Source organism: Eubalaena glacialis, chromosome 6 (assembly GCF_028564815.1).
Source record: "Eubalaena glacialis isolate mEubGla1 chromosome 6, mEubGla1.1.hap2.+ XY, whole genome shotgun sequence".
Lineage (NCBI taxonomy): Eukaryota > Metazoa > Chordata > Mammalia > Artiodactyla > Balaenidae > Eubalaena > Eubalaena glacialis.
In genome coordinates, this window is record NC_083721.1 from 13385402 (window position 1) to 13529580 (window position 144179).

Here is a 144179-nt window from a genome sequence, read left to right on the forward strand (position 1 = left end):
AAACTAATAGAATAGATGAGCTTGTCATGAAAAACATGTTCTGTCCCCATTTTGTTTTTATTCCGCCCACTCCTGTACTCTCCAGAAATAATCACTTTTGTTCATTTTTGTTTTTAGTTCTACAGGTTTTTATATCACTAAATAATCTGTTTATGCCACTTTTATTTACTGACTTCCTGTTATGACGAATGATAACTTAGCTTACTTATTGCTTCTTATTTCCTTTATTCTCCAGATTTTTGATGATTATATTTATAGTTCAATCTTTGTTACTTATATGGACTAATTTAGTTCCATCAACCAATGACAGGGACTCTTACCTCCTTCCCCTTTGTAAAATGAGAATATCAGTATCCTGACCTATCTTTCCTCTCCCCTTCCCTTCCTGTTATACCTACAGCTTCTGTCAGATGTCAGGGTTGGTGAGATTGTGTTCTATAAGCACGATAAGCACGACGAAGTCTTCTGTGCCTTGTCTATTTTTTGTTTTGATAATGGCTTTATTAAGATATGGTTTACATACTATGCAATTCAGTTCTTTAAAGTGTACAATTCAGTGGGTTTTGGTATATTTACAGAGTTTAGCAGCCATCACTGTAATCAATTTTAGAACATTTTCATCAACTCCGAAAGAAACCCACATCCGTTATCACTTGCTTCCCTTCCGTACCCATCCCGCCAGCCTCCAGTAACCACTAATCTATTTTCCGTCTCTGTAGATTTGCCTACTCTGGACATTACATATAAATGGAATCATATAATATGTGATCTTTTGTGACTATCTTCTATCAGCATAATGTTTTCAAGGGTCTTCCATGTTGTGGCATGTCAGTACTTCATTACTTTTTATTGATGAACAATATTTCATTGTATGGATATACCACATTTTATTTATATTCATTCGTCAGTTGATGGGCATTTGGGTTATTTCCACCTGTTGACTATTGTGAATAGTTGCTGCTGTAAACATTAGTGTACAAATATTTGTTTGAATACTTGTTTTAAATTCTTTTTGGTATATACCTAGGCGTGGAATTGCTGGGTCATATGGTAATTCTATGTTTAAACTTGTGAGGAACTGCTAGATTGTTTTCCAAAGTGACTGTACCATCTTACATTCCCACTAGCAGTGAATGAAGATTCCAGTTTCTCCATATCCTTGCATTTATTATTATCTGTTTTTTGTCTGTAGTCATCCTAGCGGGTGATAGGAGCTATCTCCTTTCGGTTTTGATTTGCATTTCCCTGGTACATAATAATGTTGAGCATCTTTTCATGTGCTCATTGGCTAATTGTGTATTTTCTTTGGAGAAATGTCTGTTCAGACCCTTTGTTCGTTTTAAAATTTGGTTTCTGTCTCTATTAAATTGTGAGGATTCTTTGCGTATTCTAGATATAAGTTCCTTGTCAGATATATGATTTGCAAACATTTTCTTCATTCTGTAGATAATCATTTCACTTTTCTGATGGCATCCTTTACATACTGTTTGCTTTTGAAAAGCTGAAGATCAGTAAAGATGTTTGCGTAGTTATGACTGTCAATAACTGTCAACTTTGCACTCCATAGCCAGGCTATACTAGTTTCATATTCTCTATAGTTATACTGGCGTGACTTAAGTTATAGATTGAGAAAAGAAGCACTGGAGACATTATATTTTAAATCTCTGATTTCACATTAAAAAAAAAAAGAGCAATACTTTGTTTACTTTAAAAACTGTGAATGACTGAGTTATTTAATTTATTTACCACAGCTGCGGAAGGGTATATTTCCAAGGTAACTTGAAAGGGAGCTGTCTTTGGGTATCAACTTTTGGGTGATGAATTTTTTTTGTTGGTTGAAATATTTTTTATTGTCTTATGTTAGGACAGGGGTTCTTAACTGGGGCCAATTTTGCTCACCAGGCAACATTTGGAAATGTCTGGAGATATTTTTGGTTGTTCTACTGGAGAAGTACCTAGCATCTGCCTAGAAGCAAGGAGATACCTGGCATCTAGCTGGTACAGGCCAGGTATGTTGCTAACATCCAGCAATGCATGGGGCAGTCCCCCAGGCGAAGAATTATCTGGTCCATAGTCAGTGGTGCTGAGGTTGGGAAACCCTGCATTCAAAAGACACAAATACTGTTAGATGATCCGCCTATTTAAGTTTCTTTACATAGGAAAGGAACTTATGTTTTGTAGCTATTTGGAAGCTAGCTATCTTGAGGCATCAGATTATTTTGGTTATTTTAAACACTTCGGTTATTATTTTAGCTGGAATTAAATTAATAAAGTGTCTTTCTTTTTTCAGACAGAGTTCTAAAAAATTGGATAATAATTTCAGGCATTTTGGGCTTCTCAGTGCTTGACTAAGTTCAGCTATTTAAAGGCTTCCGGATGTTGCTAATAACTGTTCCCTGAATTCTGCTCTGGTCCCTGTTATGGGAGGGAAAAATATTTGCAGGCTGATAATTATAATGTTCCTCTTCTTAAGCAGTTTGTGGAGCATGAAAAATATTTTTAGAAAAAATGTTTCAAGTGCAGCGCAAGATCTACTGTGAGGTTTTAGAAAAAGTCTTATGAATGTTGGAATAATTATCTCACCTTGAAACCTCTGATTAGAAATTACTTCAATTCTACAGTTATGCCACTGGAACTTTAACATTTCATTGTCATTTAAAAAATTAAAGCCTCATAACTATGGTTTTCACTTAACCTAAACAGTTTAACAATCTAGTTGTTTTAAAATTGATTGAGAAAATGAATCCTGTGGTTTTTTTCCTTATTTTTTCCTTCCCTTCCCTGACAGTTAATTGCTTTAATTTGGGGATCGAATGCCTTGAATGCCTGCAACTTTGGTCCTGTGACTGCTCACCAGTTGTATCAAAGCATTTAAATTACCTTAAAGAAAAGGGTTTGTGGGAGCCTGTGGCATGATTTCAGCTCAGTTCAAGTAAGAGAACCCAAATGACCTTCTCTTTCTTGGAGGAAATAGGGTCAAAAGCAGATGGACTTTTTTGGTAGGTGTTGCAGATTAGTTGAGGACCTCGGAGTCTTTAGAGGTCCAAGGGAACGGCCTATTCTTTAAACCAGGACTAGTTAATGTAGCTTATTTGAGTGAGAAGGGCTAAAATTATTCCTCACAGATAGCCTCTGAATTTTAATTGCAATAATTTGCGTCTTTTTAGCCCGTGATACAGCAATTCTGAATCCCATCTAAGTTAGGAAAAGTGAATTTATAGGCCTGCTGGCAACTAGCAATTGGCCATGTATAACGTCTGGACTTTATTACAGCATATGGACCCAGCTCCTCCAACATTCTGGGGCCCAGCCACAGCTAAGACAGCCAAGGGTTAAACGTGCAGGTCTATACATACAGCTCTTTGGGGAGACTGGTACCAAGGGCATAAAGTATGGTCTTGGTTGCTGTGTTATGGTTGCTAGAAAACCATAACATGGAAAAGTTATTTGGTGGAATTCTGAAATGGACAGCCTAATTAGGACATGAGTCAAGTTTGATAGTTTAATACCCTGAGTATTACAGCTAACTTAAGGATGCTGTGAGAGTCATGTTTTTGAATTTCCTCCTTTAGTTTGAATAAAATCTCTCTGACCTCTAGCAGTGTTAAAATGGTTAATGGCCTTTGATTACCTGGGCTCACCCTTCTCCATTTTTCTCAGACGTTCTGTGGGTTTTTTCCTTACACTTTCTTTGTCTGTCTGGATGATTCTTCCCAAATAACTCATCTTCAAAGTTTTTTTTTTCTTTAATTATAAAGTATTTCTCTTAAATACATCAGATACCAATAGTAAATATAGCCAAATAGCAACAACGAATGTCTTTTAGTGTTGAAGGTAAGTGCAAATCTTATTTTCTTAGGCATAATTTTCTCTTAACTGAAAGACTTTACAATCAGTAGGGGTTACTAGTATAATCAGAAAAATTGCATTAATTAAATACACATTCATCTTTGGGTAGGTGGCAAGTAGTAGAAACTTAATCTCCCAATTTTTTTGTTTTTTGTAATCCACTTACACATGGGGATTAATAGCGAAGTGTCTTCTCAAAAGTTAGGATTTCGGGAAGAATAAAGACTGTGGATTCCAGCCCTGGAAAGAACAAAGATGAGAAAGCCCATGGGGGCAGCCAAGAATCCCAGTGATTAAATATCAATGGAAGGATTAGCCCCATTGTTGGCTGATCCTATCAGGATAGGATTGAACCCAGACCCTCGGTCATCAGAAAGTTGTTGACCTTCGAGGGTTGACTGCATCCCTTTCTTTATACTCCTTTCCCCTTAGACAGTAGTCTTACATCCACAGTTCCAATCACAGTTGTGCCTCATGACCTCAGTTTTTCTCTAGGATTGCTTCCTTGTTCATGAACTAGCCCATCTTCTCTGAAGGTCCGAAAGCACTGATGATTTTCAAGTCAAGCTTAATTCTGCTTGTGCTGGGGCTGCTAGTAAAAGGTGCCTCAAACTGGATGACCTAAGACAATAGACATTTATTCTCTCATAGTGCTGGATGTTCAAAATCAAGATGTTGGCAAGGCCATGTTCTCTCCAAAGGTTCCAGGGTAGAATCTTTTCTTGCCTTTTTCAGCTTCTGCTGGCCGTTGGCATTCCTGGGCTTGTGACATCACTCCAATCTCAGCCTCCTTCTTCACATGGCCATCTTCTCTTGTGGCTGTGTGTCTGTTTCTATATCTCTTCCTCTCTCCTATTAAGATACCAATTATTGGATGTAGGGCCCATCCTAATCCTATATGACCTCATCTTAACTTGACTATGTCTGCAAAGACCCAATTTCCAAATAAGGTCATAGTCATAGTTACTACAGGTTAGGGCTTAAACATATCTTTTTGGCGGACACAGTTTAACCCACAAGTATGTCCAACCACTCCATTAGACTGCCTGTTAAAATCACTTAAGAACATGTAATATGTGTGTGTACTTACTGATGAGAAATGTGACTTTCCTAAAGCTTAGCTCTGATATGTCACCATGTGTTTTAAGCTTTCAAAGACTCTATCTAGTCCTTTGGTCCCAGCCCTGCTTTCCCATTTTATCTCTCAGGACTCCTTTCTCAAATACTTAGAGCCAGTGAAACAGGAGTCCCGTTTGCCCTGGGATGTATCCTATTCTCATTTTTTTGCATGCGTTGTGTCTAGATCTGGACTGTTCCCATTTTTGCTTGCCCTTCTTCCAGGTCTGGTTGAAATCAGCCATCCTTATGCAGTTTCCTTGATGTTCTAGTGTTGAATGGCTCTTTTATTTATTTATTTATTTATTTTTGGCTGTGCCACACGGCTTGCAGGATCTTAATTCCCTGACCAGGGATCGAACTCGGGCCCCTGCAGTGAAAGTGCTGAGTCCTAACCACTGGACCATCAGGGAATTCCCTAATGGCTCTTTTAGGTGTGTTATCATAGTCTGTCTGTGTCTCTGTGAACACTTTTCCCAGGCTGCAAACTTTTTTTTTTTTTTCTCCTGGAAAGTCTTCTCAAAAGTTTGTCATTTGGATTTCACAATCACTTCAAGAAAGGTCCTACTAAGCGCACTCTATGGTCAAGAAAAATCGTGGCTTGGAAGGTTCACAATTAGCCCAAAGAAACCAAGTGGAGAGGCCCAGCTGGAAATCTCACTAAATCTTCAGGCACCAAATGGCAAGTGATTACCATGGTATTGCGGATTAGAGGTCATCATATACTCCCAATAGACATTGAAGAGAAGCCCCAAAGACAGAACAGTTACCCAGTTTTCCTGGGAAGATTTGTGGATTCTGGGATCCACAGAGGGGACATGAGAATGGGTTTGACCCTAGACTGCAGACTTTTTGAGGGCAGGGTCTCAGCCAAATTGATCTTGGTTTTGCCCATGACGCCCCTGTGGAGGAGCTCGATACAGGTTAGCATACACTTGCCCCCAACTTAAAACATCAGCAGTCAGGATATATGCATGGTGCTCTGGTCTTTGCCAAGACGGTGGGCTCTGCAAGGTGGCAGCTAAGGGATGAGAAGCCTAAGGTGGTAAAGGCTGTACTCAGGAGAGACTAGGGACAGGCATATTCCCTAAGGACCCACTGGCAAGAAGGTGTCTTAGTTGCTGGTGAGCAGTCTTCAGCCAGGATGAAGCTGATGCTATAGCAAGAGTGAAAACTAGGCAGCATGCATTCTGAGGGGGAAGATGGGTGGGTGGGTGTCTTAGTTTGAGTTGCTGTAATGAAACAGCACAGGCTGGGTGAATTAAACAGCAGACATTTACTTCTCACAGTTCTGGAGGCTGGAAGTCCTGAGATCGGGGTACCTGAACGGTCAGGTTCTTGGGGAGAGCCCTCTTCCTCGTTGTGGCTTCACATGGCCTTTCCTTGTTGCATGCACACACAGAGAATTCTTCTCTTATCTTCTTTTTATAAGGACGTTATATTTCATCATGGGGGCTCCACCATCTTGACCTGATCTAAATCTAATTACCTCCCCAAATTGCCCCTCCATCACAGTGGGGATTAGGGCTTCACCATGTGAGTTTTTAGGGGATACAAATATTCAGTCCATAGCGGTGAGCAAGCAGCCAGGCATACAGTTTGGAACCAGCAGATAAACGGGAACCAGAAAACAAAGAAAAAGTCCGAGAGCATTGCACCAATATGTCTTTAATTCTGAGGTGAGCTATTCCATACCTGGACTTTGTTAAGGGTCATGGGGGCTCGGGGCTAAGCAGCCCAGGACCTACCCTGCAGATGGATGAGGGAGGAATTTATGCCTGGATACTGAAATTCTCTGTGCAGAAAATAATGGAAGAGCCTGAGGGTGGAAGTGAAGGATGGGGGCTGGTAGAAATAGCAAGAGGTGGAGTCCTGTGCCTGCAGGAGAATGCACTGTGGCTGGGAGGTGAAAGTATCCTACGATATGCAGAGGGACCAAATGGTAAAGGGGATCTTCATGGAGGGTGGTCCCTTGATGGATGACTTGTAGCATGTGGTGGTGCAGTGTTGAGAGCAGAGCATTAATTGCATGTGACCACAGAGGGAGGGATGAAGGCCACTGGCTCTGGAGAAAGTGAAATCTCAAATTGCTGGTTGAAATCAGAGAAGGGTTCAGGCCTCTGCTTTGGCATTGCCAAACTATTTGCTAGTGGGGGGCAGCAGGAGCTTCTAAAGGAACTTTGTGCTGCACAGATCAGCTTACTCTTTAAAATGTATTTTTATTTGCTGTATGTTTGTTGTAAGAACAATCAAGTACATTTAAAAGGAACCATTCTCCAACATTGCTGCTATGGGAACACATTGTTGCTTTTGGTTTTTCTCTGTTCTTTCTTATCTTTTCCTGCCCTTTTTGCATATTTGTAACTCTTGCATAGATACAGCTTTGTATTTTGTTTCTTTTCATGGGACATTGCATCATCAACTCCTATAAAGTAGCCACATGGACAAATGTAAAAAGAACTGTGCTTACACGCAGGTACAATCTCCTAGTGGGGATAAACCGATGATGACATTTGTTGCTGGAAGTTCTGTTGAGTTGAAAGAATTGGCAAAATGTCTGGACCATTAAGAAAATGGATTTTGTGATTAGTTTTAAAACTCGGCCAGACAACAGGGTCCTACTGTATAGCACAGGGAACTGTACTCAATATCCTGTGATAAACTGTAATGGAAAAGAATATGAAAAAGAATATATAAGAGAGTTACTTTGCTGTACAGTAGAAATTAAACACAACATTGTAAATCAACTATACTTCAATAAAATTTAAAAAAAAAACTAATGGGAAAAATCAAGACTTCAGAAAAAAGAACAATAATTACAATTCATTGAATCATATCAGATATGTAAAATTTCATAATAATGTAAAATATAACAAGCCTCACTGGTTGCCACTGAAGTTTACTAGGGCATCAGTGTATCTGCAGATTGATAAATAAAAAGAAAGAAATCAGCAAAAAACAAACAAAAAAACAAAACCAACAACCACAACAACAAAACTAGACAAACCAACTAGTTTTTCTGCAAATCAGATTTGTAAAGTAACATATACCCCTTGGGTTAGTCTTTGTTTTTGACATAGCATCCCTTCCTTAAATGGCCTTCTGTAGTTTCAGGTCAGTAGGGAGACCACATAATAATTGTATGGTATCTGTTTCAAGACATTTTCTTTTGATTTTTATAAAGTAAGTTGATATTAAACTTTTATCAATTAAGAAAATATAAAAGTAGCCAGGTTATGTCCATACTTGTTGTTTATGATGGTCACATGTTCCAGTGAGCTGGTCACTTACATAACCATCCTCCTGTAATTGAATTTTGTTGTGTTTCTTTTTTTAATCACTATCTTAAGATTCCTTTGAAGTTCTTGATGTATACTTTGCTTTTTTCCTTTTTTTTTAAAACTTGTTTTTCTCAGGCTAAATTCTCAGGATGTGGTATTTGTATTAAATATGACATTTAAAAAATGGCTCTTGATTTGAATTACCAAACTGAAACTGTGCACCTCAGATTGGGACTTGAACCCACGCAGCCAGGACTCGAACCCAGCCAAAACTCAGACTGGGACTCAAACCCACGTGGCCGGGATTCAAACCCGGCCAAAACCCTGATTGGCACTTGAACCCACACGGCCGGGACTCGAACCCACGTGGCTGGGATTCGAACCTGGCCAAAACCCATGGTCTTCCAACTGAGATCACACACCTGGTTTCAGGACTTAATGAAGCTCAGGTTCTTGATGTCTCATGGCAGAAAGAATTGAGTGAGAGACAAAGTGATGGGTAAGAAGTGGATTTATTTAGAGAGAAACACACTCCGCAGACAGAATGTGGGCCATCTCAGAAGGTGAGAAAGGCACCAGGGCATGGGGTTGTCAGTTTTTATAGGGGTGGGTAATTTCATAGGCTAATGAGTGGGAGAAGGATTCCACCTATTTCGCGAAGGGGTGGGGATTTCCAGGAATTGGGCCACCACCCACTTTTTGATCCTTATGGTCGGTCTTGGAACTGTCATGGCACCTGTGGGTGTGTCATTTAGCTTGCTGGTGTGTTACAGTGAGCATGTACTGAGGCTCAAGGTCTGGTGGAAGTCAACTTGTCTGCCATCTTGGACCCATTTGGTTCTAATCAGTTTATGTCATGTCCTCGGGCTATGTCATTCTTTCAAAGGTTGTGCCCTGCCCCCTCCTGTTTCAAAACTGCTTTAAAACGTTTTGTTCAAAAAAAAAAAAAAAAGTCTTGATCAGTTCATATGTATGAGTATATTGACGTCACCATGCCTAATCTGCACTGGGTCTTAATTATTTAATTTTATTTTGTTACTGTTAACATAATAATAAAGAATCTCTCTCTCTCTCTTTGCTTTTCAGGTAGACTGAACTTTTTGTGTTTATGATTTTGAACATTGTTTCAAGCTTTTAGAAAACACTGTTATTGGCTTATCTCTTAAATCCTTTACATTCTCTGGAGCAAAATAAATAAAACAACACGAGGAAGAACTTTCTTTGGATTCCTCATCTGTGAGAGAATGAGGTTGAAGCAGAATTGTTCTGAGAGCCTTTCTAGCTTCCAACGTCCCTGTCTTTGGGTTTATGAACCCAAAGTTTAAAAAGTGAATGGGATGCAACATTAAGAGTTCTGATGCCCAGGCTGGTGAAATGGTTGTAGATGACCTGTTGCGGCTAGTTTTTGTTTTTGTTTGTTTTTTGTTAATAGAGTTCGGTTTATAGAGCAGGTTTAGTTCATAACAAAATGGAGCCGGAAGTCCAGAGAGTTTCCGTATATCCCCTGTCTCCACACATGCACGGCCTCCCCCATGATCAACGGCCCTCACCAGAGTGCTGCATTGGTTACAATCAATGAATCTACACTGACACATCATTACCTAGAATCCATAGTTTACATTAGGGCTTGCGGTTGGTTGGTGCACATTCTATGTTTGGATTAATGTATAGTGACATGTAACTACCATTATAGTGTTATATCGTAGTTTCAGTGCCTTAAAAATCCTCTGTGCTCTGCCTGTTCATCTCTCTTTCCCCCCAACCCCTGGCAACCACTGATCTTTTTGCCATCTCCATAGCCTTGCCTTTTCCAGTATGTCATATAGTTGAGTTGTGGCTGGTTTTAAGGAGGCTGACGTCACTGTTGAGAATCATCCCTCAGGAGTCTTTCCCCACCATTCCCTGCCCTTCTACCGTGATTGCCTCTAGATTGGGATCTTAGAGTTGGAGGGATTGATAAGGTCCTCCCAACTCCAGAATCTTCTCTGTGACACCCTGGCTGAGGAATGTCACATGAGCCTTTGCTGCAGTTGTCATTATGGAGCTGAGAGGAGAACAGAAGACCGAGGGGCAGAGAGTCTGGGTACCAGCCCCGGCTCTGACTTGGATTAGCTGAGTCACTTACCCTTTCTGAGGCTGGCCCTTCCATTGTCCCTTTGTGGAGTGATGCCAAGTGGTGCCTGCTCCCACTTTATAGAGTTGACACGAGATATGCGTAGGCTGGCCTTTGTTAACACCAAAGGAAGGTACCAAAGGCAGTCTGAAGACGCTGATGCTGGGCAGCTTGGTCCTTGGTTGAGCCAGTGAATTGTTAGAAAGTTGTACCCTGCAGGGAATGGAGGTCTGTCTCCCTGAAACTCCCTCCCGTTGATGCCAACTGTGTCCTGTTGGGGCACAAAGCCAACCCTGCCCCATAACCATTTGTGGTTGGCTGTCTTGCCTCCCCCCATCTCACTCCAGAAGCTCTTTCCAAGCAAAACTTCTCTGCTCCTTCATCTATCCCTTGTATCACATGGATTCTCCTTCTTCTTCTCCTTCTCCTTCTCCTTCTCCTCCTCTTCCTCCTTCTCCTCCTTCTCCTTCTTCTTCTTCTCCTCCTCCTCCTCCCCCTCCCCTCCCCTCCCCTCCCCTCCCCTCCCCCTCCCCCTCCTCCTCCTCCTCCTTCTTCTCCTTCTCCTTCTTCTTCTTCTCCTCCTCCTCCTCCCCCTCCCCTCCCCTCCCCTCCCCTCCCCTCCCCCTCCCCTCCCCTCCCCTCCCCCTCCCCCTCCTCCTCCTCCTCCTTCTTCTCCTTCTCCTTCTTCTTCTTCCTCCTCCTCCTCTTCTTCTTTCAGATTCTGTAATATATTTTAGTAGGGAGATGTCAATTTAACTAAAAGCATGAAGACTTTTCTTTTTTCAATTCATTTTGCCTTTTTATTGACGTATAGTTAACTTACAATGTTGTGTTAGTTCCAGATGTACAGCAAAGTGATTCAGTTTTATATATATATATTTCAGATTATTTTCCATTATAGGTTATTACAAGATACTGAATATAGTTCCCTGTGCTATGCAGTAGGTCCTTGCTGTTTGTCTATTTTGTGTATAGTAGCTTGTATCTGTTAATCCCATACTCCTAATTTATCCCTCCTCCCCTCCCTTTCCCCTTGGTAACCATAAGTTTGTTTTCTTGGTCTGAGTCTGTTTCTATTTTGTATACAGATTAATTTGTATTATTTTTTAGATTCCACATTTAAGTGATGTCATATAATATTTGTCTTTCTCTGTCTGACTTCACTAAGTATAATATTCTCTTAGGTCCATGCATGTTGCTGCAAATGGCAATATTTCATTCTTTTTTATGGCTTAGTAGTATTCCATTACACACACACACACACACACACACACACACACACACAAGCGCACATATATATGTATATATATACATACCATATCTTCTTAAGCCAGTCATCTGTTGATGGGCACTTGCGTTGTTTCCATCACATGGGTTCTTTAGTTCTGTGAACACCCAATTCAGCATTTCAAATTATGGTATAAAGAAGTGTTATGGGCTTAATTTTATGCCCTCAAATTCATATACTGAGGCCCTGACCCCAAAGTACCTCAGAATGTAACTGCATTTGGAAATAGAGCCTATAAAGAAGTAAGGTAAAATGAGGTCATTAGGGTGGCCCTAATCCAATCTGACTGGTGTCCTTATAAAAAGAGGAAATCTGCACACTCGCACAGACACCAGAGATGCCTGAACACAGAGGAAGGACCAGGTGAACCCACAGCGAGCAGGCAGCCATCTACAACATGAGGAGAGAGGCCTCAGGAGAAACCAACCTGCCAGCACCTTGATCTCAGACTTCCCAGGCTCCAGAGCTGCGAGAAGACACATTTCTGTTGTTTAAGCCACCCAGTCTGTGGTGCTTTGTTATGGCAGCCCTGGCAGACTAGGACGGGGAGAGAATTCAGTTTTATCCCCATCTTCCCACCTCTTTTCATTTTCAGTGTCTTATTGCAGCCTCTTTTACACTTTTCTTATTGAACTTTTTTGGGGAATTAATGAGACTTTCAGATCAAATGCTGCCCTTTATCTTATACTTTCTTCTGGGCAAAGAACGAGGAGTCACTTTTTTACAGGTAAATGAGTAATAGTTTTATAAATGGTGTTTAGGACGATGACCATTAGACTGGCTACTTTTGATAGATCTTTTCTTTTGTTCTGGGCCTTTTTGCTATGTTACACATCACTATTAAGAAATCCTTACTAACAAGGACCTACTGTATAGCACAGGGAACGCTACTCCATATTCTTTTTTTTTTTTTTTTTTTTTTTTGCTACACTGCGTGGCACGTGGGATCCTAGTTCCCCGACCAAGGAGCGAACCCGTGCTCCCTGCAGTGGAAGTGCAGAGTCCCAGCCACTGAACCGCCAGGGAATTCCCTCTACTCAGTATTCTGTAATAACCTAAACGGGAAAAGAATTTGAAGAAGAACAGATATGTGTATATGGATAACTGAATCACTGTGCTGTACACCTGAAACTAACGCAACATGGTAAATCAACTATACTCCAATATAAAAAAAAGAAAAGAAATCCTTGCAAGGTGGGTATTGCCATTCCATTTGATGGATGAGAAAGTGAGGAAGCAGAGAGAGATTGACACGAGCAAGGCCATGCAATGTGGATTTCGTGGATCCACAAAATCCACGTCCAGCAGCCGGTGACAGCACCTGGACGGTTATGGGGGCTGGGATAGGCTGATTCCATACCCCTCCTCAGAGTAGTCCGGGGTGTCCACGTGACCTGCCCTACCAAGCAGACTGTTCATTGTGGAATCCCTAACCCACTCTCATTTTTCCTCTCATTTAACGCAATCCAATAGCTCAGAGCACTCTGTCAGAGGTAGTTTATTTGGGCAAGACCACTTAGGAATGGCAGAGATTTCCTGTGCAGAGATTTTATATAGGTGATGTGTGTGTGCTTGTGAAGGCAGATGCATGTTTAAGTGTGTGTGAGGCGAAGGACGGCAGACTCCAGGAGCCTGGGGACCACTCAGGGCTGTGACCCTCACTCCCGCACCAGCTGTCCGGCTCCTCCAGGCCTTCTGCGTTTCCCGTTTACAGGGCCCTTTCACTGTTATGACACCTGTTTAAATCTGGTGTTTCCATTACGCAGAGCCTGGTAGGTGGCTGGAGCTGGCAGGGACCATGTGTGCAGCTCCCAAGCTCAGGCAGCTGCCCCTCCTCCCGCCACTTCTCGTGGAAAATCCATTTTTGGTGTTTTGTTTCAGTGAGAAAAGCATAAAAATATTTTCAGGGGCCCCCATCTCCCCTACCCTTCTTGCTTGCAGCTAAAATTTCATCCTTTGAGGATGGGGGCCAAATCTCTTTTGAAACAAAGAAAGGACTAATGAAAACAATATTGTCTTCACATTTCTTTTGGGGAAAAAAGATGATTTTTAAAGCACGTTATGTAGACTTTGTTCCGTGAAATTCCGTGACATTAGATTTGCATGGCAACAGCTTTCTGTGTCATCCCGCCTAGAATTATCGACATCATCAAGCCAGGAGAGCTTTGCTGTAGACAGGGTGATGTCAGCTCCATTTAGCAGACAGGAAGCTGTTTACCAACATTTGTATCTGTAAATGCTTATTTTAAAAAAATATCAAAATTGAAACGTAACATGTATGTAGAAAAGTGTGTATTATTTTAAGTGTCTATCTTGATGAATTTTTATAAATTCATGTAGCCAGCATTCAGATCCAGAATCAGAACATGCTGAGACCCCAGAGCCTCCCTTGTGCCCCTTCCTGGCAGCACGCCTCTAACAGCAACGTCAATCCTGGTGGTTTCTAACACCATAGAATAAAGTAAAGTGTACGTGAAGAAGTCTTGCTCTCACTCTGTCCCTGTTTACCCCCTTCTTTCTACACCCTCAGCTAACTATATACTTTTCTTGGTTTCTTGTGAATCCTTGCAGATTTATGTGTTTAGGTAAATAAAGGTGTATATTCTAAATTTTGCACTTTTCCAAGAGATAGCACCCCATCCTCACTCTACGACATCTTGCTGTATATCTTCCCTATGTCTCCCCACTCAGTCCTGCCATTGTTCAGGCCCCTATGTATTGGGTTGAATATGGTCCCCCTCCCTCCCAAACTCGTGTCCCATGGAACCTCAGAATGTGTCCTTATTTGGAAACAAGGTCTTTTCGTTGCGGATGTAATTAGTTAAGAGGAGGTCATGGTGGGGGAAGCATAGGGTGGGCCCTAACTCCCCTGGTTTCAGAGTCAGAGACACAGACACACGGGAGAAGGCTGTGACCGTGGAAGCAGGAATCGGAGTGATGTCCCGACAAGCTGTGGGCTGCCGGGAGCCACCAGAAGCTGGAAGAGACAGAGAAGGATCCTTTCCTAGAGCCTCTGGAGGGAGTGCAGCCCTGCCGACACCTTCATTCTTGACTTTTAACCTCAGAACCGAGACAGTAAACTTCCATCGTTTTCAGCCACCCAGTTTGCGGTACTTTGTTTTGGAAGCTGTAGCCACTAATACACTCACCTCGCCCTCTCTCCTGAACTGTGCGTCCGCCTCCCCACCGACTCATCTTTACACCTCGGCTCATTTTCCCTGTGGACTCAGCTGTCCCTCTAAAATGTGTGTGATCATGTCCCTCCATCAGAGTCCCCATTGTTTACCAGATGAAGTCCAAGCTTCTTGGCCTGGTGTCTGTCCCCCGTGCCGTCCCTTCTGCCTCACATCTTGCTCACCCCAGCCTTGCCCCTTCAACCCTGCGGTGGACACACATTGGCAGCTGCCAGCAGGGTGGCTGTGTCTGGATTGAAGGGCACTGGGCTGATACTGAATTTGATGCACGCAGATGGCTCTGCTGGGCTCCAGTGGTCCACCACTGTCCTCACGGCACCCTTCATGGAAGGGTTCTTGCACTTAAATTATCGATACTTTCCTGGCCTCCAAGGTGATCCAGGTTGCAGCCTTTGCTGAGAAATTCACAAACACAACTTGCTCCTGTGTGTGCCGGCACTGGGCCATAGAGGGAAGGGCAGTAACCCAGAGCCGGACGGCTGGGTTTGTCCTGTCTGCTTGGCCACTTACTAACAGAATGACCTTGAACAATTTATTTTCTTGCTCCATGCCTCAGTTTTCTCATCTGTCAAATGGGGATGATAATAGTACCTACCTCATAGGGCTGTTGTGAGGAGTAGATGAGTTAATTCCTATAGATGTTTCCAGAGGGCCTGGCCCCTAGTAAGAGCTCAAGAAGCTCTTGACTGAGCTGGATTTCTCTCTTTCTGGTCTCTTCTGGCTTACTTTTTAAGGCTCAAAGCAGGCACCATCAGCTCTAGGAAGCCTTTTGGGACCTTCTCTGCTGGCATAATAATGCATTGTCTTCAGTTAATCTGTTGAGGCCCTGAAGTTCTTGAGCGCATGCCCATTCTAGACCTCGGTCAACCCCATTCCTAGCATGGGACCTCGTAGGCCTTCAGTTTGGTGCTTTCTTAGGAAAAGAATGAGTAATGAATTGACTGTCTTCCCAAGTGTCACACAGTGGATCGTGCCCGGGCTGTACTTCAGACTCTGATGTCAGCTGAAAACCCTTGTCTGGGGGGTTTTCTGTGCCCACGGGAGGTGTGGGGAGCGTCTAAGCTCTATGTGAGATCATGGTGATGGGAAGGAGGAAAGATCTGGGTGGAGAAGCAGCCTGCGGGCTGACTTAACAATTAAAGGGACTTGCCGCCATCCCGAAGCTCCTGTGGGATCTGAGAGACACGGGTCTTTTTTACTTTTATTTTTATTTATTTATTTGTTTATGTTTGGCCATGCCATGCAGGTTGTGGGATCTTAGTTCCCTGACCAGGGGTCGAAACTGGGCCTTCGGCAGTGAAAGCATGGAGTCCTAACCACTGGACCGCCAGGGAAATCCCGATTTTTATTTATTTTTAAATTTTAAAAAAACATGAAATAACTTGGCTTTGAGTTTTTAAAATGACTACCTTATATATACATTAATCATCTGGACCCCTGATGTTCAAACTAGACTATAGTGATCAAGTGATGACTAATGGTTGGGTGACTTGGTCCATAAGAAATTGGTGGAAAAGAGAAACATTTCATCCTAAATTCTTTAGATTCTGATCTGTTCCCTACCTGGTTCAGCAAGTGAGGAAGGAGGGTGTCCTGGGGTGGGAACACTCTGCACCCAGGCTGGGCATAGACACTGTTAGAACTCATCCCTGTGAACAACTCTTCACAACTGTGCATCTTACTGGGAGTCAAGCTCCATGAGACTGGGACACGGAGAAAATAGGCAAAAGGAAATGTAAAATAGAACGTTGGAAAAGGGGAGTTCTTGCTCTGGAAATGCTCCCTACATCATGGTTTTTTTTTTTCTTTTTTTGGCTGTGCTGCGTAGCTTGTGGGATCTTAGTTCCCCAACCAGGGATCGAACCCGTGCCTCCTGCAGTGGAAGCTCGGAGTCCTAACCACTGGACCGCCAGGGAAGTCCCGCTCCCTACTTGTTGTTTGTGCAACATTTCGTTGAAGAACAGGTCATGCGGATGCTTGGATGCTGTGATGCTGGCCTGGGTGACACACTGCACCGCGGCCTTCACCGCACGGGCTGGGGCGAGTGGGGACCCGGGTTTTTCGATGGCAGGCCAAGCTCATTCCCAACCCCACAGGGCCTCAAATAGGGCCATCTTTCCACAAAGCTCTGTAAAGCTTGGTGTCCATACCTTTCATGAATTTTAAGGAATCAGAGCTAATTTAAATATGCTTCAGTTTTTAGGTGATATAAAAAAAAATTGGGTCAAGAAGAACTTCTGCATCAACTTAGAGCAAGAAGGACCCTGAGAAGAACTGTCAAGCAGTGCAAATACCCTGACAGTGATTGTTTTTTTAGGATTCTTTGGACAGTGAAGACTCAGTGATGGGCAGGCAGAAATTAAGATTCTTAAGTGCTAATTTTGGTTGCTTTGGTTTGTCCTGGAACTTAGAACAGGGCAGGCTATTAACTCAGGGGGCTCAGTTTCCTGTAGTTAAAGATGCTTGCTTTCTCAATGCAGGCACTGAGAGTTAACGACTTTTTAATAAGGCCTGATGATCCACAAAAGAAAAAACCTCCTGGCCCGCCTGTTGGGCTTAGAAGTTAATAGTGAGTTCGGAAACGTTTTGTTTCAGCCCCTACTGTGGTTTCTTGCACCTAGGAGGTGCTCAATAAATATCTTGTGTTTTCTGTTCTATTGAGGATTATTAAGTTTTTGGATCTGAAACTCAGGACCCTGGCGAGGTTCTTCTGATTCTAGGTGGCCATTTCTGACAGAACGAAGGTTGTGTTTGCCCCCTGGGGGTCGGGGGTGGGGCTGAGTGAAAGAAAAGTTCAGCATATCCTGTGATTAGACACTTAAGAGATCAGGAATCCTTGGGACTTCCCTGGTGGTCCAGCGATTAAGACTCCACGTTCCCAATGCAGGGGACCCAGGTTCGATCCCTGGTCAGGGGACTAGAGCCCGCATGCCACAACTAAAGAGCCCCCATGCCGCAAAGAAGATCCTGCGTGCCCCAACTAAGACCCAGCGCAGCCAAATAAATAAATAAATATTTTTTAAAAAAAGAGATCGGGAATCCTTCATACTTCAGAAACTCTTTATCTAACCTCATTGCCTCCTGGCCACACATAGAGCATGTAGCTGTACTGCCCACTGTGGTGGCCACTAGCCACATGGGGCTACTGCCCTTGAAATATGGGTGGTCTGATTTCTCCAAAGAAGACATACAGATGGCCAATAGGCACAGGAAAAGATGCTAAACATCGATAATTACTAGAGAAATGCAGATCAAAACTACAATGAGGTACCACCTCACATCGGTCAGTAGGGCCATCATTAAAAAATCTACAGATAACACATGATGGAGAGGGTGTGGAGAAAAGGGAACCCTCCTACACTGTTGGTGGGAATGTAAATTGTATGCAGCCACAATGGAAAATAGTATGGAGTTCCTCAAAAAACTGAAAATAGAGTTGCCATATGATCTAGCAATCCCACTCCTGGGCATATACTCAGATAAACCTATAATTCGAAAAGTTACATGCACCCCTATGTTCATAGCAGCACTATTCACAATAGCCAAGATATGGAAACAACCTAAATGTCCACTGACAGATGAATGGATAAAGAAGATGTGTACATATATATATAAAAGAATGAAATAATGCCATTTGCAACAACATAGATGGAAGATGGACCTAGAGATTATCATACTAAGCGGAGTAACTCAGAAAAAGACAAATACCATATGATATCACTTATATGTGGAATCTAAAGTACAATACAAATCAACATATCTACGAAACAACAGACTCACAGATACAGAGAACAGACTTGTGGTTGCCAAGGGAGAGGGGGGTAGGGGAGGGAAGGAATGGGAGTTTGAGATTAGCAGATGCAAACTATTATATAGAGGATGGATAAGCAACAAGGTCCTATTGTATAGCACAGGGAACTACATTCAGTATTCTGTGACAAACCATAATGAAAAAGAATATGAAAAAGAATGTATATATATATGTATAACTGAGTCACTTTGCTGTGCAGAAGAAATGAACACAACATTGTAAGTTAACGATACTTCAATAAAAAAAAAAAAAAAGACATATGGGTGGTCTGAATTAGTTTGTGCTGTAAGCATAAACTGCAGCCCAGATTTCAAAAACTGAGTAGAAAAGAGAAGAATGTAAGATATCTCATGAATAATTTTTATATTGATTTATTATATAATAATTTATTATATGTTAAAATAATATTGGTGATATACTGGGTTGAATAAAATAGGTTATTAATTTAACCTTTTCACTTTTTAAAAATGTAGCTACTGGAAAATATAAGATGTTTTTTATTGGATAGCCCCAGTCACCACGGCTGTTTTCTTATCTTCCCAGGATCACCTGCTAGAGTGGGTGGAGTCTCTCTTATTTCAGGAATCTCTTAGTTCTGATGGGCTCTCCGAAGTGTGTTTGAAGCCAGGCTGTGGGGAAAATGACAAATGGAAGGGAGAGCGACTTACAAACAGTGAGTTTTCATAACCAGCTCCCTGGAAGGACAGAGGAATTTTCTCTGCAGCAAAATTAATTTAGGCAAATTTAGATGATCAGGTAGACAGAATACCAGCACCTATTGTGGATAATAATAGCATTGCATATTTAATTGCTTGACTTCCTTTTAAAAGCTTAAGAATAAAGAAGTAAGAGTAGTCATCAAATTCTAAAATAGTTTAAGAGAAATTAATCATGAGTGTAAAAGCAGTAGCATAGTGAAGGAGCGGAGGTGCAGCGTATCATGATGAGATCTCACGCATTGCTTTGTCGTATCCATAACGGTCCATCGGTGTTGGGCTGTTCGGGTGAGGCATCCAAGATTGTGCTTGGTTGTAGTTGTTTTAGAGGGATGTTTCTCTGCCATCTCCACTCCTGCTCCATGGCCAGAATAATTCGTTAGTCCTTGCATCATTAAACTGCATGTAGGAGAATGAACTTAATGCCTATTTGCATGGCTTGCTGTTGGTTTCATGTTTATTTCCCTTGCTGTTGGTTGCTGATTTGTTTCTCCTGATGGATGCCAAAATCCTTGCAAGGAGAGATCTTGTTTTATATTTTTAACTCCTGTACTGTTGAACATAAAATAACATGTTCAGTTTGTGTTTGTTAATGTCTATAGTTTCTGGTTCGTTAAAAGAAAAAGCAGATCATTCATTTTGCTTCTTATCTGCCCTCTTTCCCCTTCTGAACCCTCTCTCTCCATTCTTTTCACCATCTCTCTCCCTGCTTTTTTTTCTTCTAAGGTATAGGTCGCATGGAGAAGTCCTAAAAAAATGCTTGTTCAGCTGGCCTGTCTGCACCTTTTTTTTTTTTAAACCAATAAAGGCTTGCCTTAACTGAGTGTCACTTTATTTATTTATTTATTTTTATTTGACCACCTCTCCCCTTCCTCCTGCACAGCCTCCCCTCACTAAGGCAGCCCCAGGGCTGGAAGGCCCTCACTCCCAGTGGCTGGCTCACAGCACAGACTTGCCTTGGACAAGAGCCAGACCCAGGGTTGGAGCTGGGCAAACACTATTGCACCAGGGAGCCGATTGGAAGGAGGCCCAGGGTGGAGTACCCATGGGCTCAATGGAGGCCTGGTTTTACTTAAGATATTCCAAACAGTGAAGGGGGAGTAAACAGTCTGCTAATTAAATCTGGAGGTGGCAGTGAATTTGGAGGTGTTGCAAAGCCCTCCGCACACAGAGGACGTTGGGAGAACACAAAGAGCTGTAGAAAAGTTGAGGCAGGGCTTGGGGAGATGAGATTCTGCCTGGAAAAGTACAAGCCGCCATCTGGAGAGAAATTAGCCATGGTAGTGTGCTCTGTGGGGTGTAAGTCAGTGGCGCTGTGATTGACTTGGAGCCAGAACTGTTAAGTTCTGTTTCTTGTTCTTGATAGTCAGTAGTAATCGTTTATTTTTTTTACCCCTAAATTTATTACTCAGGAGTAGGGCCAGTCCTGCTGTGTTTATAAGGCTCAGCCTTAAAGGTAAACTGATAAGAGGTGTGTTCCTCTAAAGTCATTTGCCCGTCTGTTTACATTTGCTTTGGCTCTGGACCCCGAGGGTGGCCAGGGGTCCAGGATCTTGGAGGTTGGTTCTAGGAGCTGGAAGCGTGGCTGACCAGCTGGTGGGAGCAGCTGCCCACTCAGTGTGGCTCAGAAGGCGCCCTGCTTCTGGGTGTGTGTCCGTCAGGAGGGATCCTGCCATCGGTCCCTGGGGTACCCGACAGTTTATAGGTTTATAGATCTCCCGCCTTCATGGCCCTGCCGCTTCCTAGGAGCTTCATAATCACATGCATAATGCTTTAGTGCTCTGAGCCAGCTTCCATTTGCCAGTTTGAAAAACTACACTCTTATGATGGGAAACAGGATTACCTCGAGGGTGAAGAGCAGCGATCTGGGGAATTAGATGTCTGTTCAGGTCTCTGGGCGATCTTGGCCAAGTTGCTTCATTTCTCAGCCTCAACTTCCTTATCTGTAAAATGGCCCCAGACAGAGATGTAGATAGAGACCTTTGCTTGGAAGTGAACTTCAGCTGCATAAACATTAACTATCCCTGAACTCAGTATAGATCATACTCAGAACCTTTTCAATATGAGTTCAGAGGAGACCCTACCAGATGAGGTTGCCCTGGGAGATGGCATTGACACTAGATAAGAACTGGGAGAAAAACGGTGACGTCAGGCACAGCGGAGCTGATGCAGGACAGAGGTGCACATTTGAGTTTCCTGATGTGGTTGTATCAATGCCATATTATCTTCTTGCCTTCCGACATGTGAGAGTAAATAAATGTTTGCAGGGGGGTTACATAAGCAATGATAGGTCCGTCCTTAAGCAAAGATGGTGACCAGTGAATGATGTGACGTCCTTGATGGAGGTGAGGGAAACTGACAGGGGCCACAGAGGGTCGACTCTTCCCCCTGAAAGCATCTTGCATTGGCTCTTGTGGACGCTCGCCTGAGAAGAAAGGGGCCTGAGAGAGGCTTTCCGTGGAACTGAAGGAGGAAAGGTGAGTAAGTTGGAGGTTGTAGGCTTCAAGTTTATAAACACGTCTGTATAGCGGCTTTGCAATGCCTGTCGCTCTCTGCATTTGAAGAGGAACTATTTTGGGGAGAGGAGCATTGTTGGATGGGTGACCCAATTTGTTTCCTTTGTTTCCTTCTGGCCTGAACTGGGCAGGTAACCCTGACCCACAAGGTCTTAAACTGCCTGAAAGGAAATCCATTTGCTGATAGAGAAGATATACTTCAAGATAAAGAAGAGAATGTTTTGCTGGCAGCTTCCTCTGCTTGATTCTGGCTTTAGTCAAAGTATTAAAGAGCTGGTGACTGGACCACACTCCTCCAGTGTCTGAAATCTTACCCTTGGAACTCAAACCAGACCATAATTACAGTGGTTATTGTTTCTTAATTGTTTTATCTGCATTCGCTTTCTCTCCCTAATCCAATGGGGCTGAGGACTGTTTGAGGACAGAGTTCATGATTCCACTTTCCACCGTGACTGGACTCAATAAATACCTGGCTGAAGGGTTAAAGAGGGATTTAATTTCCATAATTTATATTCTTCCTGTTTCCTAAAAGGACATAATGAATATAAGTGGATTTTTATCTGGAGAAATATTTTATTTATTTATCTATCTATCTACCTATCTTACAAATATGTATGTTAAGTAGATTTTACTTATTTGGCCACACTGTGAGGCATGTGGGATCTTAATTGCCTGACCAGGGATCAAACCTGTACCCCCTGCAGTGGAAGTGTGGTGTCTTAACCACTGGACCGCCAGGGAAGTCCCTGGAGAAATATTTTATTTATTATTATTATTTTTTAATAAATTTATTTACTTTTGGCTGCATTGGGTCTTCGTTGGCTGCGTGCGGGCTTTCTCCAGTTGCGGCGAGCGGGGGCTACTCTTCGTTGCAGTGCACGGGCTTCTCGTTGCAGTGGTTTCTCTTGTTGTGGAGCATGGGCTCTAGGCACACGGGCTTCAGTAGTTGTAGCACGTGGGCTCAGTAGTTGTGGCTCGTGGGCTCTAGAGCACAGGCTCAGCAGTTGTGGTGCACAGGCTTAGCTGCTCCGCGGCATGTGGGATCTTCCCTGACCAGGGCTCGAACCCGTGTCCCCTGCATTGGCAGGCAGATTCTTAACCACTGCGCCACCAGGGAAGCCCTGGAGAAATATTTTAAATACAAGTCGGTATGCTTAGTGCATTGGTATTCCTGCCTACTCTGGAAGAAATATCTTTATTGATCATCACTCCCTTCATCCCCCTTCAGTCCCTACTCTCCCTAGTAATCTAGTTCTTTCTGTGAATGAATGACTGTTGGTGTTTAAATACTGAGGTCTCATCCACCCCCTTCTGTGCTGGGAAGCTTAGAATCATCCCTGTTTGAGGCTTCCCATCTCAGATACATTAACCCTGTCATGCGTGTATCAAAAACAGCCCACCAGACTGTTGGGATGAACAGACATGGAGCTTCCACTCTGTTTCTGTTTGTGGGGGAGGATTTCTTTCTGAAGGACTGTGATGGGCTTGGTCAGAGACTCGAGCATTGGGAGACTGTTGACCACTAGGAGCTCAGGAGGGTGGAGACTGGGAGATGGGAGACGTGGCGGTTGCAGTTTTGGGTTGGACTTGGTGACCTCTGAGATCCTTTCTAGACCTTCAGGTTTTGTGATAAGTGGCAAGGTGGGGCATGGTGGGGATAGGTGGCTGACCTGAGTGATTTTAGCCCTTTCCCTTCCCTCTGGGTGGGTCAACACTTGCCCAGGGGTAAATGGCTACAGTCGGGAAAGTTAGCTCTGAGATCCATCAGGGCAAAGGGGGAACTGGCAAAAATGCCTGCTTTTTGCTTCCTAGATCTGCATGCTCTCTGTTTTTATTTTTTTAAGTTTTATTTTGTGCTGGAGTATAGTTGATTAACAGTGCGGTGTTAGTTTCAGGTGTACAGCCAGATGATTCGGTTATACCTATACATGTATCTATTCTTTTTCAAATGCTTTTCCCATTTAGGTTATTACAGAGTACTGAGCAGAGTTCCCTGTGCTCTACAGTAGGTCCTTGTTGGTTATCTGTTTTAAATATAGCAGTGTGTACACTGCATGCTCTTTGAATGTGTTATTCATCTTTGTCTTGACCTTAGTGGGTACTTAATAACTGTTTGTTATTTAAATCATAAATTGTAGCTTTAAATTGCCTCTGCCAAGCGTCATCAAGACCTTTTATTTTTAGAACTTTCCACGAGGCATTGTAAGTATGGCACAGGTTTCCTGCAAAGTTGAGAGGCAGGTAACCTGCCCGAAGACTCTAATAACTTGGGTTTCCCCCATCCTCTCTCTACCGAAACTTGCTTTCTAGAAAATGCCTGTGTCAGCACGAATGCTTTCCAGTGGATGTGATGAGTCTCAGTTCAAGGCGAGGCCAGGAGACCCAGGCTGCTGGGTTAACAGAGGCAGGAGGTATGAGGAATTTGGTGGTGGGGGGGTCTGTATTGCTTTGGGGGGCTTCTAGCTCCAGCTCTTGCCGGGGTGACGCACGTGAGCAGGCGTGTGTCAAATGGATTCTCTGTGCTGGAGCCTGCTTCTCAGGTGTCTCGTCCTGAGTGGGTGGCCTGGACATCTTTGGAAGTTCTTAAAAGTTTGACAGAAGATCAAGATCAAGAAACACGGAAACCACAAGCTTTTGAGATTCCCACAGAGATGCTATGAAGGGAAAGTACATAAAGATCTATGTGACCCCAAACTCACCAGAAGGATTCCCTCGTATGGGCCTTGAGGTCTGTGTGAAAGTTGAGAAGCGTTGTCATATTGTCTTAGAACGAAGGGGAGTCATGGGACCTTCCTGGGGGACTTCCTCTCCAGGTGATATAGTGAACAGTTCTTTCTCTATTCAGATTGACTTAAAAGGTTTAGAAGGTCATTAATTTGCTAAATGAACTCAGCTCATAGAGCCTCTGACCACAGACAAAATAGTTACACGTAAGCTGGTCTAGAAGTTTCCAGAAGTTTCTGCAATGCAGGATGCATTCAACAGAGTCAGTCAAAACAGGTGACTGGGCCTTTGACCTCATTTGGTTGTGCTGCCTGCTCTCCACTGCTTCTACTTTCTTCCCATCCTTCCCCCTTCTCAGTCTGCTGCTGAGAGGACGCACATCTGATCCTGTTTGGTAACTCACCTGCCTTCAGGCCCAGTGGTGCTGCATGGGCGTCAGTTCTGCCAGCCAGGCCTAAAAGCACAGCACGGTGGTAAGCGCCCAGGTGATGAGGTCAGGTAGACCAGGTTTGCAGTTACCAGGTGATGAGGCCACGTAGACCAGGTTCGCAGTTACCAGGTGATGAAGCCACGTACACCAGGTTCACAGTTACCAGGTGATGAAGCCACGTAAACCAGGTTCACAGTTACCAGGTGATGAAACCACATAGACCAGGTTCTCAGTTACCAGGTGATGAGGCCACGTAGAGCAGGTTCGCAGTTACCAGGTGATGAGGCCACGTAGACCAGGTTCGCAGTTACCAGGTGATGAGGCCAGGTAGACCAGGTTCGCAGTTACCAGGTGATGAGGCCACGTAGAGCAGGTTCGCAGTTACCAGGTGATGAGGCCACGTAGAGCAGGTTCGCAGTTACCAGGTGATGAGGCCACGTAGACCGGGTTCGCAGTTACCAGGTGATGAGGCCACGTAGACCAGGTTCTCAGTTACCAGGTGATGAGGCCAGGTAGACCAGGTTCGCAGTTACCAGGTGATGAAGCCACGTACACCAGGTCCGCAGTTACCAGGTGATGAGGCCAGGTAGACCAGGTTCACAGTTACCAGGTGATGAGGCCACGTAGAGCAGGTTCACAGTTACCAGGTGATGAGGCCAGGTAGACCAGGTTCTCAGTTACCAGGTGATGAGGCCAGGTAGACCAGGTTCTCAGTTACCAGGTGATGAGGCCAGGTAGACCAGGTTCGCAGTTACCAGGTGATGAGGCCACGTAGAGCAGGTTCGCAGTTACCAGGTGATGAGGCCACGTAGAGCAGGTTCGCAGTTACCAGGTGATGAGGCCACGTAGAGCAGGTTCGCAGTTACCAGGTGATGAGGCCACGTAGAGCAGGTTCGCAGTTACCAGGTGATGAGGCCACGTAGACCAGGTTCGCAGTTACCAGGTGATGAGGCCACGTAGACCAGGTTCGCAGTTACCAGGTGATGAGGCCAGGTAGACCAGGTTCGCAGTTACCAGGTGATGAAGCCACGTAGACCAGGTTCGCAGTTACCAGGTGATGAAGCCACGTAGACCAGGTTCGCAGTTACCAGGTGATGAGGCCAGGTAGACCAGGTTCGCAGTTACCAGGTGATGAGGCCACGTAGAGCAGGTTCGCAGTTACCAGGTGATGAGGCCACATAGAGCAGGTTCTCAGTTACCAGGTGATGAGGCCAGGTAGACCAGGTTCGCAGTTACCAGGTGATGAAGGCACATAGACCAGGTTCACAGTTACCAGGTGATGAGGCCAGGTAAACCAGACTGAAAGCTCCTCGGTGGTGAGGTCAGCTAAACCAGCTTCAGAGTTATCAGATGATGAGGTCAGGTAGACCAGGTTTGCAGTTACCAGGTGATGAAGCCACGTAGACCAGGTTCACAGTTACCAGGTGATGAAGCCACGTAGACCAGGTTCACAGTTACCAGGTGATGAAGCCACGTAGACCAGGTCCGCAGTTACCAGGTGATGAGGCCAGGTAGACCAGGTTCGCAGTTACCAGGTGATGAGGCCACAAAGAGCAGGTTCACAGTTGCCAGGTGATGAAGCCAGGTAAACCAGACTCAAAGCTCCTCGGTGGTGAGGTCAGCTAAACCAGCTTCAGAGTTATCAGGTGACGAGGTCAGGTAGACCAGGTTTGCAGTTACCAGGTGATGAGGCCAAGCTGACCAGATTCACTTGGGTGAGCAATTTTACATCTCGCTCCCTCAAATTCTATCTTCACATGGAAGATGGGGGATAATAAATGTCCCTGGTGTAGGGGTTAAAAGCACGGCTCTGGGACCAAGCTGCCTGCGTTTGAATCTGCCCCATCACTGTGAGCTGTGTGATTTGGGGCAGGTCACTTGACTCTGCCTCAGTTGGCTCATCTGTAAAATAGGATTGTTGGGAGGAGTAAATGGCTCCTCCCAGATATGCTAAAAGCCTAGGATAGTGCAAGGCGGACATTAAGTGTTGTGTAAGTTTTTGCTGTCATGAATTACCTGAAGGGGCATTACATGAGCCAATGGAATATAAAACACTTGGGCAGGGTGTGGGCTCAATACACTTTAGCTCGTTTGCTTGTTAATCTTGGCAGAGAATAAACTCCGATTATATTTCCTCATTTCCTATTGGATCTTACATTTTCATGTTTCAGAGCTCTCAGGATCAAAACCGTCACCAGCAAATGAAGGGAAACCTTGTTGCTTGTTGCCATGTAGCAAGGGGAGAGCACTGGGCTTTGGAGTTAGACAGAATCGACTTTTGAGTCCTGGCTCTGACATTGACTAGCCATGGAATTTGACCCTGAGTTTGTTTCACCTGAGCAATGGTAGTTAGGATGCTTGGAGGCGAAGCTGGGTATGTGTTATTATCTCCATTTTATTGATGAGCAGACAGGTTCAGAGATTTGCCCACAGTCACACAGTTAGCCTAGAAGCTCTACAGACTGTGTCCAGGGTTGTCCTGGAGTCCTGTTATTTCATCACACCATCCTCTGAAATAATGGTCTTTTTCCGCTTTTTCAAAGTCTAGACATCTTCCTTAAAAGAGTCTTACCTGAGCGGTTCACATGACGTGTCCTCAGTTGAGAAGGGGTTTCTGCTGCTTATAGAAATGCATTGTGTTCCTGCAGAACTGTCTTAATTGCACTATTTGGGACTTTTTTTGCAAAAGCATTTAACTATTCAGTTCATTAACTATACTTAGTGAAAATTGCACCTAATAAAGTTTTGGGGCACCCTTTTTATGTCTTGGTGCTGTAGCTCTGTTGTTTGAGAACATTGTAGAGAGAAAATAAATAAAACTTAGATGTTTTATTTGACTTACTTCTCTTTGTTGGTACCTTTGGTAAAGTGTGAAAAATTGAAAAGAGAAATCTTATTTTGCAGTGGAGTTACTGCTGTTTAAAAACATGGTGTTGGGTGCCAGGACAAAGCTGTTTAAAGCCCTGAATGGTGATGGTCCACTGAGAATGATTGAGAATGTGCTAAAATTTAAAAATTTGTTTTACAGATGGATGAAGAATTACAGTGACTGCTCCTAAATTTAAACAATAGATTTTGTGGTCGTAGCTTAAAAGCGTGTCACGTTGAGCTCCTGGGTAGTATAGTTACTGGAATGGGGAAACAAAATTGTCACTTTTTTTTAATTTTTATTTTTTTTGGCTGCACCACACAGCTTGCAGGATCTTAGTTCCCCGACCAGGGATTGAACCCGTTCCCTCGGCAGTGAAAGCTCGAAGTCCTAACCACTGGACCACCAGGGAATTCCCTTAATTTGCTATTTGAATTGGTTGAAGTGAAAGAAACTTCCTAGTTATCACTATTTTCAACTATTGATATGTTACTGCCAATGATCCCATTTGGATAAAACTGTGCGCAAAGGACTGCATCAGTTGAAAAAATGGGTCTTCGAAATGTTGCAGATCATTTGTGCTAGAGCATCCTTTTAGAGGACTGGTGGTCCATTTCACTCACTACTGAGCCCGAGGCTCAGAAACAATGGCTTCCCTAGAACATAAGTGTGTTCAGTAATTTCATGGTAGGGACATGATTTATTTCTTAACAACTGGAGTTTTTGCTCACCTTTACTTCTTAGAGGCTCAGTTGCATATGTGTGTTTCACATCATCCTTTGTGATGTGAAAACCAAGGCTCAGAGAGGTTAAGTAATTTGCCCAAGGTCACACAGAAGTGAGTACTGGAGCCTTCTGTTTTCTGAAATTCCAGAATATGAACTTTAAAAAAAACTCTAGAAACTGTTTTTTTTTGGGGGGGAGGGGGCTGCGGGTGGGTAATTGAAACTAAGCCTTCCAGCTTGGTATTTTGCCAACTTTCTGTTATTTCTTGTTATCTGACCATAAAATAGAAAGCCAACCTCATTAAGAATTTTAGGATGAGGGTTTTTTTTCAGAGAAGGTGGCAAAGTTGAGGTAATTAAGAGTAAATCTAGCAATCTATCCCTTCTTAAGAAGTTCAGGAATAATAAGCAAGCATAAAGCCACTTGATGTGTGAGTTCATGTACTTAGGGAAGGAGAGGAAGCAAGCATGCATCGTTTATTAAGCACCTGCTCTGTGGCGGGCTGTGTTCTTTCACTCATGCTGTGTATAAACCCCTGACGTTAGTAAGGTGTGGGTCCTTTCCAGGATTTATTGTCTCGTTATGAAGCAGGTGTTGTTTCACCCATGGAAAAGGTGGCAGAAGCCTGGGGGGTTTTTGATTGGTCCAGTGTGGGGAGTTGGTGGGCGAAGCAGGTCTCGAATTCAGCTTCTGATTCCAAGACCAGAGTTCTTTCTCCTGCCCCACAGCCTATGTTACATAATGTTTCTTTATGTTTATATGCAACATAAATCTCCAATTGGACGGCTGGGAAGTGCTTTTGGCTGGCTTTGTTGCTTCAGCTGTCTGAAAGGAATGGTTTTCATAAACACGGAGAGGGAATTGGGTTTTCACTTTGTGATAATTCATATTACAGAAGTGGGAAAGGTCATTATCACGGGAATTCCATGAATCCCTGAAGCAGTGGGTCCTAAATGAGTTCGCCTGCCCTAGGATGGTCACGTTTTTCTCTTTTGATATTTAATACCACTGATACCTTTTTCTTAAAGACAAATTTCATGAATGAAAATTTAAAACTCAAAAGAAAGGAAAAATAAAACCTCATCCATAAACTCATCATTCTTTTTCTTTTTTTAAATTGAAGTATATTTGATTTACAGTGTTTCAGGTGTACAGGGAAGTGATTCAGTTATACATTAAACTCATTCTTTTTTAAAAAAATATTTATTTGGTTGTGCTGGGTGGGCTCCTTAGTTGTGGCTCAAGGGCTCCTTAGTTGCGGCTCAAGGGTTCCTTAGTTGTGGCATGCGAACTGTTAGTTGTAGCATTCATGTGGGCTCTAGTTCCCTGACCAGGGATCGAACCCTGGGCCCCCTGCCTTGGGAGTGCAGAGTCTTAACCACTGCGCCACCAGGGACGTCCCTAAACTCATAGTTCTTAAACAGCTATTGCTAGTGTTGGTTTCTTTTCTTCTTTTTTTTTTTTTTACTGTGGTATTATATAAAACATAAAATTTACCATTTTAACCATTTTCAAGTGTTTTCAGTGACATTAAATACATTCACATTGTAGTACAACCATCACCACCATTCATCTCCAGAACTTTTTCATCTTCCCAAACTGAAGCTCCATACCCATTAAACGATAACTCCACATTCCTCCTCCTCTGGCAGCTACCATTTTACTTCCTGTGTCTACGAGCTTGACTGTTCTGGATACTTCATATAAGTGGAGTCATATAGTATTTGTCCTTTTGTGATTGGCTGATTTCACTTAGCATAATGTCCTCAAGTTTTCATCTGGGTCGTAGCATGTGTCATGATTTCCTCCCTTCAAGGCTAAATGATATTCCATTGTATGTGCATAGCACATTTTGTTTATCTGTTTATCTGATGATAGATACTTTGATTGTTTCCGCATCTTGACTAATGTGAATAATGCTGGTATAAACATGGGTGTACAAATATCTGTGTGAATCCCTGCTTTCAGTTCTTTTGAGTGGATACCCATAAGTGAATTGCTGGATCATTCATGATAATTCTGTTTAATTTTTTTTTTTAATTAATTAATTTATTTATTTTTGGCTGCGTTGGGTCTTCGTTGCTGCATGCAGGCTTTCTCTAGTTGCGGTGAGCGAGGGCTACTCTTCGTTGAGGTGCGCGGGCTTCTCATTGTGGTGGCTTCTCTTGTTGTGGAGCACCGGCTCTAGGCGCGCGGGCCTCAGCAGTTGTGGCATGCGGGCTCAGTAGTTGTGGCTCACGGGCTCAGTTACTCCGAGGCATGTGGGATCCTCCTGGACCAGGGCTCGAACCCGTGTCCCCTGCATCGGCAGGTGGACTCTTAACCACTGCGCCACCAGGGAAGCCCTCTATGTTTAATTTTTTGAGGAACTGCAGCACTATTTTCCACAGCAGCTGCACTAATTTGCATTCCCACCAGCAATTCACAAGGCTTCTGATTTCTCCACCGTTCCTCACCATTATGTGTTATTTTCTGTTTTGATAATGGCCATCCTAATGCGTATGAAGTGATATCTCATTGTAGTTTTTTTTGTTTGTTTGTTTGTTAGATCCCACATATATCCTTTTATTTTATTTTATCTTTTTTAACATCTTTATTAGAGTATAATTGCTTTACAATGGTGTGTTAGTTTCTGCTTTGTAACAAAGTCAATCAGCTATACATATACATATATCCCCATATCTCCTCCCTCTTGCATCTCCCTCCCACCTTCCCTATCCCACCCCTCTAGGTGGACACAAAGCACCGAGCTGATCTCCCTGTGCTATGTGGCTGCTTCCCACTAGCTATCTATTTTACATTTGGTAGTGTATATACGTCCTTGCCACTCTCTCACTTCGTCCTCATTGTAGTTTTGATGTGCATTTCCCTAATGATTAGTGATGTTGAGCATCTTTTCATGTGCTTATTGTTAGTATTTTACAATATTATTGTTATTATTTAAGAGTATTATTGTTAGTGCTTATCCTTCCAAGTGTCTACCTTGACACTTGTTTCTCTTTTTTCTTTTCAGGATGTAATCATGGCCTACACAAAACTATGTTTGAAATATTCTGTGTTTACCACCAACTGTCTTCATCAGCAGGTGTAGATTAGAGTTGCAGCAAAGTGCAGAGCCATCTGGTTGGTGCTGTATTCAGTGATAATTTTCACCACCCCAAACTCTTCTTCTTAGGAAACCCAGGATCATCGGGATGTTAGCGGCTGTCTGTCAGTAATGCCACAGGGCCATGCACGTTGTGAATACGCTTCTGGATTCCAAATAGAAGGCTCTGGGGTTTACTTTGGAGTGAAAAGAGTCTTAGGACCAGTTATAGCTTTTTTTTAGATCCTGATGTCCGGAGAGTTGGGGACAGCCTGTCTGTGACATGTATGACCTCATAACTTGGACCCTTCCATGAATGGGTTAATGGCATTGCTTTGATTTCTAAATAGAAAATAGTGTTTATGGGATCAGCACATCCTTCTCTCCCGTGATGGTGTTCTAAACTTCCTTTTGTCTTTTATTTGGAATCTGGAGAGCATTTTTCATAGAGACAATGTTCTGAGGGTGACTTTCCCAGGCTGTCCCTGAGGACCAGGGAACCCGCATGTCAATTCACTGCAAGGCATGCTGGGAAGATCAGACTGATGGAGTTTGCACTTGGCTTTGTCCCATCTCTGTGACTGTCCCACACCACCGAGCCCTAGTTTCCTCATCCATAACATGGGGATAATACTGGCCAGCATGCATTGTTGTTGGGAAAAAGAAGTGAACTGATTAATGAATGTATTAGTTTCCTAAGCCACAAATTTGGTGGTTTAAAAGAGCGCTAATTTCCCTCCCAGTTCTGGAAGCCAGAAGTCCAAAATAAGTCTCACTGGCTTGAAATCAAGATTGTCGACAGGGGCACACTTCCTCCAAGACTGTAGGGGAGAATCTGTACCCTGCCTGTTCCAGCTTCAGGTTACTGCCTGCGTTCCTTGGCTTATGGCCACATCACTCCTGTGTTTGCCTCTGTGTATCTTCTCCTCTTATATCTATGAAATCTCCCTCTGCCTCCATTTTAGTAGGATACCCGTGACTGCATTTTGGTTAAGATCCTCAACTTAATTATATCTTTTACCATGTAAGGTAATATTCACAGGTTTTGGGGATTACGGTTTGGGGATATCTTGGGGGACATTTTTTAGCCTTCCACAGCAAGCAAAAATATAGTATTCTCCACCAGTGGTTTTATGTGATTGGGATTGCCTTAAAGTTCCTTACACAGATCTCCTGAGATCACGTGGTGGAGCAGGGAGCATTTATGGCTTTCACCCACACACTGTGAGTATTTAAGCCCCTGGCACAGTGCCTGGTGAAAGACAGGGGCCCAGTACCTACTAGTTTATTATATTTCTAAGAAGTTTTGGCTACACTGTCCTGATTCTCATTGTTTTATTCTAATATCGTTTTGTCCGTCTTGTCTTCTTTTTTTTAATCCTGGATGGACTTAGTTGTGCGGGCACCAATAGCATGTTGAATTTTGCAGGGTTGGACTGGGGATCAATAGCTCTGATGAGGCAAGAGGACGTTACGCCAGTTATTGAGGGTTAATCACACATAGGTAATTCCCTTCCTTTGGGAGCCCATGGGGATGGTTCCAGTGGAGCCGGTGAAGACCCCTTGTGAGACACAAACCCATGTCTTTTCCAACTTTCCTGAGTATGTTTTCACCTGCCCAAGGAATCTTACCTTGGACCATGGCCATGACTGGGAGCTCTGCGTTTATTTTTCTTAAATCACCTGCTGCCCAGAAATGCTGACCAATTCCAGTTTCATTCTGTAGGGAGCGGGTGTTGCTATCATTATGTGCCTGAATGTATGTGGTGGGTGGAGGTATAGTAGTAGCCTGTAAAGTTGCTGATTTCACGCTGCCTTTTCTGGTTCTAGAAGAGGTTTCTTAGGTTAATTCAACAAGCATGTGTTTATTGGGTGCCAGGCTCTGAGGGGCTTACAAGATGGAGTTCCTAATCTAAGTGGGTAGAGGTGGAATAAAGTATTGATTATGGCTATAGCACTGGGCGCCAAGCTTGAGTGGGCATCAGAACCTGATTTAACAAGAGGGCTTGTTAAAGCACAAATTGCTGGCCCAGAGTTTCTGATTTAGCGGGTCTGGGGTGGAGGGCAAGAATTTCGATAGTGATGCTGCTGGGTTCCAGCTAGCCTTCAAAGGATGGATTGGATTTTCATAGATGGACAAAAGAAGCTGGAGGCATTCCAGGGAAATGAGGTGTCTGTGGTGGGGTAGCGAATGGAATGGCAGGTCATGATTTTGGAGGGGCGGCCAGTGGGTGGAGAGCGAAGAAAGGGGCAGAGGCAGAGGACAAACTCTACTGTGTCTGTAGAGCCAGTGTAGACCCCTTGGAGAGTCATTTGGTCGAGGGCACAGGAATCTTGGGTTTCTGGAAAAGTGCTGTCACGTCTACGGAAAGCTAAGAGTGCCAGTTGGCAAAGAGTTGCCAAACCAGGTGAGGCCCTCCCACGCACTTCTGTGACAGAATCTCGGAATGGATTGGGAAGCTGCATGTACATATGTGATAGAAATAATGAGGGTTGGAAGCAAGAAATAATGTGGCTGTATCTTGCTTTCCATCTCTCTCGATTGGGATCACAGGCTTTCCACTTGAACAAAGTTGGCTTTGTCCTGTGGTCACCCCCAGCTTCAGGCTCCAGGAGACCTGTTTTTTGCAGAGAGAGGGCAGTTCAGTTACACGGTCGGGGACCACACCGAGACCTACAGGCATGGGCTCTGCCGTTCAAATCCTGGAGGATTTGAGGACTGTGGTTGTATCAAGATTGAATTTTTTACTTTCTTCCTACCTTGTAACTTAACATTTTCGGCCGCTGCATTCCTGACCCTGTACATTGGTAGGTCACCTTTAGAACCCTAGAAGCAAGAACCTGGAATTTGCAAATTCTCTTGTTCAACCAGTTTGGTTGGATAATTGCCTTTTCAGTTTTTACTTTCTTTAGTCCTGGGTTTGCCTTATGTTTTGGGGCAAACATTTTTGATTCTACAGTGGTAAGTCTGTTCTTAATTTCAACTCTTAGATCATGAGGTGGAAGGAATTGGGGATGGGGTGGGAGAAGGGGGCCGTCAGAGCAGCTTTTGAGATACAAGGGCATTTCCTCCCACCCTGCCCCCCACCCCAGTAATGTCCCTCTGTTGCAATTCTTTGGGGGAATGTGCTGGAACTTTTTTTTTTTTTTTTAAGGGATGAGTGACTATTATTTTATTTTTTATTTTTTAACATTTTCATTGGAGTATAATTGCCTTACAATGGTGTGTTAGTTTCTGCTTTATAACAAAGTGAATCAGCTATACATATACATATATCCCCACATCTCCTCCCTCTTGCGTCTCCCTCCCACCCTCCCTATCCCACCCCTCTAGGGTGGTCACAAAGCACCGAGCTGATCTCCCTGTGCTATGCGACTGCTTCCCACTAGCTATCGATTTTACATTTGGTAGTGTAGATATGTCCATGCCACTCTCTCACTTTGTCCCAGCTTACCCTTCTCCCTCCCCGTGTCCTCAAGTCCATTTTCTAGTAGGTATGCGTCTTTATTCCAGTCTTGCCCCTAGGTTCTTCATGACCTTTTTTTTTTTTTTTTATGATTCCATATATATGTGTTAGCATACGGTATTTGTCTTTCTCTTTCTGACTTACTCCACTCTGTATGACAGACTCTAGGTCCATCCACCTCACTACAAATAATTCAATTTCGTGGAACATTGTTTTTACAAGCATATCTGGTTTGATGTAAAGATAGCAACTGGCAGGCATGATTCCTGTATAAGAGACTCCTTTAAAACAAATTCAGAATGTCACTTTTTCAATAAAGGTGTGTTCTGGTTTCTGAGGAGCTTATTTTGACAGTCTGATTTCACTGCAAAAGAACATAGAAGGCATGACTAGTACTGAGAGGGTGAGAGTTTGTGGGTTACCTAGCCTCTTGGTGGCTGTGTGGCAGTGATTCAGAGTTTGCACTGTGGTGATGGATGTTAGCTAGACTTACTATGGGGATCATTTGCAGTATATACATACATTGAATTAATACGTTGTACACCTGAAACTAATATAATGCTGTTCTGTTCAATTATGTCTCAGTTAAAAATGATTAAAACAAGTTTGCATTTTACAAGATGGTAGCATTGAAACTCAAAAGGAAATCTGCTTAATGATGAACATGGGCATCTGAAATAGTGAGAAAATTGACTAAGAGATCAATCTAAGCTGCATGTTCTAGTGGGGAAGAGCACGGAACTCGGTTGCTTGGGCTTGAATCCCAGCTCCAAGACCCTGAGAAGCTACTTGCCCAAAGTTAAGTGACTTCTCAGGGTCTTAGTTTCCTCATCTGTAAAATGGGCATAATAATACAGTTCATCTATCTCACGGGGTCATTGTGAAGATTAAATGAGCTAGTATGTGTGAAGAGCTTACAATAGTGCCTGGTGCACGGGGCATGTATATGTATGGAACATATATATGGCACATGTGTATAAATGTTTATTAAAATAAATTGATTTCCAGAAAGATAAGAATAGTGTTGAAATAGAGTAAATGTTAACTTTACTGACTTTTTCGCACAGAGCTGTTAGCCCTCTCAAAACCCTGCGTAGTCTTTAATGTCCAATTTTATGTAGTTTGTTCTAGAACATTCATGTTTTCTCTGTGATTATCTTAGACTTTGAAAAGAAAAGAGGCGCTGGGAGTTTTCCTCAGAATTTAGTCCCTGACGTTACATATTTTGGGAAAAGAAGAGCAGGAAGAGTCTTTCAGAGGGTCATTTCTTTGGTTTCCCAACTGTGGGTTATAAGGCATTTGTTGGTTCATTCAAGGCTGTTGTGATAACAGTAAAAAAATTGCAGTAGAATAAAAAATTTTGGTGCATCCCGCCTGATAAAGGTAGGTGTTGTGTAAGACATTTTTTGTGTTACGTACCTGTGGGCTAGGTTTACCATTGGACCCTAACTCGCAGCCCTCCTTTGTCTCCACCTGCCAGGATGGTGTCTCTTGTCTATTTCTGCCAGTCAGTTCCAGCTGCCCGTCAATTCCACATGGATTTTCAAATTAGATTTTCTTAAAAATATTTTCTCCTTGCCTTAGCAACCAGGTGTAAGCTGAGGTTTTAAGACTTTTGAAATATTTTTTTTAGTGTTAAATTTTTCCTTTTTGCTCTTCTCTTTCCTGGAACTTTGGTGAATTTTGATGTTGCACGTGATCAGTCCAGGGTCAGGGAAGCCTGATCCAAGAGTTTTAGGGATGTCACACACAACTGAGAGAAGCATGCTTTGGTGACATAACTCTTTGTTAGGATTGATCAAACCTTTTAATAGCTTCAACTCTGTACCAGGCATATAGTGCTTTATAAATATTACTTCATTTGATTTTCATAATAGTATGAACTAGATGATATTATTATTATCATTATCATCATCATCATCATCATCCCCTTTTTACAGATGAGGAAAACTGAGGCTCCAAGGGCATGACTTGGCCAAGGTCGAGTGGCTGGTGACAGAGCAGGGATCTAAGTGTAGGCATTCTGGCTATAGAGACAGTGCTGACAATCACTCTGCTGCATTGTAAATAAATTTTTGAATTTATTTAAAGCTAATAATTTTTTAAATTGAAGTATAGTTGATTTATAAAGCTAATAATTTTGACTGAAGCTTTCTATTTTTTGGGGGGGGGGTATGCTACGTGGCTTGCAGGATCTTAGTTCCCCAACCAGGGATTGAACCCATGCCCTCAGCAATGAAAGAGCGGAGTCCTAACCACTGGACCTCCAGGAAATTCCCTGAGGCTTTCTATTTATTGCTAAGTGGCTTCAGAGGTCCAAACCTTCAGTGCCAGCAACCTGCTCAAGCTGGGGTTCCTAAGCTTAGTACCTAGGGTTGCCCTAACAAAGTACCACAAATGGGGTGACTTAACTCAGATTTATTCTGTCACAGTTCTGGAGGCTGCAAGTCCAAAGTCCAGGTGTTGGCAGGGCCTTGTTCCTTCTGAAGGCTCTGGGGGATAATCCGTTACATTCTTCTCTCCTAGATTCAAGGTTGCCGACAATCCTTGGTGTCCCTTGGCTTGTTGGCCCATCACTCCAGTCTTTGCCTCTGTTGGAAGGACACCAGTCATATTAGATTAGGGGCCCAGTCTACTCCAGTGTATCCTCATCTTAACTGATTACAGCTGCAATGACCCAACTGTAAAATGTAAATGATTACCAGATAAGGTCACTGTTATGGGCTGAATGGGATGTGTGTGTCCCTCACCTTCACATACTGAAGCCTTAACACGCAGTGATACAGAATGCGAGAAGTGACCGTATTTAGAGATGGGGCCTTTGAAGAGGTAATTCAGTTAAAATGAGCCCTTATGGTGGGCCCTAATCTGATCTGACTAGTGTCCTTGTGAGAAAAGGAAATTTGGACACACACACATCAGGGATGCATGAGCACAGAGGGAGACCACGTGAGGACACAGTGAGAAGGTGGCCATCTACAAGCCGATGAGAGGGAACTCAGGAAAAACCAGCCCTGCTGACACCTTGATCTCAGACTTCCGCTTCCAGAACTGTGAGAAAATAAATTTCTGTTATTTAAGCCGCCCAGTCTCTGGTGCTTTGTTGTGACAGCCCTAGCTGACAAATACAGTCACATTCACAGGGGCTAGGCTTAGGACTTCAGCATATCTTTTTGGGGGACACAATTGAACCCATAGCACCAGGATTTCACCTTTCAGATTAGGGGGTCCTTTAATGACCATCCTCGTAAGATGTTGGTTCTGGTCTGAGGTTATATAGAAGGGCAACTTTTCACTTCTTTCCAGCCTGGGCACTAATATACCTGCCTGAAAGAAAGAAACATGCCTCCTGTGGCCTGGGGAGGGCCCTGGAGGCCGAATTCAGCGGCTGACTCATCCTCCAAGTATGCGGGCTTTAGAAGCACATGGGAACTTGCTTGCTGGTAGCAAGAGCTGTCAGCCTAGGTAGTGCGGCCGCCTAAGGGAGAGGGACACGCAGTGCCGCCTTCACCGCAAGGGAAGAGCATCTGACGTTTATCCCTTATAAAGATGATCTTCCTCTGACAGCGCCAAGCAGTAGGGGTGGGTCTGGCCCTCACTCCTCACCCTGCCCCTCCCCCTCCCCTCCCCCTCCCCCTCCCCCTCCCCCTCCCCTCTCAGGTCCTCCAGGGGAATGGGAGAGGCACAGCTTCCCTGGGGAAGGCGATGAGGCATTGCTATGGTGCGCTGGTTATTTTTGCTTCCTTCCTGGGTGTGGGTGTTTGTGTTGACAGCGGCAGAGGAGGTGCGGTGACGGCGCTGGAACGCTCGGTGCCGGTGGGGCGGGTCGGAGGTGGTGCCTGTGCTAGGCCGGTGACTGGGCGCTCACGTGGCCCTGGGGGCTTTGCAGGACTCTGGGAGAACCGGATTTGCTCCTCTGGGCTGGGGGTCCCATTCCGTCCTCCATGGCACATGCCGGGGAGGGGGCTGCCTCATGTGCAAGTGGGGGAGTCTCCCTGCGGGACCCCTGTCTCAGCGGGCAAGCTTTGGTGGCGGTCCTGAGGAATCATTGTGCGGGGTGCTCTCCATCCCCCCCCCCTTCTCCATCAAATATCCGCGCAGTGTATTCAAACATAAATCTTGGGAAGATCAATCTTGGGGTCGGGTCTCAACTCTGCCTCTGATTCCACTAGAAGTATGTGTGTTTATTATGTTGGAGGGGGCAGGGTGAGTTACTAGCCTTTAGCCCAGTTTGCTAACCGTTCTGCAGTGTGTCATACCCCAAATGCCAGTAGTGTCCCTGTTGCCCTCCTGTAGGAACAATCTGGAACTACCCCTGCTGGGGCAGTTGGAAAAGCCCACCTGGGGATATTGAAACCCAGGCACCCAACAGATTCAGAAACTGAGATTCAGGTCAACAGGCCTGGATCAGAAGTGGTTATTTGGTTAGGAATTTCGAGATGAAAGTCTAGTTCTTATTTATTTATTTGGCTGCGTCGGGAGTTTTAGTTGCGGCACGTGGGATGTTCAGCATTCAGGATCTTCGTTGTGGCATGGGGGCTTCTCTCTAGTTGCGGTGCGCAGGCTTAGCTGCCCCGCGGCATGTGGGATCTTAGTTCCCTGACCAGGGATTGAACCCTGGTCCCCTGCATTGGAAGGTGGATGCTTAATCACTGGACCACCAGGGAAGTCCCAAAAGTGTAGTTCTTTATTTTTCTTTTTCTCCCCTCCACACCCCAAAAAAAGATACACAAGAATCCCAGTCTGGGGCTTTTTCCGCATTCCACCCTGTATTAGCTTCCTGGGGCTGCAGTAACAAAATCCTTCAACCTGGGTGGCTTAAAACAGCATGTAGACTTATTCTAGCAGTTCAGGAGGCTAGAAGTCTGAGATCAAGGTGTTAGCCGAGGCACGGTCCCTCTGGAGGCCCTAGGAAAGAATCCGTCCTTGCTTCTTCCTAGCTCCTGGTTGCTCTCAGCAATTCTTAGAGTTCCTCTGCTTGTAGCTGCATCATTCCAGACTCTGCCTCCATCCTCACCCGTCCTTCCCCTGGGTCTGCCTCTTTCCCCAAATTTCTCTCTTCTTATCGAGATACCAGCCATCGGAATAGGGCCCACCCCAATCCAGTGTGACCTCATCTTAATTTACTCATCTGCAAAGACTCTATTTCCAAATAAGGTCACATTCACAGGTTCCTGGGTTAGAACTTCAGCATATGTCTGGGGGACAGATTTGGGGGACACGATTGAACCCACAGTACACCCCCACTACTGCCATTGTGTTGCCACTCTAAAATGCTTTATGTTGTGATTGATGTTAGAGGCACTGCTTCCTGCATCAATTTTATTATTTTCTGTTTCTTCCCTCTTCATTTGAGCTCAGAGTCTTTTTTTTTTTTTTAATTATTATTTTTTTAATTTGGCCGCACCATGTGGCATGCGGAATCTTAGTTTTCCGACCAGCGATCAAACCTGTGCCCCTGCAGTAGAAGCGTGGAGTCTTAACCACTGGACCACCAGGGAAGTCCCTCGGAGTCATTCTTTTGATTGTCTCTCCCCCAACTCCCCCGTCCTGCCCTTCCGTGCTAAGTCTTTTCAGTCATTATTCTCTGCTTTGTCAAGCCTCTGATGACAATACACTTCTATCTGGACATTTCTGTTTTGTGCCTTTCCGGGGGGAGGTACACACTCTCCTAAGATCCTGTATGGCACTCGCTATGCAGATGAAACAGATACTTGTCCGTGATCTGATTCCTGTCTGTCTGTCCCACTGGATTGTAAACCCCAACAAGATGAGGGACCATGACTTTAGCTCATGATTGATTGTACCTTCCTATCTAGCCCAAGACCTAGCGTACAGCTGGTGTTTTTAAATATTAGTTGAATAAAAAGGAAAACTTGCTTTTCTATTAATTATAGTTAGGGAGAAGTGTGAAATGATTTTAAAAAGATACACATATCTCCCCCCAAAATTAAAAATAGAATTACCATATGATCCAGCAGTTCCCCTTCTGGGTATATATCCAAAAGAATTGAAAGCAGGGACTTGAAGAGGTATTTGTACACCCATGTTCACAGCAGCATCATTCACAATGGCCAAAAAAGTCGAAGCAACTTGTGTCCATTGATGGATGAATGGATAAACAGACTGTGGTATATATGTGCAATGGCACATTACTCAGCTTTAAAAAGGAAGGAAATTCTGACACATGGATGAACCTTGAGGACATTATGCTAAGTGAGATAAGTCAACCACAAAAAGAGGAATACTGTATGATCCCACTTGTATGAGGTACTGAGAGGACTCACATCCATGGAGACAGAAAGTAGAGGGGTGGTGGCCAGGGGCTGGGAGGAGGGGGATGGGGAGTTATCGTTTACTGGGTACAGAGTTTCAGTTTCACAAGATGCAAAGAGTTGTGGAGATGGATGGTGGTGATGGTCACACAGCAAGGTAAACATAATACCACTGAGCTGTACACTTAAAAATGGTTCAGATGATATATTTAATGTTCTGTGTAGTTTACCACACACACACACAAACACACAATGATATGGAAGGATGCAAAAAAACCCCACCCCACATTTCTGTGCATCTGCTGTGTGTGTGAAAGAGACTGAGTGGGTTTGGAGAGCGTTACAGAGGAAAGGAAGGGAGAAATGAATGGGGAGCCAGCCAGAGGAGCTGGCGAATGCCTGTTGTGAGGAGAAGTTGGACGGGGGGGAAAAGCGTCTGTGTAGTTATCAGTGCTTGTGGTTGTAAGCAGAGCTCTGTCTTCAGCTAGCTGTGGGATCTTGAACAAATCAATGGTTTCCTATTGTGGGCATCAGCTTTGGAAGGAAGCTGGCATAGTAACCTCTAAAGATCTTTCTAGCTCAAAAGACTTCAGAGGTTTGGAGCATCTAACAAGGTAACACTGATTCACTGATTTTTTTCTTTTTCTTCACAATTCTCTGCAATGTCTACAGTCAGTGGGTGCTCTCCTGATCCTGCTGGCTCCAGAGTGCAAGTTGGAAGGAGTCATCTTGCGGTCAAGAATCTCCAGTCTTTTTTTTTTTTTTTTTTTTTTTTTAATGCTATCTTGTCTGCTTACATTCTTTTTATGTATGTATGTATGTATGGCTGTGTTGGGTCTTCGTTTCTGTGCGAGGGCTTTCTCTAGTTGTGGCAAGCGGGGACCACTCTTCATCGCGGTGCGGGGGCCACTCTTCATCGCGGTGCGCGGGCCTCTCACTATCGCGGCCTCTCGTTGCCGAGCACAGGCTCCAGACGCGCAGGCTCAGTAATTGTGGCTCACGGGCCGAGTTGCTCCGCGGCATGTGGGATCTTCCCAGACCAGGGCTCGAACCCGCGTCCCCTGCATTGGCAGGCAGATTTTCAACCACTGCGCCACCAGGGAAGCCCATCTCCAGTCTTTTTAATGGCACCAGTTAATTTGGGCTAAGAACACATTTAACTTTTTCTCAGTCTTCCTTTGCTCTGATCCAGTTGCCACATCTCCTAGTTTAAAATTTTCTTCACAGATGTAGAAAACAAACTTATGGTTACCAGGGGTGAAGAGCGGGGAAGGATAAATTGGGAGATTGGGATTGACATATACACAGTGTTATATATAAAATAGATAACTAGTAAGGACCTACTGTATAGCACAGGGAACTCTACTCAATACTCTGTAATGGCCTATATGGGAAAAGAATCTAAAGAGTGGGTATATATGTATATGTATAACTGATTCACTTTGCTGTACACCTGAAACTAATAAAACGTTGTAAATCAACTATACTGCAATAAAAATTAAAAAAATAAACATTTGGCACCCTAAAAAAATTTCCTTGGCCCTTTATCTTTATTTTAACATTTATACTTCTTGGTCTTCTTGGATTCTAATTATTCATTGCTGATAATAGTAACTCCTGTATATAGCTAAGCTTTTCGCGTGAATTATATCATCGAATCCTTATGTCAACCCTGTGAGGTGGATTCATGATCTCTAGTTTACGGACAAGGAATCTGAGTGGTTAAGTAGCTTGCTTGGCCCTGAGGTCACCCAGCTGGGCAGTGGGTGAGTTGTGATTGAACCTGGTTTGTTCTGAGCTACGCACGCACCATGGATACTGCTCTAGGCTGATGCAGTCCTTCTGTGTCCTAGGTCCGTTTATGGCAGGGACAATATCTTTGTATTTTTGGTCCTTCTGAGGTCTCCAGTACAGGCCTGTCAGAGACAAATACAATTTTTTCGAAGGTACTTGATAGTTTCTTTAAGAGGAATCATTCCTGGGCATTCCCTGGTGGTCCAGTGGTTAGGACTCTCACTGGAAAGGCAGTGCTTTCACTGCTGGGGGACCTGGGTTCGATCCCTGGTCGGGGAACTAGGGTTAGGGTTAGGGTTAGGATTAGGGTCGAGGAACTAGGATCCCACAAGCCTTGCAGCATGGCCAAAAAAAAAAAAAAAGAGGAATCATTCCCGTCACGCTGCGTCAGGAAAGGAATATCTCTTGTGCCTAGCAGACCACAGTAGTCAAGTTCTGAGCTTCTGGGGAGAAGAGTTAGGTTCCTCTAAAAATTTCCTTTGTAGACTAAAGAGCAGTTATTAACAAGTGTAGTATCCTGTGAAAAAGGCAGGCTAATTTAACATCAGAAAGGATGACTCAGGATCTGAGCATAGGAAAGCCAAGCTGGGTTCCTGCATTTCCCCTCCGCTGCAGAACTCATCGGTCCCTTTTTGCACCGAGAGACCCTCACACAGAGAACTAGCCTTAGGTCCACTGCTTTGAGCTAACTAGGAAGTAGGATGTTTCCTCACTTTGAAAGTTTTCATGTTGCCATCTTCTCAAAACTAACAGAGGAAGGAACGCTGTAGGTCCTAGCCACCCGTATTGCTTTCATTTCTTAAACCAGCATTTTTGAACTTGGAGGGATGGGACTTGTTCTCAGGGTGGCTTCTGGTAGAGAACTTGCACCATCAGATACACTTTCTCTTTGATAAAGTGGCAACCCATCCTTGGAAAGTATAAAAGGAGAGTGAGTTACCCCAAAGGAGTGGATTCTTTGCTGTCAGCTGACATGCTCACTCTTCTGGACATGCCCTTGCATCTCCGTGAAGATTAAATCAAGCCGCTCTTTTGCCTGCAAATGCAACTGATCTCAGGCTGATCAGTTCCCCTAACAGGGCTGTTCACTGAAGTTCCAGGTTGCCCTGTAGTGCCTTTGTAGGCAAGCAGGGACCTGTAACTCCCATAGCAAGTCAAGACAGGCAACAGACCAACAACATCAGCTTGCTGATACCTCACCTGGAAAGAAGTCACGCTTCCTTTGGAAGATTCAAGCTCTTGTTTGCTGTTGGATTGGGCCCAGGTCAAGAGGGGAGACAGTGAATCTTTTATCCATTTGCAAATGATACCTGATAGGCATTGATTAGAGATCTGCTCTGGGAAAGTGGATGGGCTGATCCCAACTCCTCCATTGGAATACCTAGAGTATTTAGTGTATTGAATCATCCTGAGAATTTTAGAGTTGGAAGGGGCCATAGTTTGGCCCTCGCATTTGATGGTTGAGAAAACATCAGCTCTCTAGCAATTTGGCCCAGATAAGTTCTATCATGGAGCGGGCTGGAGTAAGCGCTCCCCAAAGTTGTACACCATCTGGGCTAGAATGTCCCAGTCTGTACTGGCAACGTCCTCAGCCCTGAGGCCACTGAGGTGGAGAGACAGCCTTCTAGAAACTCGGGGTGGGGAACAAGGAAGAGGCTTATACATAAGATTCAAATAATACAGAAGGGACTAAGCTTGAAGTCCTCCCACACAGAGACCCCTGGGTCACCTTTCCCATTTGCTTCATGCCCAGTGAATCTTGGTGTCTTGCACAGAGCCTGGGATTGGTCCTTTTAGGGTGACGTGTGGAGCTGCTCATCCAGGGGGTATGTTCACTCTACTCGGACCCATCAGAACAGACTTGGTGCTGGCCGATGGGGTGAGGGCAGGCCTTTATGCTGTGAACACTGGCAACAGGGGCTGACTCTCTGGGCCGAAGGTGGGAATTGGGTCTGTCCCATCTTTCAAAGCTGAGTGTTAGACTTTGCAGTGTAATTGATCTCATTGCTTCCCTCCCTGAATGCACATAATCAGGACCCAACTCTTGCACTCACAGTGGACCACAGCTAGCAAAGCCTCTTGTGATGGTTTTTTTTTTTTTTTTTTTTTGTGGCCGAGTCACTCACACGCCTTGCAGGATCTCAGTTCCCCAACCAGGGATTGAACCCGGGCCACGGCGGTGAAAGACTGGAATCCTAACCACTAGGCTACCAGGGAACTCCCAGTGATGTTCATTTTGTCTTTTAAAGACTCACCTTGCATGGGTTTGGTCCTGAGTCGTTAGCAGGCCTCCTGCTGTACCTGCGTGTTCACGTTGCGGGTGGAGCAGTGTGCAGAGTGCCCTGATGGGGACAGAAGGCCTGACCAGTCTATTAACAGCAACCATTTTTGTGATTTGGGGTCATTCTCAGTGCCAGTCTTCTTATCTATAAAAGCAAGTAGAGAGCCCAGGTGATCTCCAGCAATGAAATATTCTGACTGTAAGATTCATGGGATTTCCTCTCTGAGATCTTTCTTTGCCTCTTCTTTTCCATTTTTTTTTTTTTCCCATTTTTTCCCATTGGTTCCTGCCAAGGCAAATTCATCATCCTGACTCTGCTATGAGGTTTCCTTGTGAGGATTCCTTGCTTGACTGATTGCCTTTCCTTAAATTTCCTTTGCCCTCCCTCAAATGGAGATGCTCCCTAGCAGAGAAATGGCAGGCAGCCAAAGTTGGAGATTTCTGTCACCTGGATTAGCAATTCTTGAATAATTAAGAGCCGAGCGTAAAGGGAAACTATGAAATGCATCGGAGGGTGCACTCCAGGGTGAACCAGGAAACCGAAGACAGATGATCTGGGCGAAAACCGTCTTAAGGCAGCTTCCTGAATTGAGCAGAAACTCCTCTCACCTGATCCATCATCTCAGCATCACAGTTTCCTCTTTTCTCTAGCGAGAATCCTACCCCTAGTTCTGTCTTCTGCCCTAGTTCTTGGTGCTGCCCCGGATTCAGGTGTTGCTGGTGATGGTGGCTGAGGAAGAAATCAATGCCTTCTTATTGCTTCCTGGCAGGGGTTGTGGATCCCAGAGTGTCCTGTCTGGTATTTCTCTCTTCACTGTTCTCTAAGACATGTCACCTGGTGGACTGGTTTGGTGACCTTATTAGAACCAGCTCTATTGAGTCATTAATTCTGTAATTACATTCCTTGACACTGGAAATTTCCCCAAGTCCCCAAAATAGCTAGGTGAAAGCTGGAAAATCTGGTGGAACCGGGAAGGGAGGAGAATAAAAACAATGGCCAAAGCCGTGACCACTCTTGTCTCACTCCGGTTGAGTCTTATCAGATAGCTGATAACCATACATGCAGCCTGGTGGACCCACATATCCAAACAAATGGCTTCTTTGTTACTGGTTCAAACCATTTAATGGATTTTGTGGATTCCAGCGAGAATACCATTGGTGTTGATGGAATAGCAGGTTGTCTTAGTCCATTTGGGCTGCTATAATGAAATAACCAGAGACTGAGTGGCTTCAAAACAACAGAAATTTGGGACTTCCATGATGGCGCAGTGGTTGAGAATCCGCCTGCCAATGCAGGGGACGTGGGTTCGAGCCCTGGTCCGGGAAGATCCCACATGCTGCAGAGCAACTAAGCCCGTGCGCCACAACTACTGAGCCTGCGTTCTAGAGCCCACGAGCCACAACTACTGAGCCCCTGTGCCGCAACTACTGAAGCCTGCACGCTCTAGAGCCCATGCTCCGCAACAAGAGAAGCCACTGCAATGAGAAGTCCGCGCACCGCAAGAGTAGCCCCCGCTTGCCACAAGTAGCGAAAGCCCGTGTACAGCAACGAAGACCCAACACAGCCAAAAAATAAAAATAAACAAATTAAAAAAAAAAGGAAAAAAAATTAAACAAAACCAAAAACAAAAACAGACATTTATTTCTCATAGTTCTGGAGGTTGGAAGTCTAGGTTCAGGGTGCCAGCATGGTCGGGTTCCTGTGAGGGCCCTCTTCTGGGTTGCAGACTACCAATGTCTCGATGTGTCCTCTCATGGTGGAAGGGCTGAGGGAGCTCTGTGGGGTCTCTTTTATAAGGGCACTGATCCCATTCATGAGGACTCCACCCTTCTGATCTAAACACCTCTCAAAGGCCCCACGTCCTAATGCCATCACCTTAGGCATTAGGATTTCAACATATGAAGTTTGAGGGAACACAAACATTCAGACCATGGCACAGGTAGACATGGAAGACCAAAGGAAGGGGTTGGGCTTGGCTAATTGGGTTGGGTAAAGTCAGACCCAAGCATCACTTCTATTCCTTCTAGCTACATAGACATCTAGAAAGTGATTTTCTGCTTTGGTTTGACCCTTCTTTGTCTTCTTTCCATCCCAGTTGACCTATGGTGGGCTGCCAACAGGTTGTAACATCAAAAAAAATCCAGGCACCTCTCCTGCTTGCAACAAGAAGTGGTCACCAGTCTTACTGGGTGGGGGTGTGGGGCATGTTTCAGCGTCTCTGGGAAGGTGGAAAGTGTGTGGGGTGTGAACCTGCCTCTGCAGTGGTGGGGTTCATGGTCCTGACCTTCTGCACTATATTAGAAGGTCATTTTTTAGCTGTGTCTTCATCCCTCTGGGAAGAATGAAGAACCCCAAATAGTGGATGCTCCCAGTAGGAAGGGGGCAGGGAGGAAGAGGAGGCAAAAGAGAAAAAAGACCAATAAGACACCTGTGTATTTCTCATATTTCTCCTTCTTCTGCAAAGGCTTGTTACTGAAGATCGCCTTTCCTGGGATGTTATTTATTATTTATATTTGTGAAAGTATCCTATTTCCTCAGGCATGTCAGGAATTTCATTTTTCCTTTAAAGAGGGAGAGCGGGAGGAGGATGTATTAGATTCCTAGGGCTGCCGCAACAAAGTACCAAAACTAGGTGACTTAAGGCAACATTTATTCCCTCATAGTCTGGAGGCTAGAATTCCAAAGTCGAGGTGTCAGCAGGGTTGGTTCTCCCTGGAGGCTCTGTGGGACAGTCTGTTCCATGCCTCTTCCCAGCTTCTGGTGGTTGCCGACAATCCTTGGTGTTCTCGGCTTGTAGGCGCGTCATCCAGCCTCAGCCTGCAACATACCTTTTTGGCACGTTCAACCCATAACCGAGGCTTTATTTATTGAGTCTGATGTAAGCAGATGAGGGAGGAAAGCTTTGTTGGCCAAGGGTCTGCTACATGGCAGGCTCTGTGTTAGCCACTTTGAATTTTAACTGCTAATTAAATTTCATTATTAGGACAGTTCTGAAGGTAGGTGTTGTTTTTTCCATTTTATAGATGAGGAAACTGAGCCTCAGAAGATAAGTAACTGGCCCAATCACATACAGCCCTTCAGGGAGAGCTGGGTTGGAATCCAGGTTTCTAACAACTAGGTGCTCTTTCCACGTGCTGTGTGCCCTTCCTTTCTGCCGCTGCCTGTCTTTTTTTTTTTTTTTTAATTTATATTGGAGCATAGTTGATTAACAACGTGCCCATCTATGTTAATGGACATCACCCACACGTGGACGTGCCTTCTTAGGATGCTGGAGTAGCTAGCGTTCCAGGCTGATGGGATGAGTGCATCCTTACGATGTTTGTAATTGACGTTTGTTTCCCTCCACTAGACTGGGAGTTCCTCAGTCCATTATCTTTAAGTTCTGGGGGAGAAGGATCCTCTTTTACTCAACTCATGTCTTGCTTTCTTACTCTCCCCCTACCCCTGTTCAGATGCAAATATCAATTAAATTTCTCATTACAGTTCATGTGGCAGTTTCAGGCATAAACACACACACAGATGTGCCCAGCCAAGTACTCCCCCAAAGCACTAGAGACTGAGTGATGGAGCTGAGATCTGAGATCTGAGAGCAGCCATGGGTTTCCTTAAGGGACAAAGAGGTGCCTCAGGGTCCCCTGCCTGGTGTTCTGACAGCCAGAAAGTCAGATGCCTTCTGGAAGCTACCTTCTCACTCTGGCTTCCCCAGACATGGTATCTTCTTATCTTCCTATTGTTGTCTGAGAACTTGCCCAGTCCCCATGAAGTTTAACAGAGGGTGAGTCTAGACAGGTGAGAAGCTCCATTTCCCCATTCTGAATTGCTGGATACTGGAATCCTATATGAGCATCTTGGAAAGTCTTAAAAATATTGCATAGGTTCAAGAATGTCTTTCCTTCAGTGACACAACCTATGAATGGTTTGTAGGCGTTACCTGCAAGGGTTGGTGGCTGCTCCAAGGCAGTTGGATGGTGTTTCTGTTTGGCCATATCCTGCTGAGGAATCGGTTTCCACCAGCACCAGCTCCCAGAGCTGTTCACCAGGGCTTTGCAGGCTGTGGCTGTCAGGTGCAGGACAGATGGACCGTGTGCCAGATGATTACTTCTTAGAATGAGCAATATCATTGTGGAGACATGGCTGTGGGGAATTGTCTGTTGGAAGTAAATTACATAGTTTATTTTAGCGGAAATTTCTATCCAATTTAGGCTGCAACTTGATAGCACATATTTTCCAAGCCCCCAGCTCTGCTGGTCTGGAACAAGTCCTTTCTAAACAGGCAGCTCTCCAAGCACAGCGACCCATGGGGTCACATCTGGGTAGGACCCTGCCAGGTGGCTTTAATTCCATTTTCTATGTTTCTCTGGTCTGAGCTACCCCAAACCATATGCTTTTACTGTTATTCTTCTTTAACATCTTTTTCAAGGCAATTGTATTTTGTTTATTTACATATTTGAATAGGTAATAATATAGTCACATAGTTCAAAATTAAAAATATGTAAGAGAGTTTATAATGAAAACTTCCCTTCTATCTCTGTCCCTCAACTACCCTATTCCCCCTACAGAGAAGCTACTAATGTTTCCAGTTTCTTATGTGTCATTACCGGTATATAGCAATAACTACACGTATGTGTGTATATCTGTATCTATCTGTGTCTATATATCTATATATTTATCTCCTCCTTCCCTCTTTTCCTCTCTGCCTTTTACACAAATGGTAGCATTCCATACATCCTATTCTGGATCTATTCATTTTATCACTTAACAGTGGATTTTGAAGATCTTACCAATATATAGCTTCCTCATTCTCACAACTATTTGTTTTGATATTTCTTCAAACTTACAGAAAAGTTGCAAGAATCATGTAAAAAGCTTTTCATAGACCCTTCACCCAAATTCACCAGTTATCTGCATTTTGCCCCATTTGCTTTTATAATTCTCTCTCCATGTATGTAAATATATATCTACACACATTTACACCTGCACACGTTTATCCATATATACATATGTACACTTAAACACACATTTACACACACACACACACACACTTTTCTTTCCCCCGATCCATTTGAGAGTACATTGGAAGCATCATGTCCCTTTGCTTTAGAAGTACTTTACTGTGTCCTCCCTAAGAACACAGACATCTTTTCATATACTCAGAGAACCTTTAATCACATTATAAGTGCACTTTTCTCCAAGTCTGATTTTGTGTTGATTATGTGAGTATATGTTTTTGTTAATTTTTAGGACCAATCTAGTGTGACTTTTCATTTGTAGGAGTGTAGAAGGATAAAACATGTTATTTCATATTGAGCCCGTGAGGTGTTCTTTCTTGGGCCTGAAGCTCTTCCCCACTCTGGCCTTTCCTGTAGTTTTTGCTGATCTTCTATACAGTCAGCCCTCCGTATCCACAGGTTATGGAGGTTGAATGTGCTGATTCAACCAATTCGATCTGCAGTTGGTTGAATCCGCGGACATGGTACAGCGGATATGGTGGGCTAACTGTACCACGTAATTTTACACAAGGTACTTGAGCGTTGTGGATTTTGGTATCTGTAGCGGGTCCTAGAACCAGTCCCCACGTGGATGCCGAGGGACAACTGTACCTTCCTCATGTTTGCTCTAGGACAAAGAGTATTCTTTATTGGGAACGAGAAGGCAGAGTGTTCCTCTTGATTCTTGGGGCTTCATCTCTCTGCTTCTTGGACTGGATCATTTGTAGTAGAAGACGGAGGCAGGAGGAGCATCCTAGGGACACTTTGCATCATTGTCTAGTGCATAATGTGCATTAGGAGCCTGGCAAAAGTGCAGAAAAAATGAGATTCATCTGATCCCTTCAGACAAGGAGTCTAATTCAGTTTAACGGGTATTTTTGGAGCTGTCCACTCTGTGCCAGCCACGCTGCCAGCCCTGGGGCTATACACTGTGCTGTGCCCCGAGTTAGTGCAGAGGTCTCCACTCGACGCTTCTCCAGCACCACACCTTACCACCCACGGCTGCTGGATTCGTTTTTCTAAAGCGCAGCTCCAGAGTGTCACTGCCAAATCACACTTCACCTAACCTTCCCTTGCCTGTCAGACCAAGGCAGGTGCCTCAGCCTGGCATCAGGTCCCACCAGGTCTCTCTGTCTGTTTTTTGTTTGTTAACTCATGGTTTGCCTGTACCTACCCTGCAGTCCAGCCCAACTTGATACTAAGCACTGTGCCCAGAATTCTTGGAGTTTTCTGTTTCTTTGCTTTTGCTTAAGCTGTTCCAACTCTCTGAAAATGCCTGTCTACCAAATTCTTCATCCTTAAAGAGCCATTTCCAGTGACGCCTCTCTCATGAAGCCTTTCTTAAAATTCTCAACTCAAGATCTCTTCCTCTTTTAAAGCTTTCTATGATTTCATATCTCTTTTTAATCATTGGTTGTTTGTGTGCCCTGTGTTTGTGCATTTACCCCTCTCATACTCCTCTCTCCTGATCAGATTACACATTCTTAAAAGTTTAAATTCATCCTCCTTCCCACTCTCACTCACTTCCCATGTTCGAGAAAGAACTATATCTGAAACCTGGTTGAATTCTCCATAGACCTACACTGCACCTGGCGTGTAGTTGGCTCTCAGATATTTGCAGGATTGAGCTTAATGAAAGGAAGAAGGTCACTGAGTGGTTTTGGTAAATTACAGTCGCGGATGTCTGGGGATGTTCACATACTCATTAACAACGCAAGCAACTTCATTTAAAAAATGTACACATATTAGCTATCTACTTAACTTCATTAAAAAGGCAACTTCATTAAAATACACGTTAAGGATCTTTATCTCCCCAGATTCACTTCTTGTCTTCCCACTGAGCACATGTGCACTTTTTTTGGAATCAGTATATATGTAATGTGATACATGGATTTTTTTCACTTAACATTTCATATACATACATTTAAAAGCAATTATTTTTAATGCCCAGGTTGTCTCAGGAAAATAGTTCTTAAAGAATAAACCGCAGGCAGATAGAAGAGAGATCTTCTATCTAGTCAGATGGTGTTATCATTTGTTATATGCCTGTTTTCTGAGGATAGAAAGCCTTACATGAAATTCATATCTTTAACAAGATGATTAAAGAACTGACTATTATATACTGCGTATGCCTCTCACCAGCCTCCATTCCTAAAAAAATTGCCTTGTAAGTTTTCCTTTCCCCAAGTCTTATAGATTCATGAGTCAGTTTATTCAAAGTCTAAATTTGGAGAAGCCTTTTAACAGCTGGTAGTCTATGAATTGCTAAAGCAGAAGAGAGAAATGCGTACGTTCTTTCGCATCCTTGCTTTCATTGCTCTTCTCATGTGGCCCTAGAGCACCCATCTTCTACCTCTTGAATATGTTTTAAAGGATATCAACTGTGTAACCTTCTGTTGGAGTGAGCTACAGTCAGGGTGCAGAGGAGGCAGAGTTGGGAAACAGATTGGTAACTGACAGGAAGTCATTATAAAGGTTCTAGTCACCTGTCCTCTCACTGCCTTTCTGGGGATCTGGTCCCCACCATCTGACACATTCTCGTTCAGCATTGAGGCGGTGGGATCTCAAACTCTTAGTAGTGAGCCCTGGTATAGGGTTCTATCAGTGAGGATGTTTTGACTGCTAGAAACAAAAGACCCAACTGAAAGTATCTTAAAACAACATGGGGGTTACTGTCTCACATGATGATTCCAAGGTTAATTCAACAATTCAGTGATGCCATCAGAATTGAGTTCTTTGGTTCCATTTTCCTGCTCCGCTATCCTCAGGGTATTTGCTTGATCCTCGGCTTATTTCTATACAGTGGCGAGGATGGCTGGAGGTACAACACTGCAAGTACCTGTAATAGTACTTGGTAAAAAATGATAGGCATTTCCTCCAGCTTGCTTTTTTTCTCATAGGGGATGCAAACTCTTCCCAGAGCTGCCCAGCTGACATCTCTTCTTGTTCTGTTGGCTAGAGCCTGGTCACGTGTCAGGCTCTAACCCAATCACAGGCACGGAGGAGTAGGATGCTCCTGATGGGTTCATGTCAGGCCTAATTCAGGCTGGGGGAGGTCATTCTCCAGTCCACTGTGGTCTGAGAATGGTGACCCTGAACAGTCAAGTGTTCTGTTGGTAAGGAGGGAGGCACCCAGCTGTGACTCTTAGGATGGCAACTACAGATTGATGATGATGATTATTTTTTTAAATTAATTAATTAATTTTTGGCTGCGTTGGGTCTTCGTTGCTGCGTGCGGGCTTTCTCTAGTTGCGGCGAGCGGGGGCTACTCTTCGTTGTGGTGCGTGGGCTTCTCATTGCGGTGGCTTCTCTTGTTGTGGAGCACGGGCTCTAGGCGCACGGGCTTCAGTAGTTGCAGCAAGCAGGCTCAGTAGTTGTGGCGCACGGGCTTAGTTGCTCCACGGCATGTGGGATCTTCCTGGACCAGGGCTCGAACCCGTGTCCCCTGCATTGGCAGGCGGATTCTTAACCACTGCGCCACCACGGAAGTCCCCAGCCATTTTTTAATTAACAGGAAGGATAACAAAAAAGATGCAGTAGATAATGAGCATCCGTACATTGTGTAGGGTTTTTTTTTTTTATGGTGGAAAGAGACTTTAAAATAATGCAGATACGGGCTTCCCTGGTGGCGCAGTGGTTAAGATCCACCAGCCAATGCAGGGGACAAGGGTTCAAGCCCTGGTCCGGGAAGTTCCCACACGCCGCGGAGCAACGAAGCCCGTGCGCCACAACTACTGAGCCTGCACTCTAGAGCCCGTGAGCCACAACTACGGATGCCCGCGTGCCTAGAGCCCGTGCTCCGCAACAAGAGAAGCCACTGCAATGAGAAGCCCACGCACCGCAACGAAGAGTAGCCCCCGCTCGCCACAACTAGAGAAAGCACGCATGCAGCAAGGAAGACCCAACGCAGCCAAAAACAAATAAATAAAATAAATAAATAAAATTAAAAAAAATCATATTAAAAAAAAGAATGCAGATACAAATTCTATGGGAAAAAATAGGAAAAGCAAACTTTTCCGTATCCCTTAGAATTCTTTCCCTTTTTTTTCCTAAAACAAACTTTCACATTAGGCTCTGGGTACAGAAAGTCTGCTTTTTCTTTCACTCCTACCGGTTAATTAAACTGTTGAAAGGAAATTTTAATGGTCTGGAAACCTTTTTTTTCTAGAAACCGTCTTTGAGCATTTCGAGCATGGAGACAGCATGGTGAGGGATGTGACCTGGCCGCCCGCGGCTCTCCCTCTCTGGGCACTTTCTCGGCAAGCTGTCTGGGACTCAGGGCGGCGTCTTTACTCAGGAGCGGATCCCTTGCAGGTGTGCTGCGGGCGCAGCCTCTGGGGGATGACTTCCCAGTGCCGGTTACCGTCGAGGCTGCGATGGGCCCGAGTGACCCAGGGTGTCCCCTCACGTCTGCCAAGTGGAGTCTGCCCTCTTCCGCCAGCACAGTTATTATTACCTTATAGGTGGATATGTACCTGGTGCTGATGACCGTCTTGACTGTCTTGGCGGGAATTTTTGTTTTGTTTATTGTTTCTTTTCTGCCCATAAAAGGCATTTTTGTTGGAGAGAATGTAGAAATACAGGAAGGTACAGAGAAGAAAACAAAAGTTGCCCAAATCCCATCACTTATAAACAGCTGCTGTTAACGTTTCGATCTTTTTCCTCATACATCTCTATGTTCTGCCTCCCTCTTTCCTCCCATTCTTTCTTTCCTTCCCTTTTGCTTTTTTTTCTTTTGGTCAGCACATAAAGAGGATCACACAGAATATAGATAAAATTTTATACTTTCCCCCAGTTAATACAGTGTCTGGGGTCGGACCGATTGGATCCGAGTCCTCCTCTAAGCAGTGTGTGACCTCTGTGTGCCTCAGTTTCCTAATCTGTGAAAGGGGATGAGGGTTGTTTGAAGACTCATTGTAAAGATCTCCATGCAGTGCTCAGGCTGGTGCCAGCGTTAATGTCTCTTGGCTGATGTTCTCTTATATCTCGGTGACCAAACCCGCAACCCCCGACCCCTGGGACTGTGAAGTAGGGCTGAAAACCCTAGCTTCTGGCAAAGGAAAACAGGATATCCTGGGTAGCATAGAGCAGGGTTTCTTAACCTTGGCACTATTGACCTTCAGGCTCGATGCATCTTTGTTGTGAGGGGCTGTCCCATGCCTCGCAAGGCTCTGCCCACTAGAGGCTCTAGCACCCCTCCCCCAGTTCCACACATTGTCAAAGTCACCTTGGGTTGAGAACCACTGGGCTGACTACTCAGGATTTATCGCCTGGGGCTGTGCATGGCCACCTGGAACAAAAGTGATGGGCAGCCAGCATGTGCACCCATGAAGGCTGGGCACAAGCTTCGCCCACCTCCTTTCCCAGTCTTTGTATACCTGTCATGCATTTGGTTTGAAGCTGCAGGATCCAGCTGTCCTAGAATCGAAGGAAAGACCTGCCCCTGGCTGTGTCACCGTGTCACAGCCAGGGCCACTTCCTGTCCTTTCTTGCCTCCAGATTGAGATGCCTGTGGCCCCAGTGAATCATCGGGCAAAGGGGCCGCACAGCAGGAAGGTCTCCGAGTAGTGATGTGACTCCCATTCTGTCCCTGTGGGCTGTGGGCAAGGCAGCTTTGGACAAAGTGCTGCTTCTCCAAGACGCCTCCAAATCAAAGACCACTGGGCTCCAGCAGAGATTGGTACAACATTGTAAATCAACTGTAGTTCAATTAAAAACAAACAAACAAACACCACTGGGCTCTAATGGTCTTGGGGCTCCCCATGAGGAAGGGCGGCCCGGCCCATTCCTTTCTCCACTGCGAGCCTAGCAAGACTGCTGAGCTCAGTCATGAGGAGCAGTCGAATGGAACGCTGAATGGTTCAAACACACCGCTGAGCCCAGAGCAGCAGCCAGGACACAGAGTATGTGTCAAACGTAAATGAAGCGCTCAGTAAATCTCGCTGCGGATGCTCCCTTGGCCCCTGTTATCCTGACCCTGAAGGATGTCATTTCACCCACCTGTGGTTCTCCTTTGACTTAGTGGCAGGATGATGGTGGCACAGCTGGCCTCCAGGGAGCAGTGGGGAGTTTTATTACAATTTTTAAAGGTTACTTTCCATTTACAGTTATCACAAAATGTTGGCTATATTCCTTGTGTTGTACAATACATCCTTCAGCCTATCTTACACCCAATAGTTTGTACCTCCTCCTTCCCCACCCCTGTAGTGCCCCCCACTCCCCACTGGTAACCGGTAGTTTGTTCTCTGTATCTGTGAGTCTGTTTCTCTTTTGTTTCATTCACTAGTTTGTTGTATTTTTTAGATTCCACATATAAGTGATATACAGTATTTGTCTTTCTCCGTCTGATTTATTTCACTTAGCATAATGCCCTCCAAGTCCATCCCTGTCGCTGCAAATGGCAAAATTTTGTTCTTTTTTATGACCAAGTAGTATTCCATTGTATATATAACACCTCTTCCTTATCCATTCATCTGTTGATGGACACTTAGGTTGCTTCCATATCTTGGCAATTGTAAATAATGCTGCTATGAACATTGGGGTGCATATATCTTTTTGAATTAGTGTTTTGTTTTTTTCAGATATATGCCCAGGAGTGGAATTGCTGGGTCATATGGTAGTTCTGTTTTTAGTTTTTTGAGAAACCTCCATACTGTTCTCCATAGTGGCTGCACCAATTTACATTCCCACGTACAGTGCACAAGCGTTCCCTTTTCTTTACATCTCTAAATTTTGACTTGTAGTTCCAGAGTTAGCCTTTTGGCTTCTCTCTGCCCCCTATTTCCACACTCTCAGGCAATAGTGATATTAAACACTTCCACTTCTTTGTCTTGAGATTGCCATCTGAATTTTACAGGCTCCTAGAAAATGCCTCATTGACTTATAAAATGTTCCCTCAACAACCAGCCTCTTGGTATCTGAATCCCTGCATGGTCTCTACCGTAAGTGATGTGAGGATAAGAATGGCCCGGTCTGAGAAACACCTGGGGCTGCTTTCCTGGGACCAGTGGGAATATGCATGGGCTACAGAGGGAGGGGTGGGAAGGAGGCTTGGTGCCCTAGACTTGCTCTTAACTCACTGTTCCTCTGTGGCTTTATTATCCCAAGGGAGACCTTCATGGCACACAACCCACCTGACCACTTGTGGTCTTTTCTCTGTCTTGTGGAAACGGTGTTACCTGCAGGCTCTGTTCCTGGGCCGCCATACATGGTAAAAGAATGGAGTATCATTTTCTAGCTCTTGACCTGGCTGTACCTGGGAAGGCCTCGGATTGTGAGGATGACATGGCTGGGGTCAGGGTCCTCCACGGCCTGTAGGGTCCCCATCCTACAGGGGTGAGTGGGAATATGAAATTTCAGGACACACAGTGCTGTGGGCTTTGGGGCCTGATTGATAGCTGGGCCTTGAGTGGGTTTACCCGTGTAGGACGTGAAGGATGAAGGATTTGAAACTCACGGAATTCCGCTCCTCCAGATTTCCACAAATTCTTTCTTTCTGTTCGTCTCCCTGATTTTCACAGTGGTTAAGAAGAGCCGCTCTTCAAGGAAGGTCCTTGTTCAGAGGCAGCTGGGTTTGGAGGCCACCCAAAATGTCTGCTCCACGGTGTTAATTCAATAAGTGGGTATTGAAGTCTTGATGTATCGGGTTCATACCTGTTGGGTATGTGCCCTTAGGTGGAGCAGGAACTAAAGCAGACGCAGTCCCCACTCCAGCAGCGTCCTGCTGGAGTCCATGGCGCTGTGGAGAGTGATAGGCAGTTGGGCTACAGTGTGCTTAATGGGTTTTCTGACTCCTTTTTCAACAATAATCAGGGGTCTGTGACACCGTGGTTCCCTCCCGTTTTCCAAGGCTGCCCCGGTTCTGCTTGGGAGTGCCCGGGCTGGACTCCACTTTCCAACCTGCTGGGGACAAGGGACACTGTGTCTGGTTCTCCATGCAGATTTGTCGGGCTGCTCCTCGACAGGGTGTGCAGACTCTTGCAGTATTGACTAGATTTACAATTGCCTGTCTCCATTCTTGATTTTGCTGCCCTCTTGAGTGCTGGAAGGGCCCACTGTGCCAGTGTCCTGGGTGTCACCACGAATCTTTGCCCCTGGGGATCCTCTGGTTGTCCTAGAATGAATGGAAGAGGCTGTCACAGAGCAGCCGCTTCTACTCTGAGACATCCACAAAGCAAGAAATGAGTCTCACCATGTTGCAAGTGTGACATGTGTTTGAAAATAAAGTTTTAATTAGAAGGAGCATTTCTCAGCCTCAACCTGGTGCTGGCTGTCTTAACACTGAGACTGAAATAAACCAGCTCCCGCTCCTTGGCATGAAACCCACTCTGCCATTTACACACTGACTCTTTCGGGCGGAAGCATGTGGTGTAGTTGTGTGTGTGCCTTTTCAAGACCTCAGACTTCATTAAACAGAGGAGAGGGGTGGTGTTTGCCTCCAGGGTGGTGGGGTCCGAGGCACCATTTGCTTTACTGACTGCTTGTGGTCTGCTTATCTTCTTTTTATTTTTTGACTGTGCCGCGCGGCTTGCGGGATCTTAGTTCCCCAGCCCAGGGATTGAACCCAGGCCATGGCAGGAAAAGTGTTGAGTCCTAACCACTGGACCGCCAGGGAGCTCCCGCTCCTTATCTTCATTTATGTTTAGAAGATGCCTCCTTTCTAAATGTGAGTCTAAGGACTTAATGGCAGGAGTCAGCATGAGAGAGGCAGCATGATGTGGTGTGAGGCCAGGACCATGGCCTCGGAGCCAGATACATCTGGGTTCGTATCATTATTAACTATCGGCATGGCTTTGGGCAGGCTACTTAACCTCTGCACTTTTGTACCGTCATTTTAATATTGGTACGACAGCTTCTCTACCGGTTTGACAGTGATGATTATAGATTATATATGCATAGAACCTGACACGGTAGGAGCTTGATAAATGGTATCCATTATTATTATAATTTAATGGTTGGTACAGTCTTTACCTTGCTCTGGGTCACTGCCAAGGTCTCCCACGATGTTTTCCGCATTAGGGTGGCCTTGCCTGGGGCTGCTTCTGGTTTGGTTAAGGGCTGGCAAGCCTGAAATGAACTTGGCCAGATGCACACAGGCTGGCAGGTGGGTGTGTCCCCGAATGTCAGCTTGCACATCGCTTCACCCTTCTGCTGCGCTTATGTGCTCCCGCCCTGTGCTCTTTCCTCCCACCTGCCAGCAAAGCCATTACCAGACAGAAACAAAGCAGATTGCTACAGCCTAGGGAACTAAAAAAGAATCCCTTTCTTGATTTTCTCATGCCAGGTGCATCCCAGGTGACTAGAAGTTTGGATCTTTAGGTGTGCGTGCAAGTCAAGGTACGTGATTAGCAAGAGGTCCCCCCAACAAGGAGCTTAGGGCTCAGGTTAGAGGTATCAACATCACCTTGGGGTCTGGGTTGGATTTTACTGTTGAGCTGAGAAGAACATTGGTGGTCATCCAAACTCACTTTTGTCTTAATACAGGAACCCCTTTTATAACATCTGTGACCTATGGGCCTCTATCTGTTCCCCTGAATACTACTGGAGATCAAAATTCTATCACAAAGCAGCCTCTTTCCATTTTTGGGGGGCATCTCTAATTTTAATTTATATTGAGCTGAAATCCCCTCTTCCGGTGCCTTCACCAATTGGCCCGAGAGCCCTCAAGTATCTGAAGATTGTGGCTGTGTCTTCCCTTTATCTCTCTTTCCAGGTTAAACTTCGCCATTTCCTATAGCTCTCATTCCTTGGGCTTTGTTTTTAGACCACACAGGATTCTTTTTTTAATATATTTATTTATTTATTTATGGCTGCGTTGGGTCTTCGTTGCTACAAGCGGGCTTTCTCTAGTTGAGGCGAGCGGGGGCTACTCTTCATTGCGGTGCGTGGGCTTCTTATTGCAGTGGCTTCTCTTGCTGTGGAGCACGGGCTATAGGTGCATGGGCTTCAGTAGTTGTGGCACGTGGGCTCAGTAGTTGTGGCTCGCAGCTCTAGAGCGCAGGCTCAGTAGTTTTGGCGCACTAGCCTGTGCGCCATGTGGGGTCTTCCTGGACCAGGGTTCGAACCCGTGTCTCCTGCCTTGACAGGTGGATTCTTAACCACTGTGCCACCAGGGAAGCCCCACACAGGATTCTTGCTGCTTCCTTTTCTGGGTTGTTCTCCAAACTGTCAAAGACCTCTTTGAAATGAGTTGGGTTTCCTGTAGCTGATCCCATTATTCCAGCTGTGCTTTGATCACGATCCTTCATTTTTGTAGATCCCTTCCTAGCTTTTACGGCATGTGGTTTTTTCTGTTTTCTTTCACAGCCACACGACACAGTCGTCTCCTTGAGCTTTCCGTTTTCTAGATGACATGGAATCACATTTGTTCCTGTCTTTCCCACCTGTTCTTGTGTTGTTGATTGTATTTTAACATATGTTTCTAATAGAAGTTTGTACAGATCTAGATTAAATTATATTTTTAGTGTGTCTAGATCATTCCATTGCCTCTATCAGGTCAGTTAGTGAGTTACAAGCAAAAGTGTACTTCTGTTCTATAGTTTGGCCGTAGGATGGTTTCTTAAGAAGCTATTCATTTCAGAGTACTCCCACCTCTTTAACCCTGATGTTCAATGATACTAGCCACCACCAGCAAGTCTAAACAATTGGCAGGTACGAGGAAAGAAGAGATGAAGAGAAAAAAATGGCTCTGTAGTGCATGGAAGCAACTTAAATGTCCACCAACAGATGAATGGATAAAGAAGATGTGGTACATATATATAGTGGAATATTACTCAGCCATGAAAAAGAATGAAATAATGCCATTTGCAGCAACATGGGTGGACCTAGAGATTATCATACTAAGTGAAGTAAGTCAGACAGAGAAAGACAAATATCATATGGTATCACTTATGTAGAATCTAAAAAAATGATACAACTGAACTTATTTACAAAGCAGAAATAGACTCACAGACATAGAAAACAAACTTATGGTTCCCAAAGGGGAAAGGAGGGGGAGGGGTAAATTAGGAGTTTGGGATTATCAGATACACACTACTATATATAAAATAGATAAACGACAAGGACCTACTGTGTAGTATAGGGAACTATATTCAATATATTGTAATAACCTAAAATGGAAAAGAATCTGAAAAAGTTTTATGTATACCTAAATATGCACCAATCAAAATTTAAAAAAAAACTATTGGGCTTCCCTGGTGGCGCAGTGGTTGAGAATCTGCCTGCCAATGCAGGGACACGGGTTCGAGCCCTGGTCTGGGAAGATCCCACATGCCGCGGAGCAACTGGGCCCGTGAGCCACAACTACTGAGCCTGCGCGTCTGGAGCCTGTGCTCTGCAGCAAGAGAGGCTGCGACAGTGAGAGGCCCGTGCACCGCGATGAAGAGTGGCCCCCGCTCGCCGCAACTAGAGAAAGCCCTTGCACAGAAACGAAGACCCAACACAGCCAAAAATAAATAAATAAATATAAATAAATAAATAAATTTATTTAAAAAAAAACTATTAGGGGAGTGTGACAGATGGCACTAGAAATAAAAACTCAAAGAATTAAAAAAAAATGGGTCTATAGTGGAAAGTTGTGAGTTCCCACTATTAAATTAAATTAATTAATTAATTTATTTTAGGAGTATAGTTGATTTACAATGTTGTGTTAGTTTCAGGGGTACAGCAAAGTGACTCAGTTATACATATACATATATCCATTCTTTCTGAGATCCTTTTCCCATTAAGTTGTTACAGGATATTGAGTAGAGTTCCCTTTGTTATACAGTAGGTCCTTGTTGATTATCTGTTTTTTATATAGTAGTGTGTATATGTTAATCCCAAACTCCTAATTAATCCCTCACCCTCCTTTCCCATTCGGTAACCATAAGTTTGTTTTCGATGTCTGTGAGTCTATTTCTGCTTTGTAAATAAGTTCATTTGTATCATTTTTTTAGATTCCACATATAAGTGATATCACATGATATTTGTCTTCTCTCTCTGACTTACTTCACTTAGTATGATAATCTTTAGGTCCATCCTTGTTGCTACAGATGGCATTATTTCATTCTTATTTATGGCTGAGTAATATTCCATTCTATATATGTACCACACCTTCTTTATCTATCCATTCAGCTGTCGATGGACATTTAGGTTGCTTCCATGCCTTGGCTATTGTAAATAGTGCTGCAGTGAACATTGGGGTACATGCCTCTTTTTGAATTATGGTTTCCTCTAGATATATGCCCAGGAGTGGGATTGCTGGATCATATGGTAGTTCTTTTTTTAGTTATTTAAGGTGTTCTCCGTAGTGGTTGTACCAATTTACATTCCCACCAATAGGGTAGGAAGGTTCCCTTTTCTCCACACCCTCTCCAGCATTTATTGTTTGTAGACTTTTTGATGATGGCCATTCTGACTGGTGTGAGGTGATACCTCATTGTAGTTTTGATTTGCATTTCTCTAATAATTTGCGATGTTGAGCATGTTTTCATGTGCTTTTTGGCTATCTGTATGTCTTCTTTGGAGAAATGTGTATTTAGATCTTCTGGCCATTTTTTTGATTGGGTTGTTTGTTTTTTTGACATTGCGTTGCATGAGCTGTTTGTATATTTTGGAGATGAACCCTTTGTCAGTCGCTTCATTTGCAAATATTTTCTCCCATTCTGAGGGTTGTCTTTTTGTTTTGTTTATGGTTTCCTTTGCTCTGCAAAAACTTTTAAGTTTAATTAGGTCCCATTTGTTTATTTTTATTTTTATTTTCATTGCTCTAGGAGGTGGTTGCAGAAAGATATTGCTGTGATTTATGTCAGAGAGTATTCTGCCTATGTTTCCCTCTAAGAGTTTTAGTGTCCAGTCTTACATTTAGGTCTTTAATCCATTTTGAGTTTCTTTTGTGTACAGTGTTAGAGAATGTTCTAACTTCATTCTTTTACATGTAGCTGTCCAGTTTTCCCAGCACCACTTATTGAAGAGGCTGTCTTTTCTCCATTGTATATTCTTGCCTCCTTTGTCGTAGATTAATTGATCATAGGTATGTGAGTTTATTTCTGGGCTTTCTATCCTGTTCCATTTATCTATCAGTCTGTTTTTGTGCCAGTACCATGCTGTTTTGATTACTGTAGCTTTGTGGTATAGTCTGAAGTCAGGGAGCCTGATTCCTCCAGCTCCATTTTTCTTTCTCAAGGTTGCTTTGGCTATTCGGGGTCTTTTGTGTTTGCATACAAATTAAAATTTTTTTTGTTCTAGTTCTGTGAAAAATGTCATTGGTAATTTAATAGAGATTGCATTGAATCTGTAGATTGCCTTGGGTAGTATAGTCATTTTGACAATATTGATTCTTCCAGTCCAAGAATGTGTAATATCTTTCCATCTATTTGTGTCATCTTCGGTTTCTTTCATCAGCGTCTTATAGTTTTTCTGAGTACACGTCTTTTGTCTCCTTAGGTAGGTTTATTCCTAGGTATTTTATTCTTTTTGATGGGTTAGTAAATGGGATTGTTTTCTTAATTTCTCTGTCTGATCTTTCATTGTTAGTTATAGAATTGCAAAAGATTTCTGTGTATTAATTTTGTATCCTGCAACTTTACTGAATTCGTTGATGAGCTCTAGTAGTTTTCTGGTAGCATCTTTAGGATTATCTACGTATAGTATCATGTCATCTGCAAGCAGTGACAGTTTTACTTCTTCTTTTCCTATTTGGATTCCTTTTATTTCTTTTTCTTCTCTAATTGCCATTGCTAGGACTTCCAAAACTATGTTGAATAAAAGTGGTGAGAGTGGACATCCTTGTCTTGTTCCTGATCTTAGAGGAAATGCTTTCAGCTTTTCACCGTTAAGTATGATGTTAGCTGTAGGTTTGTCATATATGGCCTGTATTATGTTGAGGTATGTTCCCTCTATGCCCACTTTCTGGAGAGTTTTCCTTTTTTTTAATCATAAATCGGTGTTGAATTTTGTCAAAAGCTTTTTCTGCATCGATTGAGATGATCATATGGTATTTGTTCTTCAGTTTGTTAATGTGGTGTATCACACTGATTGATTTGCGGATATTGAAAAATCCTTTTGTCCCTGGGATAAATCCCACTTGATCATGTTGTATGATCCTTTTAATATATTGTTGGATTTCATTTGCTAGTATTTTGTTGAGGATTCTTGCATCTATGTTCATCTGTGATATTGGTCTGTAATTTTCTTTTTTGTGGTATCTTTGTCTGGTTTTGGTATCAGGGTGATGGTGCCTTCATAGAATGAGTTTGGGAGTATTCCTTGCTCTGCAATTTTTTGGAATAGTTTCAGAAGGATAGGTGTTAACTCTTTTCTAAATGTGGTATTTTTTTTTTTTTAATAGTGGCAGCTTATTGGAGTCTACAGGCCAACAGACATTGCCTGTGTCCAAGTAGTTCTGGCTTGATACTTAAGTAGGACTGTACTTGAACCAGTCTTACTAATACGCTTAAAATTTTCAGAGTTTTCTCCCACCATGGAAAAGCTGTTCCTCTGGGTAGTTTAGTAGGTGACTAAGTACTATCTGGCTTGGAAGAGCCCAGGCCTAATCACCTTTATTAGCTCTCAATGGTAACTAACTGGATTTTTTTTTCTACTCTTCTTAAGTTCTTTAACAAAGACTTTTACCTTTTTTCGTCTTCTTGTTGAATACTTGACTTGCTGTAGTAAGTCAGAACAGTGATTCTCATTGAAAGAATGTAGGATTTGCTGTCAGAAGATGTGGGTTGGACTCCTGGCTCCCCACCCAGTAGTCCTGGGACTATGGTCAAGATACAAAATCTTCATGAGTCTCAGCTGCTTCCCTTGTATGTGAGAGTGTGGGAGTGTCATGAGAATTCAGTGATGGAGCTATGTGAAGGGCACTGTCAAGGTTTGAAGGGTGATAATTATTGCCCCCCTTCTCACCCCAGAGTTTAGAGCCAGTTGATGAATCTAACAGAGAATTCAGACAGACGGGGGTCAGAAGATCAGCATTATTACAGAAAAAGCTGGTTGGAAAACAGGCTTAGAGGTTAGGGACAAATGGGCTTGCTCACCTCCCTTCCCCACTTGTAGGGCTGGTCAACCCCAGGAACAGGGCAGAGAAGGAAAAGGTAAGTCCGGAAGGTGATTGGCTCCAAAAGAGAGAATCCAGAAGGCACCAGGCATCATGTGTTCAGTATCTTCTCCCAATCTGCCAACTAGGGAAGTCCTCTTTTTTCCTGGGAGGAGTGAGTTAGGGGATGTTGAAAGAGAGCTTGTATTAGTTTCCTAGGGCTGCCACAACAAAGTATCTCAAACTGGGCCACTTAAACAACAGAAACTTACTGTCTCATAATTCTGGAGGCTGAAAGTCCAAGGTCAAGTTTCCCCCTGAATGCTGTGAGGGAGAATCTGTTCCATGCTTTTTTCCCCAGCTTTTGGCAGTTTGCTAGCAGTCATTGGAGTTCCTTGGCTTGTGGCATTGTCACGCTGATCTCTGCCTTCATCTTCACATGGTGTTCTCCCAGTCTGCCTGTCTATGTCCAAATTTCCCCTTTTTTATGAAGACACTAGTCATATTGGATTGGGGGCCACCCTACTCCAGTATGACCTTATATTAACTAATAACATCTGCAGTGACCCTATTTCCAAATAAGATCACATTATGACGTTCTTGGGGGTTAGGACTTTGACATATGAATTTGGGTGGTGGACATAATTCAACCCAGAACAGAGGTCTAGTTTTTTCCTTCCAGGAGAGTGGAGAAAGATTCTTTCCCTTGTGAAGAATAGTAGGTATTAGTACCCAGTAGGTGCTCAGTAGTTTTCCATTATGGACTGAATTGTGGTTCGTCTCACCAAATTCATATGTTGAAACTCTATGCTCTCCCCCCATCCCCCCGTGACTGCATTTGGATATAGGGCCTTTAAGAAGATAATTAAGGTTAAATGAGATCAAAAGTGTGGGTCCCTAATCCAATAGGGATAACGGCCTTATAAGAAGGGGAAGAGACACCAGAGCTCCTTCTCTCTCTGTGTGTACACAGAGGAAAGGCCATGTGAAGACACAGTGAGAAGGTGGCCAACTATAAGCCAAGGAAGAAAGATCTCCCCAGAAGCCAACCCTACCGGCACCTTGATCTTGGACTTTCAGCCTCCAGAACTGTGAGACAATACATTTCTGTTGTTTAGGTCACCCAGCCTGTGGTGTTTTGTTATGGCAGCCCAAGCAGATGAAGACATTTTCTTTTTTTCCAATGGTGACAGCTGTGTGTAGTTCCACTCACAGTAATACTGGGCATTGTTGAGGTCAGGGTTGGTGAGCCTGCCTTTACTCTGGCACAGGGCAGTGTGGTAGCTTCTGGTCTGTGTTATTTTTAGTCTTCTGTCTTCACTTAATGGATTGGATAGCTAAGGATGAGAAAGCTTAAGTAGTTGCTCGAAGCCACTTTAATAGATTAGGCAATGGAACCCGAGGGTGAATCCCAATGCTCTCAGAGCTCGCTTGGGTAAATCCAGGGCAAATATATTTAATTCTTTATTTAAAAATGCAATTCATAGTGACATGTGGATGTCATTGAGTAGCAAAGAAATGAAACAAAGTGGGTCAGTGACACACTGCACTGTTTTGTGATAAATGTAGGTTAACTGATTTAATGGAAAACCACAATCTAGGGGAAAGTGGACTTGAAAAGCTTAAACTCTTGAAAAATCTCCAATTATGCAATTATGACTGGGATAGAATAAGTGCAGCTCTTTGAGGCTAAAACCTTTTACCAGTAAACACTTTGGTCTGCCTTGCAGTTAAAACTGTTGCTTTATTTCAAAGTGTACTTATTGGGTGGTGACTGTGTGCCTGGGTTTGTGCTGAGCATTGAGCACCAGAAGCTAGAATGCATAGGTGCGTCCTGAACTAGCTGAGAGCTTAGTGGGGCTGGCTAAATGGACAGTGGCCATTCTGTATTGTAGGCGTTGCCTGAGAGGGCAGAGGGAGGTCATTACAGCATGCTGTGGGAGCATGCCGGGTGCAGGGGGTATCTCACACAGACTAAGGGCAGACCTCAGGGATGGCTTTCCTAAAAGAGGTGATGCTTGAGCTGAGTTTTGGGCAAGTTCCGGTTATTCAGGCAAAGCTGAGTAATGGTGTTTCAGGCAGAGAATAAAGTAAGTGTATCCACATGGAGATAATGGGGGGATAGCCCACTTGGAGGACTGTTTACACATAGATACTGCTGCTTCGTCTCCATTCTCCCCTTCTTTTCCTTCTTCCTTCTATTCCATCAGTGATGTTTTGGTAAAGTGACTTCAGGGGTGAATAAGAGGGCCTGATTTGTAGTGTTTGCCGATTTCCATGATGTAAATATTCCCATCATGGCTGATTCCAAGCTACCAACATGATGTCGATTGGCCCACAGTATTTTAAAACTTTTTAACAATTGGTCATAAGCCTGTACAATCCCATTCAGTAGACCACTGCTTCCCATCCATCCATCATCTATCCATTCATCATCCATCATTCATCCATCCATCATCCGTCCATTCATTCATCCATCTATCATCCACCCATCCATCCATTCATCCATCCATCCATCTTCCATTATCCATCCATCTATCCATTCATCATCCATCGATCATCCATCCACCTATCCATCCATCCATCTATCCATCTATTATCCATCCACCTGTCCATCCCTCCATCTATTCATTTATTCATCCATCCATCTTCCATTATCCATCCATCTATCCATTTATCATCCATCGATCATCCATCCACCTATCCATCCATCCATCTATTATCCATCCACCTGTCCATCCCTCCATCTATTCATTTATTCATCCATCCATCTTCCATTATCCATCCATCCATTCATCATCCATCTATTATCCATCCATCCACCTATCCATCCATCCATCTATCCATCTAGCATCCATCCATCCAACCACCCACCTATCCATCCATCCATCTGTCCCTCCATCGTTCTTCTATCTATCCAGCCTTCCATCCGTTCATCCAGCCATCCATCCGTCCGTCCACAAACATAGTTTAACCAAACAGAATTATAGGAATAAGTCATATTAAAGATTTTAGAGTTCCCTTAGTTAAGTCTTCTCATTTTATAGACAAGAAAACTGACATCTAGAGAGAGGAACTGACTTTCTTAAAGTCTGTTTGTAGAGCTGAGGTTAAGACTGTCGGCTTCAGAATTTAAGTCTGCAGCTGTCTCCCTTAAGTAAAGAAAATACAACCTGAAATATGACTTGGTAATTCTCGAGTTGGGGCAATGTGGAATTCATGTAGCACACACCACAGTTCTGTCAGTCTCTGCTTTTCTGTGACGGTCCTAATGCTCATGAAAGTGTTTTTGTTGTTCCTTGTCTTAATAGTTGCTGGCTCCCAGCAGGCTCCAAATTTCCTTTGCAGGGGGTTCAAAATGTCCCTGTTGAAATAACATTCTTCTCCCACTTTGTAGCACTGGGCTTCAGAATTTAATTTAGCAGTTGGCTCTTTTTTTTTTTTTTTTTTTAAATAGGAAGTTTTTTATTTTATTTTTTAAATTTATTTATTTATTTATTTATTTTTGGCTGTGTTGGGTCTTCGTTTCTGTGCGAGGGCTTTCTCCAGTTGGGGCGAGTGAGGGCCACTCTTCATCGCCGTGTGCGGGCCTCTCACTGTCGCGGCCTCTCCCGTTGCGGAGCACAGGCTCCAGACGCCCAGGCTCAGTACTTGTGGCTCACGGGCTTAGTTGCTCCATGGCATGTGGGAATCTTCCCAGACCAGGGCTCGAACCCGTGTCCCCTGCATTGGCAGGCAGATTCTTAACCACTGTGCCACCAGGGAAGCCCTAGCAGTTGGCTCTTGATATCAGTCTTCGATGTTTCTGGATTTCATTTCTCTCTCTTTCTCTTTTTTTGCGATATAGATGTCTCTCCTTTGAGACTCCAACTCAAGGCACCCATCTGTGGTGTGAACCAGCTGCTTCTTGGGAGCCCCGTTTGTGTTGGGCTGAATTTCCTGGGAAATATCTACTGATTTGAAAAAATTTTCTTTCCTTATTCTTGGGCTTCTAGAAGTGTGTCTTGGAGCTTTGGGGAGATGAATAATTGAATAACTGATACTGCTTTTGACGGTCTTTATTGTTATTCCTTTCTTTTTTCCTGAGGTGTAGTTGATGTAGAGTATTATGTAAGTTTCAGGTATACAACATAATGATTCCCAATTTTTAAAGGTTATATTCCATTTATAGTTATTATAAAATCTTGGCTCTGTTCCTTGTTGGTCTTTAAATTGTTGTCAACTCAGAGAGGAAGGGTGACTCTTACTATATGAGAAGCTTTATTTTGAAACTGTGGACAAATGGTCTGGTGAATTGAATACTCCAGAGGACTCTATTTAAAACTAGCTTCAATGTTGTAATGTTGAGTGAAAAAAGCAAGATGCTGGGATATGCCTAGGATGCCACTTTTGCTAAAAGTAAGTAAACAAATTGGCGCTAACCTCTGGGGAGTGAAAATGAGGGTAGTAATGACTTGAAGAGAAAACTTTCCACCTATTAACTGTATATGTTTCTGTATTGTTTATTTTTTCTTTTTAATTATAAGCATGTAATAAAGCAAATCCAGACTAAACAGAAAGCCTGGCTATATTTTAATAGGACTCATCTGGGTATGGGCAATAACCTTTCTATTGTCTTCTTAAGATAGTTTGCCATTTACCCAATGTAAAGTTTACATGTGTCTAGTTTATAAGTTGTAACTTAGTAATTTTAGATACAATTAATGTTGGTTGCTAGAAAATCATAATGGCAGACATATTCAAACTTGCTCAGTATGGGCAGAAATTTAAACTTAAACTTCACTGTGAATTCTCCCTTCACCTTATTATTATTTTTACCAATTTTTTTTTTCTTTGCTGCGCCACATGGCACGTGGGATCTTATTTCCCTGACCAGGGACTGAACCCATGTACCCTGCATTGGAAGCGCAGAGTCTTAACCCACTGGACCGCCAGGGAAGTCCCTACCAATTGTTTGTTAATGAGGTTGATCATCTACTCGTATGCATGGCCCAAGCTGGTCATTTTTCAGGACTTCTGACAGAGATTCTAAAACTTCCTGGAGGTATTCTGCGAGCTGACTTGGGGCCATTATATTTTCCCAGTTCTCCTTGACTGTGTGCTCTCAGCTGCCTTGGACATGGAGAGTCACTCGATTTCACTGGCTTTCCCAGACCAGCATCGTGTTCTCTGATACCAGCTGTCCTGCCTTCCCACCTCTTTCCCCTTAAATGAACTTCTTTCCTGTACTTGGCAGTTCATGTCCTCTGTCTTCATCTTTAGGGCATCCTCTGGTGTTCCTGATCTCAAATTAGGAAAAATAAATTGAGTCCCATTCCCTGTGGCTCCAAGCATTTGAAAAGGCAGGGAATGTGTGGATTATTGTACAAGAAATAGATCAGTGTGTAATAGCCTAAAATGGAAAAAGAAATGTGACTGCTTATTCAGGCATTTGCAAAATGATGCAGGCTGCCTCCCCCAACTGTTTTTTATAAAAACAATTTCCAGAAATGTGTGGACTATGTAAATGATATGATATGTGGACTAGGTAAATGATATGTTACTGATACAAAGCACAACTGTGATTATACTAGCAGAGGATTATGTTTCCTCTGTTTTACAGTCTGTGTGAATTTCTTTCAAGTTATTAGGTTGAACTGTATGAATTGCCAAATTGAGCTACCAAAAGGGCAGTTTCATCCAATTCAACCTAAGAGAGCTTATTTGCTGAGTTGTAAGACGTGGGAAATATGTGTCTGCATGAGGAAAGAACATGAGATGGACGTGCTTTAAGGAAACTGGGCATCCTTTTTTTATTTGAACCTGTCTCTAATGGTTAGTATTCACTTAGTTGACACTTTGTTGTTGCCTCACTAGCTTTCAGAAAGTATATAGAGCAAAATTGGTTGCCTAGCAACATGTTCCAGCCCAGGAGGGTTGGAGAATGGGTCAGTGATGAACAATTATGTACAATCAAGTTTAAAAATGCATAGCAGCCTGCTACATCCATGCTCTGACCACCAGGAAGCATCAGCATTCTGCTGGCTTGGGTTTATGGCTGTTGTATGTGAATTTATTGCAGTTGTGGTCTGGATTTCATGGTTGCAATTCAGAAAAATTTTGCGCTGGACCAAAGTAGGCTTCTGGGCCCCTCTGTACATTGGTCCATTTTGCAGAAGCATCTGACACCCATCATGTGGTTGGCTGCCTATCTGGACACTCATTCCTTTGAAAAGTGAAAAGAGAAAATGAAGAATTTGCTTAATTGTGATTGTTTTCATCCCAGCAAATTGGCCTCTATTAGTGAATCTGTAATTTGCCAAAGAACAAGTACACACAAAATGAGTGACAACGGTCCCCTTACTCAACCCAAATCATTTTTTCAAGAATTACGAATGCTGGGCAGACGTTCTCTCTGAAATGGCCCAAGCCCTTAATCGTTTCCCCTCCTTCCGTTCCAGCAAAACAGAAGACACATTTTGCATCATCCCATCCTTACTTAATCTTTCTGTCAGCACACGTATCAATGGTGTAAATCCTGAAAGCAGCAGGAAAGCTAGGAGGCATTTTTATAACACTGGCAAAGCTAATACAGCACATTTCATTGTTAAGAATCATTGAGTTTAATTGGCAAATCAATTTTTAGGCCCTTTCCATTTGTATTTTGTTTAATCAACAAAAATAAATCGCCGTGCCAACCTTGAAAGCTCCAAGTTGGAGAACAGTGGCAAGTATTTCGTTCGTCCTGCCAAAAGTGCTTTCCAACAGAAATGTCTTAATTGAAGATGATTTATATTCAGAAGCGTTTTATCATTTGTCTGAAGAAGGAAAAAGCTGTGTAAGCAAGTAGTATGCAGTCGTTTTTGGCATTGTTTTTGACATTTATCTACACTCTATCCTTCAGATGTTTATAGAAAAGCGACCTTCCCTAGCCCTTCTTGCTAATGATTCAGGCTCCGTGTCCTGATGTAGCTGTCAATTAGCCCCTGTAACCTTTGGTGAGAGGTCTTTGCTGAGGAGGACTTCCAAAACCTAGGCTTTTTCCCCTTTTCTGCAGGGTTTTACTGACCCTGAATCCTGATCTCTGGGCCTTTGGTGGAAAATGGCTGACATCTTAGTGCTGGAAGATGGGCATCCTGAGTGGGCCTGGGAAAAGTGGGCTGCTGTCTTGCTTTTTTGGTAGGAAAACCTCAGTAGCCGTGCTGACCGTAGCGTTTTGGCTTTTTCTGCCTTCTTTGCACTCCAGGGAGGGGGGAGAGATGACCGTAGCGTTTTGGCTTTTTCTGCCTTCTTTGCACTCCAGGGAGGGGGGAGAGATGACAAGAAGTACCATTTATTTGATGCCTACACAGTGTGTTCTCATTTCTTTTTTTAAGAACAAGTTCCCTGCTGTCTCTTTTTTTTTTTTAATTAATTAATTTATTTATTTTTATTTTTGGCTGTGTTGGGTCTTCGTTTCTGTGCGACGGCTTTCTCTAGTTGCGGCGAGCGGGGGCGACTCTTCATCGCGGTGCGCGGGCCTCTCACTGTCGCGGCCTCTCTTGTTGCGGAGCACAGGCTCCAGACGCGCAGGCTCAGTAGTTGTGGCTCACAGGCCTAGTCGCTCCGTGGCATGTGGGATCTTCCGGGATCAGGGCTCGAACCCGTGTCCCCTGCATTGGCGGGCAGATTCTCAACCACTGCGCCACCAGGCAAGTCCCCCTCATTTCTCATGACAACCCTGAGATGTGAGGAAGCTAAACGCCATGTATCTGGTGAGGAAGCTGAGGCTCAGAGAACACCAGTAACAGTTTGTACGTGGAGTGGCTGCCATTGGCATCCTGCTCCATTTGTCTCCAGTCATCTTCCCATTTCACTGGTGCTGGGAAGTAGCAAAGACCACCCCCCCCCAGTACCCCAGTTTCACTGAACCATGTTTCCCCTCGCAGGGCTCCTGGGGGACAGGTACCGTAGCGTGATGGTGGCTGGCTCTCTGCAAGCTCTTGTTGTGTGCCTGGCATGTTTCCAAGAGCTTCATGTGTGCTCTTAATTCGTGTAAACTTCATTCTTCTCTTAGCTACTTCCATCCTCATCTTACAGATGAGGAAACTGAGGCACGGAGTAGTTGGTGGACTGGTCCAAGGTCACACGGCGAATGGTTGGGGACCATTTGAATCCAGGTCATCTGCCCCAGCATCTGTGATCTTAGGGGTTTACCTTCCACGGCATGTACCCTTGTTTGTTCGTCCTTCCTCTTGCCTCCAAAGCAGCGGGGAAGATGATGAAGCAAGAGGAAGGGAAAATAGTACAGTTTTATGGACAGTGGAGGCCATTGATTTACTTGCCTCAATTTTGGGCTCATTCATTGATCTTCAGCTGTACTGGGATGCCCTTCCTGCTGCCATCTCTCCACTTCCCATTGGTTCTCGTGCCTCTGCGAAAGCTCCGTCTTCCACGGGGCCCTTTCAGATTAATTAAACAACTGGGAGGCCAGTTGTTTTCCAGGGGTCACCAGGAAACCCACAGTGTGAGCTGCACATTACTCAAGGTGCAAAAAAAAGGAACCTCAATAAACCCAGAACCAAACTCAGCGACTTCTAAACAATGCCCTGTAAGTAACCAGTTCTAGGAAGCTGATGGGATGGTAAAAATCTAGCAACTACCTGAAATTCCGCACATTCTTTGGGAATTTACTAGGGCCCCATTCTCAGCACCTTGAGGTACCAGGGATCAAGTGATCCTCAGATCAAGTGAGGAACGAGGGAGAATTTTCACGTTCCCTTGGGGTGGGAAGGCCTACAGCAGGTCAGATCATTAATATAATGCTGAGGGTAATACCCACAGAGGACAATTTCTGATGCCACGCCCTGTTCAAAGCATTTTGCATATATGAATCATGAGCTGGATGCTGTTATTATCCCCATTTTACAGATGAGAAAATCCGCTGTGTGACATGTGCACATATATTGTAATTTTAGGAACGCTAAAATACAAAACACATCTTAGAATCAAGGATGTATGTGGTACGTGGCTTGTGGGCTGGTGGTGCCAGTGTCTGGCTGCTCTTCAGAGCACAGCTGCCTCCTTATGAGATGGGCCTTGGCGACTAGCTGAAATGTGCAGGGCAGTGCCACGGCCGGCATTTATTGAGTTATTACTGTATGCCAGACACTAGTCTAAGAAGTTGACATGAATTTTTAAAATCCTCACAAAAGGATAGGTACTATGATTATGATTGTACCTGATTTATAGATGAGGAAACTGAGTCAGTGGGGTAATCTAACTTGCCCAAGGCCACCCAGGCAGTACGTGACAGGGCCAAGTGTCAGCTAAGGCCATCTGGCTCCAGGCTCTGCCTCTGAGCTAAGGCCCCTGGTATAGCTGGGAAAGGGACAGTGGCACAGGGGACGGACATATACAGGCTCCGTATGGGATGGAGGTTCTGGTTCCTCTCAGGTGCCCTTGCCCCGGTGGTTCGTCACTCCCTTTTGGCATCCATCCTGGTGTGGAACTGGAGGTTGATTTTTTTTTTTTTTTTTTTTGTTTTATTTATTTATTTTCGGCTGCATTGGATCTTCTTTGCGGTGCACGGGCTTCTCATTGTGGTGGCTTCTCTTGTTGCAGAGCATGGGCTATACGCACGCGGGCTTCAGCAATTGTGGCTCGTGGGCCCTAGAGCGCAGGCTAAGTAGCTGTGGTTCATGGGCTTAGTTGCTCCGTGGCATGTGAGATCTTCCCGGACCAGGGCCCGAACCCGTGTCCCCTGCACCGGCAGGCGGATTCTTAACCACTGCGCCACCAGGGAAGGTTGATTTTATCAGTCTTTTGTAGGCTTCTGTTTGTACCTGAGATCACCCCACAGCGAAAGAAGTAGAGAAGAGCTCTGACGTGAATCCTAAAACATACCTGGGAAGGCATTTACTGGGTCTTAGAGGCATTTTCTCATTGACCCACACAACAATCCTATGAAGTTCGTACTGAATGGTAAAGGGGGAAGCTGTATGTAGCCCAGAGAGGGTGAGCCACATATTCTCGGTCACACAGCAGGTGAGGGGCGGAGCTGGGCTCAGGCCACGTACACACGTGTCTGTAAGGTAAGGGCTGACTCCACAGTGGGGATCACCCTTGCCTCCAGATGGGGCCCCTGCCAGCAGCTCTGGGGCATTTCCTGTTGGGTCAGCTCTGCTAGTCTGCTGCTTTCCCTCCTCCTGCTTTACTGCCTTCCACACTCTCCCTTGCTTCCATGCTCCAAGCTTTTCAGAACAACAGGATGAGATTCTCCTTAGCCCGGAACTGGTTTTGCTATTGCTTGTGCATCCGAGCACCTGCTGAGCCGATGAGCTTTCGAAATGTCACTTGACTGTTGGGAGGGAGCCGCGAGTGATGAGCCATGAGTGCTTTGCGGGAACATACCATCGCAGCTGCCTCCTTGGGGCGGGTGGTGGTGGGCCGAGCGGAGGCCATGGTTCCTCCTGCAGCCCGGCCCCTCAGAGGGGGCAGGAGGCTGTGTTCCTGCTCCTGCAGCTGGCACGGGGTCCCCACTGTCAGCCTGGTCATTTTTCTTTTCCTGGGCACACGGTGACTGTTTCTGGGCTATGTTTCTCTTTTTTTTTTAATTTATTCATTTATTTTTGGCCGCGTTGGGTCTCCCTTGCTGCGCGCGGGCTTTCTCTAGTTGCGGCGAGCGGGGGCTACTCTTCATTGCGGTGCACGGGCTTCTTATTGCGGTGGCTTCTCTTGTTGCAGAGCATGGGCTTTAGGCACGCAGGCTTCAGTAGTTGTGGCACGTGGGCTCAGTAGTTGTGGCTCGCGTGCTCTAGAGTGCGGGCTCAGTAGCTGTGGTGCACGGGCTTAGTTGCTCCGCGGCATGTGGGATCTTCCCGGACCAGGGCTCGAACCCGTGTCCCCTGCATTGGCAGGCAGATTCTTATCCACTGCGCCACCAGGGAAGCCCCCTGTGCTGTGTTTCTCTTACAGTGCTGACTCTCCATTTCTGGGTTAACTTTTGAGAATACAATTAAATTTTTGACCTTTTTCTTTCTGGATTTGTCTTTTCAGAAAAATGCACATGTACACAGAGTTCCGTATATCAATCCTGGATTTTCATGGGAAGCCTTACCCTCAGGGCCTCCTTGAACACATCTCGTTCCCCATACACATACTAGGAAATCTAGCTTAAAAATTGGGTCCCCTACCAACCACCACCAATTGAGGGTAAATATGGAAAATTAAAATTTTGATTCTCTGCCCCTCTTCTTTTTCCATTGCTGTCAGTCAGAAGCTGGACAGGAAAGTATATGGCACAGTCAAAGAGGTGACAGAAGAAAGTTTAATAAAGGTGTGTCATGGGGTTGAGAAACAGAAAGGGGGAGTGAGGTACACTGGGGCGATAGGAGGAAACCCCTCTGACTTAGTCCATCCAGACTGTTATAACAGAATAAATGCTGTAAATTTCTCATAGTTCTGGAGGCTGGGAAGTCCAAGATCAAGGCACTGGAGGATTCGGTGTCTGGTGAGGGCCTGCGTCTTGGTTTATAGATGACTGTCACATGACAGAAGGGGGGAGGGAGCTCTCTGGAGTCTCTTTCATAAGGGCGCTAATCCCACTTATGAGTTCTCCACCCTCATGACCTAATCAACTCCCAAAGGCCTCACCTCCTACTACCATCACATTGGGGATTAGGTTTCAACGTATGAATTTTGAGGGGATATAGTCTATGGCACCCTCCAACCCCTAGAAGTAAGGATAGAAGGAGAGGATCACCTGAGAGAAACTGTGACCTGTGATGGAGAGACCCCCAGGTGACCCTGCAGGGAGGAAGCAGGGGGATGCATGCTCCTTTCTTCCTTCCCCTCCTCCTACTCTCCTGGCTTCTACTGGTACCTAAGGGGCCAGAGGGCAAGGGAGCCTGGTGGATGCAGGTCATAGAGGTCAGCCTCCCAGGGCACAGGTCCCAGTGGAAGAAGGTGAGAAGTAATCTAAAGGGCAACCAGAGAATATTTAGTACATCGCCCTTTAGATTCTTAAATAACTTTTATCCTGTAGATGGTACTTTTAAGAGCGCAGGAAGCAGCTCTGTCGTCTGTAAATGCTCTCCCTGGGGATTGGGCATCATGGGAAATTGCTTAGCTTGTGCCATGGAGGTTTTGTAATCCTGTTAGTGATTGGAAACTTCCTGTTCTTTTCAGACGCTTTTAAATCCAGTCTTTTACTTTTTTTTCTATTTTATTTGTATGCCTGTTATTATAAGGTCACTTTAAAAGGCTTCATTATACCTCATGATGATGAACCAGTCTGCTTGAGTATTACAGGGGATTGTATATAAATCTCTCATGTGGCATTGTGTTCAAAGGTAGTTTCCCCCTATCTTATGATAGCTTGATGTTTAGAAATGAACACTTCTGGATTTTGGAAACAGAGAAATTATGTCGGGAAGCACTTGAGAAATTAGAAAGTGTTATGCAGTGCAAGGTTTTACGAGGCAGCGGGGGTAACTGACGTCACCAAGTTTGGATCTGGGAGTCTGGGATCTGTTGCTGGCACCAGCTCATACTTGCCTTGTGACTTTGGACACCACCTCTAGGCATTTCTATTTGTAAGGTGGAGTTAACATTACAAATAAAGACTCTCTCCTTAAGCAGACTTTAGTCAGGTTCCTCTGAGTCCTGTTTTTGTCTAGATCTGGACCTTGGCCCCTGTCCTGTCTTTGGCCTGCCTAGCCCAATTTTAGCAAGAATCCTGCTAAGTCAGTTCAGAGAGAATCACCCACTCTTGATATGTGATCACCCTCGATATCTGATCACCCTAGGCTACCTTCAGCAAAAATCCCATTACTTGTTTGTTTAATAAGAATCTCCCTACCCTGCTGTCTCCTCTGAGTAATTTTCTGTCCACTGACTGCCTCACGCTGATTGCTGTAAATCCTCAGGTGTCTTTGCTGTATTCAGAGTTGAGCCCCATCTCCTATTTTGCAATAGCCCTAAAAAAAGTCTTTCTTACCGTTTTAATAAGCATCAGAATAATTTTTTTCTTTAACTTTACCCACCAGAAAACCTTGGAATGTTCAGGATCCTCAAGGACCTCTGAGCCAACCTCACCCAATGTCGAGAGTGATGTGGAGCTCACAGTGAGGGGTCTAGTACCTCAGGGCAGCGAATGAGGACCCCATTCACTCCCTTGGGGGCTGGTTCTCATTGTCGAGAAGCTCTGCCTCCGTTTCAAGCTCAAAATCTGCCTTCACTTATACTCACTCATCTCAATTCTGCCTTTCCTCAAAACTTGTTCTTCCTTTAATTAAGTGAATAATTTAGCTTCTTAAATTGTAGCCATCTTAATGAAGATAATTTTAAGCTGTGTCTTTTCTTTTTTTAAAAATTTATTTACTTATTTTATATTTATTTTTGGCTGTGTTGGGTCTTCGTTGCTGCGCACAGGCTTTCTCTAGTTGCGGTGAGCGGGCTTCTCATTGCAGTGGCTTCTCGTTGTGGAGCACAGGCTCTAGGCACGCGGGCTTCAGTGGTTGTGGCACACGGGCTTCAATAGTTGTGGCACGTGGGCTCAGTAGTTGTGTGGCGCACGGGCTTAGTTGCTCTGCGGCATATGGGATCTTCTCAGACCAGGGCTCGAACCCGTGTCCCCTGCATTGGCAGGCGGATTCTTAACCACTGCGCCACCAGAGAAGCCGCTAAGCTGTGTCTTTGTTTCCCTTCTTGCTTTCTTTAACAGGACTCTGAGCCTGGTTGAACCTGTGTTTCCCACTCTGGGAAGATGCATAAGGGTGATGCCTTGGAGGTCTTCTCTCTGTGGACCGTGTCTTTATTTCGTAAACTCTTGGGTTGCCCTGTTCCTCTGCTTCTAATTCTAAGTCCTTTGTTTCTTTCCTCTTTTAGCTCTTGCTGATGCCTTGTTTGATACAAGTTTATAAATGATGTGCTTCTTTTCCTTTCATGAAGTAAAGTGCATGGGATTTGTGAAAGCTGTTTACCACTTAGAAGTCTTTTTTTTTTTTAATTTTCAGGTTGATGGCTATTTTCCAGATGTTAACATTATCAGAAGCCTGACCTCCACATGGTATGTATGCTCTGAAGGACCTTTTAGGTCCATCAGGGGTATATAAATACATTAACTTTTTAATTTACTTGTTTATCATTTAGCCCTAAATCTGTCCTTGGTGTTTGTTGAGTTTCACCCCCTATTCTTTCACCTCATTCATGGGTATGTTTGAAAAGCAGTGACTTCTACAGGATCAAAACAACCAAAGTTATTTTCTTGAAGAAAGAATTTTAGGATGAGGATTTAAAAAGAAAATCAGATTTACTTATAAATATTTCAATATGGCTCTGAAAAGATAAGGATTGATTTTGTTAAAACATCAACAGAATACTATTATCACACATAAAAAAAGAACAATAATTCATTTCTTAATATCACTGAATATTCATGTTCAGATTTCTCTGATTGTCTAAGAAATATTTTTTCACAGTTAGTTAAAAATACCTCAGGGTAATCAAAGGATTTAAACAAAGTCCACACATTGCATTTGGTTGATATGTCTCTTAAGTCTCTTTTATTTATTTATTTATTTCATAACTTTGTTTATTTTATTTTATTTTTATTTTTGGCTGCATTGGGTCTTCTTTGCTGCACATGGGCTTTCTCTAGTTGCAGCAGGCGGGGGCTACTCTTTGTTGCGGTGCGCGGACTTCTCATTGCGGTGGCTTCTCTTGTTGCAGAGCACGGGCTCTAGGCGCATGGACTTCAGTAGTTGCGGCACGTGGACTCAGTAATTGTGGCTCACGGGCTCTAGAGCTCAGGCTCAGTAGTTGTGGCACACGGGCTTAGTTGCTCCACGGCATGTGGGATCTTCCCGGACCAGGGCTTGAACCCGTGTGCCCTGCATTGGCAGGTGGATTCTTAACCACTGAGCCACCAGGGAAGCCCCTAAGTGTCTTTTAATACACAGGTTTCCTGTCCCTCTCTTGTTCTTTTTTTTTTTAATTAAAAAAAATTCTAAAAATTTTAAAAAATGGCATACTTTTTAACTTATTTATTTAAAAACATCTTAAATTTAGTTTTGGCTGTGCCACAGGGCATGCGGGATCTTCCCTGACCAGGGATTGAACCCGTGCCCCCTGCATTGGGAGCGCGAAGTCTTAACCGCTGGACCGCCAGGGAAGTCCTCTTGTTCTGTCTTGTGATATATTTGGTCAAGAAGCTGGATCTTTTGGATATTTTGAATCTCTTGGATCGGGATCTGTGTGTTTCCCCACAATGTAGATTTTGTTGCCAACATTCTGGTGTTGTCATTTAACGTGGGTTTTTTTTTTTATAATAAAGGTTTTTAAAAAGTTTTTATTTATTTTTGGCTGCGTTGGGTCTTCGTTCCCCTGCGCGGGCTTCTCATTGCAGTGGCTCCTCTTGTTGTGGAGCACGGGCTTTAGGTGCGCGGGCTCAGTAGTTGTGGCACATGGGCCCTAGAGTGCGCGGGCTTCAGTAGTTGCGGGGCGTGAGCTTAGTAGTTGTGGCACGCAGGCTCAGTAGTTGTGGCGCATGGGCTTAGCTGCTCTGCGGCATGTGGGATCTTCCTGGACCAGGGATCGAACCCGTGTCCCCTGCATTGGCAGGTGGATTCTTAACCACTGCACCACCAGGGAAGTCCTAATGTGTTTCATTGTCCCCAAAATGTCCTATAAACTAAAGTCTTGATCAGATTTAGGTTCAAATTTGGGGGCAAGAATATTTCATACATGATAGTGTAAATTCCGTCAGGTGACATATTCTGGGTGTCACCCAGTTCAGAAGACCAGCCACATGGTAAAGTAGAAGCTGTTTCTGTGAGGGAGAAACACTTGTAGCTTGAGAACAAAGGTTGCTGAGAGCTAATTCCTACCTCATGTATCTAGACTTGATTTTCGTCTTAGAAGAATACTCTTGGGTATGAAGGGCTATGCTCCATGTCTTGGTGGGTAGTTTCAGATCTACCAGCTCTCTTTGCTTATTCCTGCCATTTCGTACAGGAGTGTCCTAAGTGTGCTCTGCCTCACCCCTCCTTCCTAGCACGCTGTGGGCTAGAACTGGGGTAGGCGAATTACAGCCCACGGTTCTGTTTTTATAAATAAAGTTTTATTGGAACACAGCTACACCTGTTTTTTTACGTATTGTCGGTGGTTGCTTTAGTGCTACAATAGCAGAGTTGAGTAATGGCCTGAACAAAGCCTGAAATATTTACTATTTGGCCATTTACAAAAAGAAAGTTTGCTGACCTCTGGGCTGGAAGGTAAGCAGAAGATGAATAAGGCTTTAGCATATGGAGCAAACAAAAATATTTTCTCATCACTGAAATGCCACTCAGCCTTAGTACCTGTGAATGTGAAATTCTGTGGCTCACAAATTGTGCCTTAAATCATTAAGATAATTTTGTTTTTCTTTGTTCATTTTTCTACCCATTAGATGACATCATCCTTCTACTTGCCTGGAAATATAATTCAACATGGGTGGGTTCACATTTAATAATGGTGACATTTTACTAGGCAGATAATTGACTGTTAGTAATCTCCAGATTCAGCATTTGAGTCCTGATTTGCTATACCCTCTTCCTTAGATAGTATAAAGCTTCCTCTTCCACCAGTGTGCTCCTGTGTGGTTTGTTTTGCCTTTGTATGATGAAGAATTCTCCATCCTTTCAATGAATGTCTCATGCTAAGGGTTTTCAAAATAAGTAGACTTGCATTTTTTTCTCGTAAATGGAACTCAGCTAATTTTATCTAAACTATTCCTTTTGTCTTTTGTCTATATTGTATGCTACATTATTATGGATGGCTTTGGAATTCTTCATGTAAAAAAAAAAATTGAAATAGAGTTAAAATATACAGGACTTTTTTTTTCTTAATTGCATCTTAATGTACTAAAAACCAGAGTGTAATTATTAAAAATGATAGAAGGAAAGAATTAAAACAATAAAATTGCTTAGCAAAGCTCCTGTTTCATAATGCATTCAGAAGTAATTGGTATCATAATGTGTAATTCACAATCTTTCTTGGAAGTATGAAGCTTAAGCTTGGGTGGGCAGGGGACCTCTTAGGACGTGGTGATGTCTGAATTAGTTCCTACAGTAGCACTTCTGAATCTGTACACAGATTGTAGCATCTTGCTACCTGCCTTGTTGTGTTTTGTTTTTTGTTTTTTGTTTCTTTGTGATAGAGAGAGATACTTCCTAGAGGAAGGGCTAGGACAGAGGGTCCTCTAATGCTTTACCAGACACCTACTACTGCCCTGTTGATTAGGGAAGGGAGGAGAAGAGAAACTCCTTAATATAGGCTGTGGCTTTAGCTCAGGCCACAGGGTAGTTTCCTGGGGAGTTGATGTAGACCAAGTAGAGGACCTTTTTTGCCCAGGTGTCAGGTAAGCCTGGGCCTTATGCTTCAAACAGGCTGAGAAACCTCCTTGGCTTATTTTCTAGACCCATCCCCTCATCTGGCCCCGAGGATCTTATTGCTGAGATGGCCAGAGTTGATGAATCCAAGAAGAAGCACCATCAGGAAAAAGAGGGAAAGGGATTGGACTCCCAGGCTTGGAGTCTGAGCCTCAGTTTCCCTATGGCCTGGGCATTTGGCTCCCCGAGCATTGGGAGACAAGAACGCACAAGGACTCAAATAAGGAGAGAACATTCCAGGCAGACCTGAGTTTTTATTTGCTACTCCTTTGGTTCAAGTGTTCCTTGCCCAGGACCCGCCATATCCAGGCTCCTTCTCAGAGCAGTGGTGGTGGTGGTGGTGGTGGTGCTGGTGCTGGTGGTGGTGATGGGGGTGATGGGGGTGCTGGTGGTGGTGGTGATGGGAGTGCTGGTGTTGCGGGTGGTGGTGGTGCTGGTGGTGATGGAGGTGATGGTGATGCGGGTGGTGGTGGTGCTGGTGGTGGTGGTGGTGCTGATGGTGCTGGTGGTGATGGGGGTGCTGGTGATGGCGGGAGTACCATTCACCACAGCTGGTGCTGAATTCCTGAGCCCCAGCCTGCTCGGGGAAGTTAACTCTGTAAAGGGGTTGAGGTCAAGACAGTCACACCAGAGCTTATCTTTTGAAAGAGTTGTACTGGGGGTGACAGGCTGGGGAGGCAGCACTGCCCAGTATACTTACTTGAAGAAGACCACTGCTGTTCAGAAATTTGGGGCCTCTTTTCTGGAGATAGCTTTTAGAGTCTGGGGTGTATTCTTTGGAATATCTTCATCAATGGCCAATTTTTCTCTTTTTGGATGGCTTTGATCTTTCAGTAAAATTCTTTTTTAAAAAATTCTTTTTCTTGTTTTAATTTTTTTTGGGTAAAATTCAAATGTCACCTTCCCAGACAAGCCTCCCTGAGAATTGAATATGAAGTAGCAGCCCCTCCACACACACTCTCCCCACCCGCTCATCACCCGCTGTGTTCATCGCCTGTCCTTCCCAAGGTCACCAATGGCCCATGACCTCAATCAGGGGCTGCCATGGCTCTCATTTAGAGACAAGTCTGCCACACAGGGTAAGTTCTTCAGTTGGATAGTGTCTTAAAAATAGTTTTCCAAGGTGACTACATTGAGGGAATAATTGAGATTCAGAAATATGTGTTCTGATCTATCTTGGTGACCAAACCAAACCAAACCAAGACAGTCTCCTTATCAAATCTCATGTGTTGGCATGGTCTGCAGTGTGGAGGCTCAGGTAGGGTGCAGGGTGTCTATCTAACCGTGGTTTTAGACCTTAGTAGTCCCTCCTCTCTCCACCGTGCCCCCAGCACAGTTTCACTTGGGTAACAAGGAGATTCACCCTGATCAGAGTCTCTCTCCCTCAGAGCTGCCGACGCTTTGGGCTGGATACTTCCCTGTGGTGCAGGCTGTCCTGAGCTTTGTGGGATGTTTAGCAGCATCCTGGGCCTCTGCCCACTAGATGCCAGTACCCTGCCCCACCTGTGACAACCGAAGTGCCTCCAGACATTGCCGGATGGCCCTGGGGAAGTGGAGTAAAATTGCCCTGGTTGAGAACCACTGGTCTAGTGATACGCTGTCATACCCAAGACTCTACCATTAACCTTTTACACCATCCTTTATCATTTATCCATTAGTGTGGATCAAATTTGCTAATGTGTAAGAAAGTACTTTGAAACAATAGCATGTTGTTCAAATTTGGATTATGTTGATGACTGAAGTTTTGTTTTGTAACCTACATTCGTGGTTACAGTTTCTTTGTCACCATTGTCCCTAGTTTTTCCCTTTGTCATTTATGAAATATTCTCCTCCACTCCCGATCTGTTTTCCCTCACCCAACCAAGGAGGATGTCGTCCTTTGCTAATGCATTGTGTGAGTTTGATACCAAAGATCACAGTCTTGGCTGGAAGAAATCTTGAAGGATCTTTAGGCAATAAATGTCCAATGAATGTCAACGTCATCATTATCATTTTGTTCATTCCCACTGAAGAAACTAAGGCCCAAGGAGGGACAGGGATTCACCTAAGTTGTGGTTACTGGCAGAGCCATGACTGTATGGGTGTTTCTGGGGAATTTTCTTACACTTTTGTTTTCTGTGCAGTTAATGCTGTGCTTGGCAGAGTTCTCGGGGGGGCTCTTACCTCTCCCGTGAGCTCCTTGCTGGAGCCTGAACATTAAATGTCCCTGTCCTAGGCTTGCCAGAGGACTTGCTAACAAAAAGTTTTCAAAAAGGATGATCAGGGAAGAAATTAGGGGAGTCCGAGAAAGGGAGGGACAGAGGAGTGCTTTGAGGAGACATTTAATGAAAATGGGGAAACTGCGTGCGACAAACAATGCAAAGGAAATAAGAAGAGGAGGAAAGGGGAACCTCTGATAAAGGAACCAAGGAGTTCAATCAACCAAATGCAGTGTGTGGATCTTGTTTAGATGTTGATTTGAATGGACCAACTCTGTGTGTGTGTGTGTGTGTGTGTGTGTGTGTGTTGAAACAGGATTGAATAGTTGAATTGGATTATGGGTCCATGGGGATTATGTCCTCACACAACTTTCCGTAGTAAAAAGTTAAAAAGAAATGGAAAGCTGATCAATTTCAGTAAATTATAAACTTCTTTGCAATGACAAAAAATATAAATAGTGTGAGACATTTGTTAATTTGTCTTACCTTAAAGAGGCTCTTGAGCCTAGCCAATGCTCTCCAGTTTTCCTGGCAAGGTCCCTTTGCCCTGGGTGACAGGCACATGTGGAACTCGAGCTGGAGGAAGCTTGTCCTCACCAGGTGGGCAGGAAGGCTGCCTTTCCAGTGTCCCCTGCCCCCGCTCCCCCGATCCCCACGCCAGCAGAGAGCCTGCAGTGTCCCTGGGGAGTTGTGGTGCCCCTGGGAAAGAAACACGAGGGTCTTCCTCCCTGACCATCCCTGTGTCTTTCTGCCCCCTCCCAGAAATGGTCTGTGGGACCAACTTATTTTTTTCCACATATATTTTATTATTTAAATATTATGTAAGTAATATATGCTCTTCGTAAAAACCATGCACAATAAAAATGAAAGTTCCTGTCCTTCTCTCTTTCCCCTCCCATTGATTTCATTGCCTTTTCCAGAAATACATAAATATTTATAATAAAGTGATGAGTATCTTTTTAGGTCTTTTTTGGTTATTACCAGCATGTCAGAGTTTTATTTTCTTTCTTTAATTTTTAATGATGCAAAAAAATTTTTTAAGCAGTCACAGAAAATTGGGAGTATAGCCCCAAAGAATTTTCTTTTCCTCCACCCCAACCCCCAATCAAATTTTGCCTATTGTTCTCATCATGTCCTTATAAGTGAAAGGATCTAGTTCGAATGAGATGTTGCATTTAGTTGTCATGTCTCTGAGCACCTGTTATGAGCTATGCCTTGTTCTAAACCCTAGGAATGTATCAGCAAAAAATACAGACCGTAATCTGTCTTTGTGGAGCTTGCATTCTAGTAGGGGAGACAGAAAAACAATAAATGTAACAAATACTAAATCTTGTAGAATGGTATGAGATAAATGCTATAGATCAGGGCTCCCCAACACTTGGGCCGTGGACCGGTACTGGGGCCTGTTAGGAACCGGGCCGCACAGCAGGAGGTGAGTGGTGGGCCAGCGAGCGAAGCTTCATCTGCAGCTCAGATGTCAGACAAGCAGAGTCAGACAGGAAGTGGCAAAGAGGATCAACAAAATCATAGTCCAAAATCTCGCTCATGAGGACAAGAGAGAACTTCAATGGGGAATGTCAAGAAATATAAGAAAAGGTGGAACCTAGAAAAAGTCATCAGATGAAAGAGCAGTAGTAGAATGAAGACATTTCCATGAGTTAAAAAGGCATCAGCCCAAAGCAGGGGGTGGTGGAGAATTAACCGGCCTACAGAGACTGAAAAACCTGGCCCACTGGCCTCCTTGCTCACACACACCGGGATGCTCCCTCCTCAAAGCCTTGCCACTGGCTTATTATCTCTTCCCGTGCGTTCTTCCTTGATATCCACACTTGCTTTCAGTGTTCATCCAAAAGCCCTTTCTCATCAGGCCGGTCCTGAGCAGTGTATTTAAAATGGCACCCCAATGACCTTGTGCCCTGCTATGCTTTTATCTACAGCAGCGGTCCCCAACCTTTTTGGCACCAGGGACCAGTTTTGTGGAAGACAATTTTTCCACAGACCAGGGAGGGTGGGGGGACGATATGGTTCAGGCGGTGATGCGAGTGATGGACACACGTCCACACGTGACCTCTCTACTGAGCTTCAGCCCAGTCACTCCAGTTTCTGGGGGATTCACAACAAATAACCACAAACTTAGGGTCTTAAAACAACGCACGTGGACTTCCCTGGTGGCGCAGTGGTTAGGAATCCACCTGCCAATGCAGGGGACACAGGTTCAAGCCGTGGTCCGGGAAGGTTCCACATGCCGTGGAGCAACTAAGCCCACGCGCCACAGCTACTGAGCCTGCGCTCTAGAGCCCGCGAGGCACAACTACTGGTGCCCGCGTGCCTAAAGCCCGTGCTCCACAACAAGAGATGCCACTGCAATGAGAAGCCCGTGCACCGCAACAAAGAGTAGCCCCAGCTCTCCGCAACTAGAGAAAAGCCCGCGCGCAGCAACAAAGACCCAATGCAGCCAAAAATAAATAAATAAATAAATTTATTAAAAACAAAAAAACCCCACATGCTTATGATCTCACAGTCCTGTGAGTCAGGAGTCTGGGTGCCCTTGAGTGGGTCTTACAAGGCTATAATCAAGGTGTTGGCCAGGCTGCATTCTCATCTGGAGGCTGGTCTAGGGAAGAAACTGCCTCCAACCTCATTCATGTGGTACCAGAATTCATTTCCTTTCAGCTGTGGGCTGGAGAGGCCTGGATTTCTACTGACTGTCAGCTGGAGGTCACTCAGCTCCCAGGGGCCACCCACAGTTCGTGCCACACGGCCCTGTCCACAGGCTGTTCACAGCCTGGCAGTTTGCTTTTCAAAGGCCCAGCCTGCTAAGGTGGACTCTTACATAATGAAATGTCATCAGTGGAGTGACATCTCATCACCTTTGCTGTATTCCATTGGTCAAAGTCAAGTCACAGGTCCCGCCCACAATCAAGGAGAGGGGCTTGTACAAAGGTGAGGATGCTTGAGTCATCTGAGGATGTGCCCTCCATAGCATGGCTTACTGATCTGGGAAATTCACCTTGAAACCAGAACTCACCATTTTCCCTCTTCCAACTTCCTGGTATCTGTTAGTGTTATCACTAGTCTTCCAGCCACCAGATTTTCAGTGTGAGTGTTAGCATTGACACCTCTTTTTCTTTGTTATTTTCATTTCACTTATTTCACCTTATTTCATGTTTCACCTTTCACTTTTTAAGTCCTCTCCCATTTTCTTTGAAGTGTCCTTGAAATCTATCTTCCTAAACACTGACTTGCATCTCTATCTCTCTCTGTCTCTCTCTCTGTCTCTGTCTCACACACACACACATACACACACACCCACACTCTGGTATTGCATCTCCTCTAGAGTCTGATGTTAGCCTAATTGTCCAACCTTTTCCCAATTAGCAGGTTGCTTCGCTATTTTGTTTTCATCCTGTTGGTTCAGAGCATGTCTGTCCCTCCAGGAATGTCCTCAGCACCCCTCTTCCATTCTTTTCCAGCAGATTCCACCTCACCCCCTGCCCCCCAGCCCCGAGCCCCCTTGATCACTCCTTTCTCTGAGCCCCACTTAACGCCTGGTGCTTTCCACCCTGGCTTCGTGTTTTAATCATCAAGGTCACTTGAGTTGGATTACTCAACCATGTATAGACTTGGCCAAGTTCCCTCTCCACAGAACATATATATTTTTTATTAAAGCAATGTCGGGTGAATTATCTGAATTTAAAAATGCATGAGAAAAATATGATCTATTAAATCAAGCATGCGGTCTGTTTGGCAGTCTGAATCACCCAGCCCGCCTGTCCCTTTGGCTGGCTCTGCCTGGGGTTGGGAACCCCAGATATCAGCAGGCGTGATGGATGGGCAACGCCAGGACACCTGTGGCCCAGCTGACTGGCTGTGCCTGCTGCTTGAGGCCTGATTTACGTTCACCTCGGAGCTACAGATCACCCCATGGTATAACACAGATGACAAGGCATGTCTTAGCTTGTGGGGCCTCAGCCCTATCCATCTTGTGTGCACTTTTTTCCCTCTTAAATTCTCAGTTTGGCTTCTTAGCTTAATTGGCTTCCGGATGGATTCGGTGCTGTTTAGTGATGTCTGAGGCCCACAAGGACGGTTTGGATGGACTCTCCAAGAGGGAAAGGTGGTCGTCTCCCTCTTGGCCCCTCTGTGGGTCCGCACTGTTCTTTGCTGGGTCTTTTGGTTGCATTGCTGTGTGCTCTGCACTCTCCTAAATCCTGGGAAGCAAGACGCATTGGTTCTGCCTTGAGGAAACTTAGATCTGGGTGGGAAGCAGGGCACCCATGAGAAGAAGCAGCCCTTCTTAATAGCAGAACTAGAGGTAGAAGCTGTGGTTATATAGGACCAAGGAAACATGTTGGAGAAGTATCTCGGACTTGCTTCTCTGGAATAGGAGAGAGGCTCTGTTGCTTGTGATGGGGAAGGTGGGAGGGGCCCCTTTGAAAGGAGCTGGTTTGGGAGGATTCCAGTTCTTTTGGTGGGATATAGAGTTGGCTTTATATTCTGGGAGGAAGGGAGTTGAGTCCTGCCTCTGTCTAATAACAGCCAGTGGGCGAAGGGGCAGCTGTGCTCCCCACGGGCCAGGGCTTCCTGCCTTGTATAGCTGCATCCTCCACGGGTAGCTCCTTCCACCATCCCGTAGATTCTTCAGGGAGGGAAGAGGCCGGGCGTGTGTTGCTGCCTGATACCAGGCTGGTTGCCCAGCGAGAGTCCCCAGGCCCCATGCACTTTCCTTCTTTTTTACAGCCTGCCAGATATTTGCTTTTCTGCCTAATCCAATTATGCCAAGGTGTGGGCATTTTTTGCTTAGTCTTGGTCAATTGGCAGGGAACTCTCCTGGTGCTTTATATAGTAGATTGCCCCGATGCCAAACACAGTCCTACCCGAGAAAGAAAAGGGACTTTTGTTGTGACACCTGCCAGGAAGTGTTCTCTGTGGAAGTAGCTGGTATTTTTCTGTGGAAACTTTGTGGAGGGAACTAGCAGTTATTAAAAAGGAAAACAAAACAACAGCTACGATTTTTTTCAAGCACCTACTGTGTCCGGCATTGGACTAAGTCCTTAACATCCATTGCTTCATTGACTCTCGGAACAGTCTGAATAGGTGGATACTGTTGACGCATATGCTCTTGTAGATGGGGAAACTGAGGCTGGGAGAGATCAAGTACCTTGGTCACAGGGATCTTCAGGAGTGAAAGTCGGGAGACTTAACTGGGTAGACCTGGACTCTGACGCAAAGGACTCATGCCAAAATTTGGGTATCTGCCAGCCTGTCTTGTAGAGGTTGTCTGTGCCTTCTGGTAGCTGCCACAGTTCTGAATGTGGATTCCTGAGCCATAGGGAAGTTGTAGCCTGAGGTCACAGGTGGAGTTGAGAGTGAGCGTTTGCAAAACACCTCCATAGCTGGCCCCTGGTTTGGGGCTTCTCCACTTTGTACTTCTAACTTAGATTCTGTCCTTGAACCTTGGCCAGTGTAGATGTCTTAGGAGTGACCAGTGTTTCTCACGTGTTGGGGCATGCCTGAGCGTTGTGTTGCTTAATCTTACATATCAACTTGACTGGGCTACCTGGTGCCCAGATATTTGGTTCAAATGTTTTTCTGAGTGTTTCTCTGAGGATGTTTTTAAATCGACTGAGTAAAGCAGATTGCTCCACGTAATATGGGTCCAATCAGCTAAAGTCCTAAATACACCAAAAATCTGACCCTCTCCCCAAAAAAGGGAGAATTCCTCCTGCCTGACTTCACCATCAAGCTGGGACATTAGTCTTTTTTCCTGCCTTTGGCCTTGGAAGGCAACTATACCCTCAGCTCTCTTGGGTCTTCAGCTTGCCAACTGCAGATCTTGCATTTGTCAGCTTTTGTAATTGTGTGAACCAGTTCCTCATAAAGAATCTCTCTTTCTCTCTCTCTCTCTCTCTATATATATATATATTTTTTTCTTCTTCCTGTGTCTCTAGAGAGCCCTGACTAGCACAAGCACTCATCCTGGGTCACTGCCCATCTCCATATTTCTCAGGTCAGCAGTCATCCAGCTACTGTTCCTATAGATGCAGCAGGGAAGCATCTGAGCCATAGTCTTTTTACTTCCATTTGGTTTCCTTCATCCTTAATCTCTGAACTCACAGCTCAATTTTTAACGCAGAGAGCTCCTTCTTACATTCTTCCTCCTTTTCCAATGACTTTAGTAAGGAAAAATTCTTCCCCCTTTCTCTACTTTCTCCATTTTCTCTGCCTTCTTTCATTTTCTCTTCTTTCCTCTTCTCCCCTTGCTTTTCTTTCTTACTCTTATCCTATTTAGAATCCAAAATAGCCCGAATAATTGTGGTTCGTAGGTTCAAGGTAGTATTGGTATCTTTAGTTTTAACATGAAATTCTTAATAATAAGCAAGACCACTGGTCTCAAGCCCACTCCAGAATTTCCAAGAATGTCTCCAGCCACCCTGTTTTCTTCTGATTAAATCTACTTTTCTTTCTTTTTTTTTTTTAAGATTTCTTTATTTGTTTGTTTGGTTGCACTGGGTCTTAGTTGTGGCAGGCAGGCCCCTTAGTTACGGCTCACGGGCACCTTAGTTGCGGCAGGTGGGCTCCTTAGTTGTGGCATGCGAACTCTTAGTTGTGGCATGCGAACTCTTAGTTGTGGCATGCATGTGGGATCTAGTTCCCGACCAGAGATTGAACCCGGGCTCCCTGCATTGGGAGTGCGGAGTCTTAGCCACTGAGCCACCAGGGAAGTCCCTAAATCTACTTTTCTTTAAGCATGAGCTTTTATGCTGAATAAATTGCTTCCTTTTGAACTTTACTGTTTTGCTTTAATTTTACAGCAAGATTTGCAAGTTTTCTGTTTTTAGCATTTGTTCTCATTGAAGACGTGCAGCACACCGATTGCGTTTGGATTGAAAAGGCCTTGTGGACTAGCTGAGGGTGCCCGGGCTGCCGCCTGGGGCCTATCATTGTAGTGGGAAGTCTTCTGTGTCTCATGGCCTGATTGTGGTGAATGACTACCTCCCATTGGTATGTTGGAGATGCTCTGTATTTCTTTTCTGTTTCCTTTACCTTCTCTGCATCTTTCTCATTCATACCTCATCGTCCCCTGGTCTTCACTCAGTGATACCCAGAAACTTGCCCTTGATCGTGCAGTCCTTGTGCACCATGAAAGCCAGTGTGTAAGCTTCCATTGGAGGCCCAGTGAGCTCTCCAAAAGTGAGCATCAGTGAATCGTAGCACAGGACAGAAGGAATGGTGCATGTTGCCTCTGCCCTTGGAATGGGAGTCTGGGTCACGAGGCGTGGTATAGCCAGAATTCACATACTGGTCTTCAGTAGATAACAGCACAAGAGGTTGCTTATAATTTTCAGCTTCAGAAATTTCAGCTAAAGGCAGAGTTAGTTTAAACAACACCCCATGCCCCCAAACCACCCTCCCCAAAACCCAAACCAGAAATGCAACTAACAAAACCCCAATCTCCCTTTCGTTTCCCTCTTTCCTGTGACTGTATTCATTTCCCTGTATCAGGGAGGGCTAACTGATAAATTCATTGGATATATTCCAACTCAGGAGGCAGTGAATGGTAGTCTTAAGTTAATTCTTGGATTTTACAGGCATTTGGGCTATCCTAGGTCTCCTATGAAGAGAACAGGCTTTTGGATGTTGCCAGGAGTTTGAGTGTCTGAGATCTTTGCCAGGTAGTCTGTGGTGGGGAAGTGTTTGTGACAATAGCCAGAATTCTAGGCAGTTGCTAAGGGTCTGAGTTTCTTTTAATTGCAAATATAGACAACTTCCAGAATGGCAAGGGGAAGCTTAACATGTCCTTGATTTGTCAGATTATTTTCCACAAAATTTGATCTTACGTGAAGGAGTATTTTGAAGCGAGCACTGCCCCTCCTTCAGCAAAACCAAAATGTAATATAAAAGAACTATGGTTAAATAACATTCTAGAAGACACTTGCACTAAAGCAGAGTAAAGCTTGTCATGGCATTACAGAATGTTAAAGCCATCAGGGGCATAGTGATAAGATGAATTCAAATCTTTCATGTTACAGATTAAGAAACTAAGGCCCTGGATTAAGTGTTTTGCTCAAAGTTAAGATTCACTCATCACCATAGACCATTTCTCACATTAGCCTGTGACATTTGGTGTTGCATCCCATATGCCAGGTGACATTTCCCACAGAAACATTATCTACTTACTGACCATAAAATTGTCTATAGCAGAAGCAGTAGTTGCGTTTGCATCCTCTTATTCTTAGAAAGCGTTGCTGACATAATTTTTTTTTATTGTTACATATTTAATGGCAGACTCCAGTTAATTCAGATATTAGATCATTATTTATCCGAGGTCCTGATAAATAGATAAATAGTCCAGCCTCTTTTTCCTCAAGCTGACAAATTTCACTTCCGTGCCTTTGGGGAATGTAAATATGAAATTAATATTGCAGCGATTAGTCATCTATTCTGAATTTTTTCTTTGCAAATTCCCAGAGCATAAGCATGAAATTCATTAGTCCAATCCCTTATGCTTTAAAACCATTGTGGCGTTGTAGATACTTCTACTCCTCCTTTGAAATGTAATGCAATAAGGAATTTAGCAGAAACCTGCCTTTATTAATTTATTATTTGTAAGTCAGGAAGCTGTATTCCTCAGTCGCTGTTTTTCTGAGCTGGCTGACTCAGCGCCATGCTTTTCAGTGACAGGAAAGCCAGTGCAAATTCTAAATTGTAGCCTCTACTTCGAGAGTGTATGAAAGTTGTTTGATGACTGCTGTTGTCATTTCCCTGGGAGAGCTTGTCTTCAGTGCTGTCCTTATAAACACACGTCTCACCGCTGGGAGCTAAAGAGGTTAGAATTGATTTTCATGAAATGTTTCATTTAATGAAATCTCATCAATTTCTATCCTCCCAGCGATTTTAATTTGAGACCGAGGAGGGTCCAGGGATGAACAGTTTACAGACTGTGGCTTCTCTTTGGCTGTAGGGAGGCTGTACTCTATGAAATCCCGCTCTTATGAAATATGCTCTAAATGACTTGCATGGGAGCCAGCTCTGTCTGATGTTCTATGTTACATAAGTGGTCAGATTTATGTTGCCTACAGTGAATTCCAAATCCCAGTTTTTAGGGATTTGCAAGAAGGGTAGGGATACTGTTAGTCTGCTTGAGATTGAAGACTTGGAAGACCATAATAATTCAAGGGTCATAGAAACCATGTCTATAAAAGATGATTCTTTTTGTCCCAGATAAGCATGTCAGAAATGGTACTTAAAAAGCTGAAAGAGATTCACAGCTTGGACCACAGGTGTCTCAGGTCTGGGGATTTAAAAAAAAAAAATTTTATTTATTTATTCATTTGGCTGTGCTGGGTCTTAGTTGCAGCATGCAGGATCTTTGTTGCCGTTGTGGCATGTGGGATCTTTAGTTGCGGCATGTGGGATCTTTAGTTGCAGCATGCGGGATCTTTGTTGCCGTTGCGGCGTGTGGGATCTAGTTCCCTGACCAGGGATCGAACCTGGGCCCCCTGCATTGGGAGTGTGGAGTCTTAGCCACTGGACCACCAGGGAAGTCCCAGATCTGGGAATTTTATTCCACCGGTGGTGGTGGGATGAGTGAGATTGCTTACAAGAGGGCATTTAAATAGGGCTTGATGATCAAGTAGGGCTTCAACAAGTAGATTTGTAAGGCCAGGCAAGAAAGGCTAAAAGCAGGAGAGAACACTGAAGGAATATTAACTCAACTCTGCATGATTATTATTATTTTTTTAAAGAAAACATTTGTAATCTTACTGTACAGTACCTTGAAAAGTACAGTAGTATAGTACAACAGCTGACATACAGGGGCTGACATCGAGTGCACAGGCAAGAGGGGTTACTGACTGGAGGAGGGAGAGGAGGTGGGAGGTGGTAGAGCTGAAGGATCGTCAGCAATAGGAGATGGAAGGCAAGCTGCAATTTCACTCACGCCTTGCATGATTATTTTTTTAAAACCATTTTCCAAATAACCAGGTCCTTTGTTTAAGGATCAATAGACTCTGAACCCAATTCTAAAAAGTGTTTTGGGCCATAGGGGCATCTTTGCATCTCGAAGATAATTGTCTTGTGGGAGAGAGTTGCCTCCCTCTCTCCCCATAGTTTTATAATGTCTGGGGAGCTGGCCCTGAAATGTCTGTTCATTATTTCTTGCCCATTACTAACTAGAGTGTCTAATTATTCCCAATGACTACAGGCAGTTGGGGAATCTGACAGGCTTGGCCATGCCCCACATTGGGCTTTTTGGTAACCCATTCCTTCCCATCCTTCCTTTCCTTTGTTTTTCAGAGTTAGAGCTGTGAAATGAAAGATGAGAGTCCATGTTTTCTATTTTTTAGGCAGGGATGCTTTCTGCTTAAATTGCTCCAAGGTCTTTAGAAGTTGCTTTCAATCCTGGATAACGTATATGTATGGAGATACATTTGAACTTGGTGTTTGGTTATTAGTTCATTGAAACACTGGATCAAACCTGACCAATCCCTGGAGACTTCTAGGCCTGGCTCTTTTCAGTATTTGCCTGTATGGTCTGGTGTAGGGTACCTCTCCTCTGGCTTATTTTCCTTCCTAAATCTTAATGAGGTTGTTAAAGTGGAGAATTCCAAGGCCCTACCTTGAAAAAGTCTCTCTCCTTGACCAAAGTTTAGTCAGGCTCCTCTGGGCCCTCTTTTCAACTAGGCCTCATCCTTGGCCTCTGGTTCTGTCTTTGGCCTGCCCAGCCCAGTCTTAGCAAAGAACCCTGCTTAGTTATTCCCTACCCTTGATATCTGACCACTCTTGATATCTGATCAAGTTCCTCATCCCCTCCTTTGGTGTCTAAATCCTTGGCCTGTCTTTAGCAAGAATCCTGTTAGGCAAGTTTAGAAAGAATCCCCTTACTCTTGACGTTTCCTTTTAGTAATTTTACATCCACTGTGACCCTCTCACCCTGCTCCTTGGCTATAAATCCCCACTTGAACTTGTTGTGCCAGAATTGAGCTGATCTCTCTCCTCTATTGCAGTACTCTTATTACAATAGTCTTGAATAAAGTCTTCCTTGCTGTTGTAGCAAGTGTCAGAATAATTTTTTTCTTTAACAAGATTCTAGACTGTTACTTGTTATGTCTAAGGTGGGACCCTGTGTATTAGCTAGGACCCAGGCTCCTTCCATATCGTGGCTCTGCCATCTCCAGCATGTGCCTTCCATGGTCACCATATTCCTGTGAGTCAAGTCATGGAAGGGGAAAGAGCCTGAAGGCTTGTATGAGGGAGGGCACATCTCTTCCACTCACATTCCATTGGCTAGAATCAAGTCATATTGTCACATTTCTCTTCAAAGGAGGCTGGGCAATGTAGGCCAGAGGAAAAGGGAATGAATTTATGGAACACCAACCCATGAATCTGCATTTTAAACAAGTATCACATGTAATTCTGATGTAGGGGGATACTTGGACCATGCTTTAAGAAATGCTGTACATAATTATTGCCAAATATTTTCCAGTCCTGATATGCCATGATTCTATTGTGCTGGGACTTTTGATGTGGAAAAAATGCAAGCAAGTCCTTCCAAAGTGAAAAGGAAAGTTGAACAATCATAATACATTTTTCTGCCCATATTCTAGGTTTGGAAATACATGTTGACCTGTTCAGACCAGCTGATTAAAGGGTCAGTGTTACCATCTCTTCTTCCCAGTGGCCCCACGATCATCTTGCTGCAACTCTTCTGCTTTAGGAACACACCAGGATATTACCTTCTGGTGCCTCATTACATAATGGGGTGCTGAGGACCAGAATGGGGAGCATGGGAAATATGCTTGTTTCCCTTAGCAGTTAACTACAGTGGATGGTTTGTCTCTTGTATTTGTCTCTTTAAACCCATTGAAGGCATAAGGGTTTTTCTAATCTCTTCCAATTAGAATCACTGATCTGGGACCACGAAGACTCTGACAGTCTCTGCTACTGACTTGGTCATTTGTGCTGTGATTTTTACAAAGACCAAGGATTTGGGTTTATTTTATGTCAGGAATTATGCTAAAAGCAGACACGGAGGTAGCGTAATGATCAATTTTCCTTAACTCCACCAAGTTAGTGGAGTGAGAAGAAACATTTGGATCTGCATGAGATATGGTCTGAGCAAATTGCAGTTGTAAAGAGAAACTAGATTGTGAATACAGAGGCTTTGAATGAGACTTTTTTCGGGTTTCTAATTTCTCAACACCATCAGTTGCTAAGCTACGGGCAGATATGACAGAGGCTAGTGGATACTTTCTAGATTGAATATAATACTGACACCAAACAATATCAAGGTAGAATACTTACTGTACATGGCCTTTGCTATTATCTTGTTTCCTCATCCTAACATGAGGATGTTGTTTTACCAGATGCGGGAAACTGAGGCTGAGGTACACAGAGGTTCAGCAATCGTGTGAGATTACATTGTGGGTAATCAAGACCTTGCTGATAATCAGAAGCAGAAGTAATCCATGGTTTTGTTCCTTCTCAGTCTGGTTTGTTCTGCATTAGCCTTTATATTCTTGGACAACCAGTGGTTTTTGGAGAGAGCCCTCTCTCTCTTTCTTTTTACACATAGATTACATGGTATAGAAACAAGTGGTTCCATTTCCTTTCTTGAAAATTATGGTTTCTGGGTTAGCATTCAGTACTGCCAGCTTTATGAGGCTGTGGGTAAAGTCAGCTCTATTTCTTACCAGCCTTTGATGGTGTACGGTGTGCTCAGATAGTATAGGAAGCTTAAAAATATTAATGACTGGCCAACTATAAATTCTTTTAGGGATCATTTCATAGAATGTTACCAGTCAGATGCATTTGAAAGAATAGAATGCTCTTAAGGTTTCTGTTACTCTTATGGAGTCAAGGGAAGATGGTATTGGGTCTCTTTGCAGCCAAGTGCAGTCTTAAACATTGTGCCAACTCCTTGCTCCGGTCCAGCTGCCTCTGTTGAGTTAATGGAAATGGCAAACTACCCTTTCCCAGTCCGTGGCAGACATCACTAACTGCTGTAGTATTGTTCTGTGGATATGATATCAGGTGAATTGATGTCCAATTCATCATAGCTAGCGTATTAGTTGAAACTTAATTCTCAACTCTGGTTGACCATAAACCTGCCTTTATTATCAAATAACTAAATGATTAATTTAGGTTAGTAGTTCTCAACGGGAGACGAAGTTGTCTTCCAGAAGACATTTGGCATTGTTTGGTGTTATTTTTGGTTGTCACAGCTCTGGGGTTTGCTGCTGGCATCTAGTGGGTGGAGGCAAGGGATACTGCTAAACATCTTACAATGTGCTAAACCCCTCCACCCCTCATGACAAAGAATGACCCAGCTTCAATGCCAATAGTGCCAAGGTTATGAAACCCTGATTTGATCTTTGGAGGGTCTCTAACAGTGAATCAGGAGTAAGAAGTAGGACGTAGATGAGGACTTGGGAGAGAGAATAGGATATCTGGAAGAAAAGGAGAGAAAGCATTTACAGCTTAACACATAAGCTTAAGGTAGGTCTGTGCAAAGATCTGTTAGTTCCCTTCAGTGCCCTGTTTGAGAAACACAACATAAGAGTGTCAACTCCTGGAGAAGAACACAATATGTATGTGTGGTTTGGTAACATGGTTACTCCTTGGACCCTTTTGTTGTCTGGTGCTTAAGGGGGTTAGTAAAGAGTAGCTGATGAGGGTAGCTGATCTGTTCATAAGTGTCTGCACCTTCACTTTCAAAAGGTTGATCTTTTATTAACAAAGCAACCTGAGATTTGGACAAAGATCTATCCACATAATGTCTATTCCAAGCTATTGGAAGCAGTCTACCTGTCCAAAACCAAAGACATGGTTAAATGATGGCATATCCATGTAACATAATTTGAATATTTTTTAAATGACATGAGGACATTTTTAGGACATGTTATGTAAAATAAATTAGATAAATAACTGTATATATGATATGATCTTAACTTGGCTATATTTACACTAAAAATTGACTAGAAGGCTTAGAGTTTCAACAGTGAAGGAATGTTTTCTTTATACTTTGATGTATTTTCCAAATTTTCTTTAGTGAAGACAGGTTTCTATTGAGATGAGAAAAATGTAAATATTTTAGAGTTAGCTACAAGTGATGAAGTTTCTATGTTTAAAAGAAATGAAGGGGACTTCCCTGGTGGCACAGTGGATAAGACTCCATGCTCCCAGTGCAGGGGGCCTGGGTTTGATCCCTGGTCAGGGAACTAGATCCCACATGCATGCCGCAACTAAGAGTTCGCATGCCACAACTAAGGAGGCTGTGTGCCGCAACTAAAGAGCCGGTGAGCCACAACTGAGACCTGGCGCAAAGAAATAAATAAATAAATATTTTTTTAAAAAATAAAAGAAATTAATTCATCATTTGAGACAAAGGTCATTTATCAAGTGGCTGCTATCTGCCAGAAATGGTTCTAGACACATCAGAGGCCAGTAAATGGATACCTTCCACCGTAGTGGAGTATAGGTTCTGATGTAGGGATGGGAATAGAGTTCTGTGGCACAACAGCGGGCAGAATAGATATGAAGGAAGGCTTCACTGAGGAGGTGGCATGTGAGAAGGATCTTGATGGCAGCGTAGGAGTTTATGAGGTAAAGAAGGGCTGAGAAACACCAGACTAGTTTTTAAATTGCTTCCTTTTTTAAAAAAATTTTTCTTGGAGTATAGTTGATTTATAATGTATTAGTTTCTGCTCTACAGCAAAGTGAATCAGTTATACATATACATATATCCATTCTTTTTTTAGATTCTTTTTCCATATAGGTCATTACAGAGTATTGAGTAGAGTTCCCTGTGCTATAGAGTAGGTCCTTATTAGTTATCTATTATATATATAGTAGTGTGTATATGTTAATCCCAAACTCACAATTTATCTCTCCCTGTCCCCCCTTCCCCCCTGGTAAACCATAAGTTTGTTTTCTACATCTGTGACTCCGTTTCTGTTTTGTACATAAATTCATTTATACCGTAAAATTGCTTCCTGGACTGTGAATGGGAGTTGCTGGTCAGTTCCGTCCTGTAATCTGTAAATTGCTGTGTGAATGAAAGTTATTACTATGCTTTTTAATAAAGTCATTATAAAAGTCATTATAATGCTGCTGGTGGCAGAAGTGTGTGACTCAGGGCTTTTTTCCCACTGGTCCTTTTTTATACAAGAGTTAGATGGATCATTTTCCATGAGTTAATTACAATTTTGTTTACATTGCTCAACGAGGCATTCTGTGGCCTTAGAGGCACATATCTTTAACTTTACATTCCTAGGTCCAAAAAAGAAGTCTTTTTAAACCTTGTTGTGTTACCTTGTTGCTTTAAACTCTAGGACTAAGAGGATTTCAAAGGCCAACTTGAATGAAGTTGGATGTTGCTTTTAGATGTTGAGATTGTTTGAAATCTGAAATTGCCGCTGTGGAATGTGGATTCCATTGTTCCTCTACAAATAGGTTCAATATAGGCAGTGGGCCCAAAATTTCTTGATGTGAACCTTGGGGATCACTCTTAGTGAGGAAGCGAAGGATTAATCTGCTTGGTACCGAAGGACGTCTAACTGGTCTGTTTAGGTTGATCTAAATATGAATAGATTAGGAAATTGGAAAAGAAGGTAGATACATGCTGCCTGAGACTTTTAACCATAATACATTATTCATTCACTAGTTAATGAATTGAGCAGTTATTCATTGTGTGCCTACTGTATGCCAGGCCAGAGGTCACTTATCTGGCAAACTCTACTCCCCAGAAGAATGCAGACAATCCGAGAGGTCAAGCTGTTAACCCAGATGCCACAGCAGTCCCCATACCAGTGCTGTTGGCTTCATTCTGGAAGGTCACTGTGGGTCTGGGACAGAGCTTGCCTCTTCCTCTCCCTAGGTGCTGTGGAGTTTGGGAATCAGAAGAATGGAAGGGGTGGTAACAATCTGTTAGGAAGAGAGGAAATCCAAAGTCCTTATAAGAGAACGCCTGAATTTAAAGACCTCAGAAGTGTTGAGAAGAAATCTTTCCGGCTCCTAACCGTGGTCTTCACAATCTTCACAACATAATAATAGATGACCATTTGTCATCACGAAAACAAATGATTCTGCGTTCAGTAATCTCTTTGCCATGGTCGTTTCAAATGGCAGGTTGGCATGTAATCTATTTCAGCTCCTCTCCTCCACTCTGGGAGACCTCGGGGCTCCTCCTGGGTTCCCTCTCCTGGGAGTCATAGCGTTCACCTCCTTTATTTCCAGTCTGTTAGGGGTCAGTGTCCTGTGCTCCTGCTGTCCAAGGTCTGAGAACCATTGTTTCATATATTTTGTCCATTTAAAAAAATTGGTAAAATAGAGTTCTTATATGATTCTGCAATCCCACTCCTGGGCGTTTATCTGGAGAAAACTATCATTCGAAAAGATACATGCACCCCAACGTTCATAACAGCACATTTATAATAGCCAAGACATGGAAGTAACGTAAGTGTCCATCGACAGATGAATGGATAAAGAAGACGTGGTATATATATATACAATGGAATACTACTCAGCCATAAAAAAGAATGAAATAATGCCATTTGCAGCAACATGGATGGACCTAGAGATTATCATACTAAGTGAAGTAACCCATGCAAAGACAAATATCATATGATATTGCTTATATGTGGAATCTAAAAAAAAAAAGATACAAATGAACTTATTTACAAAACAGAAATAGACTTAACAGACATAGAAAACAAATTTATGGTTATCAAAGCGGAAAGGCAGGGGGGAGTGATAAATTAGGAGGTTGGGATGAACATATACACACTACTATATATAAAATAGATAACCAACAAGGACCTACTGTATAGCACAGGGAACTATACTCAGTATTTTGTAATAACCTATAAGGGAAAAGAATCTGAAAAAAATATATGTATAACTGAATCTCTGTGCTGTACACCTGAAACTAACACGACATTGTAAATCAACTATATTTCAATTAAAAAAAATTGTTTCAGTTGGGTGTATAGATCTAGCCCCTGTTATTTCATCTTGGCTAGATGTAGAAGTTGTGTAATATATTTAACAATGTTTTCTTTCTCTTTCAAAATAGATTTTAAGAAATTAAAAAAAATAATTTGACCATTTAAAAATATTAAGCTTCAGTTACACAGTGAATTCACATATATGGAGTAGCATGTCCTCTGACAATCTTTGATAATTAAGTTGTTTCTGTGTATGAGATTGGAGTTACAGTAGATCAGTATCTAAGCCAATTATCATCCTCATCTTAAAGCGTAATTAAAATCCCTCTTCTCAGCCCTCAGGGGATCAATTCCTTTTTTTTTTTTTTTTTTTTTGATTTGCTGCCTCTTCTTCATATGTTTTGAGAAATTGTTCTTAAAGAAAGCCTTGAGTTTCCAAAATTTGGTAGTGATTGTCATCTCTTCGGACTTAAAGTATGGACTGTAAAACATAATTGCAGTTGAAATAGATATCAAATTACTTGATCTGTTTTCAGAGGTTGTCATCATCAATGACATAACCGATGTGTTTGTCTTCATTCTCCTTCTACCTGGTTTGCTCAGTCTAATCACCCGAATGTTGTTAATTTGGGATTAAAGTGCATTTCGGAAGATTTTGGCTTTTAAAGAGCATGGTAAATTGAGCTCTTCTACAGAGGCCCTCATGATACCAGTAACTATAAATGGCACTGCTCATCCTAGTGAAGGCTTTCTTATCTTTTAAAGGTCAGGATCAAATCTCCGAACACTTACCTGGCTCCCTTGCTCTGAAGAGGTCTGGCTTTCAATTTCTCTGGTACTTATTGCTTCAGTTACTTATTTACCTGCCTTAAGTCGTTTTTGAAATGAGGTGAGCGATAGAATGGAAAGAGAATATAAAAGGCCTTTACTTCCCTCTTGGATCAAGACATACCTATATGTAAATTGATGTTTGTTTCATGTTTCCTTTGCAGGTTCACTTGGCATTGCTCTGAGTATCAGTAACGCAGAGCACATCTCCCCCAGTGCCTCCTGATCATTCATTCAGCCACCAGAGTTGTTCCCCAACATGTAGGTCTGATCATTGTCACTCCCCTTTGACAGGAGTTACTGCATACACATTACAGACCCATCTTTATGATGTGGTGTTCAAGACCCCAGATTCTCTTCCAGGTCTATCTCCATCACACATTATGTTTCAGTTGTAGGGCTCTTGCCGTTGCTGGGACATGCTGTGTATTTTACACCTCTTGTGTGTTTGCTTCCATTGTTTCCCTGGAGAATCTTTCTCCCTGTGCCTTCCCCTCCCAAATCATGCATGTTGGGACATCTTCCCAGCCTTGACATGTGGAATTGCTTCTTCTCTTGTCTGGATTCCTATAACTTTCTCACAAACTGGCTGGATGGTGTGTCTGGGAAGGTGATGGTCATTGTTACCAGGAAGGTAATGTATAAGCCTTGAAGGTCAGACGACCCAGGTGCTGCTCCTGGGTTTAGCGTTGCCAATCCCCCCTATCATTGTGCGGGTAGAAGAGGAGGGGCAGAATTAACGACACTGAAGGGAAAATGGTCTAGGCTTTGGGAAAATGGTCTAGGCTTTCACCACTGAGAAGTTGGGAGCAGAAGAGCAGCCAAGTATTCTCTGTCCGTCTCCTCCTGTTTCTGGCTTTATCTCCTGTTGCCTGGAGCAACAGAGAAATTACAATCGTTATGTAAAACATGGAGAGTTTTCACAAAGAGTGTGTGTGGAAAAAAAATCTGGGATTTTTGACATTTTTACCCCATACTTATTAAGGTTTCCAGATTTTACAAAGGTATAAACAAGAAAATAGTCATCAGATTCCATGTAAGTGCACATCATGTTATACTGCGTGTTAGTGAGGTTAGCCATGTGTGGGCGAAAGGATTGTATTTATTTATTTTTATTGAAGTATAGTTGATGTATGTTATTATTTATATGTTACAGGTGTACAATATAGCGATTCACAATTTTTAAAGCTTATACTCCACTTATAGTTATTATAAAATATTGACTATATTCCCCATGTTGTACAATATACCCTGGTAGCTTATTTAATACTTGATAGTTTGTTCCCCTTACTCTCCTACCCCTATATTGCCCCTTTCCACTTCCCTGTCCCCACTGGTAACCACTAGTTTGTTCTCTGTATCAGGATTTTCTTTGTTTAAAAAAGTAAAATAAGTAAAGATATTTCTAACTAATTCTGAACACCTGCTAAGCGCCAGGCACTGTTCTTGGGCCTCTGAGATGCAAGAATGAATAAAACATAGTCCCCACGTTTAAGGGTCTCATAGTCCTAGCTCAGCCTTTATCACACGTGGTCCCCAGACCAGCAGCATCAGCGTCATCTGGGAAATTGTTAGAAATCTGCATTCCTGAGCCCTACCCCAGACCTACTGAATCGGACACTCTGGGGGTGTGGCCTAGCAATGTGAATTTTCACAAGCCCTCCAGCTGGAGAGAGACTCAACACAGTCTGGTTGTAGCTGCTGAACACATGTTGAGTTTATCAGGGAGTAATTGGATAGATGTAGTTGATGCCTTTGGAGAGTCAGGTAGGTCTTCAGACGAATGAAGTTCAAGTTAAGTCTTAATTGGTGAGTGGTTGTTCTTCAGACGAATAAGGGCGAGAAGGAGAGTATTTCAAGTCAAGAGAACCACATGCAAAAGTACAGAACAATCGGACTTCCCTGGTGGCCCAGTGGTTAAGAATCCGCCTGCCAATGCAGGGGACATGGGTTCAAGCCCTGATCTGGGAAGATCCCACATGCCGCAGAGCAACTAAGCCCGTGCGCCACAACTATTGAGCCTGTGCTCTAGAGCCTGCGAGCCACAGCTACTGAGCCCATGTGTCACAACTGCTGAAGCCTGCGCGCCTAGAGCCCGTGCTCTTCAGCAAGAGAAGCCACTGCAGTGAGAAGCCCATGCACCACGAGGAAGAGTAGCCCCCGCTCGCCGCAACTAGAGAAAAGCCCACATGCAGAAACGAAGACCCAACGCAGCCAAAAATAAATAAATAAATAAATGTGGGGGGAAAATGTACAGAGCAGTCAAAGGACTTGGTCGCCTCTGGGGATCACAATTATTATTGTCATTATGTTGTTCTTATTACTATTATTCTTATATCAGCGTCATAAGATGAGCTAAGTTGGCGAGATTGGTGGCCAGATCCTGCTGAGAAGTTTGGCTCTTCTCCTGGAAAATAACCGAACGGTTTTTAGCAATGAAGTGAAACGATATCAGGTTTGCAATTTTTTTGGATATACACAAAAAAACAGAGCATTTTCTAAATTAGAAAAGAAGTTTTTGTGATGTATTCAAAACCTAAGCTGAGATTAAAGGAGGAAAAATGTAAAGAATTCAGAACTTAATTTTTACTATTTATAATCTTAAAGAATTAAAAAATTTAATAGACTATTTTTTTACAGTAGTTTTAGGTTTATAGAAATATTGAACAGAGGGTACAGAGATTTCCCATGTACCCCTTGCCTCCACACATGCATACCCTCCCCCTTCATCTACATTCACAACCAGAGTGGTACATATGTTACAATTGGTGAACCTACACTGATATATCATTATGTAGTTTATATTAGGGTTCACTCTTGGTCTTGTACATTTTGCGGGTTTGGACAAATTTATAATGACGTGTATTTACCATTGTAATTATCATACAGAATAGTTTCACTGCCCTAAAAATCCTCTAATTATCCTGCCTCCCTCCCCCAAGCTCCTGGCAACCAGTGATTCTTTTACTATCCCCATAGTTTTGCCTTTTCCAGAATGTTGTATAGTTGGAACCATATGGTATAATAGCCTTCTCAGATTGGCTTCTTTGATTTAGTGATAGCATTTAAGGTTCCTCCATGTCTTTTCGTGGCTGGATAGCTCATTTCTTTTCTTTCTGTTTTTATTTTATTTTATTTTATTTTTGGCTGCGTTGGGTCTTCGTTGCTGCGCACGGGCTGTCTCTAGTTGCAGCGAGCCGGGGCTACTCCTCAATGTGGTGCGCGGGCTTCTCATCGTGGTGGCTTCTCTTGTTGTGGAGCACGGGCTCTAGGCACGTGGGCTCAGTAGTTGTGGCCTGCGGGCTTAGTTGTTACACAGCATGTGGGTCTTCCCGAACCTGCATTGGCAGGTGGATTCTTAACCACTGCACCACCAGCAAAGTCCAGCTCATTAGTGTCTGGATGTACCACAGTTTGTCCACTCCCCTACTGAAGGACATCTTGGTTGTTTCTAAGTTTTGGCAGTTATGAATAAAACTGCTATGGATATCTGTGTGCAGGTTTTTGTGTGGATGTAAGTTTTTAACTCCTTTGGGTAAATACCAAGGAATGCGGTTAATGGATTGTATGGTAAGAGTATGTTTAATTCTGTAAGAAACCACCAAATTGTCTCCCAAAGTGGCTGTACCACTTTACGTTCCCACCAGCGATGAATGAGAGTTGCTGTTGCTCCACATGCTTGTCAGCATTTGGTGCTGTCAGTGTTCTGGATTTTGGCCATTCAAATAGGTGTGTAGTGGTATCTCACTGTTGTTTTGGTTTGCATTTCTCTGATCACATCTGATGTAGAGCGTCTCTTCATACCCTGATTTTCCATCCGTGTGTCTTCTTTGGTGAGGTGTCTTTGGCCCATTTCTTTATTTTTTTTTTTTTCTTTTTTTTTTTTTCTAAATTCTTTTTTTTTTTTTTAATTTTTATTTATTTATTTATTTTTGGCTGTGTTGGGTCTTCGTTTCTGTGCGAGGGCTTTCTCTAGTTGCAGCAAACGGGGGCCACTCTTCGTCGCCGTGCGCGGGCCTCTCACTATCGCGGCCTCTCTTGTTGCGGAGCACAGGCTCCAAACGCGCAAGCTCAGTAATTGTGGCTCACGGGCCCAGGTGCTCCGCGGCATGTGGGATCTTCCCAGACCAGGGCTCGAACCCATGTCCCCTGCATTGGCAGGCAGATTCTCAACCACTGCGCCACCAGGGAAGCCCTGGCCCATTTCTTAATTGGGTTGTTTGTATTCTTATTGTTGAGTTTTAAGAGTTGTTTGTATATTTTAGATAACAGTCATTTATCAGAAGTGTCTTTTGCAAATGTTTTCTTCCAGTTTGTGACTTGCCTTCTCATTATCTTGTGATTGTCTTTTGCAGAGGAGAAGTTTTTAATTTTAATGAAATCCAGGTTATCAGTTATTTCTTTCATGGATCATGCTTCTGATGTTTTATCTAAAAAGTCATTGCCAGAGCCAAGGTCATCTAGGTTTTCTTCTATGGTATCTTTTATGGTTTCATGTTTTAGTTTTATAGTTTTACATTTTACATTTAGGTCTGTGATCCATTTTGAGTTGACTTTTGTAAAGGGCATAAGGTCTGTTTCTAGATTCTTCTTTTTACATGTGGATGTCCAGTTGTTCCAGCACCATTTGTTGAAAAGACTATATTTTCTCTGTTGTATTTCCTTTTCTCCTTTGTCAAAGATCAGTTCACTCTATTTATTCAGATCTGTTTCTCAGCTCTCTATTTTGTTCCATTGATCTATTTGTGTATTCTTTTGCCAATACCACACTGTCTTGATTACCATAACTTTGTAGAACGTCTTGAGGTTGGGTAGTGTCAATCCTCCAACTTTGTTCTTCTCATTCAATATTACTTTGGCTATTTTGGGTCTTTAGCTTCTCCACATAGTCTTAAATAATTTTAATTCTAAAAAAAAATAGAGGGACTTCCCTGGTGGCTCATTGGTTAAGAATTGCCTGCCAATGCAGGGGACACGGGTTCGAGCCCTGGTCCGGGAAGATCCCACATGCCGCGGAGCAACTAAACCTGTGTGCCGCAACTACTGAGCCTAAGCTTTAGAGCCCGCGAGCCACAACTACTGAGCCCACGCGCTGCAACTACTGAAGCCCATGTGCTCTAGGGCCTGCGTGCCGCAACTGAGCCCGCATGCTGCAACTACTGAAACCTGCACACCTAGAGCCCATGCTCTGCAACAAGAGAAGCCACCCCAATGAGAAGCCCACGCACTGCAACGAAGAGTAGCTCCCACTCGCTGCAACTAGAGAAAGCCCGCGTGCAGCAACAGACCCAACGCAGCCAAAAATAAATAAATAAATTTTATTAAAAAATAGAGAAAACTTATAGAAAATTTAAAAATTACAAAATACCAGAAGAAACAAACAAAAGCTAATTTCTAGTTCAACCTAGATTGAACTGTTTACCTTTCAGTTGTACTTTGATGGAGTCTTTTTTTCTCTTTGTCTTGTGTTTATTATTTATAGTATGTATAATAAATAAATTTAATTTCTAGCTTGACATTTCTCCTCATTTAATGGGAAAAATGGTTGTGTTGCAAATGTCCTTAAATACTTTGTAAATATCTGTTTTAACAAGTGTTTAACATTCTGTGGAGTGCTGTACTGAAGTTTACTTGAATCTCATTTGCATACATTGTTTATGTATCAGTTAGGGTTTGGTGAGTATATTAGTCAGGGTTCTCCAGAGAAACAGAACAAACCAATAGAGTCTACCTACCTCTCTCTCTCTCTCTCTCTCTCTCTCTCTGTCTCTATGAGATGTTGAGATTTATTACAGGAATTGGTTCATGCAATTATGATTGCTGAAAAGTCTCATGATCTGCCTGCTGTCTGCAAGCTGGAGACCCAAGAAAGCCAGTTGTGTAATTGAATCAGAATCTGAAGGCCTGAGAACTAGGGGAGCTGATGGTGTTAAGTCCTGGTCCCAGTATGAAGGCCTGAGAACCAGGAGTGCCAATGTCTGAGGGCAGGAGAAGGTGAATGTCCTAGGCCAGAGAGAGCAAATTCACCCTTCCTTCACCATTTTGTTCTACTCAGGGAATTGGATGATGCCCACCCACATTAGTGAGGGTGATCATTTTTTACTCAGTCTACTGATTTAAATGCTAATCTGATCCAGGAACACCCTTGCAGACACACCCAGAAATAATGTTTTACTAACTGTCTAGGCATCCCTTAGCCTAGTCATGAAGGCACACAAAGTTAACCATCATAGTGAGGGGTGTGGAAGAGGGATTTCTCATGGGAAGTTGACCCCGTGCACTTGTGAGAGCTGCAAGAAGTCTGTGGAAGGCTGCTGTCTCTGCGTTTGGCTGGACATGTCAGGAGGAACAGCCTTAGGTGGAGCGGGAAGAGCCAGGACACACGGAAGCCCAAGTCTCTCACGACCTCCCACCTGGATGATGACTCAGGGTGACTTGCAGAAGATGCCCTGCCCCTGCCCTTGGAGCTGCACATGTGTCTGGCTCAGGAGCTGGAGGGACTGTCCCCATTGCCGCACCATAAGGAGCTCACCACCCTGACCCCACCTGCTTCTCCACTTGTGCTTTCAAATCCTGGGTGAACTCCCCTCATGGCCTATCCTAAACCAGTACTGCCCAGGAGAGGGGATTCTGGGAAATGTAGTTCCTGTTTAGCTACAATGACAGTACAAAACCCCCGGTGTTCATGTCTAATTCATATTCTATTGTGACTAAATACTGCAGAGGATGTCTTTATTTCCATCTGGCGCTTTTTCTAAATTTTGGATCATTTCTTGAGGATAGATCTCAGAAGAGGAATTTATTAGGTCAAAGAATCTAAACATTGTAAAGAGTCTTACGTGTTGCCAATTTACACAAAAAGATTGTACCAGTGGCGCCACCAGGAGAGAGCATGAAAAATCTTCTCTTACTGCACAGTGGCTAATACTGAGCACTGTATTCTTTCTCCTGTAACATCTTGAGGTTTTTATTTGAGTTGTTTATTCGTGTCCTTTAGGTGAAGTTTTTTTTGTTTGTTTGTTTTTTTAATTAAATCAACTTGGGAACAAGTAAAGACAGGTGGAAGTTACATGCTTTGAATCTTGAGAGAATCACTTAATAGATCTTGTGAGTAATAGGTAAACCATCCTCTCTTATTTTGGGGACATAGTAATTGTCACAGCAATAAAATGAGAGGGCTAATTAGTTGACATGGATATAGGAACGGATATTAGCGACTGCCCTGAAAGTTAGAAGCTCATTTGGTGTAAAGTTGTAAAGTTCTCTGTGGTCACATCTCATTTTCTGTAGAGTATTTTGGGATAGTTTTTGATTGCAAGGAGCCAATTATTTGCTTTCTCTTTTTAAAAAGTTTTTTTTCCCCTCCCTAATACTTTTCATTTTAATTGGTGACCTCTAACCCTAAATACATAATCTGTCATTTTCATTTTTCTCTTGGCTCTTGTCTTTTCCTCTGTAACATCTGTCCTGTTGATTGCAGGCTCCAGCCCTTACAAACCTCTTGTTACTATGCAGATGACTTTCCTTCCTTGTTAATTTCTACGAGGAACTGGCATGAAAACCAAAACTTCATGAAGACCGAGGTTAAAAAACCGTGTTGTCTATGACTCTACGTAGAGCAGAATGTTTGGGCTTTGTCTGTGTTGTGGCTTTTGCCAGTATGTTTTGCCAAGGGACTTGAACAAGTTTGTGAATCAGATATTAGACCAAATTCCACCAACTTCTGAGTTTTAAGTCATATTTAATATTCCCTTTAAAGAATGGACCACAGTTGGTTCCCCCAACTCCCGGCCCCCCAGAATCAAACAGTCAACCCCTGACTCAGTTTTAATATAAATCAAACTTACATTTTCATAAACTGTAAAATTTGAATATGTATGTTTTCTAACTCAAGCTAAAAGTAGCTGAAATGTATTGGCTTGTGATGGTGTGCTTAGTTCCACTCAAGATGGAATGATTCCGTGGAGCCTCCAGCCCATGAAGGTAGCTTCTCATCTGGGGAGAGGAATGTGGTGTGGAGTTTCATCTCTACCCTGGCCACTCAAAAGTGGCAAAGAGTGGTTCCTGGGACCAGCATTGCACCTGCATCATCTGGGAGCCTGTTAGAAATACAGATTCTCAGGCCTCACCCAGGCAAACCAGAGCCTGCATTTTCACAAGATCCCTGGTTGATTCTATGCTCAGTTCAGTCTGAGAAGCTCTGTCCTGGAGGAAGCTGTCTGACCTGCTACGACCCCATCACTGGCTACCTTTTGCAGCCACCCACTTACCTTCTGGCAGGACTTTGTTGTGGGAACACTCAGACCTGTGGAGTGGCCTCTATTTTATTGATCTGTGTACTGATCAGTGCTGCTGAGATTTGTTAAAATTCTTGAAATTCCTTGGAAGCAGTCCCTTGGAGAAACTGACTCTCATTTCTCTCTCAGTGAAGTCTGACAGCAGGACGTGCTTCTCCTTTTTACGTGAGCATTCTGCTGGGTCTGGGAGGGCCACACTGCAGAGTGTGGTTAGGATAAGAGTTAGGACACTTGAGGTTGGATCTCTCTCTCTTTTTTGAAAAAATTACTGTAAATTGTGATAAAATACACGTAACACGAAATTCATCATTTTAACCATTTCGAAGTGTACAGGTCAGTAGTGAGTACATTCACATTGTTGTGTAATCAGTTTGTAGAACTCTTTCTATCTTGCAAAACTGAAACTGTACCCATTAAACCACAGTTCCCTATTCTTTCCTCCCCCAGCCCCTGGCAACCACCATTCTACTTTCTATTTCTATGGGTTCAGTTATCCTAGGTCCCTCATATAAGTGGAATCATACAGTATTTGTTCTTTTGTGTCTGGCTTCTTTTGCTTAGCATAATGTCTCAAGTTTCATTCATGTTGTGGCATGTGGCAGGGATTCCTTCCTTTCTAAGGCTGAATTATATCTTCTTGAATATATAGATCACATTTTGTTTAACCAGTCACCTGTCCATGGATACTTGGGTTGCTTCCATCTTTTGACTGTTGTAAATGATGCTACTGTGATTGAGTTTGGACCTTAAGCTACTACAAACTGGATGTAAGACCTTAGACAAATCACTGAACTTCTGCATCTCAGTTTCCAGTACTTTAAAAATAAGAAATTCGGATGCTTTCAAGCATTTTCTTAAGTTCTAGTTATAGGATACTAAATAAAATAAAATCTGCGTCTATTAAAAAATTATATGTCTTCTAAAGATTTCCATGGTTTCTCCTGATGATACCATTTACCCTTCTTGAACTGACTTACTCTTTGAGTATCCTGAACAGCAGAACTTGTATAACTTTTTTTTGAACAGCTTTATTGAGATATAATTCATATACCATGTGATTCACCATGTAAAGTGTACAAGCCAGTGATTTTTAGCATATTCGCAGGGTTGTGCAATGATCACCACAGGCAATTTCAGAAGAGACCTTATACCCATCAAAAGTCACTACCAATTTCCCTCCAGACCTCCCCCTCACTCCACCCTAGACAATCACTAATCTACTTTCTGTCTCTATGGACTTGCCTATTCTGGCTGTTTCATACAAATGGGATCATAAATTTGTGGCCTTCTGTGACTGGCTTCTTTAACTCAGCATAATGCTTGCAAGGTTCGTGTCTAACTTTCCAAGGTGTCAACTGATCTCACATGTGAGGGGTTCGTTTATCACCATTTGATTGCTCCTAATGCCAAGAGCCAGATGTAGGGCTGGGGCCGAGAGATAGAGCAGTAAATACCAGACACATCCCCTTGGCTCTAAAGAGCTCTCTGTCTTGTGGGGAAGATGGACATTAAGTGAATTTCTACCTAGATATTAATCACAAAGTGCTGATTTCTGTAATGGAGAAACTTTGGGTGCTTTGAAAGTGTATAATGGGCAGAGGTGAGGGGAGCTCTGACTTACTGGCCACATCTCCAGGATGCTTGCTGTCCACAGATCTCACACTGGGGCATCCCTCCGAACAGTGTCTATTAAGTGACTCTGTTGGCGATGATGATGTGGTAAAAAGTGAGACCCTGTTCGTGTCCTTGAGGAGCTCACCCTGTCATAGGACAGACAGCCCATGCTGATGGGTGTCCCAGAGTCTGGACCGTGGGTACTGGAACATGGGTGGATCTCCCTGAAGCATTCAAGGGAATCTTTAGGGAACAGTGATGATGCCTGATTGGGATTTTGACAGACGAATAAAATGTCTTAGGAAGCCACCATGTGTGCGGAGGGAAAGGAACTTCTGAACAGAGGTCAAGAGCAAAAGTGTAAAGATACTCAGTGTGTTCATCAGGGATGGGGCATCAAGGAGCCTGTTGTGGCCACAGCATGGGGACCAGCTACAGGATGGAGGCAGGGAGGGTTGTGAAGTATCTTAAAGCAAAGGTTAGAAGCTTTATCCTACAGATCTCAGATTTGCATCCTTTAATTCTGGGTACCCTCAGCATTCCCCTCCTAATTATGACTCACCGTGAGTGGGAGTGGAGGTGCCATATCCCCTAGAGGCTTTTCTAGAGGGCACCACAGTCTTCTGGAGGGAGCTGGTTCCTTCGAAGTGTCAGTGCTGAAGGCGTCAGAACTTTTTAAAGCAATAAATGATCAGGCAGTTCTTTTAGATTCACTGGGACATAGAAACATAAGAAGTTGGGAGACAGGCAGGAAGGAGTTGAATGGTGCCAGCAGCTGCAGGGTATCAAGTTTTTCTTGGCCTAAACTTATAGGTGGAAATGGATGCTATGAGCTGCCATTTATGGATAGTACCTGTCATGCCTGGTAAGTAGATGTGGGATCATGGACCAGTCCATTATAGCTTTAGGGCCTATTTCATGAAACATCACTTACCTTGATATCTAGGATCCTACAAGATGATCAAAAATGTTGTGGCATGCAAGATCCAGCCATTACCATTTCCAGGCAATCTAACCATCATGGTGTATGTGTTTTAACAGAAATAAAGTTGATTTACAATATTATATTAGTTTCAGGTATATATAGTGTTACGTTTTGATGTATTATCACCCAGGACCATTTGTAGATTCGTTCCTTTATTCATCCAACACTACATTTATTATATGCCGCTAGCTCTAGTTTGTGTGCATTCAAAGATAGATGCATCCCCACCCTGGAGTACCCTACACGGTAATCAGGGAAGTAGCCCATGGTTGCAGACGTAGAGTTCATATTGTCAGCAGGCCTCCCCAGCATGTGGATTCCATACAGTTGCATTGGCATTGGTAATTAACGTTGTCATCCTTGCTTTTACCTGGGCCTGTGGAACTCTTATTCACCTGTAGCATCTTTTAGAATTTCTGTGGGTTCCCAAAGGATGGCATCAAATGGACCTGAGGCTGATCACGGTTGGTCACAGCCACCAGGAGTGTCTGCCTTGTCCTTCTTCTCTTGCTGTGCCTCCGTCTGTCAGCCCCCCTGCTCTAAGAGCTGCTTGAAGGACTGTCTTGCTCAAATCTTTATGATGAGAATAGATAAGTCCTTGCCAAGGGGCATGTTGCATGCAGAGTTGCTGGATAACAGCAACTCTGACATTTGAGATTTTGTCACCTGGAAACTAAAGTGTCAGATCCCTGAGACTGGCCAAGCCTCATGACACAGCTCCTTCAATGTCCACCCTAGGGACTTCCTGGTGGTCCAGTGGTTAAGACTTCGCCTTCCAATGCAGGGGGTGTGGATTCGATCCCTGGTCACGGAGCTAAGATCTCACATGCCTCATGGCCAAAAAACCAAAACATAAGAAAACCAGAAGCAATATTGTGACACATTCAATAAAGACTTTAAAAATGGTCCACATCAAAAAAATAAATCTTTAAAAAAAAAAAAAAGTCTACTCTAAATAATCCTCCCATTCCGCATGATGTCCACCCCATGGTAGAGTACTAGGTTACTCTATCATGATACTCTGCTTATTATTGTATGTATGGGAATCTGAAATTATCTTGTTTATTGAGTAGTAATGATCTTTTATTGCACTCTTACAAGTATCAACTCACTGAATCCTGGCAACTGTGGTGGGTAGAGCTTGTCCCGGGATTCGAGGCCAGGCAGTCTGGCTCCAGAGTCCAGCTCCTAGCCACTACGTGTGTGTTTATTGTGTCCTTACCTACAAGAATATCAATTCTGTGGAGCTCATCTTTCTGGGTACCAAGAACATTGGTTCTTTGTAGGCTCTCGAGAGATGGTGAATGAATGAGAGCGTGGTCAGTTCATGGTCAGGGAGATTTCTTGGAGGCAGTCAGGCCTGTGCTGATGAGTGCAGGAGTAGCCAGGCAAAGGTGGGTGCAAAGGAGGTTCAAGACATTCCTGGCAGCAGTCATGGATGGTGTGAGCTGAGGCATGAAGGGGTCATGTGCTCTGGGGTTGCTGGAGAGGGACCTGAGAGACCAGGCTGGAGAGGTACGTAGATGGGCATCTCCAAAGAGGATGTTTCTGTTATATGTACCTGTTGAATCCCCAGCAGAGTCTTTCTAAGTGTGAGCAGGAATCCAGCTTTGTCAGAACATGAGGGTACTTGTTAAAAACATACTATCGATTGCATCAGGGTCTGGGATGGGAGGGCTCAGGAGTCTGCATTCGAATGCTCTTGCCGGGTAATGCTTATGCACACAGATGCTTAGGAACCACTGGTCTGGGAAACAAGATAACTGCTAATAAACTCTTAACGTTATTTAGGTCTTTCAGCTTTTCTTCCTAACTGTCTCCCACTCCCTACACCCGGTCTGAGATGGAGCTGTAAAGTAATGTGTGTCTTTAGCACACTTTCCTTCTGGTAATCCTGTCTTAGTTAGCTCGAGCAGCTATAACAATAGCATCGTAGACTGGGTGGCTTAAACGACACACATTTATTTCTCACGGTTCTGAAGACTGGGAAGTCCAAGATCAAGGCACGGGTGAGAGTCATCTTCCTGGCTTGTAGAGGGACATCTTCTGTTGTATCCTCTGACAGCAGAGAGAGAGATTCTCTCATGTCTCTTCTTAGAAGGGCACTAATCCCATTCATGAGAACTCCACTCTTATGACCTAATCACCTCCCCAAAAGGCCCACCTCCAGATAACATCACATTGGGGATTAGGGCTTCAACATATGAATTTTGGGGGGACACAAACATTCAGTCCATATTAATCCTTCTTTGTGTGTGTATCTTCTCTTGTCTTTGGGACTTCTGCTTGTACACTGTATTAGTGTACTAGGGCTGTCTTAACAAATCACCACCAACTTGGTGGCTTACAACAGAATTTCATTCTCTCATATTTCTGGAGTCCAGAAGTTCAAAATCTAGGTGTTGGCAGAGTCATGCTTCTTCTGAAGGCTCTAGGAACGAATCCTTCCTTGCCTCTTCTTGGCTTCTGGTGGCTTCCGGCAGTCTCTAGCATTCCTCGACTTGTAGCTGCACCAACCAATTTCTGCCTCTGTCTTCACATGACCTTATTCTCTGTGTGTCTCCTCTTCTTTTAATGCCACCAGTCGTTGGCTTTAGGGCTCATTCTAATCCAGTGTGACCTCATCTTAACTTCATTACATCTGCAAAGACCCTACCCTGTTTCCAAATAAGATCACTTTATGGAGTTACGTGGACAGAACCAGGTGGAGGTGAATTTTCAGGGACACCATTTAACTAACTACATAGAAGTTTGAGTTCTGAAGGCAATGCTACGTTGTTGAGAAAAGATTTGAGAAGAATAGATTTGGCTAAAACCACCGTCACCAATAACAGTAACAACAACAAAACAAATCAGGTGGTCACTTCAATTCTAAATTGGTGCAACATTTTGGTGCAACAATCTTGCATTCTTTGCTGAGAACCTATGTTGAATTCATTTATCTTCAGAGGCTTCAAGTTGACTTGCATACAGGATGCTGGAAAATTCTTTCACAAATATCCTTTAATAAGCCTTCTTGAAATAGTTGTTTTTCACACTCCATTCCTTGAGATTTTTGGAGCGTCCAGAGGGGGTGTCGGGAAAGTGGGAGGCTCTGGCCCCTGGGTCTGTCCATAGGCAGAGTGGCTGATCTCACTGGCCTGGACCATGCTTTTGGCCCCAAGGAGTTTTTTTCCTTTCAAAGCCTGTTTTCTGTACTATGATGTATTATTATGTGACAAAGTCAAGTGTATGCTTCTAATCCAGTCTAATCCATTTACCACTTTTTCAGGGAGCTCAAACTTTCCTGATAGATATTTTTCCTAAAGTCACCCTTTTAAAAATTGCATAGTAGTTTTTCATAAGGATGTAGCAGACTTGTTTCTTCTGGTTCAACATTTAGTTTTCCACTTTTTGATTTTCTTAGTTGTGGGGCTTATGTATAAATCTTTGCATCTTTTATTATATCTCTAGATTAAAAATTCGAGATACAGATTTACTGGATCCAAGGGTGTGAACTTTAAATGCGTCTAACGTATTTTACTGCTGAATTCGTGTCCAGAAGGAATATTTTAAGTGCTGTCATATCAGTGTCTAAATGTGCTCATCTTAGCAGTTCTCTTGCAAGTACTGATGAGGTTTATCTGTTCACGAAGGGTCAAGTTCTTGGGGAAGGTGGCATTTAGCTCGAGGTGGGTCTTCTTTACTTTAAATACATGTTTAAAATGACCCATCACTATACAAAATGAGTCACCACCCTGTTTTTATCACTTCGTTGTTTAATGATGATGCATCTCTTGCTTACTGGTACCAGTGAATCTTTTTGTTACTTTACATTGCTTCCAAGAAATAAATTTCTCATGCATTCATGGGCACATGCAATAATGATCCCAAGAATAATTCCCCATGCCTGAGTGCCATCCAGGTAAGGGGTGCATTCGTAAATGATCTCCCTGAATTCTCATCGTAGAGAGGAGGAAGGGGAGGCCAGAGGTGTTTAGTGACTTGCGCAAGGCCTTGGACGTGGCCAGCGCTGAGCTGGTTGCAGGGTGGGAGTTCCTGGCTGGGAAGCTGTGGGGTATCAGCCGTGTCTGGGGGAGACCGAGGGAGGGGCGCAGAGAGCGCTTTGCTTGCACCTTCGGCTGTGACTCAGTGGAGGGACGGGTGGCCTGGGACACAGCTGGGCTTCAAAGCCACCTGAGTGTGTAATACTGACCCCCCTTTCTTTTGTTTGGCTGCAGGAAAAGAAGGGCCAGTGCTAAGAGGCCGCGCCACACACCTCGCTCTGAAGGGCTGCTCTTTGAGACCGAGTACCGTGCGGAGTCCTGAGCCGTCGGTGCTGGCCGGCTGCCTTTCTTCCCTGGCGGTGTGCGCGTTCTCCATGTTTCCAGGGGAGCTCCCACGACAAGGTCGGTGTTGGTTTCCTTTTCATTTGGAGTGACCTCTCTAACTCCCCGTGTTTAAAGCTGGACTGAGTTCATTGCTCGCCTTTCTGCTCAGAGCTGCCGTGGAGAGGGCCTGAAGGGCTGCAGAAATCTCTCTTTCATCCAGAGTCACGAGCTCTCCCTTGTCAGGGCTGCCGCGGTGCTTCTGTCCAGAGCTGCTGGGGTGGGTGAGGGGGACACCCCTGGATGTTCTTAAATCCATGTTGGTAGCAGGTGCGTCGACCCTAACTCAAGACGGCAGCTGTGTGGTCCATGCGTGGATTCTGTGGAGCCTTTTCCAGACTTGGCCCCTCGGCTCTTGTCTTGCCCTCCCACCATCTGTCCCCAGACAGTAGCCAGGGGGCACCTTTTAGGTCAGACACTGCTCAAAACCTTCCTGTGCTTTTCAGACACCCTCCCCGCCGTCAGCATCAAAACCAAAGTGTTTACAGTGGTTTCAGGGTCCGGCAGGAGCTACCCCCTCCCCTCTACCTTTCTCCCCTTGCTTCCTCCACTCTGGCTGTGGCTCAGATGTACCAGGCAGACCCCTGCCTCAAAGCCCACGTCCTGGCTGTTGCCTCTGCCTGGAGCCCTTTTCCCCTGGTAACCACGTGGGGTGCCCGCCACACCTTCAGGTGTGGGTTCCATCGTGTCTCCTTTTCAGTGAGACTGTCATCCCAGGTCAGCCTGTTGAAAACCACCATGAGTGTATCCTCTGCATCCCTGACTGTGTAGTTAGAATGCGGCTGAGAGTGTTTGCAGGGTCTGTGGTGCCCATGGGGACTGTAGGTGTGACCGATCTGCGAAGGTTCTGGAATGCATGCTCCTGTTCTCTGCCTTCCTGATGGCAGGAGAATATCTTGCCTATTACGGCAGAATCCCTATTAGAGACCGTGTGTTTCATTCCTGTGACTTGTGGCGATTCAGCTCCAGATCAGGGTCTTTGCTTGGGTCGTATTTAATGTTACTTCGACTCACTTCAGAGGCCACTACCAGGTGACCCAAAATAGTCTCCCAAGTTCTGATAGTGTCGGAAGATCCCTGTAGTTCCAGCCGTGAGACCCTCTCAGGCTAAGTCTGCTTGTAGAATTTAACTGCCTCATTAGTGAGGGATGGTGGTGAGATGTGCATTAAATAAATCCCTGAGTTTATCTTGGCTTAATAGAAAATATCTAGGCCTCGCAGAACAACAGAAGGTTAGTACTCCTTGGTTCAGATAGAATGAGAACATCTCTTTATGAATCCCAGGGGCAGGCTGATAGCTATGAAAGTCCTTACTGCTCTAAGCAGCTGCTTTCAGTGGGTCTGATCAGGTTCCAAGGTGAAGCAGAGGGTGCATTTAGACTCTTTACTCTTTCCCAGTGTTTTAGTTGCATTTACTCATTTCCGATTTTGGTTTGTATCTGTTGATTGTTTACTGTGTGTGAAGCAGCAGAGTTGGCGCTGGGGCTCCTGGGGACGATCACTATCAAGGAGTTTAAAATTTGCTGGAGAAGATAGACGTGATGATCAATAATTATAACGTAAGCCTTAATCCGTGTCAGAGTGTAAGCACAGTGGGGCAGAGGCCCTGAGCAGGGACTAAAGATCACTTTGTGGAATGCACAGCCCTTGAGGTGGATCCTGCAGGGTGAGTAGAAGGTGAGCAAGTGTTGGGGGGTGAGGGGGCAGGGAGGGCGTGCAGGGCTTGGGGAGCAAAACCAGGGCAGCAGGGCTCAGTGGAGGAGGAGGAGGACTTGTCCTGTGGGGCTGGTGGGTAGGGTTTGTCAGGGCCTGTGTGGAAGGGAAAAGGGAGAGTTCAGTGGGAGTTGTGTTGTGGAGGCCTTTTTTTTTTTTTTTTAAATTTATTTATTTATTTATTTATGGCTCTGTTGGGTCTTCGTTTCTGTGCGAGGGCTTTCTCTACTTGTGGCAAGTGGGGGCCACTCTTCATCGCGGTGCACGGGCCTCTCATTATCGCGGCCTCTCTTGCTGCGGAGCACAGGCTCTAGACACGCAGGCTCAGCAATTGTGGCTCACGGGCCTAGTCGCTCCGCGGCATGTGGGATCTTCCCAGACCAGGGCTCAAACCTGTGTCCCCTGCATTGGCAGGCAGATTCTCAACCACTGCGCCACCAGGGAAGCCCTGTGGAGGCCTTTTTAAAGGTAGCACTAAGGAGTTTGAATTGTACCAGCAGAAAATAAAAACCCACGGAGAGTCATTCAGGAGGGGAGAATGACACCTACCATCCGTCTTTTAGAGAAATCCCTCAGGTACCATTGGGAAGACCGGTTGGCTGGTGGAGGTCTGGATGGAAGCCTGTTAGGAGCTAGGTGAGAGATGAGCTTTACCTGGGTGGTGGCCGAGAGCCAGACATGGAAGAGATGGGTGGAAGAGACGATGTGAAGAAACCATCCTGTTGGGTCATGGCCAGAAACAGAGGCCAATATTCTCTCCAAATCACTCAGGAGCTTAAAAGACCAAATTCCCTTCCTTAGGCAGTAAAATGCAGTCACAGGGTCCTTGAAAGGAAAGCAATATCAAGAAGATGGAGGAGATGCTGAGAATGTTAAACCCAGAAGAGGCAGTGGCAGTCCCATCATCACACCATATGATGGAGGAGAGAAAAGTCTTGGTACCAAGAAAAGCAACCCGGGAGCAGGCAAGGTGGTGCATTTTAGTTGCTTTGGTTTCTAGCATCAGTAATTGATCAACCCACGTCCCTGATTCCTGGATTAGAAAACGGAGGGAGAGAAGGGGCACATGCTTCCAGTTTTTACACATGGGTGTGTGGTCTTTGAGAGGATATCTTCAGTGGCTATGCTTACAGAAGGTAATTTGTTCACTAACTCAATGGGTTTGCTTAATGGTGACTTAGTTTTCATCTCTGGGAGGAACATGTGCTTCAGTGACTGCCATGAATATTATTACTGATGTTGTTAATAAGATAATCAGTACTGGAATATTACTATAAATTCTTGCTAACTTTGCTAAAAATTCCCAGCCTTGTGTTAAGCACATTATAAAGGTATCTTAGATGGAACGGGATTCTCTTTCTTTGGGGGCTGCAGGGTAAGAAGACCTTGTAAAACTGAGGCTCTCCCATGTGTTTTGTATCAAGTGCTAATGTCATGTGAGTTAGTTTTACAGGTGGAGGGAGTCGCTCATTGCTGGAAGAATCACAGAGAACATTCCGCATCTCTCAGGGGCTACACCTTTTCTCGTGGCTTCCTGCCTTCATGGACCCGTCTGACCAGCTGACCATGTAGGGCTTTCTCCGGGCCACTTGCAGGAAGGGTCCTCAGAGAAGTTGACTCTTTCAAGTCAGGGCTTGCTTTCTCCTCTCGTGGGCGGTGCATGTCCGCCTGCACATTCCGGGACTCTCTTAGTTTGGTTGATAGATTTGTTTGGACGTGACCTTTCCCAGTTCCTCTTCCCTGGGTTTTTGCCTGCTGAGGAAATGAGCCTCAGATTCCATCCATCTGCACCGGTGGCAAGAGAAGAGAGAATTTCTCTTTTCTGTGGTCCAGGTCCAACTGCGCAGACACCTGTCGTTCAGAAGCTCATATTGTTCTGGTTGGTATCCCTTCCTGCTGCAGAGACTTTTTATATCCTAGTTCTGGAAGTCATCAAGTGGGACAAGAGACAAGGAGGAAGCGGGGGAGGGTCCTCGGCTGACCTGGGATGATTCTATTGATTGCGCTCCAGACTCATAGGAAGAGAGCTGTTTCCCCCACCTCCATCCATCTATAATTGGTCCTGTTAGGAAATGTTTCCCGTTTGTGGTTGATTCATTCTGAGAGCTTCTCATGTCTTTTGGGATTCTTCACTGTTAGATTTGAGAAGAAAGAGGACAACTTCTCTTTTAAGTCTGATGCAAACCATCTGAGCAAACGTGTACATATGCGGTAGATTTATGTGTTTCTTATGGACATTCAACTGCTCCCCTGGCTGTTAAGGAAATCCATATGAGGAAGGGAGCCTGTACGTTGGTATTCTCAGATTGTGTGTCCTAATGTTACAAAGCGAATGAATCCTAATGTTACAAAGCGACCATTTTTGAGGCTTGTCAGAGTTTTTTTTCTGGCTCTGGAATTTTCTCTCTTGTGCTTTCAGAGTGGCCAAATCTATGGGCTCCTGGGAGCTTTGCTCTGGAGAGATTGCTGATGTGGGATGAAGTGCAGGGGTGAGGAACCAAATCATAACTCTTCCTTTAGGCCTTTGCCATCTGCCCAGTGTCTTGTTTGCAGTCCCCATGAACTTGGAAGAATGCTCCCTGAGCGCCACTCCCATCCATCCACCAGGGTCATTGTGTGGATTTCCAGATGTTGAACTTGGGCAGGTGACGTAACCCCAGCTGGTGTTGCAGGGGGACCAGCCAAGTCATGCTCATGACTTTGGGATTCAGTGTCCATCTCATTTAGAGGCAGGAACCCTGTGGAGGGAGATGATGCCTGGTTTGTCTGTTTGCATGTTCTTTGCCTGCACCTTGCCTGAAACTGAGGTCTGGACCTGGTGTCAAGTATAAGCACACGTGATGAGGGGACTAGCCAGCTCTAGACAGTACATTTCATCTGCTTATTTTGAAGAAGCAGGATAATAATCCATTTTATAATATCCCTTTCTCAGGGGCACAAAGACAGGGACTTGATGCAAGGGAGAATAATGTAGTCTACAATGAGAAGTGCAGATGAGTGACACAAATTAGTGTATGAGGGGAGATCTTCCCATCTAGACACAGGAGTATCTGAGGAAGGAATATTATTATATTGATTATCAATCATCTTCTTTCTTGAAAAGAGCAGATGAAATATACTTTCTAATGCTGCCCAATTCTGCATTCCATACGTACATACATTTGATACCCAGGAGCTGGCAAACCATAGGCTGCAGGCCAAATCTGACCTGTCACCTGTTTTTGTAAATGAAATTTATTGGAACATGGCCACGCCCATTTGTTTATTTCAGCGGCTGCTTTTGTGCTTTATATGGCAGAGTTGACGGAATGAATGGGCCCCAAAGCTTGAAAGATTTCCTCCCTGGTTTCTTATAGAAACTTTGCTAATGTTTTTTCTTTATCCACCCTTATCTAGACAGAGAAATTTAGGATGTCCCCCTTTATTTAAAATCTCTAGTTTTTAATATTTGCTGCTTTTTATTATTTTAAATTTAACCCACAGCTCCTCCTTGTTCCTCTTCTCTTAGCTCTTGGATTGTTTCAGGAGTTTCATTTTTAGTGGGTTGCTGTTTCCCTCTTAGGGATATTTGGAATTATGTGCTGGGGGGAAGCTTTTAAAATTGGGAGCCAGCACTGATATTGCAGGGGCAGGGAGAGGTTCGAATTAGTCCCCAGACTGAAGGACAGCTCCATCTAAGTGTCCAGAGCACAGTCATTTTGTGAGCTACTTACCTGGTTTTTGTTTTTGTCCCTGGTTTAAAGTTTTTCAGGGGATCTTTGTAACATCTCCCAGTGATGAGATGACCTTAATGTTTTACACTCCTGCTGCTTTCACGGTTTTGTGTAAGTTACCATCAGACACAGGAGACCATCGGGTAACTTATCTGCCTGCCAGTGACAGGGGGAACTCACTATGACTGCTGTCTCTCTCTCTGTTTCTCTTTTTCTCTCTGTCTCTCTTACATACACACATTCACGGCTGCAACCTCAGTGCTGCCTTCTGTCTACCCTAAAGATTCTGCTTCAGTCAATTTCCAGGATAGGATGTTCCTCTCATTTCTTTGACTTGTGTAGTGCTGGAGAAAACTTGGATCTCCTATTTCTCTCATAGGAATCATCAGCCTTTGTAAATCCTGCTTTAAAAAAAAAATCTTCTTAGCTCTTCACCCCCCCCACTAGTTGGCCCTCTTTGCTTCTGGGACCAGGCTTATAGCTTTCAGCCAAAGGAAGCTAGCTGGGCTCCCCGACTGAAGAGGGAGGCCTGGTGGGGGATAGATGTTTCCTATGGCCCAGAGACAGCAGCAAGGTTCCCAGAGAGATGGAGAAGAGGGGCAGGGGTGTGATTGCAGGAAGGAGGGGGTTAGCAGTGTCCCAAGGGCCTTGGGGCTCAGGGTGGGGTGTGATGGTGGCCCATGGGTGGAGGACCAGTGTGCTTGGATCTGAGTAGCACGAAGTCAGTGCAGAGTGACAGTGGACCATGGAACCTCTGTCATTCTGGAGAGATGTGGAGCAGGAGCTGGAGTGGAGGTTGCCTGTGAGAGGCAACCCGATTCTGAGACTTCCAGAGAGACCTAAGAAAGGAGAAAGTCTGAGTTTCTGCCATTTGCAAGGAGGGTGATGGACATGGGTGGGTGGAGTAGCTATGTGTTTGAGACATCCGTAGGGCCACCACCCTGGTGAAGCCTAGGGGATGTTTGAGTAACACACACGATGGGGTTTCCATGGCCTGAGGCCGTGGTGCTGGAACTTTAGCGTGCATCAGAATCACCCGGAAGCCTTGTTAAACACAAGCTTGCCCCGCCCCTAAGGTTTCTGATTCTGTAGGTTTCCAGTGCGGCCTCAAGAATTTGCATTTTTAACAAGTTCCCAGGAGCTGCTGCTGCTGTGGTTGTGGGGACCACACCTGGAGAGCCACTGGCCTAAGTGTAGAAGAGACAGACAGTGAAATCCATTAGTGTCCGCAAAATGGAACTAAACTAAGATATGATTATAAGACGGAAAATAAAGCTGATTGTATCTTAAGAGCAGTCAGTAACTTGGTCCCCATCGGGTGGATCACTGTGTCAGAATTTCTAAGTTCTAGGAAGGGTTAAGCTAGTTTAGCCGAAATGCGATTGAGCAAGAACATGCTAGTAGAGACTTTCATTAAAATCTAATTCCTCTGCATTTGGGGAATTTATTCACTATAAACAGGAAGAGCGTTTCAAAACTGAGTTTTGGCTCTTTGTAATTTTTGAATCCTTTTAGCTGACTCAATAAAGAGAGTCCCTCATTTGAACTTTTCTTTATAAAAGAAGATAATTCAAGGGCCTCGGTGGTTCCCTTCCTTCACTGTCTGGGTTTGTCTTCTCAATATCAGGATGACCATTTGATGTCAGTGGGCCTGAATTTTCAATTGACAAACTCTCATTTCTTCTTTTTTTATTTTTGATTATAACAGATACTTGATATAAGATTTGTACACAAATGTAAAAATAACTAAAATATAAACAAAAACGCTAAACAGTCAGACACATAATAAACGGTATAGCTGTATGCTTCAAAAATATCCTGAATGTGCTGGATTGATCTGGAATAAACTCTAGGTCTTTTTTTTTTTTTTTTTCCTGAGCTGAAGATTATTTATTGGGAATTCAGAAAAATTGCATCCTTCACATGACCCACAGTTACATTTCCTTTGTATTTCAATTAGGTTCACCGTGCTGCAAGTTTTCTGTATAATCTTGGAAATGCACCTAATACACATTTTGGCTAAGTACCAAATGTTAAAATCAGTTTTCAATAGAAGCAAATACTGCAGCTGAATATCACCATTAAAATATGAAATCTGGGGACTTCCCTGGTGGTCCAGTGGTAAAGAATCCGCCTTCCAATGCAGGGGATGCGGGTTCGATCCCAGGTCGGGGAACTAAGATCCCACGTGCCACGGGGCAGCTAAGCCTGCGCGCCGCAACTACAGAGCCCACGCACCTTGGAGCCCGTGTGCCACAACTAGAGAGAGAGAACCCCCATGCCACAACTAGAGAGCAGCCCGTGTGCCGCAACGAAGAGCCCACGTGCCGCAACTAACACCGGGCACAGCCAAAAATTAAAATAAATAAATAAATAAAACGTTAAAAGAAGAAAAGCCTTTGCTTTAAAAAAAAATATGAAATCTAAGCCTCAAGATTACATAAAAGATTTATCAAAAATTTTTAAATTGACAGTTACTAAAAATTATAATTATTTTGTTAAAGTTTGGCATACTGTAAGATAGTAATTATTTAGTGCTCTCATCTGCTCAGTTAGCACTACTAAAATGATCCTCACTTTCAGTGGAAACTCTAGGTCTTTAAAAGAACTGATGTCTGTACCCTAAGTTAGGATTTACTTTCTATAAGGGGAAGATACATCAAAACTGCCAGGAGCCTTTTCAATGCAAAAGTGCAGCTTTCAGAAGATCTCTTAATTCCTTCTCTGTTCACATTAGGTGGATCTGTCACTCATCGAGTCCTTATAAACCCTTATGAGAATTAATTTGAGTCAAGTGACTCACCTGAAAAGGACGGTATTGAAAACCTTGACCTTGGACTTGGAGCCTGCTTCCTGGTAGCTCGAGCCATTGACTTTCAGTTTTACCCCGGGTATCCGTTTGGTCCTGCCTCAGCACCAGTGGTAGCAACAGGGCTTGGGGCTGAATAACACTCTGGGTCCTTCCGAGCTATATTTATTTACACATTGTTGGGATTTTGGCCAAGGCTCTTGGTCTTCTGCATGTGTGGGTCTCACCATCTGTGAACCCCATTGATGGTGTGTAAATTAATAAAGAGCTCTGTGAGTCCACTTTTGGGGTGCCAAGAAGAATCATAATAAATAATATGAAACAGCTCCAGGGATTTTAGCATATTTACAATTTTGGCTTCACACACTTAGGGATTTGGAGTCGTTTTTTTACAAAACTGGCTTGAAAATCATGCATCGGGCTTCTTTTGTGTGATTGGCAGCATTTCAGAAACCACAAAGATCCTCGCTTCTCAGAATTGTTTCGTTTGAACCCTGTCTGTATGGGTCAAAACTCTGCTCCATATAAGGCCTTCCTTTACTGGGAATCCCTCTCTCCATCCCAGGGATGTCGGTGGCGGGTGACCATGAACGTATCCTCTGTGGAAGAGGGCCAAGTAGGAAAAAGAATGGCGTGGCCAGTAGTTTCAGTGTTACTGGGGTGGCTGGTATGTTTTAATAGAATTATCTGCAGGACTTGAAAAACCTGTCTGATGGCCCAGGCTTCGTGAGAGACTGTGCACTATTTGGGGGAATTTGTTGATTTTAAGGTGAAAGGTAGACAAGGGAGGGGCAGGGCGGTACATACCACTGTGACTTTCACAAGTCTGCCCTGTTGAGGTTTATCCAAACCTTTAGATTTCTCAATCTTAGGCCTTCACCATCTGTGACTCACAGGTTCTGTGAGTGCAATACTCAGTCTAGAAGCTAAGAAAGGTGTTTCTTTGGGCTTGGGGACACCCTCATGGTCTCATCCTTCTACGTCCCCATACTTGGTAATATACGATTCTTCCAGAATAAAAGCTGCACTTTCTTTTATCTTAGATTCATAAAGTTTGGGACCTAGGTGCTCAATAAAAAGTTATTGGAACCACCACAACAATAACAACAACAATTATAATAGTAGACAACCCTGTAAGGGTGCTTGCTATATGGCAGGCACTGTTCTGAACCCTTGACACGTATTAACTTATTGAAATACTCATGAGAATCTTGTGTGGCAGGATCCTAATCCTATCATTATCTCCGTTTTCCAGATGGAAACTGCCACAGAAAATTTAAGTAACCTGCCGGAAGTTATTTGGGTAGTAAATGGTGGTATATGCACCCAGGGAGATGCTACCGGGATTTGATTCCTCCATCATCCAATTCTTTGTTCTTAATCATTGCGCTGCAGACCCAGTACTAAAGTTCTCCCAAATCTAATAGATTATAGAGATGCCTGGATTTTGTCTTGGAAACTGCTCAAGAATGCCAATATCAGAGGCTATAAAATTTTCTTGAAAGATTGTGTAAGTCTTAAGCCAGGGAGCTCAATTTGTGTTACCTGACTAGGGGTGGAGAATGAACTACATAAATAACTGCTAAGGTGCTGATCTCCAAGGGGGCTTGCATGTCTGGGTACCTTTGAGAAGAGTTTAGGATGACAGTTTCTTAGACGGCTTCTTGTGTGTTGAATTCCATTGGAGCCAGTTCTTTAGACTTTTAGAGCCAAACTGGTTGAAGTTCATTCAGGTTAAGTCTTGGGAGGAGGTGAGTTTTGTGGGTGAGAGATTCTGCTGGTTTTGCTTTTCTTAATCATCTTTAATTGTCCCTCTGTTTTGTGTGTGTGTGTGTGTGTGTGAGTGTGTGTTGGGGACAGTGGGCTAGGGACGGGGTATTAGTTAGTGGCACAGCAAAGCCAGGAGTTCAGTAGGGAACTGGTCCATGGTGAGATTAGGCTGAGGAAGTTAACTTTCTTGGACTCCTTGAAGAGAGTGTAAACTCGGTGGGAATGACCCCTTGCTGGCTGCCACTCCCAGGACTGGGGTGATGTGTTCTCAGCATTGTATCTGCAAGTTTTGAGGCTTAAAGCAAAGTATTAGAATCTAGGAGGAAAAGGGAACTGCTTAGATGGGCAAAGCCCTGAAAAACTAGCTATAAATGTGATAAATGGCTTTTCTTTTTAACCTATGTAGTTGTAGACTCACAAGAAGTTGAAAAATAATACAGAGTGGTCCTATGTACCCATCACCCAGTGGTGACATCTTGCTTAACTATAGTGCATTATCAAAACCAGGAAATTGGTATTGGCACAATACAATTAACAAAACTACAGATCATACTGGGATTTCACCAGTTTTTACGTGTACTTGTTTTTTGTTGTTATTATTGTTGGGAGTTAGTGTATATAATTTGATCAGTGTTTCTTTTTTTTTGTTTTGTTTTCATTTTGATATGTTTTATTTAACCTAATACAACCAAAGTATCAATATTATTATTTCAACATGTAAGCAATATAGAAATTATTAATGAGGTATTTTACCGTCTTTTTTTTTGTACTGAATCTTTGATGATTTTATCTTTTTATTTATTTATTATTTTTTAAACATCTTTATTGGAGTATAATTGCTTTACAATGGTGTGTTAGTTTCTGCTTTATAACAAAGTGAATCAGCTATACACATACATATGTCCCCATATCTCTTCCCTCTTGCGTCTCCCTCCCTCATGATCAGTGTTTCTTGATATGCAGGAGAACCTCTGACTAAGGCTGTAATAAATATTTTGCAGACACATGATTTTTAGTTTAACGCTGTTTGCCTAAATGTTTTTAACTCAGCAAACAGTTGAATGGAATGTGAATTCCAGCAGCCGATTTATGGAATAAAAACCAAGCCATTTGGTCATTTATATTTATGGTCTTGAACTCTTTGGGGGATATTATCTTCATTTTTGTTGCCTTACAGAGGGAGGATATTTTCTAGAGATAAAGGGTAATTCAAGGTCGTTGTGTCATATTAAGAACTCTTGGAGGGAATGATAAACAGATGTTGTTATCCCTGGAAGAGGAGAGGTAGACTTTGATTAATCAGATAAAAGGTATGGACTGATGGGATGCAAAGATCATGGATGCAATTTCATGATAACTGTTAGAGTGGATTTACTTTCCAAATGACAGCCCTGGATGAGGTTGGGCTAACTGTCGGCTGCCTGGCTGAATGTGATTAATTGCTTCTGCCTCCGCGATCCCATCACGCTTTGTTGAGACTTCCAATTAGCCTCTGTCACTATCTGCCCTGGATCTGAGCTGTTTGTCGGGGGGCCTGTCTTCTCAGCTAGGCTAGGAATTCTTTGAGGGTAGGGACTGTCTAATACACGTTTTGACGTTTCTCTTCCTTCCAGGATCAAGCTTAGAGCACAAGGGATCTCTGTTCTTCTGCCTCTAGCCATTTCCAGACTGTTCCTTATTCTAGCCTCACTTCTTTACATATTTAACCAGGCATCTGTTTGCACGTTATGTATATTTGAAACCCATAAGGCTTAGTCCTTGATAGATTATTGTGTAACTTGGGACCATCGTGAGTCAGGCTGGCTTTGATTCTATTGGAACAGCATTAAAATGGCTTGAGAGCCTGGTTGATTTTCTTCTTCAAAAAAGCAGTGGAAAGTTCTTGTTTGTTTTTTTCCCTATAGTATAAAGATTTTTGAAAAAGTATATTCATCTTGTATACTTAACTGTTAACACCTGGGAAAATTATTTAAAATTCTTCTGACTCACGGCTGCCTTTTGGGGTTGGTCTTTTCAGGGAGGTTGCAGTGGTCTGTGATTGTGACTTCTTCAAGGCTGTGGTGCCTTGTCTTCCTTGAGACCTAAGGAGAGTAAGGTTTTCAATCACCTTCTCTGATAGGGTAGTAACAGGGAGGTGAAATAATGTGTCTTGGGGATCATTTGGTTATAACGAAATGGAAAGAAGTTCTCAAATAAACTCATATAAACATGGTGTTACTGAAGAGATATGAGAATATGCCGTGGGTAGTCAAGGAAGGTAGTAGAAAAATCAGAAAGGGATGCCAGTCTCACATTTTTCAGAGGCCCATGTAGTCTGTAGTTTTTGCTTTTCTCTATGAGGCTCTGCTGTTCTCTTGCCTCTACTAGCAGACTGGCTTCCTTGCTTGATCTGGTTTCTCAGGTTTACTGCTCCAAATGGCTTTGACTTGGTACAATGTTGCTCTAGTCCAGTACTACACAGGCTTTCCTTTAACGTCGTGGTCTCCCAGTGTCTCAATTCCAAATTTTTAAGTGAGAGTCTGTTTGGCCTATAAGGAGTCATGTATCCATCTCTGGTCTACCCAGCTGTTGCTGGGTTGCAGGGGTCATACGTGCTTCGGGTGGTCCCAGACAGGTCCAGGCAGGCTCTCTAGAAGGCGGAGTTGGTGGGAGACAATGATTGGCATGGCCGCCATATCCCAATCAAGGAACAATTCACCATTGTTCCTGTTTGGCTCTCGGTTTCGTTAAGAAAGTAGGGCCCATTCCTTTTTGGCCTTGTCTCAGCCTCCAGCTTTTTCCAGTTGGAATTTCAGGTCTAGACAGTAGACTGAGGAAAAGGTACAGAAGTGCTAGTTTGCCTGTAGGTAATGAAGAGTTGGTTACTAACACTAATTAAAACCAGGGGTGGTTGGATACTTGACCAGTCAATATTTAATTTAAGAAATATTTTAATTCATGCCTTTGAATGAAATGAATGCATTTGAATTTCTTTCTATATGCACTTGTTTACTTTTTGAGTTCTTAAGTTAGACCTAAAAAAAATTCATACTGATTGTTCAGAGATTCCAGTTTTATTGCCAAGAAATTCTGTTGTGTGTTGAAGTCTTTGGATGACAAGGGTACAGTGACAGAATGGCAAGAAGGAGAAGAAGGGTGGGTAAAGACCTGAAGGTCTCATTTCCCCACGAACTAGCTGTGTCACCTTGGTAACTTAGTTCTTTGAAGCTCAGTTTCTTTATCTGTAAAATGGGGTAAGAAAAGCATCCATCTTATAATGTTGTTCAGAGGATTTAATCAGACAACATATTGAATAATATATTATTTAATATATCATCTCATTGAATTTTATTTCATCAAATTTTATGTCATATTTACACTGAATTACATTGAATTTTGTATCATCAAATATATTATTATATTATTTGAAAGGAACTTTTTAGGCACTCAGGATATATGAGTGAAATTCGCTAAGATCTTGCCCTCCTGGAGCTTATATTTTAGTATATGCTGTCACTCCTCTAATTTATAAATCAAAAAAGAGTGGTTTCCTTACCTTTTTTCCAATTCTATAAAAAGTTAGAATTTTCTAATTCTTATAAAAGTAAGACCATGTAGCAGGCAGGTAGACTTATTTGTCTTTTGAGAACCAGGGTATGTGAATGTATATGTATGCAAGAACATGATCAAGAGCCATTAAAAATCCATGAAATGTCCACATGCTTTGAAAAAGGTTTCTTTTTCAAGGAAAAAGTTAAATGAGCTTTATTTGAGTTAAGGGAATAAATAAAATTTGTGAGAGACATTTATGAGCAGATATCTAGTCTTTGATGACCCAGGGAAAGACATTCCTATTTGTGCAGGGAGTAACTCACTTTGTTTTTATGAAATCAAAGTTAAACATCTTAATGGGTTTTAATAATCCTAAATGTCATATTGAATTTAAGTTTGGACAATTTCAGATAACACCTCTTTTTAATTGCTATGGTTTACTCATCTCTTGGGCTATAGCATATTCTCAAGACATAAAATCCTACATTTTTAAAACTTTCATATTTTGCAACCTTTGTTATGAGAAATAGAAACTTTTGGAGGCAGGCTGATTTAGATGGAAGGAAATATTTTCTTCCCCCCAGTGGATCCAAACAAGTCATTCTGCCTGCCAAAGGAAGCAATTTCCTTTTTTTGCCTTGGGATTGGAAGCAGTAATGTATTGGATACAATGATTTAATCTAGTTGACCTAAACTTTAATTTATTCTTTGTTTAGCATTTATAGATTGTTATATAGCCTAAAGCCACTGCAGTTTGAAATGGTACAAAGAATTTAAGGATATGCTGGCTGAAATTTTACAGACAGAACTTATCTAAGCCAGTATAAAAAATAATTTCATTGCTTTATAGACGAGTCGTATATGTGGGCGTATCAATGTCATGTCTAAAATGTTAAAGATCTATAATAATAAAAGTTAGTACTTTTTATCACACGTAGTTAGTATTAATGAGGAAAGCAACCAATTCCATCTTGTGGAATTAACTTTGGCTTTGCTAGTTCTTTGTAGTTTCTGGCAGAGTGTCTTTAATTGTTTGAGAAGAGACAGAGCTTGGTGACAAGAGATGCCAATGTTTACATTTCTTTTTTCTTCATCAGTGACACAGGGCAAGTGATCAGCTCCATATTTTCATGTCACACTAAATAATTTCCCCAAATGGTCAAGGCCCTGGTTATTGTAATTGGCATAATTTTTCTCCTTCACTGAGGGAACACCAAGTAATCTTCAGACCCAGCAACAATGAATGTTGGCTTTGAGGATGCCTCAGCAAGCATTTAGCAATGATGACACTTCCACCACTTACCCATGTGTCTGGCCACATGCTTAGGTTTTTGGATGTAAGGGAGAATAGAAAAGATGTGGACTCCTTCCCAGGGCTACGTTCGTTTTCGTTTTTTAGTGGATTAAAATTATGTGGTGGTTTATTTAAAAGAATCTGCACACTTCTGTCTGTAACGTAAACCATTACCCTTGTGTGGGAAAGCGGCCAGGTCTCCCTCAGGCCCACCTCCTCCATAGTTACTCATTCAGAAGGACAACATAAAAAGTAAGATTGTTTCAAAAATTTCTAGGCCTTCGTGAAAACAGGTGCTTCCTTTGTGAGTTCAAATTAGTGAATGTATGCCGTCATTTCAACCCAATTTTAACCCTGGTTCTAAAGAACAAAGACATTTTCTTTGCCCTGAAGATTGACATATGCTTGCAAAGATTGGGCACTTCCTGTGACCCTAGGTCCAATTCTGCCTCATTGTTGGGGGGGGGATATGTGTTGTGGAAGGGAAGGCGGGACATTGGTGCCTGGTCTTCCACTTCAGTGGGAGGGGCTCAGAGTCTGTGCATATCTGCACAGAGGCAAGCTGTAGCTTGCTTAGATATTTATCAGGAACTTTCTGGTGCATTTACTCCATAAGTTAGCAGTGAAAAAGGCTGCTGTCCCTTTGTTCCCAGTCAGTTGTCAGTGTTGAAACCTGTTGCCTCTGCCCCTTCTGATCTGCCTCTCCCGTTCTTTTTTCTACATTTCTTTCACTTTCCCTGCCTGAAAGCAGCCCCGGCATCTTCACATTCTGACTTCTGGAGTGGAATGAAAGAGTTTCTTTCTGTAGAGAGAGATTTTGTTTTATACAGAGCTGCCTTTGATGGGTAAGACTTCCCTCAAAAGATTTAGAACGTGAAGTGTTGGCATCCAGCCATGGAGGACAGTCATAAATTGTAATTTGAACGAGGTTTCATCAGGTCTTGGTCCTGTCATCTCATTGCTGGCAGGGGATGTTGGACATTCTGTGAAACCAAGAGCTGCTTTGGTCAATGTGATTGTAATACTTTAGAGACACCGTGTTGAGATCTATAGTATGAGTTTAAGGTATTCAGGCAGTTAACATGATGTTCTGAAGAGTAGGAATAATGATTCCAAACTGATGCTAAGGAATGCTTTTAATTTATACATAGCTATAGCTTTACAAGTGGCAAGATGTCTTGCCAACCTTTCCTTGTCTAAATTTTGACAAAGAGAATAGGTGATATGATTTCTGGTTCATTTTAGAGAAAATGATAATGAACTTTCTGGGCAATTTTTAAATTTCTGGTTGAAAAAAAAGGCAACCTGAAGCAAATCTGACAAAATGTAATATGCTTATTTCAGGTGGCAGGTATAAAGATGTTTATATATTGATCTCTACTTTTCTTATTTTTTTCAAAAGAAAGAAAAAAAGTGGGAGGAAAAGGGAAGAGAGAAAGGAAGCAAAAAAACAAATGAAAGCATGGACCCTTAACAATGCTTTAAAAAATTATTTTTATTTTTTATTGAAGTATGGTTGATGTACAATATTACATAAGTTACAGGTGTACACTATACTGATTCACAATTTTTAAAGTTTATACTCCATTTACAATTATTGTAAAATGTTGGCTATATTCCCTGTGTTGTACAGTACATCCTTGTAGCTTATTTTATACATAATAGTTTGTACCTCCTAATTCCCTACCCTTATATTGCCTCTCACCCCCTTCCCTCTCCCCACTGGTAACCACTTGTTCTCTCTATCTGTGTGTCTGTTTCTTTTTCGTTATATTTGCTAGTTTGTATTTTTTTAGATTCCACATATAAGTGATATCATATAGTATTTGTCTTTGTCTGATTTATTTTACTTACCATAACACCCTCCAAGTCTACCCATGTTGTTGCAAATGGCAAGATTTTATTCTTTTTTAGGGCTGAGTAATATTCCATTGTATATATGTACCACATCTTCTTAGTCCATTTATTTGTTGATGGACACTTAGGTTGCTTCCATATCTTGACTACTGTAAATAATGCTGCTCTGAACATTGGGGTGCATGTATCTTTTTGAGTTAGTGTTTTTGTTTTTTTCGGGCATATACCCAGGAATGGAATTGCTGGGTCATGTGGTACTTTTGTTTTTAGTTTTTTGAGAAACCTCCATACTGTTTTCTATGGTGGTTGCACCAATTTACATTCCCATCAACAGTGTATGAGGATTTCCCTTTTCTCCACGTCCTCTTAATAGTGCTTTCTGGTGCAAAAAGACCTGTGTAACTCCCATTTACCAGTGCAACAAAAAGAATAAGGTACCTAGTAATAAACCTACCTAAGGAGACAAAAAACCTGTATGCAGAAAACTATAAGACACTGCTGAAAGAAATTAAAGATGATACAAACAGATGGAGAGATATACCATGTTCTTGGATTGGAAGAATCAACATTGTGGAAATGACTATACTACCCAAGGCAATCTACAGATTCAATGCAATCCCTATCAAACTACCAATGGCATTTTTCACAGAACTAGATCAAAAAATTTCACAATTTGTATGGAAACACAAAAGACCCCGAATAGCCAAAGCAATCTTGAGAAAGAAAAACAGAGCTGGAGGAATCAGGCTCCCAGACTTCAGACTATACTACAGGGCTACAGTAATTAAGACAGTATGGTACTGTCACAACAACAGAAATATAGATCAATGGAACAGGATAGAAAGCCCAGAGATAAACCCACGCACATGTGATCACCTTATTTTTGATAAAGGAGGCAAGAATATACAATGGAGAAAAGACAGCCTCTTCAATAAGTGGTGCTGGGAAACCCGGACAGCTACATGTAAAAGAATGAAATTAGAACACTCCCTAACACCATACACAAAAATAAACTCAAAATGGATTAAAGACCTAAATGTAAGGCCAGACACTATCAAACTCTTAGAGGAAAACATAGGCAGAACACTCTATGACATACATCACAGCAGGATCCTTTTTGACCCACCTCCTAGAGAAATGGAAATAAAAACAAAAATGAACAAATGAGACCTAATGAAACTTAAAAACTTTTGCACAGCAAAGGAAACCATAAATAAGACGAAAAGACAACCCTCAGAATAGGAGAAAATATTTGCAAATGAAGCAACTGACAAAGGATTAATCTCCAAAATTTACAAGCAGCTCATGCAGCTCAATATCAAAAATACAAACAACCCAATCCAAAAATGGGCAGAAGACCTAAATAGACGTTTCTCCAAAGAAGATATACAGATAGCCAACAAACACATGAAACAATGCTCAACATCACTAATCATTAGAGAAATGCAAATCAAAACTTCAATGAGGTATCACCTCACACCAGTCAGAATGGCCATCATCAAAAAATCTACAAGCAATAAATGCTGGAGAGGGTGTGGAGAAAAGGGAACACTCTTGCCCTGTTGGTGGGAATGTAAATTGATACAGCCACTATGGAGAACAGTATGGAGTTTCCTTAAAAAACTAAAAGTAGAACTACCATATGACCCAGCAATCCCACTACTGGGCATATACCCTGAGAAAACCATAATTCAAAAAGAGTCATGTACCACAACGTTCATTGCAGCTCTATTTACAATAGTCAGGACATGGAAGCAATCTAAGTGTCCATCGACAGATGAATGGATAAAGAAGATGTGGCACATATATACAATGGAATATTACTCAGCCATAAAAAGAAACGAAATTGAGTTATTTGTAGTGAGGTGGATGGACCTAGAGTCTGTCATACAGAGTGAAGTAAGTCAGAAAGAGAAAAATAAATACCGTATGCTAACACATATATATGGAATCTAAAAAAAAAAGGTTCTGAAGAACCTAGGGACACGACAGGAAAAAAGATGCAGACATAGAGAATGGACTTGAGGACACGGGGAGGGGGAAAGGTAAGCTGGGACGAAGTGAGAGAGTGGCATGGACTTATATATACTAAGAAATGTAAAATAGATAGCTAGTGGGAAGCAGCCGCATAGCACAGGGAGATCAGCTTGGTGCTTTGTGTCCATCTAGAGGGGTGGGATAGGGAGGGTGGGAGGGAGAAGCAAGAGGGAGGAGATATGGGGATATATGTATATGTATAGCTGATTCACTTTGTTATAAAGCAGAAACTAACACACCATTGTAAAGCAATTATACTCCAATAAAGATGTTAAAAAAAAAAAAAAGACCTGTGTAAGAACTTGGTCCTGTCTCTGTGGCTTTGGCCAAGCCAACTTCCCTACCTCAGTTTTTGTCATATTAAACTGACATTTATAAAAGAGCATGATAGTCCTTTTTTAAGAGATAATATCTCTTCAGAGCCAAACACACTGCTTAGTGCATAAAAGATACCTCAGCAATCTTAGTTTCCATTCATTACCTTTTCGATGTAGCATCACAGATCTTTAGCTGAATTGAACGTAGACTCTTATGTGCCTGGTCTTCATATTGGTCTTGCTAAAATGTTGTTCCCTTAGGTGAAGTGGACAGAAGAGGTTATTTTTCCCCCCTTAGCTTAATCAGACTTATTGAGGACCCACTCTGAAGCAGATACAGTGGGAGTGAGATGAACCAAATCTCTGCTTCCATGGAGCTGACATTCCAGGGGGAGACAGTAGAAAACAAGTTTCAGGTGGCGAAAGTGAGATGAAAGAGGATAGGCACTGAGGGATGGGGGTATCTATTTTAGACGGGGGAGTGGGGGCTGGGAGTACTTCTCAGAGGAGGTGTCATCTTGAGATCTGTACGGACGGAGGGAACAAACCTTGTAGAAATCTTGGGAAAGAACATTCAGGCAGAGGGAATTGGGCATGGGTTGAAGAACTATAAGAGCTTGTGTAGAAAGGCAGAAAGAGTAGGGAGTGAGGCCACAGCCCAATCACCTGCAGGAGCTTCTTGCTTGGGTTTTATTTGCATGAGATAGGAAGCGACATACTTGAACCCCCAAACTGGCCGCTCTCCTCCTCTAAAGAGACTTTGTTAGACGTGTTTTGCAGAGAAGATGGAAAATAATAGTGTATCTGTTACTTTGATTACAATTCCCATCATATAATAATTAACTGCTAGCTGTAATTATAGGACTTCCTCTAATTTCGTTTAGCACCTTGGGAACCTCTATTAGCCTGTATCCCAATCAATTTCGCAGCCGTTAAGGGGGAAAAATGCATATTGCTGATGAATTTTAAATCTAGCGGGGAGAATGATCCATGTATTTGTATTCGGCTAGACTGTCTTAATTTCTTTCAGTTTATAAGGCTCCCCCAACTCTGCCCAGGCCCTCTTTTCTGGCTTGCTGATGTAGTCATGTGGCGTGTTGTTTTCCTAATTAGGACATCCTTTCATAGAAAGCTGTTAATGAATTCCACGCGTCCTGCATCCTTTTGGTAACCTCTTTTGGTAACCTCTCAAATGCAGATAACAAAATTTTTCAGCTGACAGCCAAAGGAACATGTGTCCCCTCCCCAAGATAGATGTCTTAGTCAATATTTATTCTCATGTCTAGCACCTTTTACTACCCTCTTATCCTCTAGGTAAGTTCATTTATGTGGAGAAATGTAATCACATCTGTTTTCTCAGTTGGGTTGGACAATAAGTTCTCCTGTCCTAGAAAATACAGCGAAGGTTCTCCTCTTTGTCTCTTTGGCATATGGGGTGACTTGCTGTGTTTAGATAACCCCGGCCTGTCTCTGCTGCTCTTGTGAAAGCCCTTCTTACTGTCACATCACCTCAGAGGCGCTCTCCCCAGCGGGTGGCCTCGCTTTGGAGGTGAGCGGTGATCTGTGTTGGGCTGTTTGTTACTTCACTAGAAACAGCCCCTTGAGAAGCAGGGCCGTCTCCAGACAGCTCAGTCTTATTAGTTTTGAAATAAGGTCTGTAGCTTGTTGGTGTGCACTAGGATCACTCCACACCGTAGAAGAAACCGAGACTTACCAGCAAGGACCTGGAGGGAATGGTTGCCCAGTGCTGGCAGGAGAGCCATCATCAGTGTGAGCCCTGAATCAACTCATGTGTTCTGACTAGCCCGTGTGTGTGTGTGTGTGTGTGTGTGTGTAAAAATGAATATTATTATTTTTTATAGTTGTTTTGGGTTCACAGCAAAACTGAGCAGAAAGCACAGAGAGTTCCCGCACACCTCTTGCCCCTCCCCCCTGCCCCGACCCCCAGCCTCTCATCTTCAAACCACCCCCCCTGCCCCCGCCCACAGAGTGGGTCAGTTTGTTAGAATCTGTGAACCTGTATCAACACGTCATTATCACCCAGAGTCCATAGTTACATTAGGGTTCACTCTTTGTGTTGTACATTCTGTGAGTTTTGACCAATGCATAATGATCTGTATCCAGCATTATAGTATCCTATAGAAGAGTTTCACTGCCCTAAAAATCATCTGTGCTCCACCTAATTATCCCTCCCTCCTCCCTAATCCCTGGCAACCACTGATCTTTTTATTATCTCTGCAGTTTTGCCTTTTCCAGAATGTCATGTGATTGGAATCATGCAGTATGTAGCCTTTTCAGATTGTCTTCTTTCACTTAGTAATACGCATTTTAAGGCCCTTCCATGTCTTTTTGTGGTTTGATAGCTCATTTCTTTTTAGTGCTGAGTAATATTCTATTGTATGACCTACCCTAGTTTATTTATCCAGTTACAGACCGAAGAATGTCTTGGTTGCTTCCAGGTTTTGGCAATTATGAATAAAGATGCTATAAACATTTGTGTGCAGATTTTTGTGTGGATATAATATATATGTATATTTATATTATATACATATTTAAGGAAGTTTTATTTTTTCTGATTATGAAAAAATATGTACTCAATTGTATACATTTGAAAAGTGTAAAAAAAGAAAAACTTTAAAATTCAGTACAAGTCTATTAATTTAATATAATAAAACACATGAAATTGGAGCTGTCTTGGAAAATGTAGGACATATGGTAATTATATCCTATAATAGTAGTAAATACAGGAAAGATTTAGGGGCATTCTAAATGCTGGTTCTGTTTCCATGAAAACTGCTTCTTAAGTGACGTTTTATGATAATCAACATTCAAACAAAGACTGTCAGCTTTGCAAAATAGCTAACTTAGAAGTCCCTTGAATGACTGACCTCCAAGGAGGTACTGAAATTCTTCCCTTAAAAAATCCAAATATATTTTAGCCGTGACCCTTAGTGCCGGTGGAGGGGAATCATTCATGTGGAGTCTGGGGGATCAGATGCATGTATATTTTATAATGCCTGATGTGACTGCTTGGGTTGTAGGAGCGTTTGTATCTCCTGGACGTCTTCTGACGGAGAGGTGGAGGATGCAGCTGGGGGGATGGGGGCGCATGGAGTAACAGTGCCTGAAGAGCAACCCCAGAAGTGGACATAAGTTGACCCAGGCATCCTGTTGCTTTTCATTATTCTTTTTTTTTTTTTAAAGAATATTCATAAGCTTCTTGTGAATTTTTTTTTTAATTTATTTTATTGAAGTATAGTTGATTTGCAATGTTGTGTTAGTTTCTGTTAGACAGCAAAGTGATTCAGTTATATACATATATATACATATATACATATAAACATACATACATATATATACATATATATATATGTATATATATATATATATAAAAAATAGTTTGCATCTGCTAATCCCAAACTCCCAATCCATCCCTGCCCCCTAGCCACGCCCCCCAACCCCCAACCACAGATCTGTTCTCTACGTCTGTGAGTCTGTTTCTGTTTTGTAGATTTGTGTCATGTTTTAGATTCCACATATAAGTGATATCACGTGGTATTTGTCTTTCTCTGACTTACTTCACTTAGTGTGACAGTCTCTAGGTCCATCCATGTTGTTGCAAATGACATCATCTCATTCTTTTTTATGGCTGAGTAATATTCCATTGTGTTTGTTTGTGTGTGTGTGTGTGTGTGTGCGCACACACACACACACACACCACCTCTTCTTTATCCATTCTCATTATTCTTTTTTTTTCCGGCCACGCTCTGCGGCTTGTGGGATGTGGGATCTTGGTTCCCCGACCAGGGATTGAACCCGTGCCTTTGGCAGTGAAAGCGCAGAGTCCTAACCACTGGACCACCAGGGAATTCCCTCATTATTCATTTTAACAAGGCAAACAAACCATAACTCAACTTAAAAAGATTTTTTCATGATTTCTGGAATGGGAGTATATGCCTAGCAACTTTTTAAAAAAATTTAGTTTTAAATATCCACTGTCTCTTTGTAGAAAAGCTGGTCTGAGGCAAGAGTACAAAGTAAGGCTTATATAACCTATGTCTAAATATATAAATTTATAAAAAGTTGTAAATCGAGCTAATAAATTATAAAATAAAAGATGTTTTATTCTCCTACCTTAACAAATAAACTTTCATAATGACCTGTTAAACTGGATTCAGATTTAGAATGATTAGACGCCTTGAAAAATACCACAAGGGATCCTGGAGGTGAGGGGTGGCCAGCCCCTAGCCCATGGCCCATCCTTATCCCCCCACCCCCGGCTCCATCGTGGACTGTGGACACTACAACCTACACAAACAAGTGCCCTCTGCAAACCCCACAGATTGCTGCCCTGGGGCATAAGAGTGCACAGTCTCTAACCCCACACTTGGTAGGACAGAACTAAGAAAGTCTTTGGAGGGGCTTTGCACTAGGGCCAGGGTACCTGGGTGTGTTCTGGAGAGGGGTAGGGCTGGCCTGTGTGCGTGTGCATCTGCTTGTCATCTGGGAAGAGCATGGCTGGTGGAGGGGCAGAGGAAGCCCTCTGATGGGAGTGCCCAGGTCTGGCCCTCTTCCCTGCTATTAGAGATGATTCTGGAAAAAGGGACCCAGAGTCTTTTGCTACTAAGAATCTTTGAGCTTTGGTTTTGATCTCAGAAAAGTTAGCCATCACTTTTAACATAATGAAAGTAGAGTGAGAATCGTCCACTTTTCAATACGTTGGAATTCAGCGGCATACAGTTCAAAGGTTGTTGTTTTTATCAGGTGGATGTCGTTGTATTCTGGCATAGGTTCATTTAGAAAGCTCTAGGCTTGGGGCTTCCCTGGTGGCGCAGTGGTTGAGAATCTGCCTGCCAATGCAGGGGACACAGGTTCGAGCCCTGGTCTGGGAAGATCCCACATGCCGCAGAGCAACTGGGCCCGTGAGCCACAATTACTGAGCCTGCGCGTCTGGAGCCTGTGCTCCACAACAAGAGAGGCCGCGATAGTGAGAGGCCCACGCACCGCGATAAAGAGTGGCCCCCGCTTGCCGCAACTAGAGAAAGCCCTCGCACAGAAATGAAGACCCAACACAGCCATAAATAAATTAATTAATTAATTTAAAAAAAAAAATAAGAAAGCTCTAGGCTTGATCAGACAGTGCAATATACATTTATATAAGTTTTTGTTTTTTGTTTGGTCTTTTCACTCTTCAAGAACCATAATGAAGTAATGAAGTTTTGCCTAAAAGCTGACTCTTGGTCTTGGATCCTAGGGATCATCGTTTCCTTTTGAACTAATGTAATGATTCACCTCCTGGAATCTCCCTAATGGTATTCTTAATGCTCGCAACATCTGTGATTGTGTAGATGTTCCCATGTGCTTAATTCTAGCTTTGAAGGCATTCTCATGAGATGAGCTCATTTCAATACATAGGAATAGTAAAAGTCAAGGTCAAGTTTAAATTGGAAGGGGTGTTTCTAAAGGGTAGGATAGTGAAGTTCTCATACATACTGATGAATCATTTGTCATTTTTGGTAGTAATAATATAAAGGTTTTACAAACCGTTTATTAGCGAAGATCTCAAAATACTTTAGAGACGTGTGGAGCAATGAACAATGTTGGAGTCCTGAGGTCCTGTTCTGGTGATTCGAGTGTATTCAAGTAATGCTTTGTTTTTACATGACCAGTTATTTAATCAAGATGGAAAATATGGTGTCCATTAATATCATGTGTAGAGAGGTGGGTACTCAGCATGGGTAGTGCGACTTCCCCCCAAGACCAGAGTGCTCACTTACGTGTTCTCTCACGCTTGCTTTGCAAAGTCTTTGTGCTCTCTAAAAAAAAAATTCTGATAAGATTAAACAGATGTCTGTTTAAGATGAGGAAGCTTGTACAGAAAAGAGATACGTTCCAGGGTTTTTGTTTTTGTTTTCTTCCCCCCACTGCTAGAAACATCCCTGACTACGGAATGTAATGGAATAAACTTGTCATGTTGGACGTAGTGCATGGTGGGGCGCGGAATGAAGAGGCTGAAACTCAGAGTGGAGGCCTGACGTTTATGGTTATAAATGTGAACTTTCGGAATTGGTTTATAAAGAGGAGCACCAGTGCTAAAATAGATAAATTGAAGCTTGTTCTCATTAAGTAGGTTAGATAGTTCATCAAATATTGGGTCAAATCTCTCTCTCTGAAGGTTAGAAATAAGAGATTAAATGTCAGGGTCCAAGGCAGGGGATTGTGATCATCCAGCGAACTGGCCAGTTCAGATGAATATAAAATGCAGTTGGGCAAAGTGTGTATGCCTGGTGCTTAGCACAGTGGTAAGCACCTCAGGACCCAAAGACCAAATCTGGTCCACTGCCTCTTTTGTTTGTCCCTTAAGCCAGGGGTCCCCAACCTCTGGCATCTAATGCCTGATGATCTGAGGTGGAGCTGATGTAATAATAATAGAGATACAGTGTGAGTAAATATAATGCACTTGAATCACCCCGAAACCATCACCCCACCCCTGGTCCGTGGAAAAATTGTCTTCCACAAAACCAGTCCCTGGTGCCAAAAAGGTTGGGGACCACTGCCTTTAGCTAAGACTGAGTTTTATATTTTTAAATGGTTGAAAAAAATCATAAGGAGAATAACACTTTGTGATATAAGAAAACTATATGAAATTCAATTTCAGTGTCCATGAATAAAGTTTTATTGGAATGCGGCCATGCCCGTTCATTCATATATTGCCTCTGGCTGCTTTCACACTGTGGTGGCAGAGTTGAGTAGGCGTGACAGAAATCATATGGCCCAGAAAGCCTAAAATATTTACTATCTGTCCCTTTGCAGAACATATTTGCTGAACCCTGGCTTAGTGGAAACAGAGCTAGATGCTGCTGGCAGCCTATGCCCTTCCTTCTATCCTCTTATCTTTTTTCCTTTTTTTTTTAAAATTTATTTATTTATTTTTATTTTTGGCTGCGTTGGGTCTTGGTTGCTG